This window comes from Leptinotarsa decemlineata, unplaced genomic scaffold, assembly GCF_025532065.1.
Source record: "Leptinotarsa decemlineata unplaced genomic scaffold, Ldec_3_MD MMD2_tig00026340_RagTag_RagTag, whole genome shotgun sequence".
NCBI lineage: Eukaryota > Metazoa > Arthropoda > Insecta > Coleoptera > Chrysomelidae > Leptinotarsa > Leptinotarsa decemlineata.
The window spans coordinates 4373671-4507503 of record NW_027412694.1 but is presented as its reverse complement, the minus strand read 5'-3'; the positions used below and the strand labels follow the sequence as shown (position 1 = coordinate 4507503).

Genomic DNA, 133833 nt, shown 5'->3' with positions numbered 1-133833 from the left:
ATAACTCGTTAGCTGTTTTATTATCTGAACTGAACAAAGTTTTTTTTCGTATATCTGTACCAAAGGAGGTTCAAAAGAGGAAAGTGAAAAATTACATTTTTCATCTATTTATTTTTCAGCCGTTTTGTGAATTATATTGAAGATTTTGAGAAAAAAAGGTTTTGGCTTTCTACTACTCCATTTTGAATTGATTTATATTCGTAATAAAACTTTGGAGAATCTGCGAGTGTAGTAGAACTACAAACTGCTTGGGAACTACCTTCCAGTTGTTAGAATGAGTAGGTACTAGAATTTTATATATAGGTGTGAATTTTTAGAAAAATTTAGGATTCTGAAAAAAAACTGAGTTGAAATGAAAAATAGAGTGTACCCTTCGCAATCTATAGTAATAATAATAATAATAATCCGCCGACCGCTGATCAGATGGAATACTTCTGGAAGGATATCTATGAACACCCGCAGGCACTCAACTTAGACACACCAGCCCTAGCGCAGTTCGAAGCTTTCAACAGAGAGCTTCGACAGCCTGAGCTCATTGAACTGCGCAACCCGATAACTCCGGATGATGTTCGAAGAGCCCCTGTGGGTTCCAAGAACTTTGATGCTCCAGGCCCAGATGGGCTAAACACTTATTGGTGGAAAAAACCACCAAGCACCCACCACCATCTGGCCAGAGTTTTCAACTCATGGCTGGACGGAGAGCAGCCGATTCAGAATTGGTTTGTCGAGGGGCAGACCGTTCTTATCCCCAAAAGCGGAGATTTGTCGATTCCTAAAAATTACAGACCGATAACATGCTTGAATTCGTGTTATAAGTTATTTACAAGCATCTTATACACACGAATACTCACCGCAGTTGACCGAGTGTTCGAACGGATATATGAGCAGAGAAGGTCATAGAGAGGAGTCGCTGGATGTAAAGAGAACCTGCTCATCGATAGATGTGTAACGCAGGACTCGATACAATACAACCGTAACCTATCTATGGCCTGGATCGATTACCGTAAGGCATTTGAAACAATTTCCCATAAGCCCATCTTGCATTTGCTCAGATGCCTTGCGGTACCCGACAAAATAGTGAGATGCATTGAACAACTGATACCACTTTGGCGAACTCGCTTCACCATAACATCTGGCCAAGCAAGAGTCCAAACAGGGTGGGTCACTTTCAGAAGGGGTGAATTTCAGGGTGATTCCCTTAGTCCCCTTCTCTTCTGCATCTCACTATTGCCATTATCCGTTGCTCTCAGAAATACTCGAGGGTATAAATGTGGCACCTCCAGAAACCGGAGGCACAAGCTCACCCATTTTTTTTTATATGGATGATCTTAAACTTTATGCCTCTGGATACAATGATCTCCATCAGTCCTTGAGGGTGGTGGAAGAGTACACGCATGCTATCGGTATGAAATTCGGGATAGACAAATGTGCAATGGTCCATCTCAAAAGAGGACGATGCGGGGACTACAGAGAGGATGTGCAGCTCATAGATGGAAGCATCCTACACCATCTGGATGCCGGAGAGACGTATACTTACCTCGGGGTGGTACAACGCCATTCACAAGAGGTAACAGTAGTGAAAAACTCTCTCCGCGGCAAGTATCAGCACAAACTTCGACAGATCTGGTCATCGGAACTGTCGGGTAAGAACAAAGTTGTTGCAACAAATATGCTTGCCGTTCCAATCTTACTCTACTCGTTTGGAGTAGTGAAGTGGACTCGGAAGGAGCTGTAACTCGACGTAAAGACCCGAAAAATGATGCATCTCTATAGGAGTTTGCATCCCAAACCGTCCTTTCCACGGTTGTACTTCCTCCAACAACAGGGAGGCCGGGAGTGTCTACATGACAGAATGATACTGGATACAGCCTGTAAAGTCGTCAGGAGTTCGGATCCCCTCCTCTGCATGGTCCGTGACCATGAGAGAGCAGAAATTGGAGCATTTCTCTTTAGAGCAGCTGCTCGAGCAGCTGATGAACTCGGAGTTTTCGAATCTGAACGAGGTGACCACAACTCTGTCACCGAGTTGGAACCCGTTCAGCAAAAAGCTCAGATAAAAGCCGCAGAGATCACCTTACTTCTGCGGAGCCACAAGGATAAGCCAATGCATGGGGTCTTCTTCAATAACATTGGAGACCTTGGCTTATCAAAGCGCCTGACGTTCGCTTTTTTCAGGTCGAGTGGGCTGAAGTCGGAAACTGAGGGGTTCATAATTGCTTGCCAGGATGGTGTCTTCAACACCTTAGTCTACCGCAGTCGCGTGATGGGTATAGAGGTTCCTGACAGAAGGTGCAGGGCCTGCCGCGAGGCGCCCGAGACCCTAATGCACTTGCTATCAGCATGCCCAGCATATGCGGTCTTGGCCTATATCCATAGACATAACGCGGCCCTAAGAGTACTATTTCACCGTCTACGGCACTCTTACGGTATTGACGAGACACCGGTGTTGCCCTACGCTCCGGGGGATATTGAATCCCTTGTGAGGAACGAGAAGTGCCGAATTTATTGGAACTATTCGTTTCCCACCATCAGGTTCATACAAGCTAATAAGCCTGATGTAGTCCTTCTCGACCACCAGACCAAAATGATATTCAGCTCTTGGCGAGACGGATATCGTCATAAAAGAGGAGGAAAAAGGGATAATATATCGAGATTTTCTTTTCGAACTCCGCAGACTCTCTCCATATCACTCTGTCAAGATGGTTGTTCTGATTATTGGAGTCTTTGGTGGAATGTCCTCTCTACTCTCGAATCTTAAAATCATACCGGCTTGCCGCACTAAGGCAGAAATCTTAGCCGCACAGATGCAGAAGGCTGTCACTCTTCGCTCACTGCGCCTGCAAAAAAAATAATAATAATTTTATTATGCATAAAAAAACATTCATACATAAAAGAAAAAGGGTCAGCCAAAGATTATCTCCCACCCCTCCCAAAAATTATACAGTGAGTGTAAAAAAATAATTATAAAAATACTTATACATAAAAATGATGGAGAAGAGAAAAAATAATACATCATATAGTTGGTAATAACTCTTAATATTCTTAACATTATTTTGGTCAATTTAACAATTTCATTGCACTACCATACATTGAATTTTAAATTTTTTAAATTAGCACTGAGCAGTAAGCATCTGTGATTTTATTTCTTTCATAAATTGATGAATATTATCATTTAAAAGGTGTAAAATTTCATGCAGATGAAGGAGCTATATAAGAAAAACATCCTTACATCCTTGAAATTTCAAAGTACTGTGCCTAGATATGTTGAATGAGTTAATTCTCAAATTAACCATGTGTATGTCAGAATGCCTGCTTAATAAACTATATAAATAACTAGGTGTTATAGTTTGAAGAAACTCAAACAAAAAAATTATTATCACATATTGGACTCTGTACCTCACATTCAGCTCCTTCATTTTCAACAAAAATGGTGTGACATGTGGTACACAGCATACGAATCGCATGCAAGCATTTTGTATACGTTGTAACTTCTGCTTGTTAAATTGCGGCACAAAATTGTAATACACCGAACAACAATACTCGATAAGAGGGTAAATAAGAATTTTAACTAACCTGAGTTTCATTTCTTCTTATAACTGATACTTGAATTTATATAGCGATGTGAGTTTGAAGAATGATACTTTGAAAATGTTTGTCACATGTTCATGGAAAGATAAAGAGCAATCTATGGTTACGCCAAGATTTTTAGCACTGTCTACCCAGTCAATGTCTGCGTTATCGAGAGTGAGCCTAAAGTTACACTGAGTTTCTACTATTTGTCTTTGAGACCCTATGCATAAGGCCAAAGTTTTATTTGTATTGATTTTCAGTCCATGATTCTCTGAGTATAGGAATGATTTGTGCAAATATGTGTAACTTTTTTCGAGATCAATTGCCCTAACACCAAACTGATATTTTTGCACTCGACGTGCGTTTCGCCAACAAAGTTAGCATCCTCAGGAGGAGAAAATTGATACTTAGTCTAGTCTGGTTAGTCCTTATATACTAAAATTTATTACCTGAGGTTGTATACCTGAAGTCCAATATGGAATTTCTCGGTAATTAACCACCTGCACGTTCTTAGTAATTATTCTCTTCCTAACAGAAGATTAAAAAGCGGGCCAAACGTGATGGGTCCCTTATCGCCATTCATGCTGTTTTTACATTTTGCTATTTCTAGACTCTCACATGCATCGAGTAGCCTGGTGTCATGCACATACCTAATCAGTTTCAGATTGTTTTCACTAATTCGGTGGTCCTTATATAGAGCATGTTGGGCGACACTGGATTTTTCTATCCTTCCGTATATCATGTGTGCACAATGCTCCTTGAAGCGGGTTTAAATCGCTAGTCGGCTCTGGCCGATGTATTTGCTGTTGCAATCTTGACAACTGATTTCGTAAATTCCCGACCTTTCTGAGTTTTCTAGTCTATCTTTTGGATTACCAAGAAGCTGTTGCAATTTATGAGAAGTTTTATATGCAACTTTCACATTTACTTTATCGAATATCTGTTGAAGCCCTCTCGTGTATTGGGGTTCATTATATTGAAAACAATTTTGATCCATGCAAAGCTTGGTGAGTTGAATGAATGTATTCTTCAACAGCTTCATTTGCTAAGTTGTTCGATTTCAGAAGATCCCTCAAACACTCTAGAGATATTGAGACGCTTGGAAATAAGGAACTCACATCGAACGATACCAATAATTCGCCTTCTCCCAATTTAATTTCTTTTATTTTCTCTATGAATTCTTGTGAGTTTTTAACACTCGCATCGGTTGGGCCGATCGGGAGATTTTCAAATTCTTTTGTCAACCATTAAGCGATATTATACGAAGGCGAATTAATTGCTGAGACTATTGGTCGCATCGATTTTCCAAGTTTGTGTATTTTTGGTAAACAATATATCTTTGGTACTGTGGGATTTGAAAGTTGTAGCCTGCTGTTTAAACTCGGTGTGATCAGTGTCTTGCATTTCTTCAATGTGGCTTTTACGTTAGCGGTCATCTTGGATAATGGACTTCGTTGTAATTTTTGATATGGACCATTTTCAATTAAGCTGTCGACTCTCTCAAAATAATCTTCTTTATCCAAAATCACCACTTTGTTACCTTTGTGCTTTTAAATAAAAACAGTCCTTTTCTTTCAATCTTTTGATAATTTTCTGCTCTTTTCTCGATGAAATGTGTGGCCATTTGCTCATATTTTTGGAAATTTGTTGTTTACATGCTTCGCGAACAAATCCTTTTGAAGTTTCCGGTAATTGCTGAATAGAGCTTTCGATACGTACGACTGCTTCTTCCAAATCGTTTTGGGGAGATCTGATGCCGTATTTCAAACCTTTATTCGATAAAGCTGGTTCCTCTTTATCGAAAGATTGAGAAGAGTGGTTTTCTACAATGTTGATGGTTTTCGAAGCCATACGCTTATGCTTTTTTGAAGTCAGTTTTTTCAATTTATTATTTAATGAATGCATCTTCTTAATAAATTTTCTTCCAATCATCCTGAACATATTTCGTTATTCAAATAGGTGTAGTAGGGTAATCATAAATAAACACTGAAAACATCAAGGGTCCTAAAATACTTCCCTGCGGTACACCTGAGATTGTTTCTTTTAGGGATGGGATTTTAGGGGTGAGATTGTACCCTTTTAGGGATGACCATGAGTAATCATCTAGTTTGACCCTCTGTGATCGGCCTGTGAGATAGTTGGTCACCCATTTAAGAGAAATGTCATCGAATCCTATGAACTTGAGCTTGCTGATGAGTAAATCGAAATAGCTAAATCGAAAGCTTCACTTTCATTCATTAATTGCACGACATATGATAGAAACTGAAAGAATCCAATAATTGCATACTGACTGAGTATATAATGAATACACATCCCTCAATGAATTATCTGTCTAAAATCTATTTTTACGGTAATCAGCTGTCGCCCCCATACAAACGACAACTCTTAGAAGTTGAGAAACTTGTGCGAGCTAAGGACTAACGAGGTCTCACCTTTTAACGTGTGATTCCTAACAATTTCTAACAATTGAATGCAATAAACTTATAGCTAATCATTTGATAAACATCACATTGAAGCTTTGGAAAGAAAACTCAATATTTCAACAATTTTGAGTTGCATGGGTCCGTTTATAGAAATTTTGTGGCAAAGATCACGTGGTTTATTAAGTCCCTACAGGGTGTGTTTCATAACAGTTTTGTTATGTCTTGAATAATCGATGTAACAGTCGGCGAAATTTAGTACACTGTGTACTTCATCTTCTGAAGACGACAACTTGTTTGGTAAGGCGCGCGTCGAAAAGAGTGTTGCAATTGTGGAGCCTGAGATATGTACTTGATTTGGTTAAATATAACTAGCGTTTCAATTTAGCAAGATCTTTTTCAAAAAAGTTGATTTAATGACTTCATCTATCACCAGAATAAAAGTTAGCAGTGTCAACCACAAAACTAATGCTTTGTATCATGAAAAAATAATTCAAAGCTAGATTTTCATTAAATTTTTCATGGAGTTCTCGGTTCTAATACGGCAAAGAAGTATCTCAAACTGTACCATTTTTATACATGGGTTTTGAGTAAGGAAATTTCCAAGAATGAGTAGTTATAGACATAGTTGAACATTTAACTTGTTTCAGTATTAGAAGCTCCGAAATTTCCTTAAAGAAACTCACCTCCCATTCTCCCAAATCCCACGATGTGTACCCCATTGACTCAAGGTTCTTGTAAGAGAGCAATCTTAAACTTACACTTAACCTTCGCAAGGATAGCAGAATTACTCTAATTATGCTGTGTGTTTGCTTGTTCTACTATCAACATCAATGCTGCTGTGGAGACCCATGAAGGTAACCATAACCAGCTTATAGTAGGCTTTGAACATACTCTTCTTCTATGGAAAAGGTTAGGATTTGACCTTCTTTTTCCTCTTCTCTGCTGAGAAAAAGTGTCTACTTACATAACAGGGTTCTGTCTGGAATGGAAATTAAGACTCTCGGTATCTTCAGAAGGAGGCTCGACTCCTCCCAAGGTTTCCTCAGAGTCCCGACGCTTTCTCGGAGCCATTATTCTGTTATTCCATTATTCATAGGACCCTTACATCGAATGACGTTTTTTGGCAATGCAAATTTCTGCTGAATCACCAGACCACGTCCTGTATGAATATTCATTTAAGATTCAATAATAGTATTTCTAATCATCAGAGGTATTCAAAAAGAAACATTCAAAATTCAATAGAATTTGGAAAGTTTCAAAATAAATCTTGGAAAAATACACACTGAATATATTATTTTGATGCACTTGCAATCCTACGTTGGTTTTCTTTTGTCAAGTGTTTGCATTTGCCGTCTATATCTCAGAGTTTACATTTCACATTGGAAGTTATTTTTTAGAAAGTTTTGAATACTATTATATAGAAAAATCATAAATATGTATTGGAGTTAACCAGTTACGTTAATGTTTGAAAGGTATTACAAATGAATATTCAGTACCTAGTAGTCATTTTTGGGAAAGAAAGTTTTTGGCTTTCTACTACTCCATCTTGATACAAAAAATGTGGGAATCTTCCAAAGAAAAGTAGAAAGCCAAAAACTTTCTTTCCCAAAAATTAATCACTCCTAAATATAACCCCTTCAATTCTAGTAGTCATATCCCGAAGTTGAACTTTCATTTTTTTATTTTCAGTTTCATCTCAAGTTTCTTTCGTATTGATTATTTGAATACTTCCTCTTTTTCTGAACAGCATCTAACTTTGATACATCACCTACAGCAACATCATATTTTCCTATACTTTTTGGGATAATATTCAACTGGAAACTTCATGTTTCCCAATTGGATCTGCCTTCAAGTTTTGTGATGAAGTGTCTTGCATTAGTCCATATTCATTCTACAATTGTGACTTTTATGACTGACTGAGCATGTTGTCAAAAATGTATCAACTTCACAAAAGTATTATATAGACAGTAGAGGAAACCTGACACGATAACAGCAAAGCAACTCAACCTTTCGGTATTTTTACTATAAAACTCGGACGCAAAGTTAGGAAGGTTTCATATGTCAGTCAGACAACTCAACAACTCCTTTTTTTTATCAACCACCAACAAAATATATAAAAAGTATAACAATTATATGTCAAACGTAACAAGATAAAATGATTTTCAACTCGAAACTAACATTAATTAATAATAAAACAAAACACTACAAAAATATAAGTTAATGAATTTGTATTAAATTGAATATTGTTGAGATTCAGAGTAATGTGCGAACAATTTTCTAACATTACTCCACTGGCTTGATAATCCATTTTGCCCTTTGTAATCATAGTATGATAATTTTTATATATGAAGTACTGCTCCAACCAACGGTATTTTGTTTTATGGGATCCGAAAAAAGTCTTTCATTTACATTTTTACAGGTATAGACTTTTCGACTATTGTTGATGATCTCCAACTATGGAATCGACTCAATCTCCAATTAGAATGACAAATTAGGCTCCCCAAGACGATCCGTTCATCGGTTCATCCTAACACCACTGATGAGAACTGGTGGGTCGAAACAGTGCTGTCTGGTTATCACAAATCCATCAAATTGCTTTGCAGGGCTTTTGTCTTTTCCAGGGCAGTTCAGTGGTTCAGCCTAGTACCCCTGATGAGATCTGATGAATCGAAACAGTGCTGCCTGGTGTTGGATCACAAATTCATTGAATCATCTACCCCTATGCCTTTTCAACGTGGTTATATCATATATATCATATCATATTCATATTTTCTGTAGTACTTTGAAAGTTTCACTACAATGCATGAGGGTAGTTTATTTGTTTCCTAATCAGGATCATGTCAAGAAGCATCCAAAAAAAAATTCTGATTTTTTATCGATCTACTAGAAATCTACTGTTTCCAAAAAAATAACAAGTCAAACAGGAAAGACAAAACTATGGTCCCCCCATGCCCCCTCCCGGGTTGAGTGACCTGAGTTGAAATCCTCCCCACATGGTTACTGTGTGCAGAACATTCCATCTCGTCCATCCACCCCCGCTCCTCCGGAGCGTTCCTCACCTTACTGATAGGCACTTCAGCAAGATTGACATCTGACCTACTTTGGTTGAAAGTCAGCCTCTAGATGCTTTCACTTTCTGATCTAATGTATTTTTTTATCTTGACTTTCCTAACTGAATTTTTGCATGGGGTCCCCAAAAACTAACCGGAGACTGTTGTTTCGAAAAAGAGATCGCGGTCGATCATTTCTCGTTGAACCTGATGAGAAAGTGTTTGTTATCTGTTAGAAAAAATTTTATACTTACCGGAGTCGCCTGACAGCGACTCTCGGAGGAGGTCGTTGGTTCTGCTTGGTTGACCTTCTATGCTTGTCTTCTATGTTCTGTCAAATGCGTCTTCTGGGTGTTGTCTCATAAATGTGTCTACGTAGTGTATGTTCAGGTCTAGAAACCGGAATATGTATAGTCGAGGTAGCTGGTATTGTCCATTCTTAAAGTGTCGGCACCCTCAAAGGCCAAAGGGCAATACAAAGAAATTTGAATTTTGAAACACAAAGAGTATGTTTCAACGTATATATGGGTTTCGTATGGGTTTCGAGGGAAACAAACTATTACAACCAACATCAGATTTGACCGAAATTCCTTTCTCCAACTGTACGTAAAATAGTCAAAAACAAACTTTATGAACACAAGACGCGATGTGATACAGGATTACCAAAACCTTTAAATGTTCATCTAATAAAATCATCACACGACACAGTTACGAAAGGGTGAACTAATGGTTCGAGAATGTATACGCCTCACATGCCTGCAAACAAAGGATCACGACTAATCATTGTGCATTGCGGAGGAACTGAAAAATGGGTTCCGAATTCTTTAAAATTGTGTGGAAAAAAACTTGAGGTCTGCAGTGTTGACTATCATAAGAACAGGGAAGCTAATATTTTCGTGAAATGCTTCGAAAACACATTGATCCCAAACTTGGATGCGAATAGTGTAATAGTTCTTGACAATGCTTCTTATCATTAACGACAGCTCATCAAAGTACCGAATAAAAATTCGAGGAAAGATGAAATACAAACTTTTTAATGGATAACAATTTGTAATTTGAAGATTACAATACCAAAAACTAACTACTTGAAATTTTACAGACGAAAAAAAATTTGGAAAAGTGTATACCCTTGAGAGTATCGCTGAAAAGTATGGACACACCATACTGAGACTTTCCCCCTATTTTTGTGTTTTTAATTTCATCGAGTTGACTTGGGGAAAATTGAAACAAAGCATCAAACGTAAAAATAATTTTCCAAAATATGATAAGAAGGTAATAGAGCTAATTAAAGAAGAATCATCTAATATTACCAAAGAAGACTGGCATAAAAGGATTAAAAAAAGTAATTTTAGTTGAAAAAGGCTATATGCAGATTTGGACACTTCTATATTAGTAGTGGAAGTAAATTCATTATAATGACAGCACGACCAGCTGTCGAAAGCGCTCGCAGATAATCAAATAGAAGTCATAGAGCTTCAAATCCTTTTTGTAACTTTGTAACTTACATTAAAAGTAATATATATATATTATATATATATATATATATATATATATATATATATATATATATATATATATATATATATATATATATATATATATTTCAATATTAAATTTTACAAAAAGGATTTGAAGCTTTATATCTTCTATTAATTATCTGCGAGCACTTTCGACAGTTGGTAGTACTGTCATCTTCTAGGCACTCCTTTTTTTGCCCGTGAAAATAAAACAATTCAGTAGAAATGGATTTTTGATATTATGTGAAAATAAAAAACTAATTTTTTATTATGTAATTTTTTGAATTATGTTGTTTTCTCAGCATTTAAAAAATAATTTTTGAAACATGATCTTATTATTTGGAAAATTATCAAAAAAGTACAAAACTTATTCACTTCAATACTAAAATAAAATAACGTTCCCTTGACGAGGGAGTTGCCAACGTGAAAGTGGATCGAATGCATTCCTATTCGAACTATTTACTCGAGTAACTGACCTTTGTTAGGAACATTTTGGGGCCACTATAAATAATATATTTCAGTACTTCTTGAAATAATTACTCAATGATCATCAAACTAATGGTATGTGACGTCTATAGCCCTGTTGAGCAAAGAATTCCAATCAAGAAATTGAAATATATTAGTCTAAGATCCGAACCTAAATCGACCTTCACCGAGCTGATAATAGAATGAAGTATATTTTATAATGAATTTAATATATTAGAAAATATGTTAAAAATGAGTTCGCTAAAAAAATCCTGGACAGACTATTTTTAATTATTTTTTGAAAAATAATTTTTAATTAAATTTTGCAACATCAAGATAATAAGAAAATTTTTGTCCTTACTTGAAGTATAAAACATATAGAATGTGCAGCCGTTGTGTTGTCTATTATTTACCTGGGCGAACTACTGGTTTGTCAGGTATAAACAGGTATATCGATGCCAGTTACTTTCACGGATTAGATAATGAAAAAAATGTATATCATCATAATCTTTTCATTTCGAACACGTTAATATAGTATTGTCTCCAGAAAATTCCGTCCTATTAGGGGTTTGCGAACTTTAAAGATTTGAATTTCAATGCGCGTGGAAATGTGTGACAGATCCGAGGTAAGTAAACTGTGTAATAATAAAGGACCCAACATCATAGTCGACTCGAATGGGACCTTGAATATTAGAAAGTGTGCATGCTCGGTATGTAAACTATAGAGGGTAGAGGTACCTCTACCACCCTCCAAATAGTAAACAGTGCGCGTTATTTTGGAGCAACTAACATTTGAGTTGCAAAAAAAATTATTAATTAATTACATAATAATCAAATATATTTAATATACTACTGAAATATGAAACAATATAGCATTAATTGAATATATATATATATATATATATATATATATATATATATATATATATATATATATATATGTATGTTAGGAATCACACGTTAAAAGGTAAGACCTCGTTAGTCCTTAGCTCGCACAAGTTTCTCAACTTCTGAGAGTTATCGTTCGTATGGGGGCGACAGCTGATTAATGGAAAAACAGATATATTGTCGTTCGTATGGGGGCTTTTGCCCCAGAACCAAATGAACTATATTCGATTTTTCCACATCATTGAATAGGTCTCTAAAATACGCAACTTTGCCACAATACAACCACCACTCTAGCTCTTATCGTTTACGAGATCTCCATGTACAGAAACGAATTGGAATAGCCCTGTATATTATATAGAAATATTATATAAAGTAGAGATACAATTAACAGGGTGATAATTGAAAATAGTGACCACAGGAAACGCAGCAATGACTCTTCCACCAGAAGGAGTGCGTATATGATGATTTTAGCCGCGTATATGTGACATTTACCTTCCATTTATGGTGGAAATGCCTTGAAATGAAACACAATTTCTAAAATTTTTTATGCATGTTAATATCTCTAGGTCTTTCTCCCAAACTAGGGAAAAAAGTTTGTAGATCTTTTTATTACCTACAACTCTGCCATCTAACTTTTTTCATAGGACTTATAGTTTTGCCGGATATCGCGATAAACGTTTTTTACTTTTAATAACTCACCCCCTTCCATTTTCCGAGCTAAGATCGCCCGTAATTATTTTATCATTTTATTTTTGTCATATTTGCTTCCTTTTCCAATGGGTTTCATCTATAAATGAACTTTGTTGGCATAATCAGAGTAATGAAGCGATTAATATAACATGCTACATAAATATTTTCACATGACGGCTGTGAGATTATAAATTAATATTGAATTCAATTGATGAAATGTTAGATCGCACATCTTTTTTTCCACAAACTAGTTGAACGATTTGAACCATTTCGCTCATTAAATTTTCATTTTTGGTCTATTACTTGAGATTGATTTTTTTGAATTAGAAGAGGCCAAACGAACCCGCTTCTGAATTTAGAGTATTAGTAAATTGCAATTATCATTAACAAATTGGGATGAAAAAAATGACATTCAGTTATTTGTTCATAACTCAAAAACTATCAACAAGTGAGGAATTGAATATAGATTTTAACGGAAGAAGAATTATTCAAACTCTCGAAACCCTACCTCCTTCATTTATTATTTTAATTGACGATGCCCAATAGGCTGAAACAGCTGTATACCGGTGGCTCTTAAATTGAAATCAATATGGGAATGATCAAAGAGTACATCTATTAATTTATATATATATATATATATATATATATATATATATATATATATATATATATATATATATATATATATATATATATATATATATAAAATTAAATAGATAAGTACTCCTTGATCATTCCCATATTGATTTCAATTTAAGAGCCACCGGTATACAGCTGTTTCAGCCTATTGGGCATCGTCAGTACCGGGCAGGCGGTCCTCGATTGAAGACAAAATGAGAAAAAACCAAGAAAGTACTTGATAAAAATAGCTGCGTAAACGCAAGCGAAACATAAGTGGAACCACCTATTTTTTCGCTTGCGTTTACGCAGCTATTTTTATCAAGTACTTTCTTGGTTCTTTCTCATTTTGTCTTCAATCGAGGACCGCCTGCCCGGTACTGACGATGCCCAATAGGCTGAAACAGCTGTATACCGGTGGCTCTTAAATTGAAATCAATATGGGAATGATCAAGGAGTACTTATCTATTTATTTTTTGATTTTCATGGAATTATTTTCCAGCAGCTTGACTGCATTAACCTTTCTAGATTTTATATATATATATATATATATATATATATATATATATATATATATATATATATATATATATATATATATATATATATATATATATATAGATACCGGCATCGAATTACCTTTTTTTATACCTGACAAACCAGTAGTTCGCCCAGGTAAATAATAGACAACCCAATGGCTGCACATTCTATACGTTTTATACTTCAAGTAAAGACAAAAATTTTCTTATTATCTTGATGTTGCAAAATTTAATTAAAAATTATTTTTCAAAAAATAATTAAAAATAGTCTCTCCAGGATTTTTTTAGTGAACCCATTTTTAACATATTTTCTAATATACTAAATTCATTATAAAATATATTTCATTCTATTATCAGCTCGGTGAAGGTCGATTTAGGTTCGGATCTTCTACTATATTGGAAAATAATTACTTTATTATAGAGTAATATTGTTTTCGAAAAAAATTATCTATGTGAAATTCTCTTGAAAATAATTTATTTAGGTCATATGTATCATTCAGTTTCATTCAATAAAAAATGACTGATTGTTGGTATCAACGGAACGAGAACTTTATAAATAACATATTCTTTATTGAGTCATCTGTCGCTGTTGAGCGGTAGATTTTCCAGTATTGAAAAGGTCTGTCAAACATTGGTGCATTTGCTATTCAATACACCTATCAGCATTTATGTAATTGTAACTAACTGAAAAAAAATAATAAATATTTTGTCTTCTGAAGTATGGGGTTGTAGTGAACGGTGGTGGTGTACTGTTTTCATTGGCGATATCTCCATGTCGTGATATGGGTCCCAGCCCTATTTTCGAAGGTAAATTAAAATAATAAATGAAGGAGGTAGGGTTTCGAGAGTTTGAATAATTCTTCCTCCGTTAAAATCTATATTCAATTCCTCACTTGTTGATAGTTTTTGAGTTATGAACAAATAACTGAATGTCATTTTTTTCATCCCAATTTGTTAATGATAATTGCAATTTACTAATACTCTAAATTCAGAAGGGGGTTCGTTTGGCCTCTTCTAATTCAAAAAAGTCAATCTCAAGTAATAGACCAAAAATGAAAATTTAATGAGCGAAATGGTTCAAATCGTTCAACTAGTTTGTGGAAAAAAATATTACTACAGTATAATGTGCGATCTTACATTTCATCAATTGAATTCAATATTAATTTATAATCTCACAACCGTCATGTGAAAATATTTCTGGAGCATGTTATATTAATCGCTTCATTACTCTGATAATGCCAACAAAGTTCATTTATAGATGAAACCCATTGGAAAAGGAAACAAATATGACAAAAATAAAATGATAAAATAATTACGGGCGATCTAAGCTCGGAAAATGGAAGGCGGTGAGTTATTAAAAGTAAAAAAAGTTAAATGGCAGAGTTGTAGGTAATAAAAAGATCTATAAACTTTTTTCCCTAGTTTGGGAGGAAGACCTAGAGATATTAACATGCATAAAAAATTTAAGAAATTGTGTTTCATTTCAAGGCATTTCCACCATAAATGGAAGGTAAATGTCACATATACGCGGCTAAAATCATCATATACGCACTCCTTCTTTTGGAAAACCCATTGCGTTTCCTGTGGTCACTATTTTCAATTATCACCCTGTTAATTGTATCTCTACTTTCTATAATATTTCTATATAATATACAGGGCTATTCCAATTCGTTTCTGTACATGGAGGTCTCGTAAACGATAAGAGCTAGAGTGTCGGTTGTATCGTGGCAAACTTGCGTATTTTAGAGACCTATTCAATGATGTGGAAAAATCGAATATAGTTCATTTGGTTCTGGAGGTATACAGGAAAAACCAAAAAATCCCAAATTATTGTTTTGCCTATATCTTCTTTATTCGCAGACATATTGAAAATCTGTACACATTTTGCCATTGGCACTTGATGTGAGCTATCAGAATATGTCCATGAATCTTTTATTCAGGGTGCCATCTGACTTAGGCTATCTTTGAATTTTTGAATACGGATCTGTATTTTTTGTTGTAGTTTTTGGATCGTAGACGTTCACTTCATACTGAGAAATTAAATTTTAGTTTATATCTCAGGATGTTTTGGTAATATTTGATTATAATTGGGTGAATTATTTCCTTTTAAATTACGGCCCTGGAAATTGGTTGACTGAGTGAAATAAAAACACAATAGCAACTTTCACGTCTCCCTATGTACCGTAGAGTTTTTAGAGAGTTTTCAGGTACCGATTCATATTTTTTCATATTTCCATTGCTCTGAGCATTTTCTACAATAAACTTCCAATAAGAAAATCTTTTATGATTATCTGAAACATATCTACAATAAAATATATTATGTGTTTTTATGAGCAGAAAAAGAAATGATAGCAATAATAACATCCGAAACATACATTATAATTGTAATGAAAATGAAGTAATTGGAGTCCTTCCATTTCGACACAAATAATGGGCCGATAAGATGGCCTGCAAGATGACCATATCTCACTATTTTGGACTATTTCCTATAGGGAACATTGAAAAATAGAATTTACGCTGGCAGAGAGATAGAAAATGTGGAAGACTCCAGATTGAGGATTTTGAATGATTTCGCAATAATGCAGCAAATAAGTGTATTTAGGGAAATAAATAATATAAAAAACCGAGTTCAAAAATGTCTCGAAATGGATTGACTCCAATTCGAACATTCATTGCGCCAATAATTGTTTTGTGTTTATAAATTACTTCATTTAAATTTTCATTACAATTATAGTGTTCGCTTCGGATGTTATTATTGCTATCATTTCTTTAACTGGTCATAAAAACGCATATGATATATTTTTGATGTAGATATGTTTCAGATAAGAGGTTTTCTTTTTCGAAGTTCATTGAAGAAAACACACAGAGCAATTGAAATAATATGAATAGGTGTTCCCCATGTTCAGAAACGAATTTGAATATCCCTGTATATATATATATATATATATATATATATATATATATATATATATATATATATATATATATATTTATATATATATATATATATATATATATATATATATATATATATATATATATATTTATATATATATATATATATATATATATATATATATATATATATATATATATATATATATATATATATCAATGCAATCACTTGGACTAAACGCGAAAGGCATACTGGAGTTTTCGCACAAAGAACACAGTTACTGTTTTGCAAAGAATCACTGAATCGAACTGACAAGTAGATACAATTCAACATTTGTTACTATGGCATCAACAAGCATAAGCTACTTGATGAAATTGTGCAATATAAAGCAATTCACCCTCAAGTTAGTCACATTCTCAAGAATTTCAATATTATATTCAACTGATATCGATATCGAATCGTAGAGGTGAGAATAATGGTTTGTATTCAGTAGTAGTCTAGTTCAATTTAATAAAAGATATAGACTGGATTCGTGTACGAGTAAATAAGTTTTTTTGAAACTTTATATTTAAGGAAAAGTGCAATAACTCAACAACGCCGTAACCGAATTTCAAAAACCAAACATGAAATGATATCAGAATTTAACGTAGCATCTGAATATGTAATAATATACAGGGCGTTCTACTTTGAAAAATGGAATTTTGGTCTGTAGCACCTACACCAAACACCCTGTATATTTAAAAATTATATTAAAATATAGCTCTCATGAACTCCTAAAACTTTTGTATGAAACATTTTTGTGTATCTTCTTCAACAAACCAGATATTGCCTGTCACATAAAATGTGGGACACCCGGTATATATATATATATATATATATATATATATATATATATATATATATATATATATATATATATATATATAGCTGAAACAGCTACTTTCATATAAACATTGAATTACACGAAAGAAAAAATTATTTCGAAACAAATACTTTCATATGAACACTGAATTATACAGAAGACACTTTTCTCTACTCAGTTTATATTCCAAATATTCGTTATGGAATAAAATCAGATATCATTCACAGGAGTACTTTAAATGAATGGTAACAAATTGCACATACATGGAACACTGTGAGGATGATAGTGTTTCATATGAGTACTTTCTTTTCCAGGGCTTTTTCTTCCAGTTCGTGTCTGAAACTTACTTCTTTGCATGATCTACATCCATGTATAGAGTTACTTATTTCAAAATTGATTACTTCCTCCTTTTCTTTGGAAGATTCCTACATTTTTTGTATCAAAATGTAGTAGTAGAAAGCCAAAAACTTTCTTCCCCAAATATTTTTTATAGTTATTGTGATTCTTAAATAATCAGAAATAATTTATTGAATAACGAAATTAGTTTGCTCCCTAACTATATTATTGAAGGGATGCTGTTGAAAGATAGGTTGCACTATATCGTTTACTTGAACTATACATATTCAGTACATATCTTGGAGCGTTCACTGCGGCCCCTACGTACCCGTTCATAAACGACTGAATCTGTCTTCTGTATGTCACTGCGCAATGGCTACAGGCATACAGGTTTATTGGTAATAGTCCGGTCTTCATAATCTACAACTTCACTTTCAATCCCATGTTGCTTCTTCGACCTTTTAATGGTAATAGGTTTTGTCGGGCAGATCTCGCCATTTCTATTCTCTGCCGTACGTGAGACCTAAACGTTAATGTTTTGTCTAGGGTGACTCCCAGATATCTAGCTTCGTTGGTCCACGATATCTCTTTCCGTTGAAGGTGATGTTTCCTTCCGAGTGTGCCCGCTTCCATGTGAACAGGGTTTATACTGATCTTCCACAGGTTGGCCCATTCCTCTAAACTATCTGCCTGTTGCTGCAAGTATCTAGTGCCGTGCGCTTGGCTTTTAAATCTCACCAGCAGAGCTTTGTCGTCCGAATAGAGCGCTAACTTGTTGGGCACGTCTGCTGTGTATACCGAGAAGAGGTGTGGCGAAAGGGACCCCTTGTGGGTTCCCTGCTTTCAGTAATCGCATGGTTGAAAGTTCTGCAGCGGTATCGCCTGTCAGCTAGAAAAGACTCGATCAATCCTACCATTGTTTCGTGTAGCCAAAATTGCTCATTTTGGCCAGAAGTCCGTCATGCCAAACTCTATCGAACGCCTTGGATTCGTCTAAGAAAATCGCTCCAGTGTTGTATCCTTTAAAACGGTGGTCAGAGTTGACGAGGTAGATATGGATATTTGAGAAGTTGTGAATTGAATTGAAAAAATCCATATTTTTTTCAAAATCGTGTTCATTTTGTTGATTCATTGAAAACCAGATGAATTTGTTTTATTTGCTTTGCTCTGTGAGCTTTATATGAAAGTACAACAAAACAACAAAAAAGTAAGAGGTTTATCCTGTTTATCAGAACTAATTTAGAAAGTATTCGGATGAGGTGTTGGGAACATCCCGAAAAAATGCTCGTGTTCATTTCGTCATCCCATTTCATAACAAACGCATGTTCGAAAAATCTACACTATGAAAAAATTAAGTTTCTGAATACGAATTGAAACTTAACAAATACGGATGCGGTTATAGTCAAAGTGATACATCTTGTATATAATTTTAAATTCAGAAAATATTCCGTATATGACGATTTGAAAGAACGTTTTCGAATAAATTCTGTCGATGAGAAGTGCTTAATATATTTTTTGAAACTCCTAATCAGTTTTCAACTAAGGAACCTATGATAACTTGGAAAAACTAAATTTGTTTTCGAATCAAGTACGTCTTTGAGAATTCTTCATAATAAAAAATTGAATACGAGTTCAAATAAAAAACATAAAGGCATAGAGGGTTTGAAATAATAAAAAATAAATCCTGAACGTCCTATTAGTTGGCTCGATACAGATCACATATGAACTTGAAAAACTATTGCAAAATATTTTTGACACCTTCTTCATAAAAATTCTGAAGAACAAATGAACAACATTTCATTTTCAAAATACTAGCCACTAGTGATATAAAGCCTACCAGTTGATTTATTTTACTGGTTTGCCGGCCTCCGCCGTAATCAATTATTTGCTGTAACACCTAATTGAAAACGCATTCAGTCCTTTTTTGAATGGTGTGTAGAATACCATGAAGTATTCGATATTATTAAATTGAAAACTCACCGCGAGCTGTATTTTTCACCCCACAACCCCTCGCACTGTCCGTTCATGCAGTAGTAGTAGTCGTTGAGTCTACATGCCGAAATGAATGGACTCGGAAAATCGATATGATCCTGGAAATCACTTGAATCTAGGTGGCGCTTGCCTTTCATCTGTTTTCCAGTCTACTTCAACCACGCCAGTTACGCAGTTCATTAGAAAACATCGTAGTTAGCCGTGCACTGTAAGTAATAATTGTCTTAACACTATAATGAGCTTGGTTTTGTTGGATAATGCGAGCTTTGCATTGTTCTGAGGAACATCGGTGTACTTTGTTCTAAATTCAACGCTTAATTTCGGGGTAGGTATTGAATAGAATTTGGGATTTTCGCACGCAGTTCAGTTTTGAGGGTTCATTCGTAATTCACTGCCAATATTTACTCTTGTTAGTACCAGGTTGTCCCAAACTAGTTATATTGATCGGAATGATTCATATGTTTCAGTATCCTGATAATGAAATTGTGAATTGACATAGAACACTAGTTGTTTGTCATTGAAAATTTTCATAATTTCAACTCACTGACTATAATCATTTCATATTTCCAAGTCATGGTTCAAACCTGTTGTTATACCACATTGAAATATGTAATTTTTATTTAATATATTATTATATTTCTTACATCGTTTTCTTGGAAGAAAGCGTGGATCAAATGCATTAAAATTAACTATTTTTGATAATCTCAACTGTATTTTCATAACTTGAAACAAGTGAATTTGAAAATTCTACTTATTCAAAACTAAATTCTGCTATAAATTTTTTGTAGTCAAATTATAAATGTAATAATTCACTGTCTAACGTATTCTCGATAGCTTAGAAGAATCCGATTTTATTAGTGGAGCAAGTTTTCGAGTAGTTGCTCTTTCTACATTTCACTCAAACTAATTCGTATTTTTTCATACTCCCAGTTCTCAGCATCTAATCCTGAACAAAAGTTTTTTACAAAAGGTCGTGATTAGTTTTTTCATTGTCATTTTAATATCAAAATACTCCCGACTCCAAAAGGCTGATTGAAGCTAACATTTTGACTTCGATGAGCGGATATTAATTCCGACTCATTCTTCATCACTTGCTTGTATCTCCTTGTTGAATGTTATTTTTCTCATGAAGCTTGCGCATCCGCATTGTATTCCGAATAGTCATAAAATTGCATGAATATTAGGCCAATTAATGCACATAGTCATACAAGGAACTATGGTTTATAAATACTATATGAATGCTACGAGTTCTACATCAGGAAAACCAAAAATTGATTGAACCTCAGAATCTGAGGATACAAAAAGCCATACAATAATAAGAAACACTTAAGTTACTCAGTTTTAGAGTAAGCCTGTCTCCACATTACATAAAGTGGTGTCCATAAGAAAGATAAAGTTCAAGAAGCTGTACAAAACAGCAACGAATTGGTCTCCAATTAATAAGACTGCAATTTCCTCTGATATGTATATGAACACTGTATCTCTAAATTATATGAGTCATCATTCAAAGAGGTTAATACAAACAGTCAAAAGGTTGTATTCACGTTTTGGTATTTTTGTCCCTCGTTGCTTAAGCATTCAACTCATTGTTATTGCAAAGACCTTCGCCGTCAATTTCACTTCCTTGAGTATTGCTATCCTCCAAAAACTTTTTGAATAGCTTTTTTCAATACGGTTTTTCCATTCTATCCAGTCACCTTTGCAGCTGCATCCTCATCACCATTCCTGTATACCTTTTCCGACTTTCTGTTGTTTTCTTTATTATTATTTCTTTTCGAAGAATGCTTTGAGAGTAGTGTTTGTTAATATTTCTGAATATTGCTTCTCGCGACCATAATTTTCTTTTCTTTCTCTATTGGATATAAAAAACGTAGAAATGAATGCAAGATAGATATATAGACTTTCGTTTATCACATTATGTTTTGTGAGAGTTCTGTGACATTGAGGAGACCGTTGGTGATTTTGATTATTCTATAGGTGAAGTTTTCATCAGCGGAAGTGCTTGCTGGGGTGCTGGTTCAGGAAAAACGTCTCCTTCCAAGCTAGCATTGGTCAAATTCCCAGTTGAATGGGAAAATACTACACGCTTCAAGACCAGAAATTGCTTTTGAAATATTTGCCACCTTAACATTTGCTCACTTTAAAATCTTGGTCACCTCATATGGCGTAATTTTTTTTACAAACTCTCAGTTTCTGATCTTCGATTTCAAAAAGGAATTGCAATGGCGACAATACGAATTTTTCAAAGCAGAAGAAAATGATACATCAAGGGGTTGCAATTTGTGGATCATTTTCTTACACTAATATACAGATTCGATTCTCCATTAATCATCTGTGCAGGTGTAAATTGCACCGCTTGGTACATTTTTCTGAAGCTGAAACTCGTTCCATGAAGAGGTGATACTGCATTCCTTCAAGTCCAAGTCAAGTCCAGTAGATATATATACCGGTCTGATCTATATAGGAGAAATTAAAATTTTACTTGTACTCTCTTCAAATTTTAAAAATGACAGTGTCTTTAATTTTGTTAAAATCTGTTATCCTATTGATGTTTATAGCTTCAGATTTTCTCAAAGAAATTTGGAGATGTCTCTATAATGAAACCTTGAAAACAGTCCTTGTACGAAATTTGTTTCTTTTTGTTAAAATTGTGTTCGATTTCAATATCTCCAACATAACTAAATAATAATATTCTCAGTTCTATTGAAGTGACACTAGAAAATGAACACAATCATAATACACATCTCCTTTTTTCGAGGTGGCGGAAACAATAGTGCTCTACCAAAGCGACAAAGATTTGATTCTCTTTGTTAAATTTTCAAGTTTGACTTTCCGTCTCGAAATTGCTTCATGTATTCTGAATGCTTCCGCCACTTGATTTAAGGAACATCATTCAAAATTGCATCCAAAGATGTATCAAAGCTTCTGCAGAAAATGATCTTCTCTGTGAAACTCTAATATATTTCTCCATTTCTGAAAAAATGGCGATAAAATGCAAAATAGATACTGAATAAGTACTGACTAAGTATAGCAAGATAAGTTTTTTCCTTCCTTCAAGACGATCCTCTCGGTTTTTTTCAAGTGATTTCTCCGCCACAAAACAATTTTTTCTCTTTCTATGTTCATTTGCTTCAATGTGCGCAATAAAACATGTCGTGGTATTTTGGGCATCGATTCTTCGGAACTTTTTTGGACTGCGTCTTTTTTGAGGTGAGGATATCATTTCCGAAAAATAACAAATTGAATTTTCTACAAATAGCATATTTGGTGCAATCATCAAGCTGAATTTCTTGTTTTTTTTTCAACCTAAATGTTTTCAGATACATTATCACATTTACCTTAATTTTCTTTGAATGTTTCAATAATTCTGTGAATGCTTCTTGTCGACACTTCAGTTGAATAACTACACAGATAAACTACATCGTTATGCAACATATTTTCATTCCGTTCACGGAGCCCACAATACACATTTTATATAATAGTTTTTTCTCCTTCAGATAAATTTGGACGTCAGCGTTTACTTTGACTTTTCATATTGCTGACAGTTCATATAGCACAAAACTGAACTGATTTACACTGATATGTTTCTTACTCTCACCTGTTGAAATTTCTTTTTTATTTACTGGTAATTTTTTTTCTAGAATCTCTATCTGTATCTGTAGAGTAGGGAGGATGAGTGTAGACCCACAGTACTTAGGCCACATGTGACCCATTGTACATCCTCCCGAGGAGTTGTCCTACTAGGTCATCGTTCATCCTGTTTTTTCCAGGAAGGTGAACAGGTCACTAGGAGACATCTTCTTCATATTGGCAGGTGTAGGCCAAGACTCGCCGAACACACACTCTCTTTGGCAACCTTGAGGTGTCTCACGGTGGCTTCCGCGAAGGTTTTGGAAGGTGCAGTGACATTACTGTCGTCGCGCGGCTTTTTCATCCTTCTTGGGGTTCCCTTCGTGGAGGTGCACAAGTGAGGGAGCTATCCTGCAGGGGCAGCCGTTCCCTGCTTTTATTCAAGGCAGTGCTTTTGGCGCCCGCCGCAGGAAATGTCCTTGCTGTTGGAGGTGGAGTGGGGGAGGAGGAACTTGAACTTATAGTTGCTGCCACTTCTGCCTCCTTCGCTCTCTTTCTCTTTTGGCCTCGGCGCCGCAAATGCGCTTACGTCTTGGCCTTTGTATTACATCAAGGTGATCTGCTATGTCCAGCATCATTCCAAGCGACAGATTGGGGAGGACATTACTGTTCATCCCCAGTCACCGCCTTAGATTGAGGAGAGCACTTCTGTCCAGCATCAGGATTGGTTTTCGTTTTTGTTGTTTCTGTTTTTGTGTTTATTTCATTCACGTGTGTTCCCACGACTAGCAAAGGAAGAGTTGGTAACCACTGGTAGAGCCCCGCATTACCAGAGGTAGGCTGATTACAATGAGGTTTCACCCAGTTCCCCAAGGGAATCGTTCGTAACCGTATATCACCCTGGGCCATTCAGCTGTCGGCACGATTCCTTACACCTTAACTTCCACGGTGACATGTTTTGCAAAGGTACCCTACTTATTTCTGCCACTGACCAGGAGCCCGGCAACCCCGTCCATAAGGCCACATTGGCTTCCCGGACAGGGCCTTCAGTCCCCTGTCCGTTCCCCTATCCGCTACCTGGGGACGCGTCCGATAGGTAGCACAACCCACGGGTTTTCTCCTAGAAATGAAGGTACCTAATATTGTGACGTCGACCATATTATGACTTCTTAGGAATGGATTAAATCTACACAAAGTGTATTATTTATCTTTCAGTTTATCTAGGGTAGGTATTATATAAAAATATCATTAACAACTATATTATTGAAAGGGGTGTTTTCAGTTTTAGAGTTTTTATAACAGTAATTCCAAAACTGTCATCAGTGTTGAAATATACCTAAATCTTCGTAACTGAATTATAAAATTAGATCAAAGAAAAAAATTAATATTTGCTCTACCTATTATTCAACGAATGTTACGCTCATGAATGTTAACCTAAACGCGGTCAGCTGATGGGCCAATATTCATATCTCTCGGCATATCTTACGGCAAATTTAATCTGCCGTCCTTTTTTTTCGCCCACAAACATTTCTGTGTACGCAACGTTGCCATTCATAGATTTTTGTCGCCGAATATAATTCAAATTTTCAACATTTATTCAACAATATAATATTGATACTGTTGAATACATTAGCAGGAAGTTTCTTCAATTAATAAAACAGGTTGTCCGTTATCCTATGAGCATTTAGATGATGAGATATATAGAATCATTCAAAAAAAGGAATATCCTTCCAATATAGAACTTACCAGAAAACAATAATTTCGTTTCGAAGCAATTATATTTCTGAAAATTTAGTGACTACTATTATGGAATTTCGAGTAGATGACCTATCGACCGGTTTCGAAGTACCTCTCATCAGTACAGAAAAGATCCGAGCCAAACATCAAAGTGCCTAGTACTTGATGAATTCAGGGACGGCTCGGCTCAACTGCGTGCATGAAACCTTCGTCTACGAGAAAGATTGTTAACTAGTAACAGCTCCATCTCGTGAACGGAGCCCCAAGAATTGGGCGCAACCAAAAAAAAATTACTATCAAAATTGATAACCATCAAATATTCAACAGATAAACTCAGATAAAACAAAAAACAATGTCTCTCAATTATATAACACTGAATCTTGCAACAGAATTTCGAAGCAGTTACTTCCAACCGATCGAGCTCAAATTTTGCATACACATTCCATTTGGATGACAATGTTTGATTATTAGCTCAGTGATGCTATTTCACATTCAATATGGCGGACCGCCCAAGATGATGAACTAGTTTTTTCATACATCCCCATGATATGTGTATCAAATGAGAGAATTTCTTTTAAAAAATACGAAAAAACATGACGTCTCTTCTAATCCAATATGACGGACCGCCTAGAATGGCGGACTAGTTTTTTCATGCATATGGCTATCAAGTAAAAGGTTTTGCTGAGAAGAATACAGATAATAGCATAACTTCACTCTGAATCCAATGTAGGGGACTAGCCAGGCGGTTCGACGTGGGAGCATTGTTTACTCAATCGAATTGACTGCCGTGTTTGTGTTAGGAATCACACGTTAAAATGTTAGACCTCGTTAATCCTTATATCGCACAAGTTTCTACTTCTGAGGATTGTCGTTCGTAGGGGTGCGACAGCTGGTTAACGGAAAAACAGTTTTCTTATACACCCCCATGATATGGGTTCAATTTGAAGGGCTAGCTAATTAATTAATCATTTGGAAAATAACAATAATGGTTATCAAATGGAAGAATACGAAAAAAATACAAAAAATTAAATGAAATCAATCCTAATCCAATATGGCGCTTCGCCAAAAACTAAACACCCCCATAATATAAATTAGAATATCGAGTGAAAGGTTTCAATAAGAAAACTAGATGGCTGCCACACCAATTTCGAAGAGTTAAGTGTAGTTTGGTGTTACTCGAACAAATGTTATAGGGACCTGACATGCAACAATGGCGCATTAAATAGAATTTAAAGACGTTTGGTAAAAAAATATCGAAATTAATTTATATCTTCTAAACAGTAATAGATAGGTATAGGGAAATAGTATATGAATTTGTTGACAAAGTGATAATGAATCATATGATATTATATACGGGGTGTTCCATTTGAAAAATCAAAGAAGCCGCTACTTTATAGTAGAAGCGACAAAGCCGCTTCGTCTGAAATATTTTAGGCTTGTAGGTCATATTGATTTATGCATAGGTACTGTGAAATTTTCAGGTTGATCCGTTAAATAGTTTGTCAGAAACGGCTAATTAACGCTCATCATGAAAAGCCCTGTATATATAAATATATATATATATATATATATATATATATATATATATATATATATATATATATATATATATATATATCTTGATCTTGACATAGGTAGATAATTCGAAAAAAATATTTTTTTTTTCATAAAATAGGTGAATTTTGTGATGATCTTTCATGACATATTACTGGAGTTTTATTCCAACACCAAACCATTATTTTTACACCTCGACACGTGTTTCGATCAGCAAGTGATCATCTTCAAGAAGAAGATTAAACTTGGGAAAGAAAGTTTTTGTCTTTCTACTACTTCATCTTGATACAAAAAATGTGGGAATCTTCCAAGAAAGGAAGTAATCAATTTGAAAATAAGTAACTCTATACATGGATGTGTAGATCATGCAAAAAAAGCAACTTTCAGACACAAACTGGAAGAAAGCCCTCCTGAAACAGCTACTTCTATACAAGCATTGAATTACACGAAAGAAAAAAAATCTTTCGAAAGAAAGAATATGAACACTGAATTATATAGAAGATACTTTTCTACACCCACTTGGTATTCCAAACATTCGTTATGGAATAAAATCAAATATAATCCAAAGGAGTTCTAGTTTAAATGAATGGTGAAAAATTGCACTTACATGGAGCACTGTCATCCTCACTGGTAGAAACCGATGTTTCGATTACTTCCTTCCTTTGGAAGATTCCCACATTTTTTGTATCAAGATAGAGTAGTAGAAAGTCAAAAACCTTCTTTCTCAAAAATTAATCACTCCTAAAAATATAACCCTTTCAATTCAAGATTACACTGTTTGATTTAATTTTCCTCTTGAAGATGATCACTTGGTGATCGAAACACCACGTGTCTAGGTATTGAAAATTACGGTTTGGTGTTGGGAAAAAACTCCAGTAATATTCATTACTACACCAAAGGTTCCAAACAGTACATCACAAGTTGATTCAATTTATTTCTTTATTTTTAGAGCTTGTAAGTTTCTATTCAAAAATGTTTAACCATCAATCTATTTACATATTAATTCTGAATTAAGTTCTTGTATTTCTCGGGGTTTGAAATTTCTGTTTTATTTAGGTTTGTTTCAGTTGGATATCATCATTTTGATATTTGTTTGACGGTGATTGACAATGTTTCATGATGAATTTCACTAGTTCGGACTTCCATTGTCTAATATATAGAATTATTTGAAATCCCTGAAACAACTAGAAAAGGAGAATTAAAAATTAATAGTTGAAAATAACAATTATATTAAGCAAAAATAACTTGAAATTAAAGAATAGTGAAATGAAATACAAGTAACAATAGAACGATTGAATAAAAAATAGTTGTTGGTATCTACAATCGTCTTCGGGTGATGACTGGACTGATTCCTCCAAGAGATGACTATTTATGGGTCGTTCGAGTACTTTCACTTATCCCCGCTTTCCATTTTTTCCGCTTCACTGGATCAGTGGGAGATGATCGTTTGGCGAGAGTTGGCCATTTTACGCTTGATGATGGGTTTCCATATGTTGCGTATCTCTACGCTGGCTTGGCTGAATACGTTGTTGGACAACATGTAAGCGGCTTCCTTGAATTTTCTCCTAAACCAATGTTCCTCTCTGTGTATGATCTCAGCTTGGGACCACTCGATGTTGTGTTGATGGGTCCAAACATGATCTGCTATTTCCAATTTGCTGGTTTTTCCTCGCTGTGTGTGTTTCTTATGCTCGGCAATGCGAACATTCCCAGGCCTCTTAGTTTCACCAATATAGGATGTTCCGCACTCACAGGGTATCCGGTAAATGCAATTATTGGAATCGCAGTCCGCGTTTGGTGACCTGGTTTTCGTGAGGCTGCTACAACATCAGAACCTGCTTCAGATCCGGTAATACTATCCTCCCGAAAACCAGGCCACCAAACGCGGACTGCAATTCCAAGAATTGCATTTACCGGATACCCTGTAAGTACGGAAAATTCTATATTGGTGAAACTAAGAGCTCATTAAATGTTCGCATTGCCGAGCATAAGAAACACACACAGCGAGGGAAAACCAGCAAATCAGGAATAGCAGACCATGTTGTCCAACAACGTATTCAGCTAAGCTAGCGCAGAGATACGCGACATATGGAAACCCATCATCAAGCGTAAAATGGCCAACTCCCGCCAAACGGTCATCTCCCACTGAACCAGTGAAAAATGGAAAACGGGGATAAGTGAAAGTACTCGAACGACCCATAAATAGTCATCTCTCGGAGGAATCAGTCCAGTCATCACCCGAGATGATTGTAGATACCAACAATCGAAACGTCGTGAAATAACGTAGCTTAGAATTTCTTAATTTTTCATTTTTATTTTCATATTATTTCTTTAATAATTTTTTTTACACTTTATTTTTTATTTTTTGTTCAATAACTCTATTGTTACCTCAAAATATAACCAAAACAAAATGAATAAACTCTACATAATTTCATACATACATAGGTGTTTATAGCATTATTATAGCATGACGATACATAATACGATATACGAATTACAAAACAAAAAAACTATACACCCCTTAATAGAATGAATTTGTGCACATCTATTTCTCCGTATATTATATCTTTCAGCTGAAGTTAGGTGACATAATTATCAATAGAACTTCAAATTTTTATATCTTCAATCAGACACACATAGTGTTTCACGTGTTCAAGTTAGAATTATTACTGATGAAATATAACGAAACTTCTTCACTTCATGATCTTATCAATTGGGGCGAGGTTATAGTCGAAAAATATTCGCCACTTCCGTATTGATGAAATTAGATGTGACCTACCTTAGGTATTGGAAAAGAGACACTACTCGTATATTTCATTATTTTTTTTATTCGTTGTCAAAGACATAGAAGAATACCTTCAGTGCATTTTCCTAAGTGGTTTTCCCTAAATATAAAAAATCAAAATTTCACTAAATTATTTTTGACCCTCTAACTTTTTTCTCGTGCGATGTGAACTAAAATTGTTTTCACAGGGGATGGTAAACACCGCTCCAAACTTGAAATCCAAATGTATAAAATTCGTGTAATGCAGGGAAGATAATTTAATATTTTTCAATAGTGCATATCATCTCAAAACACCAGAAACTCACTTTTTGGGGTATTTCTTCTTTCATATTCTGAGAAGAAATGAAAATTGTGATGGAAAACAGGTGTGAAATAAAATCGAAAGCCTCTGATTTTCTACACAAAAAATTACTTGTTCGATACCAAAAACCACTTTTGTTTTGATACTGCAACTGTCATATTTTCATTTTATCATGATCTCAATAGTATGAAATCCCATCCCATTCATGGATTGAACAGCCATTCAGTTAAGTACTAAGAATGAATTTTCTCAGAAGCAAAAAAAATAGTTTCAAATATGAATTTTTCAGATGAATTGATAGGTACGATTTTTCATATAAATTACCAAAAACAAGCGATACATTCGTTGATGAAAATCAACGCATAAAAAAATGTGTTAACTGCAACTCATATAGTGGTTTTGAAACTCCATATCACTTCGAACATTCTTTTAAAAAATTTAAATTAATATATTTTCTCATTTCTTTTTTCATTTTCCAAATATTCTTACTTATTAACAAATTTTGAATTGAACCTCACCATATATAACTCATGTTTCCAATAAATCTGAATATATCATATTGAACTGTTGTCTGACACCACATATTTTTTTTTGTAACGAATCGTCAAAAAGATCTAAAAAACAAAAAAATTAAAAAATTGATAGCGTGGTACTTTCAACGGAGTGGTCGAGAAAAGGCAGCTTAAAATTGTTTTCCTATAATAATTTTGTGGATATTTCAATTTGACATATCTTTTCTATAGAAGCAAATCAAATGTAACGTATGTATTTGATAATTATTCCAATTTTACTATAATGTCGTAATATTGATATCCTATATATTATTTTCAAGAAGTCGAACAATATCTCAATTGAAAAACGCTAGTCTACAGAAGTCTAAATACTTCTCAGTTCTACCGTCGATGAGTTACGAATTTGTAACAAAAGGTGACTGGACATTCTAACTAATTCAACAAATATATAGACCTGTATATGGAGCTGTACCTGTAAATTCGCAGTTCCAATACTTCTTCAATTTGTGTTATTTTTTAGTAGTTTTTTTCTAGTTTTTTCCCTGAATTCAGATTAATTATTGATATTCTACTCCGTGATGTATTCTGAGTTTTTCAACCTCTCATAATCTGAAATAATGAATAAATATAAATCACTAATGAAACTTCTCAAGTATAACAAAGGCCAAACTGAAAAGATCACCCTGAAAAATTACTGCGAAATATACACATTCAAGGAGTCTCATTAATCAGTAGCTGGAATTTATAATTTTTGCCTATAAATGAAGAAGAAAAATCATAATTAGCTCTCTTGAAATATCTAAAAACCCATTAAATTATTGGTAAAAGACGTTTCAATTGGAAATATAGATAAGTACTATTCTGATCATTCCCATATTGATTTCAATTTGAGAGCCACCGGTAGACAGCTGTTTCAGCTTCGTTTTCCGATGGCATTCCAGGATAGTTTCCCAAATTTCTGCTACCGCAGTTGTCGATTCATTGGTCAAACCACCAACACTGACATGAAAAGTTGACTCGGGGTAGTTCCACTTATGTCTCGCTTGCGTTTACACAGTTATTTTTATCAAGTACTTTTCTTGATTGTTCACATTTTGTGTTCAATCGAAGACCGCCTGCCCGGTACTGACGATGCTCACAGACGATGCTCACAGCTGTCTACCGGTGGCTCTCAAATTGAAATCAATATTGGAATGATCAGAATAGTACTTATCTATCCAAAACATGATCACCACGCATATTTACATCTATTGGGTAAATTAAACAAGCCTCCTTACGCTGGCTAGATTCAACTGCAATCGGCTGGCGAAATTCATTTTTACAGTGTAGGAGTGGTCAGTTACGTTCCAACGCCTGTGGTATGTACATATACGGCATTTTAAAGTTCAAAAACATCGGTCGTTCATTAGTGCAGCTATGTACAAGCAGCTTTGTCTGGAAGATCACGTGAACTATGCATGATACTGTTTTGAAGCACTCTGTTGCTTAGAAGAACAGATTATAGTAACTGATCCATTCCGTAAACAAAACCTCAAGTAAAAAAATCATCCCATGTACCATTAATCTTACAGAAATTAAAATAACTCTGATGACTGTACACACGTATTAAGATGTAAACACGTATTGAGAAAAATGAATATTTTGAAATGAAACTTCCAAACAGTCACTTAATTTCCTATGCAATAGGATCTGGAAAATGCCTACTGGAAAACAACTACTTTCTTGGTTCTTGGTCGGTCGGTAGCCAAGCGGTTCGGCGTGGGTGCTTTGTTCACTCACTCGAATTGACTGCCGTCTTGGTCGGTGGTTCAAGCCCTACTCTGAACGATCCAACCCGTGTTAGGAATCACACGTTGAAAGGTAAGACCTCGTTAATCCCCGCACAAGTTTCGACTTCTGAGGGTTGTCGTTCGTAGGGGTGCGACAGCTGGTTAACGGAAAAACCAGATTTGAACAGTTTTTCTTTTACAGATGCCACCATGAACATTGATATCTGACAGAAAGAAAACTGAGTGATCACTTATAAACTGGTTTCGGGATATTAATCATCATCAGTGCAGGAAAAATCCAAAGTACGACTGACTTCAAAGTGGCTCGATTGCACATGAGAAACATCCGTTAAAGTAATAATTCCATCTAGTCGGCAAAATTCTAAACCTTATGTAAACACTCTAACAGAAATCACAAAAATTCATTTCGAAACATGCATTTGTTTATTATACAGTGCATTCCATTTAAAACGAGCCACCCTCAATAACTCTTGGTGCAATGATTTTCAGGACAAATTGAAAAACACGTCACCAATAGTATACAGGGGGACACATTTTGATATATTCACATTTGAAATTACTTCCCCTATCGCACTCCCAAAACATGTCACCAATTTTTTTAAATGGATCATCCTATATTGTTTCGTATTATCAGATGCTCCATGATGAGCAGATTTCAACAAAGTGTAAAATATATGGTCTGAATCTTATGGTTCGGAAGCTACAAATAATTCGAGTTGAAAAACGAGCCACCCTGAATAACTTTTGAAACAATGATTTGCAGGACAAAAAAACAGGTCAACAATTACACCACATTTTGAAATATTCGTTGTAGAGACAAATATGATAGCAATAAATCAGAAAAAGGGAGTTCTTGTTAATTCTTGAATCAAAAGCTGATGACTGGACAATGAGACGGAAAAAAATTTCTATAGTAAATGTTCAAAAACCTTTCCACCAACTTACATACAATGGCACAAACGAGCTTCCATTGCTGCCCTCACATGGTTGAGAATCTCGGGAGTTATTTATCTGCAATGCCTCATGATATTCTCTCTCAATACTTCTAATATATTATATCTCATACACTTCAAACTTCAAGTGCCCCCATAGAAAGAAATCTACAGGACCAGGAAAATGATCATCTAAAAATGGTCGCACTGGAGCTGCATAATGAGGAGGTACACCATCCTGCTGAAAAACTATTTCGTTTTCGGATAAATTTATATCCTCCTCAGTTACCCTATTGATGCACGGTACTATTCGATTCTCTAACATATCCGAATATTTGTCACTAGTCAAATTATCATCGATAAAAAAGGTTCTATGATGTGGTCACCTAAAATTCCTGCTCAAACATTCAGTTTTTGAGATCATTGGGTATGAACTTGATGGTATAAATGAGGATTCGCATCACTCCAATTTTGCCGATTCATCTCTCCATTCAAACTAAACGTACATCCATCCGAAAAGCAAATTTTATAGAAGAAATTCTGATGCAAGTTGACCCGTTCGGTGAGACATTCACAAAACTTGATATATATATCGAAATCATCTTCGTTTAATTCATGAACTAGTCTAATATCATATGGATAAAATTTGTACTTATGAAGGATCCTGAAAAGATTTGTACGATTGATTCCCGATTCTCGAATTAACTTGCGAATTTTCCATTAGTCCAACGTGCCCTAAAACTACAGTAGATACAAATAGCTTCATCGTTGACAACTCCTGAACGGTTATGCTTTTTATTGTTAACAGATCCAATTTCCATAAATTTGTTCAATAATTCCGAAACGTATTTGTGTCGTACATTTCTTCATGGATGATTATCATTGAACATACGGGTAGCAACTCTAGCACTATTTCCATTCTGGTAGTACAAACTCACCATTTCCATCCGTTCTCAAAGCATATAAACAAACCATTGCTTCTCAAGACTTAAAAAAAACAGAAACACCAATTGTAACTTCACCTGGTAGGTAATGGTTATCGTAGAATGAGACAAATACAAAATGAACAGAATATCGAATTCAAACTCAACTAGCTAAAATAAGACTTTTTTGAAGTATACTTCACAAAAACACATCTTAAACCTAGGTAACAGATTGTACAGAAGTTCATTCAGGGTGAATCGTTTTCAGCTCAAAAAAATTTCAACTTCCAAACATGACCTCCAGACCATAATGTATTCTACTTTGTTGTTCATCATGGAACATGCAAAACAATTGATCCATTTAAAAAAAATGGTGACATGCTTTGGGGGTGCGATAGGGAAAGTTAAATCAAATCTGAATATGTTAAATTGTGTCCCCCTGTTGAGGTGTTTTTTTATTTCTCCTGAAAATCACTCTTCCAAAAGTTATTTAGGGTGACTCGTTGGGAGCTACAAATTATTTGTGTTTTCAACTCAAATGATTTGTAGCTCCCAAACCATAAGCTTCAGACTATATGTTTTATACTTTGTTAAACTCTGCTCATCATGGATCATCTGATAATGGGAAACAAACATTAAAAAAAATTGGTGACATGCTCTGGGGATGCGATAGGGGAAGTAGCATCAAATGTGAATATGTCCAAATGTGTTCCCCTGTATACTATGGTTGACGTGTTTTTTATTTTTCCTGCAAATCATTGTACCAAAAGTTGTTCAGGGTGGCTCGTTTTAAATGGAATGCACTGTATACTAGCTGACCTGTCCGTCTCAGAATGAACAAATAAAAAAAAACTGAACGATAATCTTTCATTGATCATTTTGTGCATGTACGTATATCATAGCCAATATTGAGCCAATTGTTACTTTTTTTATAGGATTGAATAATGATAGGTACTAATAATGTACATACAAAACATTAGTATCATCATTTTCTAGTCACGTTTCACATAATGAAAGGATATTACGTGTTTGCCACAGACCATATACCCTGGTCTGTGGTGTTTGCTGGTTAGCTTTTTAGAGTCATAGAGCAGATGCGTGTTTTTGTTTTGAAAGTAAATTTAAAGTTGAGGAAGAAAAATGTGCCCGAATGTCCGGAATGCGGCTAGCGCAGTGGGTTACTTAGAGTGCGAAGAAAGAGAAGCCAGACAGACTGGCGCCGTTACGCGTTATGTAACGAAATGTTTTACCCTCCTCCCATAGATGAAAAATAGATTAAAAAATGCTCGATATGAAATAGGTTTTATTATTATTTTTAATTACACATGATGTTGCTTGAAAAATTGTCATGTCAACAAGTTTAGGAGCTCACAAAATACGGTTTTGATTTGAAATTTGCATACAAATTAATATATTACCTTTATTCTACATTGAATATAACACAGATTCAATATAGTTAATCAAGTTGTATTATTAATATATATTGCAAAATTAGCCAAGACGCTGATTCTGGTCTCTGTTAGAGTGTTGGTACATGTGATTGTGACTTTGTTCACGAGATTGGGTAGTTACAAGTTTGCTCCCAGGTGAAGAAAGAAAGTTTTTGGCTTTAGACATAACTTAATGTAATTTAAATAGAAAGGGTTATATTTTTAGGACTGACTAATTTTTTGGAAAAGAAAGATTTTGACTTTCTACTACTCCATCTTGATACAAAAAAATGTAGGAATCTTCCAAAGAAAGGAAGGAAGTATTCAATTTACAAATAAGTGAATCTATACATTGATGTGTAAATCACGCAAAGAAGTAACTTTCAGACACAAAATGGAAGAAAAATACCTCCTGAAACAGCTACATACAATTCATTAATGAAACAACGATGTCTACCAGTAAAAATGACAGTGTTCCATGTGAGTGCAATTTTTTACCATTAATTTAGTGTAGAACTCCTGTGAATGATATCTGATTTTATTATATAACGAATGTTTGGAATACAAACTGAGCAGAGAAAAGTGTCTTCTATATAATTCAGTGTTCATATAAAAGTATTTGTTCAGAAAAAAAAAATCTTTCGTATATTTCAATGTTTATTTGAAAGTAGCTGTTTCAGGAGAGCTTTTTCTTCCATTTTGTGTCTGAAACTTACTTCTTCACGTGATCTACACTTCCATGTATAGAGTTTCATGTATTCTGAAATTGACTACTTATTTCCTTTCTTTGGAAGATTCTCACATTTTTTTGTATCAAGATGAGGTAGTAGAAAGTCAAATACTTTTTTTCCCAACAATTTATAATCTTTCTGAACAACATTATCCACTCATAAATTGTAACTCTTGAGTTTCACAGATTCTTACTATAATGATATTCTGCTGATCTTCGCATAAACTCAGTAATTTTCATGAAACACTGACTTCAGCATGATGCAGGGGTTTTTTCTTGGTGACTAATTTGGAAATTCTGTATGCTTTGCATGTTTCAAGAGGATGACTGTTGGCATTTCAGAATAACGAGAGCAGCAACCTTGTTTGCATATCACTTATACGGATTACCACAGTGAAATTCGGTTGGCAGCTAAATTGTATTACATGTGAATCTAATCAGATTAAAGAAAATAATATTCCACCGAATTTCTATGGAGTGAAATGAAGGCAGATCCCTTCGCAAGGTTAATGCCAATAATTATAATTCCTAGAGTATAATTTTTGCCGTTGTTTCAAATATATAACATAGATTATGAAGACGATATGATTTATTTTTGTTCAGTTTTGCTGAAAGGCAAACATAACAGAGCAGGAGCAGGAAATCTGATAACAAAGGCTAGTATAAAAAATTGAATAATTTTACATAAGACTTTTTTTCGGTAGTTTTTATAAAAAACTCAATGATATCCAGATGATATCTAGATGACCCAGCAAACGTCCTGCCATATGAATAATTTCAATAGTTATTCAAATATGATGCCAAACCAAAAAAACAATATAGAAACATTTTTGTAGAAAAAAAGTTAAAAAATTATTTTTGGATAGAGACACACTAATCAGTTAGCTGCATGAAATACACGTCAAGGCCTACTCTCATACCTACTAAATAGTCACAAAATATTTCATAAAAATCGGTCGAGTCATTTCGACTATACTTAATATATGAAAATATACTGATGTAAAACCTCACTTATTCGGAAATCTATAAATTTCTGGTGAGCTTCGGAGTTCCAGGACAATTAGTTCGTCATATCTCCCCATCACCTCCTTTTTGAATAATATTATAAGAAGAAGCACTCATTTCTTTCATAACATTGAGTCATGTCACCTGACCTCATATCACGATGACAGTTCGGATAAACGTTCATATGACCTACATTTGATTATTTGATATGAGACTGAGTAGACATGAATAATAGACTGAGTTTATGTTTCAGTCGAATTTTTGAAGTTTTACTTTTTTTGGTGCGTTTGGAAAAAATAATGGGATCAAATTTTGACGATGCGCACGCACACCGTCACGATAAACCGATACCCGAACGTAAGCTTCTTCTTCTTTAATTTATATGGCTGTTGCTTCTCAGTCGAGCGCATATGGCCAGACTCCTCTTGTTCGTAGTGAACAGAAGCTGTCCTGCTATAGACAATACTGCCGCTCTCAATTTTCTCATTCACTTTTTCTAATATAAAAACACTTCATTTTTTTACTGGGGGTGGGGGGCGTCGATCCTCTCAATATGACTTTCACAAAAAACACGTCTATTATCGCACTGACGACCTCGTCGAACCCGTCAATATACAACCTGATTACTGGCGTAGGGGGCCGCCAGTCCTCTCAGAATATCTTTCACTTGAACATTTATTCGAAATTGACTTTATTTGAAAAAAACATCTCACTTTTGGACTCCACTCCGACCACGACATCCACGTGCCATCTTTGAGGATGGTCGTTATCGGCCCAACCGTCCTCGGTCGCCGTCGTAGAGGAAGTCTGTGAAGTTAGCTAGTACATTTCAGTTTTTCAAAATAAGTTACCAGTGAAAGTAAAAACATCTACGTATGTGTGCGTGGGAACTGACAAACTGTATTCACGATATTCATTCAAGTGTTTTTAAACACGTGTTTCGTATCATCCCGATTAAAATATATATATATATATATATATATATATATATATATGAATATGCATTGATATATATTTTTCCAAATAATGTATCGTGGTGACTGATATTCATTAACAATTCATTGATTTGAAAATAATTTGCTGGGATTAAAAATGATAAACGTGGTTTTTACATATTACATTGAGTACTTTTGTGGAATTTGAGGTCAGTTGACAGTATGTATTATTTATTTATATTATGAACTAAAATGAGTGTTTGTATTATTATTCAATTTTTAATAAATGTACAAATGAATGATTAATTGATTATAGATACAAATAATAATTATTGAACATGATTGTTCGTACTGGAACCTCTGGCGTAATATGAATCTATTAAAAAACACTTTCCCAACACCAGAACAAATATTACGGTCTCTCGACGCGTGTTTCGCTAACCAAGCTACCGTCCTCAGGAGGTCATTATGATCCGTGGTTGTGTTGTGGTTTCGTGAACTGTTCACTAAAAATCACACAATAAACTGTTACTCTGTTACTTTATGATGGAATTCCATCAAGTACCGGTCAACTACATCAAATGTTTCAAGTGACAAAATAATTTCCAGTTATTTTCGAAGTAGGTACGTCGAGTTCAAAATCAAAACCTTTGAAACCGAAATAGTTCTGATTTACAATTATTTTCGACCATATTCTCCAAACTGCCAATACATAAAGCTCAAGAACGAAATTAAATCAATAAGTATAGACCTATTTCAATCCTAAACAACCTTTCCAAGCTTCTAGAAACAATTCTGTATAGTCGTATCTATCAATCCTCTCTACATATAATATCTGATGACCAAAATGGTTTTGTGAACTCTAGATCCACCATCAGTAATTTAGCTGTTCTTGATCAATATTTATGTGAATCGTTAGACCGTAGAGGGCAAGTAGATGTGGTGTACACAGACTTCTCTAAAGCATTCGATAGAGTCAGTCATAAGTAACTAATTTGTAAACTTTCTTGCATGGGTTTCAATGAAGTTTATCGTCTACTTTTGGAATTATACCTTAGTATAATACCAATATATATATATATATATATATATATATATATATATATATATATATATATATATATATATATATATATATATATATATATATATATATATATATATATATATACATATTAATATAATATATTATTAATACGTATATTATCGCGGCTTTTCATCAGATGTCTATTCAGCAACCAGCGGCGGAGTCCCGCAAGGATCCAATATTGGTTCCTTATTGTTTTTACTATTTATTAATGATCTGTGCAACTCAATAACTTGCAATGAATTAATATTTGCTGATGATTTGAAACTGTATACATCTATATACAGTTTGGATGATTGTAACATTATGCAAAAGGAGATTGGTCTTTTACAAAATTGGTGTCTCAAAAATCGCCTCCATTTGAATATATCTAAATGTCAAATTGTTACATTCAGTAGAAAACCTAATACGCTAGAATTTCCTTACCACATCAACAACATTATTTTCGAAAGAGCTGAGAATATTAGGGATCTAGGAATCTATTCTGATCATCAACTAACTTTCAACTACCATATTAATCACTATATAAATTCAACTTACCGCGCATACGGTTTCATAATAAGAAACTGCAAAAATGTTCATAATATGCTAACCTTGACCTCTCTGTATTTCAGTCTGGTGAGGTCAAAACTAGAATATGGGTCCATTATATAGAATCCCGTATACCATCAATACACATCAGCAATTGATAGAGTCCAAAAGAAGTTTTTAAAATTTCTTACTTTTAGAATGACCGGAACTTATTCTCCAAAAAAGGTTATTACCCTGATCTGCAATGCAGATTTTACTTTGTAGTCTTGAAAAAAATGAAATCAGGCATTTTATTTCTATATAAGCTATTGAATGGCAAATTGGATTGTCCTGTACTATTATCAGAAATTGATATCTTTGTTCCAAGAATATCTTCTAGGCACATCAATACTTTTTTATGCAAAAGGGCATTAAAGATTGCGTAGAATGCCTATACTAGATATAATGTTGAAACGAATAATTAATTAATCATACCCAATATCCAGAAAAAAATAACGTTTGGGCAGGAATATTGGGAAACCATATTGTAGGGCCTCTATTTATTGATCAAAATTTAACAGGGAAACTGTATTTGAATATGCTGGAAACTACTGTTGACCCTCTCATCACTGAAATCGTCGAAGCGAATCCTAATGAATTCGATATGGATATTGTATTCCAACAAGATGGAGCACCACCACATTACTCCAGACAAGTAAGAAACTATTTGTATACTACTTTTCCCGGTCGTTGGATTGGCCGTCGATGTCCTACAGAATGGCCAGCCCGCTCGACAGATTTGACACCTTTGGACACTTTTTTATGGGGCTATTTTAAGCAAAAGGTGTACGAAACTGAACCTGCTTCAATATTGGATATACGGCAGAGAATAGTAAATATTTGTAGAGATATTGACGTAACTGTGTTCGAAAATGTTCGGCATGAAATATCGGATAGGCTGTTCATATGTCAATAAGTTCAAGGCAACCATTTCGAGCATCTTCTGAACTGACCTCAAGCTTATTACCTCATATTATGTAGTTAAATGTCAATGTATTCAGGCAATTGCTTTCTATTATTATTTTTTTATTATAATATGATATACACATATATATATATATATATATATATATATATATATATATATATATATATATATATATATATATTTATAAATGTTCATTTCTTACCGAAAGGAATGAATAGTTTTTTTGTCACATTCATGATTGTGTTCAGATCTGGGAAAATACGCAACACAAGCTTTGCTCAGGCGTTTCCCAAGAACTGAACACCACCACTTATTCATTGTTAGTTATTTATTTTTTTATTTTTTAATCTACTGTAATTATCATTGAAGATATACTAACATCTATTATAGACAAGAATATATATGTGAATTGAATACATTGATTGATTGATTGATTGAATCATTAAAAGTTCCGTCTTTTTGCTATAGTTGAAGATATTGACATTATACTCTAGGGTTATGAAGCATTTGTCAGGAGCTTTAAAAAGATGTGTCACAAGACCCCCCTTTCCATTTAATTTTCTTTCCCAGATGCAGTCGCCATCTCAATTTCACTACAAAATAAAGTATTCATGCAATAATTTCATTATCCCAAATTTCAGTTGAGTTGACCCGTTCAAGAAATATAAGGGGGGGATTAAAGAAAAGCACTGTATCTATGTTTCAGTATCAATTCCAATTGTACCAGAGGTTTCGACGTCTGCTTCATTTAGTTTAAATTCAACTTTTAGTTCGACGTGAACTGAATAATTTATACAAGTGGTTTTATAAGCTACGATAAACATGTCGCCACCTTCCTTCAGATGAAGGGACATGTTTATCACAGCTTACAAAAATGTGTATGAATTATTCTGTTTATAATGAACATAAAGACAATTTTTTTCTCATTCATAGTATACAAAACAGAAAGTTTTTTCGAAAGGAAATATGTTTGGAAGAGTCATAAATATGATATTACCTCTATACAGGGTGTAACTAAATAAGTGAAAAACATTTGAGGACGTAATTTCTCATCGATAAAAATAGGATATTTCATATAAAGAAATTCCATTGGAGCAACCCTTGTTAAGATACAGCCCCTTAAAGGGGGTACATAAAATTTGTTCAACAATTTTTTTCACAAGCACTAAAAAAGTTACAATTTCAAAATCAACCTGACGTTTTATACTACCAAAAAACACTTAGCCAGAAATTTATTTGGTTTACACCATGGTTGTAAGGGGTGGAAAACGCAACCCCTAAAATTTATTTCCAATGTAACTTTTTTTCTTATTATTTGTTCACCATTTAAAAATTTATTTCCGATAGCCTGTTTCATTCTAAACAACAAATGTCTCTTGGGTTTTTTGCCCAAAATGAACCAGTTCGCAGCAGAAAATTATTTTAGGAACAACTACAGAGATACATCGTCATAAATGCGAAAATACGAAACTATTCTATCTAGTAGGTCGCTATTAGCGATAGTGACAATTAAATTGGTACAACGCTGTCATCTTGTGAATTTTCGAAATTGAATCAATACTAATTGTGTGTTGTTGTTCTGTTCTTAATTTGTTACTTCAATAATTCACTTGTTATTAAAATGGCATACACAAATGAGGAAATTGCTGATATGCATTACATTTACGGTAAGCAGTTGAGGCAGCAGTACTTAATTTGATTGAAGAACAACCTACTACCAATACTAGAAAGATTGTTTTCCACCTAAATATTGATCATATGAAGGAATTTCAAATTTTAAAGGAACAACTCTTATACCCTTACCATCTGCAACGAGTACAGGCACTGTTACCGCGAGACTTTCCGAACCGTCTTGAATTTTGCAATTGGATGCTAGAAATGATTAGAAGAAATTGTGACTTTCTGAAGACGATAGAATTCACAGACGAATGTAGTTTTTCTCGGGACAAGAATAATAATTTTCATAATTACCACAAATGGGCTGATGAAAACCCTCACTCTATTGTCGAAACTAACCATCAAGAACAGTTTTCTCTTAACGTATGGCTGGGAGTTATTGGAGATGATTTAATTGGGCCTCATTTTCTACCTCCTCGATTAAATGGTGAGAGACGTTCAAGTAGCACGTCAGCATTTAACTGAAACATATGCAAATCAGTGGATAGGTCGAGAACAGAACTGACCCGCTCGATCCCCGGATCTCAATCCTCTCAATTTCTCTAGTTGGGGCCATTTACAGCATTTGGTTTATCGCGATATAGAGGACTTAAGAAACCGCATCATCGATGCGTGCAGGATAACCAGAGAGACTCCAGGAATATTCGAGCGAATACGTGGCTCAATGCGCCGACGTCCAGACGCATGCGTAATGTCTGAAGGTAGACATATTGAACATTTACTATGATTTCTACATGTTGTCTGTTTTGTTATTAATAAATTAGTTTTGTTTATTAACCTTTAATCGTTTAATGCAGGTACTAACTACAAAATAACAATAAATCCAGTTCGCATTTATGACGATATATCTCTGTAGTTGTTCGTAAAATATTTTTTTGCTGCGAACTGGTTTATTTTGGGCAAAAAACCCAGGAGACATTTTCTGTTAAGAATGAAACAGGCTATCGGAAATAAATTTTTAAATGGTAAACAAATAATGAGACAAAAAGTTACATTGGAAATAGATTTTATAGTCTATTTCAAAAGAGTGTAGAGTAATAAATCATGAAGTGTCATAAAATTTGCCTGAATTTCGTTGTCGTCCATGGGCGTAGGCAAATCTTAGGATTATTAAACTTAATAATTAAAGTAAATTAAAAATTACAGACATAGATAATAATAAAAGGCCATTTTTGGGAAGTAATTTGGTCTAAAACTAAGTACCTATATGTATTTAGGTAAGTAAAATTTCTTAAAAAAAGATTAAGATTAATTTTAGTGGTTCTTGTAAACTTATTTAATATGCAATTTGGGTTCATATACTTGAGCATGATTTCTCAAAAAAGGGTTAACACTTAGTTCCGAGGTGCCATGTCATTATAATAATTCCTTTTTGACCCTGCCCACCAATCATGCAATACCTATTAAACCCAGGTAATTAAGAAAAAGGGTTTAAATATATTGTAATGGTGTCTTAAACATTCGAGTTATAATAGTAATTGTTACTACACCAATTAAACGTACAGTGATATTGTGATATAGAAATAGTGAAAAAGTTATAAAATGGGGACATTTACTCCAAAGAAAAGAAGTGTAAAAAATTCTCCGCTATCTGTTTGCGAAAAAGTTATAATTTTAAATGTATATGATTGCATAAAACACGATCACCCTAGTTTGTCTGTGCAACAAAGTGTTGAGCGATGTGCCCGAATGACTGGAATTGGACAGTCCACGATTTTTAAATTATTGCGAGAAAGAAAGATATCAGGCCAGGTAAGTCCATGAAAGAGAAAATCAGGAAGACCAATAAAAATCTTAGATGAAGACACCAAATGTGACATTCGAAGAAAAGTTCATTCGTTTTATTTTAAAAAGGAAATACCCACTCTTGAAAAAATATTTATCGAGATAAGCCAAGATAACGATATTTCTTTGATATCCAGAAAACTTTTATGGAAAACTTCAAAAAGTATGAATTTTGCCTGGGAAAAGCACAATCGAAAGGCACTATTACTGGAAAGTGATGAAATTGTTTGCTGGAGACGAAAATATTTGACAACTATAAAGCAGTACCGCAGAGAGCAAAAGAAAATTTTTTATCTTGATGAGACGTGGATAAACGAAGGTTATATAGTCAAAAAAATGTGGCAAGATAAAAATATAACAAGTTCTCGCCAAGCTTTCATAGAAGGCCTTTCGACGGGTATTAAAGTGCCTTCGGGAAAAGGGAAGAGGCTTATAATTGCTCACATTGGAAGCGAAGACGGATTTTTAAAAGAAGGTTTGTTAAGCTTTGAGTCGTGCCGGACGGGAGATTATCATGAGGACATGAATTCGGATGTCTTCGAAGACTACTTCGGGGAAATGTTAAAATTTCTTTCAGCTGATTCGGTCGTGGTTATGGATAATGCAAGCTACCATTCAAGGCGCTTAGAGAAGGTACCAACTTCAGCTTGAATAAAGCAAGAAATTATTAACTGGCTGTCAAATAAAGGTATTCAGTTTGAGACGAATTCAGTAAAGAAGGAACTACTAGCCATAGTAAAACAACATAAATCTCGCTTCATGAAATATGCCGTAGAAGATGTAGCAGAAAAGTATAAAGTAACTGTGCTGCGCCTACCGCCATATCATTGCGAATTAAATCCTATAGAACTTATATGGGCACAAGTTAAAGGATATGTTGCAAGGCACAATACCACATTTAAAATGAAAGATGTCAAGGTATTGTTTGATCAAGCCATTATGGAAATCACATCAGAAAACTGGCAAAAAGCAATCCAGCATGTTTTAAAAGAGGAAGATAAAATGTGGGAACTGGACAACTTGGTCGATCAGGTGGTTGACCCTATAATTATAACACCAGGGGATGATGACAGTTCTTCGGATGAAGACTATACTGATGTAGAATAATTTAATTGAATTGTAAATATACTGTAGCGGGATAAGCAATCTGGACAGAGACCAGTGTATCAGTGACAGTGACACTTTTGCTTAGGTTAGGGTTTAGAATTAAGGGTAGTCTGAATAATTATTTTCTCGGAAGGTTCTCGAAAATTGTACCTAGTAATCTCTAGAACATTCAATTAGGGTATAAATAGAGTATTGTTAAACGTTAAGGGAAGTTCACAGTTTTAGTATTGTTCAAGTGTCAAATTGTAATAACGTATCCAGTAAAGTTCTTGTCGTTTTTGTGAATAAATTGATTTAAAGTCCCCACAAGTGTTTCAATACGTAAAGTTCGTTCGTGTGTGTTTGTGAGTATTTCCCGATTTCGGTTCGTATATATTTTATTGTTACATTTTATATTTTTTTAATAACACTGTTCTGCTGTATTAAATTTTTATTTCCTTTAATATAATTTTTATGAATGCATATTCTTTTGGCAATTATCCCACTAGCGCGCCTCTGGCTCAGAATTTATCCGTCGATAACAATGGACAAATCCCTTAAAACAGGGTGATACCTACCTGCTCTTTATGAAACGACATAATTTTGCAATGCGGACTAGGGAAGTGACAGAATTTATTGACGGATCACCCTGTAGCGCTTTTGAATACTTAATGAGATTTTATTACTCTACACTCTTTTGAAATAGACTATAGAGTTTGCGTTTTCCACCCCTTACAACCATGGGGTAAACCAAATAAATTACCGGTTGTCTTTTCGGTAGTACAAAACGTCAGGTTGATTTCAATATTGTAACTTCTTCAGTGCTTGTGAAAAAATTGTTATACAAATTTTATGTACCCCCTTTAAGGGGCTGTATCTTAACAAGGGATGCTCCAATGAAGTTTCTTTATATGAAAATTCCTATCTTTTTTCGATGAGGAATCACCTCCTTGAATGTTTTACACTTATTCTGTTACACCCTGTATATGTATAACAAAATAGAATAGGGAAACTAACTTTTCTTTAATTTCTACTAGGATTTTTATTTGTAACGACCGGTTTCGGTTTATTAAACCGAGTGAAGTAAAGAGTTTACTTACTTAAACGAACCGAAACCGATCGTAAAAAATGAAAATCCTAGCAGAAATTAAACTAAAGTAATATGAATTTCTACAGAATAAGTAGGTTATCAATGGAACAACTTATGTAACAATAAACATTATTTCTTTGATATCACAAAAAAACATTTTTCATTTATTGATCTTTTGCGATTTTCGTCACTGTGAAGCAATTTACACGCTATGATATTATACATGTTTATTGCCTCTTGGCAAAATTCATTACTATCAAATGAATTTGGGACGGAAGTTTGTGCGGGAGCTTCTGACAGTAAAGGAAGCGTCTTTGTTAGTCTCTATGAGTCAGCTTATTCATCAAATATTAATGCTAGCAAGCCACGCTACCAATAAAAGAGGAGACAATGTCTGCTCTGTTTTTTTCGGAGAATACGATGAGGGCTTGAAATGTGATTTTAGAAAGTTATTTGAATTCCGTGTAGTCTATTTTAGAGAATATGAAAGGGAGTCTGTTATTAAAAGGTGATAATATAGGCGCAGGTGATGCAGGTCTTATTCAATTTTCACACCGGTGTGAACTTGCCACGAAATATATACGGCATTTGGTTCAGTAGGGGCCAGTTCATTCATGAAAAAAAATAGGGCAACTTTGAAATAAAAATGTAATACTTACCTTTACTTGAATCACGCACAAATGCTATAACAAAAATGCCGAAAACTAAAAATGGTCTAAATCTTACTAACAAAAGCATAGAACTAAAATGTACTGTAACATATTTGTTGGAATACGTGTGTGCCACGAGTCTATCCAATTAGCACCGACATTCTACGATCGCTTGGTCATACAGGGCCATGTGTACCATTGCCCGATGCGTGTGATTCCCGGCCTCTCCCCTACTCCAAAAAAGGTCTGATCTGAGTGTATAGTTTTCTGGTTCAGAACAGTTCTAAGCTTTTGAGAAACAGCCTTTGCAATTCCAGCGACATGATTATGTCAAGACATATTGGTGTCAATTTTAACCACCAAGAAACTTTTCGAAGTAGAAAGCGCAATTATCTGCCGGTTATTTTCGGTTCGGAGACATTCATCTTTTTGGAGAAAACCGATGCCGAGGTGTTCGTTGCATTCAACTGAACCTGATTACTTTCACCCTTCGAATGACGAGACAAGTGTACTGTCGTCAGCAAAGCAATATATTGGATTCCTAGTTTTTTCCAATAAATCGTTGATGTACGATAAAAAGAGGATTGGAGACAATATGGATCCCAGGGGACACCAGCGTTGATAGTGAAAGTATTCTAGAGATATCCATTGACGGCCACTTGCAGGAAATGTTATTTTAGGAAGATGGAGAGCTTTACATCGAAGTTTGGCCAGCAAACCCTCATGCCACACACGGTCAAAGGCCTTAGAAATATCAAGCGCAACAGCTGTTGACTCTCCATGTTTCTCGATTGCGTGATTCCAAATATGGATGACATTCGATAGAAGGTCGTCTGTTGATCTTCGCCTGACTAGTTGTCGAAAAGTAATTTCCGGCATTGTGGATTCTAGTGTGTGGATAGTGGGTGGTGCCTTTCGAAGAAAATTGAGAAATAATTGCTTTCATATGATCATTGAATGATACGGAAATAACTTTTTCCTATACAATCTGTAGTTCAAACATTCGTTATGAATATGTCATTCATAAAATAATTACACAATAGGAAACAGTCACTTACATGGAACTCTTTCATTCTCAATGGTGTACTTCGAAGTTTCGGAATAAAACATGTCTTATTACCTGAAAGTTGTTCCTAGGTCATTATTGTAACCGATTTGCCTTAAATTTCACTAGTTCGGACTTCCATTGTCTACTATATAAAATGATTTGAAATCCCTGAAACAAGTGAAAAAGGAAAATTGAAGAAGAATAGAAAATAACAATTATATTAAGCAACAATAAACCTGAAATGAAATGATAGTGAAATAACCTACAAGTACAAATATAATAATTGAATAAATAAAAATTAAAGGAAGAGAAAGGAAGAGAAGCCGTCACAACCAGTGCTTGCACTTCCCTACATCAGAGGATTATCGGAGAGGATAAGAAGAATTGGTTCCAAGTACAACATTAGAACCTGTTTCAGATCCGGTAACGCTATCCGTAGCAGCCTCACGAAAACCAGGCCCCCAAACGCGGACTGCGATTCCAAGAATTGCATTTACCGGATACCCTGTAAGTGCGGAAAATCCTATATTGGTGAAACTAAGAGGCCATTGAATGTTCGCATTGCCGAGCACAAGAAGCACACACAGCGAGGAGAAACCAGCAAATCAGGAATAGCAGACCATGTTTGGACCCATCAACTCAACATCGAGTGGTCCCAAGCTGAGATCTTGCACAGAGAGGAACATTGGTTCAGGAGAAAATTTAAGGAAGCCGCATACATGTTGTCCAACAACGTATTCAGCCAGGCCAGCGTAGATATGCGAAACATATGGAAACCCATCATCAAACGAAAAATGACCAACTCCCGCCAAAACGGTCATCTCTCACGGAATCAGTGAAGCGGAAAATGGAAAGTAGAGAAAGTGAAAGTATTTCAACGGCCTATAAAATAGTCATCTCTCGGAGGAATCAGTCCAGTCATCACCCGAAGACGATTGTAGATACCAACAATCGAAACGTCGTGAACTAACGGGACTTGGAATCTCTACACTTTTTATTTTTATTATTTTCTTTTTTCACTCCTTTAATTTTTATTTATTCAATTATTATATTTGTACTTGTAGGTTATTTCACTATCATTTCATTTCAGGTTTATTGTTTATTGTCTTAATTTTTCCGACGAACTGTAAACATGACGTTTCAATAAGTTTTGCGTCTGATATGTTTCTATATGAATTTTTTGGGTTCTGTAAATGAAAAGACATTACTTCCTGGAATGTTACAGGCTACAGGCTCTTTACTACTCTGAAATCGCGGCTTCAATAGACGTGATCATGTATCTGGCCTTGGGAACAATTCATAGGCTCAACATAGCGAAAAAACGACTAATGAAGACTATGAAGACTATGCCTCTATTTCAAAAACTACAGTGAACCACATTCCTTGAATTCAAAATTTCCTAGTGATATTCATCACCGTCAATGTTCGAACATGTAGCTGTTAAGTAAATTCCTACACGCACAGTATATTCCGGTGTCCAGTGGGACAGTTTTCAAACAACAGACAATCTTCCTCTAAGTAGGCAAGTGATTCATCAACAGCTTTCAATTCGAATCCTCCTTTGCTAGATGCCTGTATAATTGATTCTATCGATGCATTATGGGAAGCGTTCTTAGTATCCAACGAAGTAGCTAAAAGTAATTTGTATTTGTACAAAGTACAGAGTATTCATACTCTGTTTTTTATATTCCATTCGATATGAGATAATGCCGTTTCCACTAAGAAACGTGACACGCACGCTTATTTGTTACGATGCGGTGGTTTCATAGCCATTAATATGCCCCTAATGTGCCTATCAAGTACTTTTCCGATATTGTTATACCTAATGACATGATCCCGATATGTCCTGAAGCCTTTGTCAATTTATTTTCGGATTTTCTAGGTTAAAGAATGAGGGTGTCCATCATTTATCTTATAGAATTTATTGGGTCTTCATTTTATTAGTTTCAGTTGTGTTTTTCTCTCCGTTTCCAAAGTATATGATCTCAATAATTTTTGTCAGACCCATTCGATTTCCAAACATAATTTCTCATAGGTGCAATTTCTGAAGTAACGTCTATTACTTTCCTATGTCTCGTTTTACAGAGAAAGATTTATCGTCACCTTCGAGATATTCATGTGTTTCGCTATTTACTGAACATATATGCTAATCTCTTTTATTGCTACGAGTATCCCAAGGCATGTGGTGTGGAATTGAAGTCACAGCCAATTATGGACTGTGATCTGTCTGCTCGGTCGATCCTCACTACTGTTTCTCCATGCTATCGTAAGGGAGGTACGTTGATCCAATGACGGTTATTCTTAGTCCTACCTAACTAATTCGTCTGCCATCAAGTTTTTGGTTACTGCGCCTTGAAAACCATGCTACAACGAATACAACAATACGAAAATCTATTAGCAAATGGAATTAGATAAATACAAGGAAAAAATAAAACGACAGATATTCTGACAATTAGACTGTGAAAACAATAACAGCTACCTACCTAACCAAATGTGAAAAGAAAACAAAACCAAGAGGTGTTGAAATGAAAACAAATGCTATATATATATATATAATATAATGAAATTATTCATATTTGAAAACAGAAAAATGTATTCATAAAATTATCAATGTCCTTTAGAAAAACACATGAAGATCATATTGAAGTTAACGTAGATATTTCGAAGTGGAGATCGAAAAGTTTAAGATGAAGTTCAGGAAGGAAAATAAAAGGAAAGTATCGGGATTTTGAAAATCAACCCACCAAACTGATTGATCAACTGAAACCCAAGATGGAAAATTAAATCAATGGTTAAACGGTGTGAAAAATACCAAAGGAGCTGAAGCAAATGATAATTCGTGAGCGTTTGGTATTTCCCGTTGAAATTTCACCAAATCCCATAGCGATTACATAATCGTCAAATTAGATCGAGTTTTCAAAACTCCAACCTTCGATAAACCTTATATATGAAACGTGAATTGACTTCATGTTTTCAGATATTAAAGAAATGTGTTGAAAAGAATTTTTCCATATGTGATGTAACTGACTGATACTGGTGAGGTATTCAAATTATACTTCATTGTGATTTGTAAGATGTTCGATTGTTCAAGTGAAAATCTCACGATGAAGTTTTATTCAAATAGGTGTTTTTGTGTTTACCAGCCGTTGATTCTCCACAGACAAACCTCAGAAGTCTAAACTTCAGCAAACTAAGAATTAACAAGGTCTTGTCATTTTACGTCGGTCGGTAGAAAGGCGGTTCGGCGTGGGTGCCTTGTTCACTCACTCGAATTGACTGCCGTGTTGGTCGGTGATTCAAGCCCTACTCTGAACGATCGATTTTCACTATCGTCCAACCCGTGTTAGGAATCACACGTCAAAAGGAAAGACCTCGTTTATCCTTAGCTCGCATAAGTTTCGACTTCTGAGGGTTGTCGTTCGTAGGGGTGGACAGCTGGTTAACGGAAAAACAGACTATAAACAGATTTAAACAGAATTTCTACCACGAGTCAGACGATTAATTGTAAAAATTTACTATCTCAGAGGTGATATCGAACCAACGTTCACACATCAGTTTATTGGATGAATAGAACGAGCCAACTACGTTAACCAGCTGTCTACCGATCTGGAATATTCCCAAATCTATTCGGGACAAAAAAGGAGAAAGTAAAATGCAGTTTCTATTGAGTGTCTCGTTGATTCAATCGCATTGTTACTTGACTTGAATTGAGGCGTCATCAATTCAGTTGAAGGAAATAATTCTCAACAATGAATTTAATATATGACTCATTGTAACGGTATAAGTTTTTTGCCAGAAAAATCACGGAAATTGCAATCAAAATAGTCTCTCAGCCTTGTTAATGAAACTGTAGGAACAGGAAAAGAGAAAGAGTAAATTTCAATTAATTTCAATTATGGACCATTTATATCAACAAAAAATCTAGAACAATGAAGACTAACACACCTGAAAGTTTAATAATAGAGGAACTTGATCGTTATAATGGCCAAGGAGGAAGAACGATAACAAGGGGATTAAGAGACGGTTCTCTTTGTTTGTAGAATATTCTGTGTTATGTTAATTAAGCTGTAGCAATGATCGGACACAGTGAACACAGAAAAAAAGTATATTTATTACATGTGAAATTGGAGGGTTTCTTGTTCTGTACTACAATTGATTCGTCATGAAATATGACCGTTCAATTTTAAATTCCTACGTATTCAAATATGTAGATATTTTATATATCTAGAAGGAAAGAAAAAAATTTAGCAAGTGTCCGAGACTCTGCAGGCAATTATAAAAATTAATAGATTCATCAGGAAGTTGAAAAGGTATGCAAATAATGATGTAGTCAAAGTCTTCAAAATGATATTGAGAACACTGACAACAAAATTTGAAAACCAATTTTAGTATTCAATTTGTACGATCTAGACTATCTAGAATCTAGACTATCACATCGATATTAGTGTAATTGTAAATCAGAACAAATGAAAACCTAGTTCATTATAAGCATGTTTCAAAAAATGAATTCAATCAACTCTACATATAACTATTTCAGGAAAAAGATTCTCCTGAAACATGAAAAACAAATTCAATATGTTTTTTTCTGGTCTAGAAGCTAACTACCACTGAAAACCCAAAAGACCTTGTGGTTTAAATACCTCTTTTCCTCACTGATAATTGAAAAATTTACCACTTATGATAATAATTATAGAATTTTCACTATAAATTTTATTTGAAACGCTCTTTGCTACACTGGTAAATACCTGAAACTATTCTACAAAATATTTTATATAATAGTTTAATATACCAGTAACTGGTATATTGAACTGGTGTAGCATGTAGCGAATCGCGTTTCAGATAAACTTTATTGGGAAAATTTCATAATCATTATTCATATCAAGAAAAAAGTAATTCAACAGGGAATAATGTGAGGGGTCCAAGTAATACTAAATGATTATCAGGGTTCCAGAATTCATATTACAGCCGATAAATACTCTCATGAATGGAAATTGAATTTTATTTCATATTCATTTTTATTCAACAAACAATTGACCCGCGTAACATCAAAAGAAAATCAGTATCTGTCGTGAGCGACAAATTTGATTTCACACAAAAAGGCTGTCAGTTTCATTCATCTGAACGGAATACTGACGAATCAGATTTAAATACGAAAACGAAAGGTCAAACGATGAAACAAATACATTATTCACTGAACCTGATAGAAATAAATTTGTAGTGTAGGTCACAAGAGCCATTTCGCAAAATTTAAGTTCGCCTTCACAGAAACTTATGAGTGAGGTGTTGTTCAATTCGTATCTCACCAAAAGTAATTTACGATATGTGGCAAGTTGCATGAAAGAAAAAATACTTTCGAAACAACTACTTTCATATTAACATTGAATTATGGGAAAATCACTTTTTTCTGTTCAGTTTGTACTCAAAACATTCATTATGGAATGGAATCATATATCCTTCCATAGTAACGCTATAAAATATAAAAAAAAATTAATATATAATTAATTTCATTCACATGGAATGCTGCCATCCACAATGGCAGACTTCAAAGTTTTGGAATAAGAAAATCATCTAATTGACTCTTCATCACCTATCTGAATAATATAACAAGATAAAGCACTCACTTTATTCATAACATTACGACTCTATGTCACGGATGAGATAAATCACGATGACAGTATGTAAAGACATCCATACTATTGAAAACACATTTTTCTCACCGGAACAAAATTGCTGTTATCAACACAATAATAATAATAATAATAAATATGCTTTATTGTCCAAAGAAAAACTCTTATTGACAAATCTTTGGTGAACATTTTGAGAAAGATAAAACATAGTCAAGTGCATGAAATCAGTATATAAGCTAGTAAATTGATAAAAAACATCAAGAGTCCTACCATAAAAATAAAAATAAAAGTTTTGAATGTCACATTTTCTGAAAAACATTGGCTATATACAATATAAATGCGATATAAACAAAATAACATATATATATATATATATATATATATATATATATATATATATATATATACAGTGTGACCCATTTAAAATGGAACCACCCCTGTAGAATGTGCATTTTTCAATCAATCTCAATTTTTTTTTTTATTGAAATATTAAGCATGAAAAACTGTATCTTGACACTAACTTTCACAATTTTAGTTTCATTTCCAAGGCACTCTATGGTTTTTTTTGTTTGTCAAAAACGGCAAAAGTTTATTAGGCAATTATTGTTTTCAAATTTGACTACACCACTGGATTCGTAGTCGTTATAAATCAAAACTGTCAAATTTTCATTAAAAAATATTTGTTAACAACGAAGTTACAACAACTTCAATTTTGGAAACAAAGTATTTGTTTGTAATTTTTATTCAGATTATAGACATATTTGAGATCTGGCAACACTGTCATCACCAAGTAGAACACCAGTGAATTTGTACAGTGAAAAACCGAAGTCAACAGCTCAATGCGTTCTACAGTTATAACTCCTGAAAATATGGTAATGTGAGAGATTTGTGGTGCAAGCGTTTTGTAATAAAAATCTGACTACGCCACTGGATTTGTGGATAATATTCCCTTAAAATCATTCATTTGAGTGTAGGTTACGAGAAGTGTATTCTAGAATAACTGAAAATTAAAAATTCATTTTCAAGTTATGCAGTACTTAGTACATTCTTCCGCATAGCCGCTAAAATCAAATTGATTTAAAGCATGGAAATCATTTATTCAATAATAAAACAGAGAGCAGGACAAAAATTGTTCCCTGTAAATTCTTCATAACTCAGCTAAAACAATCTTTTAGAGGAGATATCAATAATTTGAGGAAGCTGAACTCATTATGCAAAGGTTTTATAATAAATCAACAGTAGGCTGTGATTTTGACAGTTAATCATAAATAAAATAATAGTTGTTAGTTACGTGCATTTAATAATGGCTTTGCAATTATCATTAGAAGAAAGAATTGAAATTGTGAGAATTTCTGGGGACAATTATCATAGTGAAAGAGAAGCAGCTAGGATATTTAATCACAGACATCCAAATCGACTTCCCATTGACAGAAGCACCGTCAGTAAAATTAACAAAACATTTAAAGAAACCGGTGCAGTCAGCAAACATATTTTAAAAAATAATCACCGAAGAAGAAATTTAAACGAAGGTGCTGTTTTAGATTATTTTAGAAACCACCCAAACAGAAGTTTACGAGTCGCCAGTTTGGGTTTAAACTTACCGAGAGAGACTATTCGACGATGTCTTAAACAAAACAAAATGAGAGCATTTAAACCTAAATTTCTTCACTCTTTAAAGGCAGGTGATGAAGTGAAACGTATGGAATTTTGTTTGTGGGCACAAGGCGAGTACCTGAATACAAGACATTTTTTAAACTGCATAATGTTTAGTGATGAAGCTTCTTTCAGCACCAATGGGGTAGTTTCATCGCAAATTGCTCGGTATTGGGCTACGGAAAATCCGCACTGGATCATAAATTGTAAAAGTCAATATTCCGAAAAAGTTAACGTTTGGTGTGGTATAGTACAAAATAGAATAATAGGTCCATATTTTTTTGATGGAAACATAAACGGGCAAAATTTTTTGGAGTTTCTAAATAACCAATTATCGGACGAAATAGATGAAATGCCTCTTGCGGAACAAGTAAATTTATATTTTCAGCTCGACGGCTGTTCCGTGCACAATTCGAGGATTGTTAAAGACTTTTTTCTGTGGGGTATTCTGACACAAAAAGTATACAGAACAAGACCAACGAATCGAGCTGAACTCATGCAAAGGATACGACAAGCTTGTGCCGAAATTACAGTTCAACAAATAAGAAATAGTGTAAACAATATTCGGAAGAGATACGATAAATGTATTGAACTTAATGGAGGTTTGGTAGAAGCCACAAAATGTTCAGTTTTAAATCAATGTTTATTTTAGTATCAGTTTTTTCTTAATGGCAATTAATTGTTGAATAAATACTTTGAAACTTGTTTGTATACATTTTGTTTTCATCAGCTATAGAAGAAGGTAGAGTAAGTTCAGAATCTCATAAAATGTGATTTTCCAGGTGCGCTGTTACAAAAGTACTATTATTTATTATTGGGAAACTTCCAAAAAGCTTACAAGTATGACCATTAATACTTCAAGATTCTATCAAGATTTGGTAAAAGCGCAATTGGGAGATCCCATGACATGAGATTCTGAACTTGGTCTACTACTGCGTAACTTGAAAATGAACTTTTAATTTTCTGTTATTCAATTATTCAATTTTTTTTTTAATTTTCACTTTTCGTAACCTACACTCAAATGAATGATTTTAAGGGAATATTATCCACAAATCCAGTGGCGTAGTCAGATTTTTATTACAAAACGCTTGCACCACAAATCTCTCACATTACCATATTTTCAGGAGTTATAACTGTAGAACGCATTGAGCTGTTGACTTCGGATTTTCACTGTACAAATTCACTAGTGTTCTACTTGGTGATGACAGTGTTGTCAGATCTCAAATGTGTCTATAATCTGAATAAAAATTACAAACAAATACTTTGTTTCCAAAATTGAAGTTGTTGTAACTTCGTTGTTAACAAATATTTTTTAATGAAAATTTGACAGTTTTGATTTATAACGACTACGAATCCAGTGGTGTAGTCAAATTTGAAAACAAAAATTGCCTAATAAACTTTTGCCGTTTTTGACAAACAAAAAAAACCATAGAGTGCCTTGGAAATGAAACTAAAATTGTGAAAGTTAGTGTCAAGATACAGTTTTTCGTGCTTAATATTTCAATAAAAAAAAATTGAGGTTGATTGAAAAATGCACATTCTACAGGGGTGGTTCCATTTTAAATGGGTCACACTGTATATATATATATATATATATATATATATATATATATATATTATATATATATATATATATATATATATATATGTATATGTATATATATATATATATATATATATATATATATATATATATATATATATGTATATGTATATATATATATATATATATATATATATATATATATATATATACAAAAAACACAAAAATAATGTATGAAAACAAATGTTTATAAAATATGATCAAAAGGTATCGTCATAAAATTCTTACAAACAATAATAGGGCCTCTCGATTAGGAAATACTTTGTAGATTTTCGAAATTCAGTACAGTTTACTATGCATTTCTGGTAGTTAGGAAGATGATTATACACCTTGAGACCATTATACAATATAGAATTTTTGATTGAAGTAGTGTTAGATATTGGAATACTTAAATTTAGGGTCTGGTGTAATGAGAGACAATAGAGGGAAGTTCTGTTCTATGTTTATGCACTAAACAAACTGTTTCTAAAATGAATAGAGCATACGGTGATAAAATTTTGTTTGCTACAAACAAAGACCTACAAGAATCTCGCCGCCTGACTCTACAGAGAAATCTTAGTGACCTTTTCTGCAGAATAAAAATCGACTCGAGTCGAGTTTGATTACTTACCCCCAGAAAGGGATCCCATATTCTACTAATGAATAATAGACAGTTTTAGCTGCAGTTAGTTCTAGTTGGTTAGAAGTTATTTTCGCAGCATAACATCCAGATGACAGTTTTTTGTTAAGAGATAGTGTGCGGTCCTCAAATTTCAACTACTATCAATTAATAACCCAAGAAATTTGTTGCATGACGTGTTCTCAATCTCATTCGAATTCGAAGCTAGAGGAATATTATCAAGAATGCAATTAAAGGATAAAACTTTGGTTTTTGAGACATTGAAAGCTAATAAATTTGCCTTACACCCATCTGAAAGTTTGGAAATATCAGAGCAAATGGCATTATATAGATCACTTGTGTTGGTATTGCGCCATAATATTGTAGTGTCATCGGCGAATAAAGTAAATTTACCCTCTATATTAATGCTAGTCAAGTCATTGATGTAGAGTAGAAATAGGGTAGGTCCGAGTACTGAGCCTTGTGATACTCCATTAGATATGTCTTAAACATCAGATACTGTTGTATATTAAAGGGGGAGAGGGAAAAGTAAATTCATTCCACGCCAAAAGTTCCAAACGCTTATTCCTAGGCTTTTTTGATTATTAAAATATTTTCAATTACAGTTAATTTTTGAAATTGATTACTTTCTTCCTTTCTTTGGCAAATTCCCACATTTTTTGTATCAAGATGGAGAAGTAGGAAGCCAAAATCTTTATTTCCCAAAAATTAATATCTCCTGAAAATATACTCTTTCAATATAAACAAGATTCCTATGGTTGGGATTCAATTAAATAAGCGAATGAATGTTATGTACGTACTGTTATCGTAATTTTATGAACGAATTGAGTGTTTTTTTCTTATAGTGTTATCCGAATTTGGTACTGAAGAGTCGATAAGGCAAGTGTCTTACGGCGAAACATCGAATGTCCACCAGTGAGGATGACAGTGTTCCATTGAGTGAAATTTCACTTCTTTCATTTATTATGTTTTGTAGGAATTCTGTGAAGAATATCTGATTCGATTCCATTACCAATAAATAGCACAATATCACTGTGCTGCAATGGTTTGGCCCGGTTACAAACAGTTATACCTATGTTTGAAAAATATGTTTATTCCGTTAACCTGCTATCGCACCCCTACGAACGACAACCCTCAGAAGTCAAAACTTGTGTGAGCTAAGGACTAACGAGGCCTTATCTTTTAACGTGTAATTCCTAACACGGGTTGGATGATAGCACGTGAAAATCGAGCGTTCAGGCTAGGGCTTGAATTAATGACCCACATATCGGCCGATTGACTGAGTGAACAAAGCACCGACCGGTAGCGGGACGGTTACACCATCCCCTTACCATCGTACAGTTAAAATGGTCTTCTTGGTGGGTTTTAGCTTTTGAGAAATGTCTTTGTGGCTCATTGGTATCGAGGCACTGCCCTGAACATCTACGGTTGTCGTAGAGGATCCACTTTCCAATACACGTGACGATCGTTTTGGTTGCGCATGAGCAAAGAAGAACAGATTTTGAAACTCTCAGTTCTTCCAACATCCCACCCATCGTTTGTAATGGGTCAGTTTTCACCAGGGTCCTCAAATCCTCGTCCTGGATTACTGTAGATTGATTCTTTCAGGGCTCATCTTCAAGGCTAAAATCTCCAAAACAAAATTTCGCAAACCAAAGTCGAATATTGTTTTCGTTAACACTATCATTGCTTAATGCCTGGTTGATTTTCGGGCTGTTTTGGCAACGCTTTAACAGCAACACAAAGTAAAAAATAAAAAATAATTCGAAACTCATTTAAGAGTGTGTTCAACATCGATAATGAGCCCTATGGCTTGATGTAACTAATGGCTTTAAATAACTCTGAAATCAGAATGAATCTATTCACAAAAAGTGTGGAATGCTTTAAATTATATTTTTAGTATGGCTCCAATCTGGCAAACAGCTCCTAACCAAGTATTCATAACATTTGGCACCCCACACTTCTTTACAACAAAATTAAATTTTTATGAATAGATTCACTCTGATTCCAGACTTATTGAAAGTCATTAGTTACATCAAGCCATAAGACGTATTATCGAAGTTGAACACAATCCTAAATTAGTTTCGAATTATTTCATTTTTTAGTTGTGTTGCTATTGAAGCGTGTTTTCTTAGTTTTCAAAACTATTACTTCTTTTTCAGTTTTTAGTTTGGCTTGCTATTTCAAGCCCATTTATTTTAATATGAAATATATACGCATGCGCAGACAGTGTGATTGTTTCACAGTTCCTGTGTTAGGAAATTATTTAATCCTGGTAATCCTGATCAGGATAATGGGATAAACTTATTGAATTATTATATTGTCACCGATTTTTGATTGAAGTACAAAGTTTAAAATATATCTGCCGTTTAAAGTTAGTCAAAATCGAGTCCAAAGAAGTCATTTACAAACAAATATACAAGTGAAGCTAATAAAAGCGTGTTGAAAATTGGTCGAAAATCGCTTAACGACATCATATAATAATATTCAACAAAAGTTATTTTTTGTGGAGGAAAAAATCAGTTTTTTATCAACCTTTTTTGGGTAATTGTTACCTTCCACAATCTGAAAAATATAAAAATTATAATGGAGAACTTTATACAAGTGTAGAAGGGCAAACTTTTTAGTTTACCCCGATAAGTTACTGCGTAAAAATCAAAGTATTTTTCACAAAGAAAAATCTTCTATTTATCAGTAACTTGTCGTATTTAACAATTTTGCATATCAAAAAAATTATTAAGAAATAATACTTATCTTTTACGTTTCGGAGGCCTAAATCTGCCTCCGTCTTCAGAAATGGATAAAAAAATTCGAATATATACGCAGTTATTCCTTTTTTGATAGCTTATTTCTTTACTTCTTCGACAGATGTCAAAGTTTTCAAATATGAAATTATGTCAATGTTGTTGATTGACAACTAAAACATTCGATGAAACATTCGCCACTATCTAAAGTTTTCTTCAAGATGGGTAGCCAAGTACGGTCTATTTCTAAGGAGCTATTCGAGATACAATTCTCTCCAGACATGAGAATATACGCTAATTCTTTTAGCTTACGTCTCTTAGAATGGGCTCATTGGTAATCTTTCTTGTCCTATTCCATTCCACCCGATGTCCACCGTCTGATTTTAAAATGTGTTCTGATAATTTTGATCCTGTCAATTGTCTATTTTTTATATAATCTCGATGTTCATTCTCACGCACTTTCAATGGTCTTGAGGTTTCACCAATGTAACTTTTACCACAAGAACAAGGTATTTTATAAATACAATTTTTTGTTTTTTCTTCAGTTTTTTTTTTTCTTCAACAATGAAGTTTTTTTTTTTTCAACACTGAAGAAAGAATATATATATATATATATATATATATATATATATATATATATATATATATATATATATATATATATATATATATATATATATATATATATATATATAACATATAAAAACCCGTGACATCCAAACGAACAAAGCTCTTGAAACAACCTAATGTCTGATGTATGTACAATAGTCTTATTACGCCTTTGCGCTTCTGGATCATTTTTCCTCGAAAGACAAGTTTGAATAAGTGACGTCGACAACATCTCTCCATATATGGGACCGATATCAAAGATAAGGGAAGCTTCCCAAGTTCTCTGCCGATCCCATAGAGGTATCAGCTACTAGTGTTTTTCGTATTTTGAAAGCCTACAAATTCCATCCTTTCAGAATAGGGCTAGTTCAGGAATTAAACGAAAATGATCCTGATCGTTGACTTCAGTCGTTACTGGAGCGATGTGAGTCCTCATTTGGCAATGGAAAACCATTCACAAACTCCACAAAAATTGAGTGCCATTGGAGACACATACTTAAATCTGTTACAAGTCTGTGTAGATCGTATGATAACACAATGACGATAATTTAGTAGAAAATTAAATAACATTCCCACAGAATGGTGCATCTCCACAGTTTATGGACGAACGTTTTCCAATGCGTTGGATCGGCAGAAGGGGTCCAGTGGAGTGGCCAGCTAGAACACCTGATCTCGGACCGATGGACTTCTTTCTGTGGGGACACCTGAATTCAAAATTGAACTCTACTAAGCCTACAAATCTAGAAGACCTGCGACAGAGAATTGTTCGGGAATGACGATTGCTGACTCCGGACATCTTGAATAATGTACGGAACGCTTTCGAGAGTAGATTGTATTATTGTATGCTACTAGGTGGAGGTCATTTTGAACAATTCATCCATTGATTTTGTTTCCACTGATATCAGTTGTTCTTGATTTCCTCATTAAAATTAACGAGAGGAAATTTTTTGTTTTTTCTTATAAAACGTTCAACATTTAGTTTCTAAATAACGAATGGACCAATTTCGAAAAAAATCACAGAAGTAATAGAGGGACAAAAGACCGTTCAAGTAATGTATCACTCGACCCCTATGCCATTGAAAAAAATAGGGGGAGTAGTTGCTGACCGCAGGGGGGTGAAGTTTCGGGTATGATTTATATAGCAGAATTAATCCACCTAAAAATAAAAATTGACATGGTATTTGAAATGTTAGATTACACGTCCGTTTCTGACTTACAGAGGGGGTCAAGTTTTCGTTGGAACGCCCTGTATAATTAATTATATATAAAACAGTTCAGAAAATCATGAGGTTGGATTTGAAAGTAGCTCCGCCTATTCATCAGGAAGTCACTTCATAATCATTGTATCCCTTGAAATGTAATGGATGAATACATAAACATTATTATTTTCATTATTATTACCATTATTATGTGCTTTTCGTTCATGAAATCAAATTCAATTTATTACCTTTTAACATAAAATAACTTCTATGGATTTTTACTCAAGTTATAGATATTGTTAAAATCCAGTTAAAAACCAGTTTCTTTAAGAAAAATTTCCTAGAAATTGTATAGACACTTTGACAAGCTTAAGTCGTAAGAAAAATCTATTTTTCATACGACTACAATCTTGAATTGTACACATTACTCAAAATATTTTCCTTTCTTCACAACTTTCGCATAATGCTCATTATGATAGAAAATTGTTACATTATTAGCACCAACTTCATTTACACCAGTATTACCGTTTCCAGAAAACTGTTTAATTTTTCAGTTTCTCTTTGCATAAAATCTACTTTCATCCAATTACTTTTTCTTGATTTCAGCAATAAAAAACTTTTCCGCCAAGATACATGCACGACATAAAATAAAACGTGACATACGTGTATTGCGGAACACGTTCACAAATCCTGAACAAAGTGTAGAGAGTCTTAAGGAAAATGTCTTGTTATGTTGTCAAGGAGTTTTCTCCAAAATATTTATCGTTTTTACTGCTTGTGTTTAGGCATATAATGTGATATTTGTTTTCATTTTATGCATGATGAATGAGCATTTTTATCATCGTCATTATTATCATTCTTAGAGTAAATATAAAGGATCAGATACAAAGAGTGGCAAAAACACTGAAGGTTAGTTGAAAAAATGTGAACTAAAAATTTGTGAAGAAAACTATGATGATTTTTAATTTTTGTGGAAGAGACAATCAATATCAAAATTAATTAGCAAAAGGCAAGGAAACGTAAAAGAAACAGTATGTTCATAACGATGTTTGTAGATGATATATTAAATGTGGGAGAGATAAATGTAAATTGTTGGAGCATAACCAGCAATAATCAATTGAAATATATATCTCAACACATACGAGTAGGTATAATGCAAAATTATAGAATAATATCATCAAAGAAAGTTCTTCTAGGAGAACTGCTTCCTAGTATAATGTTTTGTGAATGGTGACCGATACCTCTAATGGACTTTCGTGCCTCATCTAAAAACACAACTTAATCAAAGTGTTTCTCAACTACGGTACACAAAACTTCAGATAGTGAATCGTTAGGTCGATTCAAGAAAAAAAATTCTTTCTAATATATGTCCGGAGTAGCTTCGTTTCTGTAATACAGGGCGTTGAAGTTTAAAAAAAAAAGTATTCATGAAATATCATAAATATCCTTACACCGATTTGGTTGAAATTTGCTCCAGTTATTTGAACTAATAAGGTGCTTATATAGCCCTAACTAGATTGAAATTATCAGATCCAGTAGAGTCTCAGTGGACACCACAACCAACAATATTGTCATTGCCATTGACTTGTAGTTTTTTATTCTTTCAGAATAATCAACTGAGAATACTATTTTTTCATCGCTTGTGTTTCCTTCATATCTACCTTCGTTTTCGAGAAAAAAAGGTCACTTTGCAAATCATGAACACCTTCTTTAAGGACCAGCTGACAGTGATAGTGTTGTCATATTAGTGAAAGTTAGAGTTGTCAATTAGCAGTTATTTCATCATGAATAATTTTACTAACGCTGAAATGGCTGATATGCATTTATTAATGGATGAGCAAATGGAAATGCGTTAGAAGCATGAATAATTTATCGGGACAGATATCTTAACAGAGTAGTTTCATGTGCTGAAACATTTTGAATGCTACATGCAAGATTATGTGAAACTGAGAGTTTTAATAAAAATGCAGGTGGTGAAAGACCAGAAACTGTAAGAACGCCTGAACTAGAAGAAGCTATACTTGATGCGATAGAAGAAGATTCTTCAAATAATACCCGGAAGACTGCACTGCAGCTGGAAGTTAGCTCAAAAGTCGAATGTTCAGTTCTAAAAACAAACCTTCTATATCACTTACATTGGATCCAAGCTCTACTGCCTCGGAATTTTCACCCAAGATGAATGTTCTGCAGGTGATTGATTCATACGATGACACGTACTATTTAATTTTTACCAAATAATTTATTCACGGACGGAGCAAATTTTCCACGAGATGCTATAATGCAGGGGTTCTCAACCTTTTAGTAACCACGTACCACTTGAAATTTTCAGATATTTTGACGTACCATCTTATATTTATATATATTTTTATAAATAATTATATATAATTTACATTTGGTCATGTTTAGGAGAATAAAAATGCATACAACTGTATGTATGTACATAGAATTTACTTAGATACAAAATGAAATGTTTCGTACATCAAAAACAATCTTAAATTAGTCCATTGAACACAGTCATTTGAATTTAAACAGATCCTAATGAGCTCCCTGTTGTTGTTTGTCCTTGACCAAATTTTCTATATCTTGGTCAATTGAACTCAATTTGATTCGTAAGTCCTGTTCAACACTAATGCGGTTTCTGTATTTATTTTTGATGTATAGCAGTTCTGAAAAGCCTGATTCACATAAGTACGAGGTTACAAATGGAAGTAAAAGTATTATTGCTTGCTTGAACACTGATGGATATTCAGTTTTTGTCCCCATCCAAAAGTATATTAAAGATTTTTCTTTAAACGCATCTTTCATTGAGCTGTCACTTGTAAGGTCGATGAAATACTTTTTTGAGTGACTAGGAAACTTCTCTGAAAATGGATTTCTAATCCACTCATATTTAGAAAAATCTTGATTAAAATATTAATCAAAACTCGTTTGAAGGGCTTCCATATGACTAGTGATATCATCAGTCACTTCTGGCTTCAGAGAAATATCATTTTCTTCCAAAAATTCAGCAAGAATAGGGAATGCAGAGAAATCCTTGTCCTGTGCTTGAGAGCGAAACAGAACCAACTTTTTCTTGAAGGATGATATTTTATCGTTGGTAGTGAACACTGTTGTACTCGGCCCTTGAAGTCCCATGTTCAAGATATTAAGCCTATCAAAAATATCAGCCAAATACGCCAATCGTGATAGCCATTCTTCATCATTGAACAAGTGTTTCATGTCATGATTTTGTTCACTTAAAAACCTAAAGACTTCTGACCTCAGTTCAAATAGACGAGTTAGGATCTTGCCTCGTGACAACCATCTAACCACGGTATGTAGGAGGAGAGTTTGATATTTTGCAGCCATATCTTCACACATCAAAGAGAAGAACCGTGAATTAAGAGCCCTGGCCTTAATAAAATTAATGACCTTCACGCTATCCGTTAAAACAGACTTAAGGTTGGCAGGCATACCCTTGGAAGCCAAAGCTTCTCGGTGAATAACGCAGTGAGTACTTTGGCATTCTGGAGCAACTTTTTTTATTCTTGCTCCTAATCCACTCAAATGACCCGACATAGCTTTTGCTCCGTCCGTGCACAAACCAACACATTTAAACCATGATATTCCTGCTTTCATAATGTACTCATTTATGACATTAAATATGTCCTCAGCTTTAGTGTTTGATTCAAGAGGTTTGCAAAATAAAAATTCTTCCTTTACTTCACTTTGATAATCAAAACGTATGAATACGAGAAGCTGCGCCATATTTTTTATGTCTGTGCTTTCGTCTACTTGCAGTGCAAAATAATTACATTCGCGCAGTTGAAGTAAAAGCTGTTCTTCAATACTCGAAGACATCTCAACAATTCGCCTCTTTACTGTGTCATTGGACAGCGGAATTTTCTCGATTTCGTTTGCTGCCTTTTCGCCTAATACTGCCTCGACCATATCCTTAGCGACCGGAAGTAAAAGTGTTTCGCCAATTGTATGAGGCTTCCCTTTTTTAGCTATTCTATAACTGGCAAGGTACGATGCTTTGACCAGTTTTTTGTCTGTATTTACAAATTTTGCCATGCAACGATTTTCTCTGTTAGACAATTCAGATTTTCTTTGAAAAAATTCAATAGGTTTGTCAACCAAATCGGGATGCTTACTAGTCTGGTGCCGCTTTAGTAGGGAAGGCTTCATGCTCTGATTTGAAAGTGTTTCTGAACATACAAACACATTGTGAAATAGGATTATCGTTATTTTCTGTGCCAGGTTTTATTATAAAACCTAACTGTAAATACGCTGCATCATACTTTGGCTGAGGTTTAATCTTCTTTTGACTGTCCTTAGAGGTGGAGGGGTTAGTCAAATATCGCTTCTTTATGTCCATTAAAAACTAATGCTGAATTACAACTAAAAACTAAAACTAAACTTCACTTCATGGAACACAATCGAAAAACAGCTAACATTGGCATCATAATGAAACTACTGGGTGAGAAAGTAACACAAGAGAACGTGACACCAGCTCATGCCACCGTCAAAACAAAACTGACGGGGTGGGAATGGTGGGATGGTTGTGATCGTGATCAGTGGCGGAGGGTGAGGAGTGGGAGAAGGAATTGAGTCACTCGGGTTGTTTGTGTAGCGCCAAGGTCAGCGTCAAACTGCCACTATTCTATGTAAAACACAGGTGGAGGAATTGTATTCTTAACACAGAAATGTTGCATCGTAACTGTAAATTTAATGTTATTCACATTCAACAGTCAACAGTTTTTATTGTGATTATTAATATATGACTGCGTACCACCCGAAATGTCCCCGCGTACCACCGGTGGTACGCGTACCACCGGTTGAGAAACCCTGCTATAATGAACCATTTTTGAGCTGACGAAAATTCTCATGTTATTAGAGAAAGTCATTTTCATCAACAATTTTCGCTTAACGTTTGGGTAGGAATGATTGGTGACTACCTAAATGGCCCATTTTTTGCCAGCAAGTTTATACATGACGAGGCTCCAGCTCATTTTAGTGTTCGTGCACGTCAGCATCTCGACATCACCTACCCTAATCGCTGGATTGGACATGCAGGACCTCAAAATTAGCAGCTCGTAGTTCTGACATGAATCTTCTTGATTTATATTCATGGAGTCATCTGAAGGCTCTTGTTCATAAAACTCCTGTACTAGATGTGAATGACTTGAAGAATCGAGTAATTGACAATTGCAATCTCATAAGATATACTTCAGGAAGTTTTGAACGTGTCAGACAATCAATGACAAATCGATTGCAGTCGTGTATATTATTGGAAGGTGAACATTTTGCTCATTTACTTTAAGGCCAAAATTTTTCATTATTACTTTTAATTTTCATTTCATTTTGTCCGTGGATAGTTTATAGAAGTGTTTTTTTTTTCTCGAAATCGAAGCCTGATATGAAGAGAACACAAGCGATAAAAAATTTTTATTATCAGTTGCCTTATCTAAAAAAAGTAAAATCCACAAAAAAGGGAATGGCTTTTTATTTTTCTCAATATTGTTCGCTATGGTGCCCACTGAGACGCCATTGGGCCTAATAATTTCAATCTATTTCGGGTTGAATAAGCGCCTTATCACTTCAAATAACTATAGCAAATTTCAAACAAATAGATGTAAGGATATTCATGATATTTCATAAACACCTTTTTTTTTTAAACTTCAACGTCCTGTATCTCAGAAACGAAGCAACTCCGGACATATGTTCAAGAAAACTTTTTTCTCAAAACGACCTAACGAATCACCCTCTGAAGTTTGGTACCGTAGTTAAGAAATACCATGTATTTAAGAATGCATCTGTGTTCGAAATGTGTTTTCATTATTTCTAGTCAGCTATGATTTGTCAATGAAAGAGAAATTCGCCTGTTTGGAATCTGTTTTCCGTAAACCAGCTGTCACCTTCTCTACGAACGCCAACCCTCGGAAATCTAACGATACCTCACGGTTGCCATGAAACCAACGTTCACATAGCGATTAATCGAATGAGTATAATCAACCAATCGTCAACATTGACGTAGTAATAACCTAATGGGGGCCATTTACATTATATCAATTGAAAATCTCGTTAATCAATACTGGAACCACAAAAATAATTCCTCTTTGGCTAAAGCCTTCACCGCAATATCAGAGAGGATAAATTACATCAACTCTCAGAACATATTGTTTCAGTTTCAGCTGGAATTTCCCATGATGATGTTCAAACCAACGTTCATATTCCCCAACTTCTCAGTGAATTCTCAACTCAATCAAGCTCTAACAAAATCGGTTGTGGGAACAATTGAATATTCCAACACAATATACTGTGATGGGTCTAAAAGTGATCATGGCACTGGAAGTGCATTCTATATGCAAAACAAAAATATTATTTCTCAATTCCACCTTCCCAATAAGACTTCGATTTACACAGCAGAGGCTTATGCTATACTTCAAGGCTCTTTTGTGGGTTGAACATAATGGCGAAGCTAGTTCAGTCATTTTATCAGATTCCAATTCTGTTCTTCTTTCCCTTACTAACTAAAAACGACATATTTTTATTGATATGATAAATTTTTGAAATGATAAAAACCTCAGAGTACTTCTTCAGTAATGAAATTGACATTGTTTTTATTCAGATCAGGTGTCACTGGGGTATTGCCGGAAATGAAAAAGTAGGTGTGGCAGCGAAAGAAGCCACTTCTCTGGAATTGTTAACTGATATCAGCTCCCCACAAGATATAATCTCAGACGTTAGATATGAAATACGACTAAATTGGGGAAGACTCTGGAAATAATTCTCACTATCCTCACTATCCCTTAAAGTATTCCTCACATAAACAACCTCAACTTTTCAACATTTTACGCCACTACCATAACATGAATGAAAATGAACTATGTTGAGTTTCCTGCACATCTGGCAAAAATAAGCATCGATGTGAATCCATTATGCTCATGTGACAATTTTTCTTTAGCGGATATAAGTCACATCCTATTCACACGTCCCAACTTCGAACTGTACTGGCCGGATTTTTTAAACAATTTGGTTTTCACGAATGTTTCGTTTCCAACCAATCAACAGTCCTTTTAACTATACTCAATGAAAAAATATACAACATAATTCCAGCATGAAGAATGTTTGTTGATGAAGTGAGTAAAGGGACAAATAAATCAATTTGAATTTTTCATGACAGCAGTAACAACAATAACCAAATTTCACTAGTGTTAAAATTTATGTGTTTTCAAGGAAAAGAAATTCCAAAATTGTCACATTGACATTCAAGTAACACTTCATTGTGAGATTTGCACTAATTAGTTTACAAAACCGCATCACCTGTTTTACTATACAATAGTAATAGGCGTGTTCATACCAACTAAATTCTACCTAATCAGTGCTTGAGATGAATTAACGATTTGAATAATATGACTTTCTACCTACTATTACTTTTACCTGAGCTTAGGTATAAACTTCCATCAACTGATTTTCATATTGTATTTTCCTAATGGAAATAAATTTCACAAACTAATGTTATAAAAATAAATTACCTGATTCACGCATCTACTAATCACTAATTCAATAACATTAGAAACAGATTTAATGAAGTTATTATTCATATTTGGTCACTCAGTAAATTTTCAGAATTTTTTAATGCATTGATTTTCAAGCAATCCAATAGACGTCATAATCGTGATTGAACCAAGTCCCTCTGCCAAACGATGATTTGTAAATGTGGAACCGGTCATCATATTTAAGAAACTCATCGTGTGATCCTTTATTCTTTGAGAAAAGAAAAGAAGTTTGTGTTGCTGAATACGTTGGGCAGTTAATGTTAGAGGCCAGTTATATTGAAGTCCTATGAGAATCTATCAATAGATCAATTTGGCCATAACAGAACTAAACTTTCTTATTTTTTTTAACACTATTTTATTAGCTTCACCTGTATGTATGTATGTTTATTTGTAACTCTCAAGCTCTGGATCTGTATTTGACAGAATTATCGACATTATTGTTTGATCTATTCGCAGGCAGATGACGCTTAAGTAACCTCCTTGATATAATTCAAACTCACTTTACATGTATTTTTTCATTTGAAAATTATTTTTTCAACACACTTTTATTAGCTTCACCTGTATGTATGTATGTTTTTTGTTTGTTGGATTGTTTATTTGTAACTCTCCTTTTCATACTATATTTATTCCCGTTTGAATGCTAGGGATCTGTATTTGACAGATTTATCGACATTATTGCTTGATCTATTCGCGGGCAGATGGCGCTGTACATAACCTCCTTGATATCATTCGAGCTCACTTCACATGTATTTCTTCATTTGAAAAAAGTATTTTTTTTATTACCACGCGCGCCTGCTGCCTTATTTGTAACCCTCCTTTGCGCGCATGCTGCCTTGGGCTGGAATCGGAAAATTTCAATGGTTATTTTTCTAAACAATATACGACTGATTGATCCCAAAGTTTAGATAAAATAAATATAGTTTGAAAAGTCTAAAAAACAAGCTTTTACAGCATACGAAACTAAAAAATGAAAAACAAATATAGTTTAAAAAAATCAAAAATACGCTTTTGAAAAACATCGAACTAAAAAGTAATGGGCGCTTTTTATACAAAAAATATGGCACAAAGCGCCCACGCTTTTTTCACAAAAATACTAGTATGTTTTGTTCGATATTGTTTTAAGCTTATTCAAAAATTAAATATTTTTAACTTTTCAGTTCGATGTTCTTCAAAAGCGTGTTTTTTAGTTTTTTCAAACTAAATTTATTGTATATCATGCACACAAGTACACCGGTACATAACCCGCTTCCTTGCACCCAAAAGGATTACTAGTTCTGTTTCCCACATTTTCTATTCTATACCGGAAATGTCAATGCATATCTTAGATGAAAATCCATTCTTCAGGGTCGAAGGAGAAGCGTGAGGAAAGTTGAGAAAATGAAATACCTACCCTCTGCAGGAACATAAACTCAATATTCAATTTTCCTTCACTTCATAAACCTCAACCAGTCGCCCTTGATATTGTAAACTCTCAAACACGCACATATACTCATTTTCTCATATTTGAGATATCTCGTTCATGTTGAAAGCATACTTATTGCTGATTACATTCCCTTTGAAGACTTCAATAGTGTTCTCCCTTCGAGTCATCTTGGTAGTTGTACGAATGAATATCTGAGAGAATTGGAATATTCAAATCGTTGATTAATGTGCCACAGCTGTGTTTTACTATGAACTTAATGAAATTGATCTTCTACTCTCATTGAACTCTTTCTGGAACGACTTTCTCTAACAAGAGTAACAAACAAAATGAATAAAATATTAGTTGAAATGGTGTGAATTGATACGGAAGTCCTGATAAGGAAGCGCCATTTCGATTTACAGGATATTTTCTGATTAACGGAAAAACAGATTTTAAACAGATTTTTTCTTCTTTAGATTCATAGGGCGAAGCCATTTGAGAATGATACCCTTCTCTTCCTTCTTTGTGATCAGTACTATTAGAATCAGTACCAATATGATCGATCCGAAGATAATTCCGAAGATCAACGTGTTATTGGTATTATCGGCTACATCGATGAGCATCACTCAGGAATTGTTGAATGACGTCAACGGCAATCCAGATTTGATTTGAAGGTAACGAATCATGATTATATGGTTATGACATCCAAAGCAAAATTCAATAGTCCCAATGGAAGACCAAAAAAAGCACGCTAAATTCGATCAAATGTCAGGGTTTTTCTCACTAACGGCGTTTTGCGACGATTGAGAAGATAAAAATCGAATCGCTGAGAGAGCTGAAGGACATACCAAAAACGGCATTTCAGAGTCGGTCGGTGGCCAGTCGGTTCGACGTGGGTGCTTTGTTCACTCACTCGAATTGACCGCCGTGTTGGTCGGTGGTTCAAGCCCCAGACTGAACGATCGATTTACACTTGCTATCATCCAACCCGTGTTAGGAATCACACGTTACAAAGTAAGCTCGCACAAGTTTTAACTTCTGAGGGTTGTCGTTTGTAGGGGTACGACAGCTGGTTAACGGAGAAACAGATTTCCTCTTTCCAAAGGTGGTAATGCAGAAGATCCAAATAACTTCAGATATATCTCCATGCTCTCAACACTCTCAAAAATCATAGAAAAAATGGTGAAAAAAAGGGTATTAGCTTTTCTTTATAAACACAATATATTAACCAACTGTCAATTTGGCTTTCAGACGGCAAAAGGCACAAATGATGCAATATTTTCCTTTCTTGAACATGTTTACACACATCTCAACAATGGTGAGGTCGTAGCTGAAGTATTCTGCGATTTCTCCAAAGCTTTTGATTGTGAAAATCATGAACTTCTTTTGCGAAATTTGAACTACTATGGCTTTAGAGGAGTGTGTAATGACTGGTTCAGGTCGTACTTAAGTGATAGAAAACAGTTAGTAAGATCAAACGAAAAACTATCACACACTAAGGATATCTTATGGGGCGTACCACAAGGATCAGTACTAGGCCGATTCTTTTCCTTCTTTATGTAAATGACCTGGTTACTCTCTCAATTCAAGATATTTTTACCATATTTGCGGATGACGCTCTTTTGGCATGGAAAAATACTTCTAATATGAAAGAAACTATCTCTAGTGATTTAGAAGTTGTGAAAAAATGGTGTAACGCAAACTACTTGTGCTTTAATATAAAAAAAAACAAAGCTACTCACCTTCAGCTGTAATATTAACAATTTATACTTGAAAGGACAAATTCTTGAGAATAAAAAGCAATCCAAATTCCTGGAAATCTTCATGGATAACAAATTAAAATTTGATCAACATATTTCAGCTTTGAATAAAAAACTGGCATCAGGATGTTATGCACTTCGAATAGTTTCAAATGAACTGAGTTTATCCACAACAAAAATGGTATATCATTCCCTGATTGAGTCCCACCTGAGATATGGTGTAGCCTTTTGGGGATTTTGCAGTCAACAACTTTTTCATTCAGTGTTTGTTTTGCAAAAGCGAGCGGTAAGATACTTATGCAAGGTGGAAGTGCGTTAGTCATGCAGACCATTATTTTTTAGAGAAAAAATGCTCACTGTTACTTGTATTTTCATACTTGAAACTGTTTGCCTGATTTACAAAAAACATAATATGATTGGAACTCCGGAACCTACAAATTACATAACCCGGCAAGTAACTGAAAATAAAATACATCTTCCTGTTCCAAAAACAAGCCAGACAAAGTATTTTTTAATTTATGAAAGTAAAAAGCTGTATAATCACATACCTTACGAAATTAGGAAGGAAAAAAGCTAAAAAAAGTTCTGAAATCATGTTAAAGATGCCCTTGCAACTAAAACGTACTACAATCTTAATGAATATTACAATGGAACATTGCTGTGATTCAATATAGGTGTTTTTTTTTGTTGTTTATATTGACACCTATTATACTTTGAATTATATTTTATACTAGGATAGATCTGATTTTATTGACATGGCATGTGAACTTATGTTCAAATTGTATATATTTGTTATTTACATCTTTTGAAAGGGACTATACAAACTATTTTGTCTACATTTTGTTAAATTTTATTTTCTATTGTTATATTTCATCTATTAGAAATGTGAACTTAGTTTTGCTCAAATTGTGTTTCTGTGTATTTGTGTTTCTGTATTGTTTCTTTTCTTTTATTCTTTGAAGTGCTATATATACCAGATTTTTCAACAAGCTTCGTCAATAAGATTGTATTTTCTTGAACAATAAAGTATATGTATATCTAAACAGATTTTAAACAGTACTGCTCTGAGAATTGGAAAAAACCTGGCACGAGTGTGAATAAATAGTTTTTGAGAAAAATGAAAATTCAACTAGATTTTTTAACAAACAGCGTATGTATATACATGTCTTATATGTTTTCTATAATGTTGCAGATATGCAACTATTGACACTTTTTCAAATATGTACGGTAACCTATTTATTTACTATTAATGACTGAGCATTTATTCTTTGTGTAACTTTTCATCACACGTGTCACTTTTCATCTTTTCATCACACGTCTCAATTATCTGATTTTATTTTTTTATTTTTTTCCATTTTATTATTTGCATATACTTAATCAACTTTTCACTTATCGTTCAACCCAATCACAATAATTTATTTTTTTACAAATTATCGTTCTCAAATTTCAGTTTTTAATTTTATTTCCTCAATTTTTTCTCTTTCTCACATAATTTCTTTCTTCACTACGCATCCAAAAAGCAGGTCCGTTCTTATTTTTGTTTTAGTAATTTTATTGTTTCGTCCATTTTAATTTTATTTGTCTTTTGTCATAGATTTCAAATCTGTCAAAAGTTGTTTAGTAACCTAACCTAACCTAACCCCTGTGTTCCAAATTAACAGCACATAAACGATAGTCGTGCCTCACTCCCATTCCCTTTGCCATTCTCTCTTGATACTCTCATTTATCATTTTTCTCTCTTCAGTTTTGCTGTGCAGCTTTCTCACATTCCATGTGACCTGTTCTTTGTCGTTTTATGGCTGTCACCTGACACGGCCACTTCACAGCAAATGCGATAACATGAAACTAGTTAACTGACAAAAGATGTCAAAATGTGTTTTTATTGAAATATTGCATTAATCTATTTTATTATGAAAACAGGACAGTTGTACAAAAAACTTTGTATGATCTGGAGGAGCTTGACAATTACAGACCAATTTCTATTATCGTTATTTTTTCTAAGGTTTTTGAAATACTGCTGAAAGACAGACTTTCGAGATATTTGGAGAGATTTGATCTGTTGTCTTCAGCTCAATTCAGTTTCCGTAGAAAAAATCTACAACAAAAGCCCTCCTAGAGATTTTAGAAAGCATAGTCGAAGGTTTGGAGAGACATGGTCATTCAGTACTTACCATGTGTGATCTCTCCAAAGCTTTTGATTGTGTTTCACACGAACTTTTAATAGAAAAACTTACATTCTATGGCATTAGAGGCACGCCGTTGAACCTGTTCAAGTCTTACTTAGAAGGTAGACAACAGTTTGTCCATCTTAACAACAGTTCTGATTCAGAACTGGAATTCATAAAACATGGAGTACCGCAAGGTTCTGTTCTTGGACCCCTGTTGTTTATCATCTACATTAATGACCTATGTTTTCACATGAGGACGAAATGTCAAATTGTCCTATTTGCGGATGATACCTCTTTCATCAGTTCAAACAGCAACATTTCACATCTTCTTGATAATGCTGAAACCTTGATGACTAAAGCGGAAGCTTGGTTCTCTGCCAATAACCTTCGACTGAATAAAGGGAAGACACAAAACCTCATAATTTCCTGTAATAATCAGATCACGTTAGGTAAGCATTGTAAATTGCTTGGGGTCGTTTTAGATGATCGTTTGAACTGGACCCCTCATATAGATATATTGAGTAAGAGACTATCCAGTCTCTTATTTTTGCTTGGACAGCTCAGGTACTGCCTCAATTCGAGCATGTTAAAAAATGTTTATTTTGGATTATTTCATTCTGTGATCAGCTATGGTGCGATTCTGTGGAGTAATGCTGTTGATTCCTCAAAAATATTCAGGTTACAAAAACGCGCAATAAGACTATTAGCTGGGGCTAGGTATAGAGACCACCGTCAACCACTGTTCAAAACAATGAGGATTCTACCACTCCCTTGTGTGTATATATACCAAAATTTACTAAAAATCCATTCAGAAAGGCAGAATATACAAAAAGTTTCTGGCCTGCATCATTACACTACCCGGGCTGCTACGGCTGATGATTTAGTATTGCCACGTTACAGGTTGTCCAAATCTGAGAAAAATTCATTAGATTTTAAACTATATAATAAATTGCCCTGCGAATTTAGATCCATGAACGAGAAATTGTTCAAAATTAATGTAAAAAATTATCTTCTCGAACATTGTTTTTATTCTAGAGACGAGTTTATTCAGACAAAAATTCAATTTTGACGTGTATTACCCAATTTATGTGATTGTGATATATTTTATATTGTATACCTGAAGGCTTACAGATAATGTTATTATATATTCATTCAATATGATATTTTAATTGTGATTGACTTGCTATAAACCATATCATGTATGAGTTACATAGTTAAATAAATATCTATCTATCTATGTGTTAAAATTAAGTTTTATTTTGTTCGTGAAATTGCTCAATCTTACTTTCAACACTCATATCATAAATAGCTATTATTGTATAAGAACAGACAATAGTAAATGCGATGCGTATAATTAGCCTAATCGGTGATCTGGTCGAAGTAGACAAAATATCAAAAGGCGGATCTTGACTGCAGTGAAAATTGTCTACGTAGATGCAGAAACTCGATATCATCATCAAGTAAATTGAGTGAAATATAAAAATAAAATATGAAGTATAACATATAAAAAATAGTGTTGCAATAATAAAAATTAACAAAAGTGTTGCAAAAATAAAACTATAAAATATCGTGGGAATATTATCGAAAGAATACTTTTAGTAATTTATAGAGCAATAATTTCTATATAAATTAATGTTTTCAATTTGAATTTTTTTCCTTTTTTTTTGAAGTAATCATATTTTTCAATTTCATGCTTTTTTATCGATGCAGGAATACAATCAAATCAGTAATTCAAATTCATTTATGGAATATGTTTTGTTCACGATATATCAATTGTTTCAGATTTTGATGGTGGTTTGCTGACAACAAAATGGTTTATCTTCCCCTTATTGTTGCTTTTTCATTGGTTGCGTTTGGATATTCACAAGACTTGGAACTTCAGCACACTTCATCTGACAGCACTACCTTTAAGGGTAAGACCATGGAAAAATATAAACTGAAATTGAAAAAGAAACTCCACTTTGAATGGAGGTATATGATACCTGGAAATTCTCAAGATTATAATCGAAATATATAAGTATAGTAAGACGTTTCCAATTCGAAAAGAATACGGCCTGGTGCCGAATCAGAGGTTTCACTTCAAGGCACGATAGAATTCAGCAATGAAATCCTATTGTTAAAAAATGCAAGTTCAAACATTTACGTATTCCCTTCATATTTTCGAACATTGAGTCTTCAATAATTGTACAAATATTTTTATTGAAATTTCTCGTTATTCAGGTAATAGAATTGATTTTACTTGCTAATTGATATTTTTTATACCAATGCCTTCAGCTGAGAATATTTCAGGAAATAATCTTCACGAATACTACCCGACCGAAAATGTTTCCAATAGTGCAACCAGCAATATATAAAACCATTCGTCCTACAGACCCATGGTTTTATCATGAACTTTGCTATCATAATATTACTGAATGACGAAGTTTTCGTTAAAAATCGAAATCTATTGTGGTACCAGTTTCGATACCTCTATCAAAAGCTCCTATTTGGGCTAGAAAGTTATAATCAGCTGAAACTATTTTTAATTTGTAAATGTAATTTGTAAATTATACTGAAGATACTTTTGAAACTTCCACAGTGTATGTTTATACTCATCACTCATTATGTCAAATTGCATCAGAATCAACTTTTTTGGAAGAATTTGCAATACTCATTATTTTTTTAAAAAAGCACAACTTCAGAAGTGACATCTTTCACGAATTATTTTGTCCGATAGTAGTCCCTTCATCAAACCAGGAGAGCAGATGAAACTCATATTAAAACTGGGGTTTAGTTAAAAACTTAATGTTTTTTGATATGCTCTATCTCTATGATAATAATGGCGTTTCCGGTTATATCGGAAGTCGGTACAAACTTCCCCATTCCAAACAGAAACCCTGTATAATTTAACATTTTTGGATACCTGGCATAATTTTAATATAAGTTTATGTGATACATTCAGCAAAAATGGATCGTTCTCTAAATATTTATTTAATTATTCCAAAAAATGGAATTGAGCCATTGAATATTTTCTTCACGAAATAATGGAGCTGATTGATAATTGATCTGATTGTTTCAATCTACCGTCTTCTAGACCTTACATTTCCAAAATGTTGCACAAGAAATTTTGAATCGGTGACTAATTTTAAACTTATGTATATTATGAATGGGTCAATCAATATAGGGAGAATCCTATTATTCAGAACTGTTTAAGAATTTAGAGATTTCGACTCACTTTCGTGTACTACTATTCCTTACATCAAAAATCAGACGTTGACGAGATATTTCGGTTTTCATAAGCAAAATAAAACAAACTCTTATGAAAAACTACGAGCTACAAAATTTTCATTGCGAATATTATTATATATATATATATATATATAATGTAATGTCACATTTTTTATCCCAAAGTATAAACACTTCAATTTAAAATATGTTTACAGACGTTTCTGGTGATTGCTATGCATTTTTCTACTAAAATTGTTGTCTACTGTACGACTGACTTCCACTAGTTCGGACTTCCATTGTCTAATATATAAAATGATTTGAAATCTCTGAAACAAAAAAAGAAGAATTAAAAATGGATTGCTGAAAATATTTATGTTATGTTATTTTCAGCTGTTCATTTTCAATTCTTTTTTTTTTGTTTCAGGGATTTCCAATAATTTTATATATTAGAAAATGGAAGTCCGAACTAATGAAGTTCATCATGAAACATTGTCAATCACCTTCAAACAAACGACTGACTTCATTACAATCTGAAGTATTGAATGCTTACAAACAATTTTCATATTTTGACTGAAATTGTATGAAACATTATAAGTAATTTTTACAAATCATATATAGTTTTAATTATATATTTTTTATTCATTATTCATTTTTCTGAAGACATGTCTTCAATGAAAACCTCTTCGACAAATTATTTGTTCCAGAAAACTTCCTGAAACTGTTCGAAGATTTTGTATCCCGAAGTTGTATGATGAACTGATCTCTCCTTTTTAATTATTCGAAATTGTTATGGCTGGGAATGGAAAAACAGGTTTATCTCTTCCAGAGACATAAAGTCGTAAAGTTTTCAAAAGGATTGACTAAATCGTTTTTCAAAGTTAACCAAATAGGTGCCGATGAGAATATGAAAAATAGTGTCCAAACCGAAATTTCACAGTACACCTGGATATTGAAAGTTTTATTCGTAAATGATATTTCATATCAATAGTCTTCAAAATATGACTTTCAGTTTCTTTATGAATGTTGAAGTACAAACTTTCTTCCAGTTGGTATCTGAGAGAAATGTCTGTGTATGGCCTACATATCCAGAGAATTTGTTTAATCTATGTGCCTACATTTCAAAACTTCCCACCCCTAGTACTTCGTTTAGCAGGAAGAATTTGCCGTAGGCAAAAAACACGTCAATTTAGATATCGAGGGGGAAGTTTAAAACCAGTGCCAGTGGTATTTTAGGTTCAACCGCCTTACTCCTAGCTACCCCCACTCAATAATTTTAAATGGCACCCCCTATCTTGTAACATATCATTTTGAAGATCTTAAAAATCCTCACTCAACCCCGTTTAGAAAACTGAAATTGGTTGATCCCTTCTCGTAAAATAGGGCAAAATAAAAATTAATTATGATAAAAAATAAAATAATAGCCATTGCAGTTAAATAAATGTACCTTACTTCATAAGGTGTTCAAAATGTTCACCATTGGTAGCTAAGCAAAAAGTACAATCTATTCTCGAATTCCTGTTGGACTTTTGTGAATGGTTCGTAATTAATTTGTCTGCATGTGTCAGTAATCCTGTGTCTTAGATCCTGAATGTCCTGCGGGGGAGTTTTGTATACTATTGTCTTCAAATAACCCCAGAGAAAGAAATCCAATGGCGTTAAATCCGGAGATCTCGGCGGCCATTCCAGAGCACCTCTTCTGCCAATCCATTTGTTGGCAGAAGAGGTACCGTTGATCGAGCCACTGTCGGACATGCAATGCGTAGTGTGGCGGTGCGCCGACCTGTTGAAAATGTAAATTTTGTTCATCCAAGAGCGGGTGTCTTCTTCATCAACTTGGCGTTCTAAGGAGTGTGTTATGAGTGGATCGATTACATTTTCTAATAAGTTCAAATAAAATTGACCAGTTGAAATTTCTTCAATAAAAATTGGGCCAATTATTTCGTTTACCAGAATTTCAGCCCAGACGTTTATTTTTTGTGGATATTGCGTCTGATCCTCTCGAAACAAGTGTGGATTTTCATTATCCCAGTATCTAGTTATGCTAATTTACTAAGCCATTAAGAAAAAAAGTTGATTCATCACTGAGGCAAATATTTTTCATTAAATCCGGGTCATTTTGAATTCTCGCAGTCATTATTTCACAAAATTCAATTCTCCTATCATAGTCATCCTCACTGAGTTGCTGAAAAATACTCATTTTGTAAGGGAAGAACTTGTTTAGTTTTAAAACTTTCAGAACCAACTGAAATATTTACTAACTTAGCGACTTTCGAAATTGAAGTAGTAGGCTCAACGGCGAATTGGTCTAAAATCTCAATCTGTGCGGCAGAGAACCGGTCTCTTCAAATTTTTGAACAAGACAGTTGATGAAGAACAGTTCAAGCAGCTACTGTTAATTATTATAGTTTGATATTATTGAAATTATGTGCGGCTTTCTTTTTTTGTTTTTCAATGAATCGTTCACTACATCATTCGAATGAAGTATCATATTTGGAAATACAGAACAGTTGTTTTTTCTTCACAAGGGAGCGTCACAATCAAAAGTAATGTAGTGAACGGTCACATAGATGAATTCCTTATGAAGTTGCTTTCCTGATGATGAATCACACTTAGTACTTTTCCTGTACAAATTCTGTACAACCAAGTTTAGCTACCAATCGACGACAAAAGGTACCGACGGCAATCGGTCTAACTCCTCCATCCTTTTTCCGAAAAGCACACAGTGAAGCGCCAAAAAGTATAGAACAAATTTCTGGAGAAACCCTATCAGTAAAAATGAAGTTACATAATTTCGTAATGGAAATAAATTGAATTAATTTAATAGAATTGAATTAACGGATGTGAGTGAGTTGATATATCAAAAAAAGAGGCAAATGATGTGTTAAGGCCAGATACGTTTCAACCATCTGATATTGTTACAAATAGTGAAACATTGAAAAGTTTTGTTGAATTAAAAAGTACTTCTGTCAAACCTAAAGAGCGTTCAGAATATAGTTTTTTCAAATATTTTTATGAATGAGTGAGATTTGATCAGAGAAGAGATATAATGTATATTTTTATACCCTGTATAAGGCAGCGTACTTGTACGGATACGAGATTCCTGTTTTTGTGTTTCAGTATCAGTTGAAACGAGGGCTTGTTATGAAACATTTTCGCCTGATATCAATAAATCCCCAGAAAGTAGTGTTGTTTTTTCCTCGACACATCATATTTTATCCTTTTTATCAATTTCATAAATTGTTTCTCTTGAAGCTGAGTAGAAACCAAACAAAGTTTTTCAATTTTTCACTTTCCGTAACATCCAACCTTCCAAAATTTTCACGTACTTTGTAATCATCTGAAACTTTCCTCCGCTAATAGCCCATACCCTTAATGGAAGTTAAAATTATGTTTCAAGCTTCTCGAAACATAAACTGGGTATTATAATCATCTGATTATATATCGTGTGAATTTTCAAAAATAATTTTATGAGAACGGCTTAAATTGTTTTGTGCATCATGAAAATAATCGTGTGAAACTTTAAAACGATTATATAACTAAGTATTTACCTATTAACATAACTTGTCTCAAATTCCACTAGTATTTTCATGTGTCATTTTCCAAAATCATTATCAATAATATACTTACTTAATTTATCCAGAGTGAACGTTCGCAAGGGCCGTTTTTTTTTAGCTGATACCACTATTGCTATCTCTGAAACGGTATTCCTAAGTACAAGGACGGTTATATGGAACAAAATTTGCACGTTTATGATTGCAACATGATGGTTTTCTCAGATCGACAAAATTACCAACTGTTTCTGAGGTATTTGCTGAAATGCTGAAAATGACAGATTTTATTTTTGTGCTCTACCGCCGCAATTTCCAATAATATCAAAAAATGACAAACAAACATTCTTTTTCCATCATCGATATACTTTTTTAACCCTCCGAGCAGTGAGAAGGTCCGTATAGACTATAGACCTTTTACAATATTTGTGAGTTCATAACTTTTTGTTATTATGCGCTAGAAATGTGTCGCTATATGTATCCCATAAAAACAACATGCTGAATTGATTAAAATAGGTTTCAACCCAATTCTATCTCCGGTTCCATTTTTTCTTTTGTTTTAAGCCATTTTCGACTCAAACGCAGGTGCAAGGTTCCTATGGACTTTATATATAAAAAATGGGTTACTGTGGAAAAAACAGTTGAATGTGTATTTGACCCAGGTACCAGCCAATGTGAGACCATCGTTTGACGAGTAAACACGTATTATTGCGCATTTGAGTTTTATTGTTTGATCCTTTCGAGTGTGAGAGTGATCCTTTTTGTTTCTTTGGTTATTCTTCATGTTCATAAGGTAATTTTGTTTCTTTTATTTTTGTCTAGTGTATAATTTTGTGTGGTTGGTTTTATTCTGTGAAACAATGGCAGATGCGATTATTTTGTATACTTGCCTGATAAAATCCAACACCGAGCCTGTAAAGGAACTATGGGGCTCAACTCATGCTCCAATATTCAAAGTTGCTTTATCGTTTTGTGTCAATTACAAAATTCACTTATCAAGCACGAGATGTACATCAATACAGTGATAACATAGAATGTAAATACAATTTTTGTAATATTCTTGTGATTCGTTTCACTGCGTATCTGTCGAAATAAACCTGCAATATTCTACTTGAATTAAAATCAATCTTCTTTTTTTTTGTCATACCACTCATATTTTACGCGTCTTACCTATCGATATCATTCAGGCACTTTATACAACCATAAGCTACATACACATAATCATGTAGGGACACTTTTGAGACACCTGCATACTTATCATTCGTGTGACCTCAGTATATTTTTTGAAGGTCCTTAGGGACCTTGTTCTCAGGTTTACCACTCGCAGGACTGTCATTCATCGGAGGGTTGAATACGGACCTCAAGCCTTATCGAGTCAGGAAAATCCATCATTTGCGTTTGACGGACTTCAACAGGAGAAAAGTTTTTTGAAGGTGGCTCATTAGAAAATTTCGTCAAAATAATGAAATTTGCAAAAAGAATTATTGTGTGATGGAAGTAGTTTTACCAATAACGGATGGTCCAACAGAAATATATATTATCAGTGACGACAAGGAAATTAATATTTACATAGAGTTACCAATTTTCAAGCGAGATATGGTGTGAGATATGGCTTGGTGTTCTTGATAATAAAATTATTAGCCCCCACTTTTTTAAACATCTCTGACCGGATAATTATACTTGGACTTTTCATCAGAGACTCTGATTGAATTTCTAGAAGATTTGCTACTAAGCCTAATATGAAAATATGAGTGTTTCCAACAGGACAGAACTCCACAACATCGCAGGAGAATGTGCAGAGATTTCCTCAGCACAACTATGTCAAGAAGATACATAGACAATGATGGTCCTATTGAATGGCCACCACGTTCACCGGACCTTCTTCCTCTAGATTTTCCTTTGTGGGGCTCCATAAAGTATTCAGAACGAATTTTGAAAATATTGAGGAATTGAAAGATTCAATCAGGAGAGCCTGCATGGCTATCACTCCACAGATGTTAGAGAAATGCCACAAGCACAATATTTCTAGAGCAGTATTTGTTGAAGAAATGATGGAAGACAATTTGAACATTTAATGCAATATCGCCTGAGACGGTAACTTAAAAAATGTAACGTGACACATTTCGTTTAGATTTTCATTTTCTACGATTTATGATTCTCGCAACTGTTTATTTTCTATTGTGGTGTATTACGATACTCCTAACTATGGTCTTACAATGATATTTGGAAATTTTATTTCTCATGGGGATATTCAATGTTTTTTGGAAGAAACGTCGAGAAATGTATATGTTGTAATATGTCATTGAATTTGTAATCACAATGACTACCAAAATGTATGCGAAAATATATCGGTTCTTATCATAAAATATATATTGATGATGGATTTCAATGAACGAAACGTCGCACTGTAAAGAGGGTTGAACCAGATTATGAAAAACATGAAATAAGGCAGATTCCCTCATCCTTGTTCAAGATGGAGTAGTAGAAAGCCAAAAACTTTCTTCCACATTCCACAATGAATGTTTGAAATACAAACTGAGTAGAGAAAAGTATCTTCTGTATAATTCAGTTTCCATATAGAAGTATTTGTTTCGAAAGAATTTTTTTCTTTCGTGTAATTCAATGTTTATATGAAAGTAACTGTTTCAGGAGGACTTTCTTTCAGTTTGTGTCTGAAAGTTACTTCTTTGCATGATCTACACATCCATGTATAGAGTTACTTATTTTGAAATTGATTACTTCCTTCCTTTCCTTGGAAGATTCCCTCATCCTTGTTTTTGTATCAAGATGGAGTAGTAGAAAGCCAAAACCTTTCTTTTCCCAAAAAATTAATCACTCCTAAAAATATAACCCCTTCAATTCAAATAAGATTCCTCTTGGCTGGGATTAAATCAAATATGTGAATGAATAACATTACGATGTCATCGATGACATAAGCTTATTCCGTGACATTAAAAATCGTAATTCGTGAATGAACTGTGTGTATTTTGCTATTGTTTTGCTCACGAAGAGTATTCAACAAGAACCTCAAGAATTCGGAACAATCCTCTTGTTGTCGTAACGAGTATCTAGTGGACTTCAAAGACTCCAGGAAATCGGTTGGAGGGAAAGATGATACCTTCTTACGAAACTGCAGCTGCATGAACAGTTGTTTGAGTTTGATGAATAAGCAGGAAACATTCTCGTTGTCGTTCATCATTAAAACTTCGTTCTTGAAATTCTTCGTCATGAACAACACTTGTAAAATGCTATTCATGTAACAAGTGTTTCCTAAATTATCCAATCCAATTTTCTTCTCTAGATTTTCAGGACAACTCTCTACTGATTCGTAAGGAAGAACACGTTTCACAGAATCTCCATAAGAACCATTTCTCAAGCTGCGATCGATCCTTCCAAGTGAAAAAGGGTTTCGTAGAGGGATCGATTCGGCTCTTGCTTCAAGAAGCGCTTCCACTGAAATGGTACCAATTCTACGAGGAATGCAACTCATTTTTTGGGGCCAAGAATGACCTGAGTCCACTGACCGCACTGAAAAAGAAGAAGGTGGATCAATCACTTGTGAATTAACCTTGATAGGAGACTGATAAATATCCAGATTTTGGCTTGTTTCGAAGAGGTTTCAGTTCCGTACTGAAATTAGGGCAATGCATGATCTCATCAAAATTATGTGAAGGAGGAATAGTTCCAAGTACTGAAGCAGCATTGCCACGTTGAATAGCAATACTAATTCTTTCTAACAAAAAAGAGATAGAACGGTGATCTTTCGTTGCTTGGCCTATTCTCCTTCCGAGTTCATGAACGACTAACAGAGACTCTGGGCCATAAACACCAAAAGTTTCAACCGCTACTGGATGGAACAGATAGTTGTTTCCAACATTTTGGTATGTTTTCCTTTTCAATTTCTCGCCAGACAATGCTGCAGTTCCAGCAGACTTGGAACTTTCGGCTAGATGTTGATGAAATACAAACTGAGTAGAGAAAAGTATCTTCTGTATAATTCAGTGTTCATATAGAAGTATTCGTTTCGAAAGAATTTTTTTCTTGCGTGTAATTCAATGTTTATATGAAAGTAGCTGTTTCAGGAGTACTTTCTGTTGTAATTTGTATGAAATCGAACTGTAAACTCTACTGAACCAGGTTTTAATCATGAATATACAAACGATACATTTTATGTATTAACAATGACATTAACTCATTCAATCAACAACGATTTCCAAGGAATCATAAAAACAAGATCAATCAAAATGATGTGAACATGAATTACTTCAACACTCCCACTCTTTGTTTACTTCGGAGACGTTACCCACAGACCTTGTCGATTTCTTGAAAATTTTTCTCGTGGTAAGAGTTTGGTTAAAATATCTGCCAACTGGTTTTCTGATTGGGTGTAAACAACAGTGATATTTTTTTCTTGAACATGATGTCTTATGTAATGATACTTGACATCTATGTGTTTTGTTCGTTTGTGATGATCATTATTGCTCACCAAGTTTATAGCACTTCTATTATCAACAAAAAGTTCCGTTGGATTTGAAACGTCAACATCAATTTCTTGAAGGAACCTTCTCAACCATATTATTTCTTATGCGGCATCCGAAGCTGCAATATATTCAGATTCTGTCGTGGATCTTGCAACACACTTTTGTCGTCGAGATGTCCATGTAACTGGACAACCTGATAATAACGTAACATAGCCAGTTGTTGAATATCTAGTATCTGAAAATACGTTCCTCTGCTTCCCAGTGCTGCTTTTCTGGATTTTCCAAATATCTGCTAATTCTGCTCACTGAGAATGATATATCTGGACGAGTGACAACCGCTAAAAACATGAGACATCCTATAGCTTCTCTGTACGGAATATTTTTCATATATTATTTTTTTTCCTCATTTTGGGGGCTTTGAGCTGCATTCAGAATAACATTTGGATCGGCTGGTATTGTATTCGATTTACACTCTGACATTTGAAATTTTTCTAAACATCGCTGTACGTATCCTTGTTGACTGATGAATATTTGGTTTTTGCTTCTATTCCGACTTATTTCCATACCAACAAAGTATCCATCATTACTCGTGGTAATTTCAAAACACGAAGCTAATTTTTCTAAAATCATGTTGATAACATTCAATGACGTACACATGACAAGTCTGTCATCAACATATAAAACAAGAAAAATTTTGAAACCATTGATTTCACTGTGAAATACACATCTGTCGGCTTGTAAGTGTTTGAAATGAAATGATGTCAAAAACGTTACAAATTTTGAGTTCGAGCAACACACTAAGGAATTATCTTCCGATTGGAAACCTTCTGGTTGAATCATAAAAATTTCTTCATCTAAATCTTCATTCAGAAAAGCACTTTTGATGTCAAATTGTCGAATTTCCATGTCAAGTGTAGCTGATATGGCCAGAAGTATTCTTAAGGAGTCATATCGAACGACTGGTGAAAAAGTTTCAGAGAAATCAATGCCAGCTACTTGAGAGTACCCTTTTGCACACAGTCTCGCCTTATAACGTACAATAGTTCCATCGGGCTTGCATTTCACTTTGAAAACCCACTTACATCCTATTGGTTTTCTATTAATGGGTAATGAAACTAAATCCCAAGTGTTATTTTTCTTCAAGCACTCCATTTCTTCAATCATTGCTGTCTCCCAGCGATCTTTTTCATTACTTGTTACCGCTTCTTGATATGTTTGAGGTTCTATAATGGCTGCACAGGCAATTTCGAAATCTTCATAGCGGTATGGTCGATTTATTTCTGGATCAAGTTCTGTTCTGGTTCAGACGCAGAATCCGACTGAGTAATTTCTGGTATTTCAGGAATTGAAGGCGTACAATGAAAATTATGCGAAAAATATTTATCAGCACCAATCATGGACGAATTTTTGGGAATATTTTCGTTGATAATCACGTTTCGCGCCACTGATATTTTCTTTGTTACTGGGTCAAATAGACGATAGTTTGAACTGGTACCTTCATAACCAACAAAAATCAATTTCTTCGAATTATTCTCTAATTTAGTTCTCAACTGTTTCGGTACATGAGAGAAGGCTTCACTGCCAAATTTCTTCAAGTGATTCAGTTTGAGTTGTTTGCCTGTCAGTTTCTCAAATGGTGTTCGGTCTTCATCTGGTTCACATGGTTTTCTATTGATACTATATACCGCTGTGTTCACTGCCACGGCCCATAATGTTCTTGGTAAGGATGTCTCATTCAGCATAGCTCGAGCACTGTTGACGATAGTTCTGAGATCTCTTTCGGCTTTACTATTTTGTTCTGGTGTATACGGTGCACTGGTTTCATGAATAATGCCTCTTTTCTTGAAGTACTCATGGAATTGATGATTAACATATTCTGTCCCATTGTCGTTTCGAAATATTTTGATATAATTACCAGTCTGTCTGCCGTTTAACTAGTGTCTCGAACTCCACAAACTTTGAAAATACATCCGATTTGTGTTTGATGAAATATACTTAACAATACGAGGTGCAATCATCCTTGAATAAAAGGGCTATAACGGCGTTGATGTGGATTCTCTTTGAATGGATTTCTTTCCTGTCTACCATACTGACTTGATTCGCAAAACAGATCTTCAGTTCTTTTCATTTTCAAATCTGGAATAAGTCCACGGTCGTTCATTTCTTTCAACGTTTTGAAATTAACATGACCCATACGTTCGTGCCATAACTGAACTTGATTTGTTTCAGCTACGTTGACTTGTTGGATTTTCAAAGATCATTTCATAACAAAGGTTTGTTCGTTTTACACCAAAGGCAGCCAAAGTTTCTCCACAAAAAACCTTAATACTTTTATTGTCAATCATCACTTTGAAGTTTTTATCTGTCACTGATCCCACTGAAAATAAATTCTTGCCAAGTTTCGGAACATATAGAGTATTTTCTAGTTTTCGCAGTTCTCGACGACCATATACGACTGCATAAACTTCAATGGAAACCACACCTTCAGCAAATACAACCGAGTTATCGCCAATTTGGATGGACTTTGGATGAGATAGATATTGAAGATCGGTAAACCATTCACGATGAAAAATCATATGTTTGGAAGCTGCGCTGTCTGCAAGCCAAACATCTTCAAAACCTTCAATGCATATATTCCTTTCTTCTGCACTGAATGCTTGGAATTTCTGCTCTTGTCTATTCTCCTCCATTCTGCTTATTTTTGACAACCGTTTTCGACATTCTGCCTTTATATGACCTTTCTTTCGACAATAGCAACAAAATGGTATTGATTTCTTTCTGAATTGAGGCTTTTCTACAGAATTAATTATTGCTTGAGAATTTGAACCGGTTTTATTTATGTTGACGGCAGCAAATGCAGAAGACATTTCATCACTTTGGGTCAGACAAAATTCTTCTTTCAGTAATATTGCAGCGAGATTTTCGAATGTCTGCTTGTTTTCTTCAAATGAATCCCAGGCTGCGATAAATGGTCCATATTTAGGAGGTAAGCTACCGAGAACTTTAGTGATTCTGTCAATATCTTTAACTTCTCCTACGTCACGAAGAGCTTGTGACATTGACTCAATTTTACTGATATGTTGGGCGATACTATCAGTACTGGTCATTTGGTAGTTGAAAAACTTCTGCTTGAGTGCTATTTTATTGATCGCTGATTAATTTTAATCTTGGCCACATTGCGGGAGCTGTTTCGCATGTCATAATTGTTTGCAGTTGCTCAAATTCCATTGAAAGTGATATCAGAAGCATAGCTCGAGCATTTATTTCCTTCCATTCTTTCTTTATTCTGGGATCCGAATTTTCGTCGGGGCGTTGAGTTTTTTCGGTGAATAGAGTTGACAGACCTTCAGCTTTGAATATGATTTCCATTTGATATTTCCACATCTGGAAGTTTCGGCCATCGAATTTGTTGGATATTGAAATTTTTCATCTTCTCCATCGTCGTTACTGAATTGAATCTTCTATATTTCGAAGCAGCGGGGAATTACTTCAATGACAGTGACACTGATGTACGATATTTTCAATATTCAAACAAAATTCTTATGCAATCAGATTTCGTGTCCTGGGCCCATAACCTGTTGTAATTTGTAGGATATCGAACTGTAAACTCTACTGAACCAGGTTTTAATCATGAATATACAAACGATACATTTTATGTATTAACAATGACATTAACTCATTCAATCAACAACGATTTCCATGGAATCATAAAAACAAGATCAATCAAAATGAAGTGAACATGGATTACTTCAACACTTTCTTTCAGTTTGTGTCTGAAAGTTACTTCTTTGATCTACACATCCATGTATAGATACTTATTTTGAAATTGATTACTTCCTTCCTTTCCTTGGAAGATTCCTTCATCCTTGTTTTTGTATCAAGATGGTGTAGTAGAAAGCCAAAAACTTTCTTTTCCCAAAAGAGCAGAAAGTTACTGTCTCATTTTTTGACATTTTCAAAAATGTACGCGGTAGAACAAAAAATAAAATCTGTCATTTTCAGTTTTTTGCAAATATCTCAGAAACGGTTGGTGATTTTGTCGATCTGAGAATATCATTATCTTGCAACCCTAAAAAGGCAATTTTTGTTTCGTTTAACCGTTCTTGCAGTACCTCCCGTTTCTGAAACAGCAATAGAAAAATAATAGGTGTAACCACCTATAATTTTGTATACTTTCAAGTATCACGTTTGGTTAGGTACCTCTGAAATAAATTATTCGTCAGTTTCAAACAAAATGTCATCGTCAGTACCTTTCCAAGATCTTATAGTTCATAATATTCAAAGAATACTGTCAATTATGAAAAATCTTCATGAAATAATACAAAACATTTCAAGCAAATACATGAATGGAAAGATGTTTCAACCGCAACTTTAATATTTTACAAAATTTTACACTCAGTATTCACAATTCAGTCTTTTGATATTCCAAGTTCATAAACATCAAAATTGACACGATTACAGGATATAAAAATATAAAACAATCTCCAAAATACGCAAACAATGCACGGATGCGTATTGAACATTTTGCCTTGGTGAAGTGAAAGAAGCAAAGTTGTAACCTCGGCATATTGAGGGAGATCAAGATCATGAACAAAAAGTATTAAGAAATTCGTTCAGTATTCATATGTCATTCTTTGAAAACGGTTCTAGAGCATTTTTTAGAATGCAGCACATCTCTTTTCCATCGATCCTGCTGGGTAGCAGTATAATGTAAGTTTTTTGTATTTCTTTGTATTTTTCTGTCAATTATCTCAGTTCACTATTTGGATGAATGAGGGTTGGGTAAAACAGCAATAAATCCTCTCGTAATAAGCAAAGCGACTACTACAATACATTTAATCCAAAGTTTTGGTGTAGAAAATATATTATTTCAACATTATAACCACACATTAAAAGATAACACTTGTAGTGACAGATCATTCAAATTTATAACGTTCCCAGATGAAGCCACAATTTTCATGAATGGAGCCGTGATATGTTTTGAAATCGAGATATATTGATCAGGGGTACTTCACTCTTGTGAAAAATTTAATTTCCAACTTTTCAGACACCCTGTAAACAATATTGTTTTTTATATAATCGAATTTTTGTTACGAGTAGAAATGTTCACCAGGAATATTTTTCATTCTAAAAATGTAATTTTCGGATATTTTCGCCTCATAACTGCCACATCATCAGACTTACCTACTTTGAATAATATTATTGAAAATTTCAAGAGTTGAAGAAGATAACGGCAAATGCAACAAATAAATAATTTTAATGAATCGATATCCCAATCAACGTCAATGATTAACGCTTGCTCGTTTACCTTATCTTTATTAACATAATTAGTTACTCCAACCACCAAATAATCGATTTCTTAGCGACAGGGAAAAAGTCACCGATGCTCTTTTTGTTTCACCCTCGTTCAGCGTCGACCTTTCGAAATGTCAGCATAAATCGACCATGAATATATGAATGTTGGGATATAACCAAAGAGGACGCATAATGGAATATTTTTCACAAAAGATCACGTAGTTGCTAACCTAAATAACACGTCTCGGAAAATAGGTCAAATCCATGTTGTGAATTCTATTTTCTACCCTATTCAATTGACAAAACACTAGATTCCAGTGTACTAGAAGAAGAACCACATATTTTCTTGAATATTTAGCCGAATAAATCCATTCGTCTGTGGTTTTTTCTATTCTGACTATTCATTTACTACGAGGAATAGCATGACTTAAATTCAGTATTGTCAGCTGAACATTTTCGTCCAACTACTGAGAATCTAGAGGACTTATTAAATCTGTGGATTCATTTACACAAAAAACCATTTGTCTGTGAAAATATTATGAAAACAGAAATGGAACCGAATGAAAATTTGAAAACTGGGAAAGAACAATTTTAATTTAGAGGAAGTGTCTTCAACGATGTGGAGACGGGATTTTCATTGAACCTTTTGCCTATGATTATGAACTAATCATCATCAAGATCATTACTTCTTCAAATTGAATGTTTTTTTTTCAGAAAAATTTATTCAAATTCATTTAAACTATTACGTCGAACTTTTTCAAAACAGTTGTTTTCGAGATTTGCTTCAAATGATAACGTCTTTTTAATATCTCTTCAAAGATTATTGTAGAGAAGGAAGGTTATCTTATTGTGAAAATACTGTTGGTTATATTCAGTTATGAAACAACAACACATTTTAAAATATGTCACTTTATGTGTGTGAATTATGAACAAAAATATTGAGCACTCAATGCAAAGATGCGCTGCACTTTCAAGCGACTAACGAAGTCAATGAATTGCCAATAGAAGAAAAAATGTTCTTCAATTGTCATGCATCAGTCGCCAACTTTTTGCAAACTCCATTCAGAATTCTTTCAGCCCATGATATTTACTAGAAATAAATGGAGAATTGTTTTTTTATTCCTTGAAAAGATGTCCATCAGGCTGCTAAACTCCGAGTGTCCACTGGACTTTAATCCTCATCAGTCGATCACTTGATTATATATAATTCCAAGTTCAAATTCAGAATGAATAAAAAGAACAGGCCATAAATTTCGAGTTGAAGATAAAACTCAAAATACCCAGTTCAAAGTCGGAATTTATTAAAATTCCAATAGTTGATAGCTGTAAAAATGAGATTGGGTTTACCGCAGCTCACCCGTGAAAAATTCACATCTTCATGATACATCAGTAGAACATCTCAACGTTCAACCGGCTAAGAAAGTGTTTTATATTGAAGCACGTAAAGAACGGACTTGAACAACTCAGCACTTAGTATAGCAGAAGGTGTGTTTCTGTTCAGTAAACTGTGTGATTTTATGTGAAAATCCCATAAATATATTCAATAATTGATGACCAAGACACTTGAAGAATTGAATCATAGCTTCAGGGAGAATAAAAATCAGTAATTATTATATTTATCAATCATACAGAATCAATTGATATCGAACACTATAGACTGTGGATATTTTCCAACGTGCTTCAAATCATCTGGTCATTCTTCTCTATTGAAATGTAATTGAAACAAAAAATTGTTGCTTTGCTGAAATGACGTGGATCTATATACTTAAATTTTTTCTAAATGTACCTAAATCGATACTAATATGAAATTTGAAGAACTAATTTCCGGCTGGAACAAATAAAAGGAAACTCGTCATTTTTTCCAATGAACAGCTTTTTTGAAAATTGTTTCAAATCACTAGTCAACTAGCAATAGTTATGAAGTTATTATTACTTTTGGAGTTACATTCATGAAACTTTTCAGACTGTGAACTATATTCTATATGAATCAGTAAAACTATCAATTGTTTGATAGTAGTTAATGAAGTTTGGCTCGGTCCTTACAAATTTCAAAACTATAGGAACAAATCTCACAAAAGTTTTTCTTCGTCACAAAATATAAACAACTGAATTATTTTACAAAAAAATAAATGAATATCAAACATTCTTCGGTTCCTTTTTCTTCGTGTTTTTGCTCCATCTGAAAGATTTCCACGCTGAATGCATTAATCACAGGAATATGTTAAATGTATTTTTTGAAGTCATATTCATGACACAGAATAACAATTTTCAAACGTGTACTACATCCTAGAAGAAGAAATAATTCAGCTTCGATCACAACACAGCCGCCAGTGGAAGGTAGGCACAGTATACTTGCCTCACATAAATAAAGTCACGGACCGCATCGAAAATCGTTTTAAACGTCACAACATACCTAAAGCTCCTGCATCACCAGGATGTAAGAGCACAAGCGTAGCTGCCGCCTCATGCAACCAGAGAAATCCACTAACACAGAGCATTCCCTAGTAGAAACAGAACACGTAATAAAATACGAAAAAACTGCTGCCCTGTTTGATTCAACGCATTACCACGAACGACATTGAGATCTATAGGTAATCCAACAGTTTCAACAGAAAAGAAAAAAGTATACGGCTCAGTAGACCGTGGTATCGAGTAGTCAAATGGAGTAGAATACAACTTCGATCGACATCCCACCAGTAGCATACACGTCAACAACGTGTACCAATCAGAACCGCCTAGTAATATTTGCACAGGCACTCCGTCATCGCCCCCACCACTGAACCCATCGTCGGCCTTGCCGCTATCTCCACCATCACCCCCACCAACATCTGAAAGTATAAATACCAGTGAACACGTAGATCACCAATAATACATTGCTGAGAACTCGAAAGATATGTTTGGTGCTATAGGTTCCATTCGATTACGGTCCAGATTTTGTTCTCTCACATCATAACAATTTTGTTTGTATAAAGATAAAAAATATTTCGAAATAAAATTTCGTAACACTCATCTCTCCCAATTATCTATGCAGTAGATTCTGTTAAATGCCTGCTGAAAAGCAACTACATTTCCGGCTTATACGACAGACATTTATGCAAGATACCTCACAGAGGCTAGTCTCTTATATGTTTCTAGTTGCTTCAGCAGCAAAACCATGCTGAAATTTTTCAAGTAGATCACCTACAGACCGGTTTCGAGACATCTTAGACCTCTTAGACGAAAGTGTCATACATGCAGCGGAGCCGCGTTGAGATTAATCGAATACCAGGCATTTCACTATCTGGGTCGAAACTTTCCTGCACTGTCGGATATAAGTCAATGTCCAGCGTGGTATTAGCCGGGGAAGTAGTAGTTTTCCGGTAGGTATTTACCAAATCCTACTGTGTAATATTCATTTTCTTATTCATAGGTATTCCTCCTCGATACAGTCTTCAGACAAAGTTTTGTTTGTGATTACAAATTTCATGATTACACTGCTTGGTTTTGTATAGTTTCCAAGCTTCATTTGAATATAAATTTACTTCGCCCCTTCGAGCACTTCAAAGACTTGTCCCGGAGGAGCAGAAGAAGCAATACTGGCGCCTGAAACTGAAGTGTAATCCAAGATGAGGGGAACATTGTATACTGAGTTAGTGAAATAAAGTAAAACTTTTGTATTCAAACAGTCGAACTTATTTTAACTTGGAAATTTGTTACAGCGGAGAAAAAATTGGCCAATTACTTTTCTTTCTTTTGTATATTGTTCATGATTATGTTCATATCATTTCTAAGTTTTATTTGAACATACATTTCAAACTCCCTGTTATAAAACGCATCGATAGCCTGTACCTACACATCGCCTCTCATTAATTGGCCTAATCAAGAACTTTTTCAACTTCACAGGCACAACCGAGTCCATAAAATTTGGCACAACTTTAGACCCTCATCAATTACAGCAACAAAACCCTGAAAAGAGCGAGTCAAGCATACAGCGGGCGTTGTCGTGGCTAGTTACGCAAAGGGAGAGCAATTGGGGATGGAGAAATGACACCCCAAAGGTATTGACGGCCCTCCAACTGGCGCCCCATGAGGAAATCGGGCGTCTGATGCCTGATCCCTACGAGATTCAGCTTTCTTTCAAACAAATGGAAGTGGAGGTCGTTGTATTGTTGTGGAGGTAAAATTTATCTGTTATTTCGATTGATTTTCGATAAAAAGGAAAAATTATAATGTAGAAGATCGAATATATTTTTGTAGTTTCATCATTCTTCGTGAAAACCTAGTAAAAAATAAGTGTAACGTTTTTACGGAGTTACTGAATGTCTTATGTTTGAATGAATACTTTTCAGTCCTATACGTTCTGCTCTCCGATATAAACAAAACACAAATCGATCTGACGAATCTAGTCTAGGTGAACAGTTTTATAGAACTCTTCAATTTGATTCTTTTGCAGGGATGAAACCGTATGTTGTGTTTCACATAAAATACGTTGAGTTGAATAGTAATTCATTCCGGAGAGAACATCAGTATAAAGTTCAATATGGGTCAGAAGAACAAGGCCTACAGTTCATATGCTGAGGTTGTATTGGACATGTTAATTAATAAACACTCATCTTATGATACCACCAGAGCAATAAATTACTGCCATCACTTCAGAGTATTTGAATTAAGATTTAATTTCACAAATACCTGTATAGTTCTGAAATCATATTACTGGGCCAATATAAAGAACTACGATAAATGTTACAGAATGTCGCACAATGTGTTTCACTGTCGATATCTCCATTTTTTGAAGAGATGATCAGAAAAATAATTGTATATTAGATCAAAAAAGATATTATCGAACATAGATAGTGGAGTCACCACCACCATCGGTGAATTAACCACAATTTTTTCATCTCAAATGACACCATACGGTAAGTCTGCGACTATCTTCGTCAGGTAGGTTAGCCATACAAATGTGTGGCTTGGGAAATAAATATTCGATTCCAATTCCTCCCGAGTTTGTTTCCAGTTCTGTTTCAATAGTATCCTGAGTTGAAGGTTGAAGGTTATATTATTTGATTACTCTACAGTCCATGAAGGATCCCACAAGTATTAAGGGAAAAAATCGTTCCTCACCGAGAAACTCATTACCGTGACAAGGCTTGCTACGAAGCAAGAAAGGGCGCCCGTAGGTTCCGTTAATAACACTGAGTGGTATATAAATAAGTTTTATTCTGATCATTCCCATATTGATTTCAATTCAAGAGCCACCGATAGACAGCTGTTTCAGCCTATTGGTCCTCGATTGAAGACAAAATGTGAATAACCAAGAAAAGTACTTCATAAAAATAACTGCCTGAACGCAAGCGAGACATAAGTGGAACTACCCAGTGGTGTGACACCCTATTCAACTTGTCAAGTTTTTATGTCAGTGTTGGTGGATTGACCAATCAACCGACAACTGCTGTAGCAGAAATTTGAGAAGCTAACCTGGAATGCCATCGTAAAACAAGTCCACATGTTTCTAGAAATAATATGAAATCAAGAAAGGTTGATGTATTGAAACTGCTGGAAAATAATTCCATGAAAATCAAAAAATAAATAGATAAGTACTCTTCTGATCATTCCCGTATTGATTTCAATTCGAAAGCTCTAACGTGTGATTTCTCACACGAGTTGGATGATAATAAATGAAATTTGATCGTCCAGCCTGCGACTTGAACCACCGATTCACACAGGGGTTGATTGAGTGAATGGAGCAAGGCACCCATATCAACCCGATCAGCTTCATGAATTCAATATGAAATTTTTCATGTTTACAATTGATTCATGATCGAATTGTCAATTTGAAACATGACACCACACTAGTTGATATTCAAAAATACTATTCAGTTTTCCTGAAAAGTATTTATGTTTTACCATTTTTTTAGGCATCATGAAGTACCAATCACCCCACCAAAGCTATCACAATACTGCTTGGCCCTCAATGCATTGTGCCACGATCCGAGACAGTTTCATGGCCATGACTTGATTGGAACTCTTCAACATCATGAACCTGTACATGACATAGAGTTTGCCTACGCTTCCCTAGCTAGTTGCAGTGCAAGAGCCCACGTCAGAAAGAAGCAGATTCGAAGACTTCTAGATATTGCCAATACTGCCAAAGATCATAATATAGGTTAGTCGCAAACCTGGTATATTTTCTGATGTCAAAAAACTTGTTTTTCTAATTAAAATTTTATATATATATATATATATATATATATATATATATATATATATATATATATATATATATATATATATATATATATAGATGATATTTGGTTTTTCGCTTTTTTTGAATTGGTCTTTACTGGTCCTCCTTGTTTTAGTCGAAGTTTTCATTGGCTTTTCATCGAATAAATTCAGTATAATCAAACAAATCAATTCTTTTTGGAAAAGCTAGTTGGCTTTCTTCTTATCTATCATTAAAAAACGTAAAGAACTTTGAAAGAAAGAAAGGAAGAAAATAACAAGAAAACTCTCCAAAAAGATATATAGAACATACATATAAATTTCTTACAGATATAAACTGTAACGACTACGGAACGACTACTTTCAAATAAACCTTGAATTACACGAAAGGAAAGAGTCCTTTTGAACATTGAATTATATGCCCAAATCACTTTTTCCATTTAGTTTGTACTCCAACCATTCGTTATGGAATTGAAATAAATATCATTCATAGGAATGCTACATCGCGTATATTTTATTTATTCCTGGTGTGACATCAAAAGTATCCAATCAATTCCAGTGCAAAGTGTATAAATATTCCCCAGCCTAAATAATCGTCTTTGGTTTAATTTACTAGCATTACTTGAACCAACGATGTTTTAATATTTATCACAGAGCATGTGTTCTCATAAACGAAAACGAATAAAAATTTTTGGTAGATCACAAAATCTTATGCTGCAAGACTATGAAACGAATTGAATAAGGAATAAATTTACTTGAACAACTCAACGTTAAAATACTCGCTAAAAATAATCATACATATTATGCAGGAAGCGTCCAAATCAGAAGAAGAACTTAACGAAATAATGGCTAACCAAAGAAGGTCACTTTCAGAGGCCCAAAATTGCAGAATCAGAAAGAATTATTGATAACATTACGAAAAAAGAAAACATGATTGGGGTTCAAACAAGTACCATCATAGGTACTTCCAAAAACACCCGAATACCTGATACTGAGAATGTACTGAAAAATCAATCGATCTGTAATAAACGAGTATCTCTTTGGAATACAGGAAATATGACTAATAATAAAATAAGTGAGGATACCGGTGAAAATTTCAGATGAAATGATATAACCCCTAACATATGCAACTCATTCATTGAGCAAACAGGCGAATATATTAGCCAAGCTGTCTGAAAACCTGATGCTTGGAATACTGATTTTTTCAAGGACAAACCACAAGCACTACAGGAAAATCTTCAAGTCGCTCTAAGCAGTGCCTGTGTAGCGATTAACATTGGATTTGAATCGCTAGGGAAAACGTTCTCAGGAAATTTATTCCATAAAAACGCAGTTTTCTAAATCAAAGAGTTTTGAAGAGTGAAATTCGAGGTGTTAGGTTAGGTTAAGTCCAAAGTGAGTGGGTCTATTCGACTCTCTACCGCAACCCTAAAGGGTTTATTGTGGCTCACACCTACTCACACTCGACCAAATAAACCCAGCTTCTTAACGAAACTGATTAGTTTGTATGGTGAATGGTCTTTCAGGTCAGGTGATAAAAATACGGCTCTGCTGAACTCTAAAAACCTAATTTGGTCCCCAGCGAGGCAGGCACAAAGTATGTGTTCTGCTGTTTCATCGTTTTCCAAAGAGAAGCGACTGTCTTCCGACAGTGTGTGTCAAAAGTTGCCGAGGTGTCTACAATTTTCTGGTTCGGAACAGTGTTCCAAGGTTATGAGAAGCAGCCTTTGCAATTCCAGCGACATGATTGTGCCAAGACAAATTGCTGTCCATTTTAACTCCCCAACAAACTCATCGAAGCAAAAGTGGAATTGTCTGACCTGGCATTATAATATCCGGTTCGGAGACTATTATCTTTTTGGAGAAAACCGATACCTGGGTTTTTATGGCATTTAATTGAACTTGGTTTCTTCCACCCCAATTCGAAATCACCTCTAGATCCTTATTAAGATATGCAACATACGCACATAAGCCTTACATAATGTGAAAGAATACGTGAAGAGGGATATAGTAATTATTTGGACAAACAAACCTCATGTACCTAAAACTAATTGCTGAATTCATTTTCCAATTGGACATGTCATTATCATTGCAATCATATCAAACATTAAGTAACATACCCGAACTGCATATCTTTTTTCAAACAACAATATCGGTTCGGAACATTTCATTGAATGTATTGCCGTGCAGTTAATACTCTCAGCATCATTTAATTGTCAAGAGGAATCACCAGGAAATGATCGGCTATACCTAAACTCACAAGAATCAAGTCTACTAGAAAACAAAGAACTATCGACATTGGGCAGGAGCTCAGGATATGACTCTCAAACTCAATGTTAATGACTGTCATATCTGTACTGGATCATAACGATAGATCTTCACGAAACAAGAAAGAGTTTATAAACGACGATTTTTTTCAGAAATAAACTCAAATTCAATACACTCAACATCGTGCATCAAATTGAGAATTAGAATAATATTTGTTGTAATATATTATGTGTGACAGAAAACTAAGCTAATGATGGCCAAACTGAATCATTGAATATTGATGGTCATTCTATTGTTATGAATAGATCAAACTAAATTGGCTTTAATCAACAAAATACTACATATACAATATAGTATGACATACAATGACAACTATGATTTCTAGAGTAAATATTGATGCAGGATGGAATGAATATATAAGAGTTTTATCACAACCTTGAAGACAATAATAGGCTAGCTGGAAAGTATTTCAGAAGATAAACACTTCCGAAGTGTAAGACTGAGAGTGAATAAGAATTATGATGACGAAGTGTTGATAATTTTGTCATTATACAAAAGCCCAGATGGAGACATCAACATTTTTTGACAAAGTTGCAATTAGTCAATACTAAAAAAAAACAAACGATGCTTTTAATTGATATATCAATATTAATAAATAGTTTGATATACTAGTCCACGTGATGAAGTTACCTTACAGCGAAACACGTTGATAAATATTCTAGTGTGAACATTGTGAAATCAAGATCATGGATAGTGTATTTGTTTTTCATCAAATGCATTCATGATCATCAAATTCAATTATATCAATAATGAAGATGAATGTGATTCAACATTACAATTGGGTAATAATGCTTTTGAACAGGTCATACGTTTGCATCTAACTGAGAACTGTACTTGGTCATACCACGTCAACAACATTTGTAAAAAAAGTAGCTCCGAGTTGTTATTGTATTCACCAACTTTGTCGTGTGTCGAGTAGAACAGTTGGGGTGTTCAGTCATTAATAAATCATTCAATAATTGCTTGGGTTGCTCAACAAAAGCTAATCAAGTTTCAAGTTTACAGAAGAGAACTTTCAGAACAATTCTTTCAAAACCCAAAAAAACTGGTTTGAAAGAGATCTTCAGAGAATTAGACATACTGATTTTGGATTAGACTTACAACACAAGGTATGGTACCAAATTGGAAATCACACAGCACATACAGACCTAGATGACGAAAATTTATACACTACCTTTGCTTTTACAGTCATTCGAATAACTTTTGTTCGTTCAACATTTTAATTATACATATTGATGATTATGCAGGTTGTTATTTGTTATATTTCCTTTTCGTTCACTTGTACAACTTTTTGATATTGTATGTACATACAATATGATCATCTTTAATGTGTTATTTTATTTTCGTCACTTACTTGATTGGACAGGACTCATCATATATCATGTAATACATGGAAGAGTATAGAAATAGAATATCACTTATATGAATTTTTTTCTTCCCGCAAGTACTAATCTCTCCTAGAATATGCCATTTTCAATTTAAATGATAAATTCATTTCACAATTATTTTTATTATAAACTTTTACTCTTACAGACACGGTCGCGATGACAATCTTAGCCCTGAGGTGTATAGTTAAAGATCACAGGCATAGGAACTTACAACACTCTTTACGGAGGCCCAGTATCAGTCTAGCTCGTCAACAACAACCTGATGGCGGTTTTGGAAACTTATACAATACAGCACTTACTCTGCAGGTAAATATATAATCAATTTCCATTATTAAGATTCCTAGAAATGGGTTCCTAGTTTCAAATTAAATCAAGCATATCACTTACATTTTTCTAAATCGTGATTATTATAGATATGTAGGGAAGAATTCAAGGGATACCAACATGAATTCCCAAGGAAGCGAATATATAAGTTATACTATGAATTTTCGTAGGCACTGCAAGATCTCAATGAAATAAATAACCATTGGAATAGGACATCTGCCAAAGCCTATATAGAGGCAAGACAAGACCCTGATGGAGCATTCACAGATCCAAATTTAACTGCTGAAGTAGTATTAGCTCTCTCTGAAAGAGGACTTGGATACATCAGGAACTTAGATTGTGGCAAATATGACAGTGACTTGGATAATCAAGGTAAAAATATGAAGGATAAATACAAATTTCATTAGAACGAACTGAAGATCATATGCGTAATAGGGATATTTTGTTATCCTTACAAATTAGTGTTTCTTATATTATTCATCACTTATTTCTCTCTCATATATTGAACATAATTTTTATTTTCGACTAACTACTTGAAATATGATAAGTATCTGCTTATTTATATTTATATATATAAACACAAATATTTACATTTTTCATCACACTTTGTCAATAAGAATTCATTCTTGGAGGATAAAGTATATTCATCTATATATATATATATATGTATATATATATATATATATATATATATATATATATATATATATATATATATACAGAGATATAGATATTATTGAGTGTGTATGATATAAATCAAAAGGAGGAAATTCGTGGACATGACACTCAAGAAATATGGAGGCAAACCGCGGACACGTGTTTCTGGCTATTGGCCTCATCAGCGCGGTACAGCCAATTGCAAAGGTGGACAACAACTGGTTACCAAAAATGGAAAAAAAAAAAAAACATCACATATGCACGGTGTCACCAACAGGAGCCAACCGCACATTTGTGGTTTCAATTAGAAGACCCAGCATTCCCAGGCATCATCTAACATCACCACATAGGCAGCTATAGCTACCTGTATATCATACACACTCAATAATATCTATATCTCTGTATCTATATCCTGGACCCGGAAGTCACGCAGGTAGCTATAGCTGCCTACGTGGTGATGTTAGATGATGCCTGGGAATGCTGGGTCTTCTAATTGAAACCACAAATGTGCGGTTGGCTCCTGTTGGTGACACCGTGCATATGTGATGTTTTTTTTTCCATTTTTGGTAACCAGTTTTGTCCACCTTTGCAATTGGCTGCACCGCGCTGCATATATATATATATATATATATATATATATATATATATATATATATATATATATATATATATATATATATATATATATATATATATATATCAAAAGGAGGAAATTCGTGGACATGACACTCAAGAAATATCTATCCAATAAAACCACTCTTTCTCTTTCACACCTTTTACTTTTCAACGAAACAATTTTTAATACATATATGTGATACAGTTAATCTTACTTCTATTATTTAATGTTACCCGTTTCATACATCAGAGAGAAGGCAGGCACCTAAAATATTCTTTTTTTTATTCATTAATGAATCTGAACCTTTCTGTACATTACTAAAAATGGCTAGGTTTTATGATGATTTCAGCGTATTCTCAACACCCTCTGATGATTCCATTTTCCGAATGTTCGGCAACAAAATTGTATTTCAAATGAATGTGTAAAACACGTCTATTCTTGAAAGGATTCTTCATTGCTGATATACAATCTTACCCAGTATGTAATGATTTAAAAAACTCTTGAAAAATTTTCGTAACCACAAGCCTTCAGTTACTGCTGAACACATGTCTTTCATATTTTGAGTCAAATTGTTTCGCTATGAGACAATATGCTTTTTATCCAAAACTGCGTGAATTTTTGATATTTGGACCTCTTTCATACCATATTTTTGCTGGTATAATTAAACCAGTGCTTGGTGACCTTTTCGATATAATATATTTTATTGCTTCACCCCCAAATTCTTCGAAAGCTCCTGATTCATCAATTATTATTCGTGCTTTGTGATATCATAATGTATACTATCCTTCGATCCTCGCAAAATTCTCCCGTATCATTTGAAATATACTTGCCTCTATTACCACACAAATATATTATAGCTTGCACAACTTTTACATATCCTTCGAATTTGTCAGGTTTTGCCTTCATTTTTCAGTAAATACATCATTGTGAAGTCAGAAAAACCAAAATAGTTGAAACCATCAGAAGTAGTTAGTGTTATTGATCCACATTTTTTACTCATGCCATATTCTAAATATTTCCAGTAATTAGTGTAACTCATAATCAAACAGTCAATACTTTATCAATCAATAATAAATATTTGTCATCAGATGATAATTTTATACAATTTTGCTCAAATATAACAGAAATATTAGTGTATTTCATCAGTTCGGACTTCCATTGTCTAATTTAATATAAATTGATTTGGAATCCCTGAAAAAAATGAAAAAAATCAAACGACCTTCAACCACCTTCAAACAAACGTAGAAATGTTAGTCATATCTAACTGTTCAACCGACAAAAGGTTCTTTCTTTAAATAAAAGCAACACTTATGTCGCCTCTTACTTCATACTGTTCATTTCACCGTCATTTTAGCAGTAATCTCGATTGTCATATCTTATGTATCAAATAGCTACTTTGGTTTACTGACATAGTGGATCATTCTCAATCGTTAGGCCTACCGTTTCCTGTGTATCTGTCACAATTTCTAAATTTCCAACCCTCTCTCTGCATTCGGAACCTATCTATGACTCATGTCATCTCTTATATTATGCCTTATTTGCCATTGTCCAAAATATTGTCTGAAAATTTCCCTATTTCATCTTGAAAAACTATTTTGCTTGACTGAAACTGATGATGCTAACTGGGTTAACAAAACACGTATCGAGAGACAAGTTCTGGTGTGATAATGTTTCAGAGACATTATCTTTGTAAATGCCCATTTTCGCCACATTCATAACGCCACATTCATTTCCTCGTAAGATTTTTTTTTCATTTGATGTTGTATAATATGGCAACTAATTTTTCACAATATTTCGAAAAAGTGATCAAAGTACCTACCACATATATTGTCAGAATCACTTGGTTCCCACAATTGATGCTGTTAAATGAGTAACTAAATCTTTGAATTCTGAAATGTGCTACTCTAAGGAATCTCCCTTCTTCAAGGGTAACATATTTTTTTCTAAATAATGGTTTTTCATTTATTTTCTATCTTTTCTACATGTTTTGAGCAGTTTTTGTTTCGAAGCCACTCTAAAGCACTCCCTAAACGATCAAGCGGTTTGATCAAATGTTGGATCAAAAGTGTTTGATCAAACGTGTTTGACCGTGTAGAAACTTGTTTGACGTTTGAAGCGAGGTTTGAGGTTGTTTGATAGAAAGTTTGTTTGACTCAAACGGTTGGAGAGGGGATTGATCGTCTAGAACGGTTTTTGTCAAACATTGCGTCAGTCACTAGGCGAAAACCATGGAGAGTGAATGTGAAAACTCGGAACGGGAATTTATAACCTTGTTAATTGACTTGTACCGCGATTCTCCCGAATTGTGGAAAGTGAAAAGCAAGGATTATTTCAATAGAAATAAAAAATGCAGCGTTGGGAAAAATCGTAGAGGCCCTAAAAGTACTGAAACCAGATTTTACAGTGAAGCTTTTGAAAGCAAAAATTAATAATTTGAGAACAAGTTTTAATAGAATGTATAAGGCCATCGAGAGGAAAAAAGTATCAGGAACGTCTCCGGATGACATCCCTGAATCGTCTCTGTGGTATTACAATGATATGTTCTTCATAAAGGATCAGTTGGAAATAGCAGCAACTGAAACTTCTGAGGTACGTATTTATATCTTCATTTTTTAATTTTATTTTTATTGTACGTGTTTATTAGTTCAGTATTACACGAATACAGTGGTACTTAACTCAAAACCTAAATATATATCAACACTAAATATTGTCACTTATTAATTGAGGCACTTATTTTGCCACGGAACTGCCCCAGAGGTGTTAAAGAACTCGCAGAAGTCGTCCCTTACTGTTTTTGCTAATACTGTTGCATTGCCTTTAGTCTTTTGAAGGGAAAGCATCTGTGGAGTGTCTTGTCTCTATGACCCAAGTTCCGTAGCACCAGTAGGAACGTCTTCATTGTCAATGTCCTGAGGTGGCAAATAGTTAGCTCTGTTTTTTGAGCATAAATAGTTATGCAAATGGCAACATGTCATAACGATTTTTCTAACTTTTAATGGCTCAAATTTAATGGGTTTTTGAAATATTTTACATCTTTTCGTTAATATTCCGAACGCATTCTCCACGACTCTTCTGGCTCGGGAGAGTCTGTAGTTGTAAATCGTTTTATCATTTGTCAGAGCAGCCCTATTGTACGGTTTCATGAAATTAGGGTGAAGTTGGAAAGCTTCATCGCCAAGAAACACGTACGGACATTTCTTAGAAGTGCCTGGTAACGGTCGAGGATCAGGCAAGTTAAGCTTGTTCTCAGACAACTTGCGCCAAAATAAGGTGTTTTTCATAACGCCACCATCAGACACTCGACCATTCGCTCCCACATCCACCATCAGAAATTTGTAGTTAGCATCAACAACAGCCATAAGCACAATGCTGAAATATCCCTTGTAATTGTAATAGTAGGATCCGGAATTGGGTGGTTTTTGGATTGCCACGTGTTTACCGTCAGCGCTCCCTAAGCAATTGGGGAAATTCCATTGTTCTTCGAACTCCTGCGATACTCTATCCCATCCATCTTGCAATTTCGGAACCTAAACGAAAAAACAAGAAACGGTACTACAATTTTAAAATTTACATAAAAATTACCACATTTAAAAAAAGTACATATGACTTCGTATAGTAATACATTGTTTATATGCCTACATTTCGTAAGCGTATATGAACCGTATTGTACTTTTTGTTACAGTCACCGCTTGATGTCGACTCGCAGCTATCTCAAGATTCCGAAAGTACATCTCCTTCTGGAATTAATACAACGCCAACTTCTAACCCAGCCCCCCCCTCCTCAAAAAAGGAATAAAAGGAAAGTAGTAGACACTAATGAGCAATTAGTGGGACTAGCCACCGAATATTTCAAGCGGCCTGAGACCGAAGAGGACATTATGGCCAAGGGGTGGGCTATGAAATTGAAAAAAATTCCTCCGGATCAACGACGTTTTGCGGAAAAAATTATTAATGATACAATTTTTGAAGCCGAAATGGGGACCCTAACAAGGGAAGGAGTGAAGTTTATTCGACCCTGGACACCTTCAACATCAACTTCATCATCATCGAATAGTTCAAATTGGCAAGACTACTCCAACTCAGCGCAGCCTATCTACTTATCGCATCCAAGCCCTTCTTTTCATCATGGGCAAAACCAAGACGATGACAGTGCGACAAATTTTTGTTCATTTACGTCAATGTGAACTTTTGTTTTTAATTGTATTTAACATTCATTATGCTTTTTCTTAATAAAATATAAATAGATGTACTTGACAAATAATTACCTGAATGTTGTTCTTCAATGCCTTCGTTATTGCCGAACAAGTTTCCATTATGATGGACTCTAGAGTTTGAGGTGCTATGGCGCACGTGAATTTTAGGTCTTCCAAATCTGCACCAGACGCTAGATACCTTAGTGTGATAGACAGTCTCTGGCTTGCAGGAATCGCTTCACGCATATTTGTATCCTTCTTCTCGATGTCGGACCTTACTAACTCCAGTAGATAATCGAAACTTTCTCCGTCCATTCTCAAAAAGTTCCTATAGTCGTCTGGTTCCGAAATCCGCAGAAAACGTATTAAATGGTCATGAGAAAAACGGTTTCTCATTTTGTACCACTCCTTGGACCACCGTCGTTTTCTTTTCTCTTTTTTCCGCTTGTTTAGGGCAACCAATATTAGGGCCAGGAAGGCCAAATCAGTATTTGAAACCATAACGTGAAGCTCACAAAACACACTGACAACTATTTAGCGAACGAACCGCACGAATGAACAACTAATAACAACTAAACAAAATATCTGATGAAGTTTGGTCAAATGTTTGAAGGCCTGCTTGATGGTTGTTTGAAGCGCGCGTCACGCGGCTTGATCAAACATTTGATCAAACCGCTTGATCGTTTAGGGAGTGCTTAATTCACCATCTTCAACGCGTTTCACTAGTAGAGATTTTGTCCTGCTTTCTAATTTCACATGAGCAGATTGATCCCTTTCATTCATACTTATACTCAATTAGGATAATCTGCATGACTCATCTTGAATATTCAAAAAAAAAACTTGTATTTGTAATATCAGCTTTCCAACGAAAAAAACACTTGTTTTCCACTACATCTTTTACATTTCAACAAACAATTCAAAAAACATTACTTCTATCATTCAATGTTACACGTTCTAAACATAAGGAAGAATAGAGAGAACCATCATCTTTTCTCTTTTCATATATCCAAATATGTTTTTATTTATTTATTTACAAATCTCAAGCTACCTGTACATTACTAGAAGTTAAGGGGTTTCATAATGGTTTAAGCGGATTTTCAACACAATGTTTATATTACTAAAACTCAGATAGCTTCATCTCAGCTGAAATATCAGTAGCTGACAAATTAAGAGAGGTGCCGATATTTTTTATTATAATAAATGTAGGTATTCATGAAATCATAAATATAAGATTTTGGCTTTTTTAGGGCCGCCGTATGCGGCTACGGGCCACGGGTTTGGCATGCATGCGCTAAATCCAGAATAGAAGCATTAATTTTTAATGATACCCTTCCATATCAGTTGATACGTTGAAGTCTGTTTTTTCGTTAACTGACTTTTGATAATAGCCGTAAAAGTTTTTTTTAGGAAAGTGATCGCTATTATGCTTTTTTCAGTTGAAATAGACGGTCTAACGAAATCCCTTTCTTCACATGGAAACGACTCCGAAATTCGAAATATAACGGTAACCTACACCTTATGGGTTGGTTCCAATATCACTGAAAATTCCACAATAAGCATCACTGCGCCAAGGAATACATCATTCTACAACATTATGCAGATGGCTATGGACATGGATCCTCACTTTTCATTCGAGGCCTCGGAATGGCCAAATGGTCACTATGTACATACTTTGGCTGGTTATAAAGAAGAACCTATGGGCTATCACTATTGGCTATTATACAGACTTCCTGAAGTACCAGATCCTTTAACGCCACCGGCGAATCAATTAGTTGCACCAGTCGGTAAGTATTGATTGGACTGGTCGATAATTGATGGAAATCCATATTGAAACCTACTAAAAACGTTAACTCTAATATTAACACTATAACATGTTTAACAAAAACCGCGACCCATGTTTCGCTATACATTAGCTCGAGCAGAAATGTTGAGAAAGTCATTATAAAGCACAATCATTATTACATGTTATAATTGTCTCGGCTGGCTGTAAATCAAATCATCCAATCATCTAATAGGAATCAGTCCATGAACTCACTGTGTAGGTAAGGGAAGATTGGTCCAAACGAATTATTTTTCCTTTGAATATTTGATTTATAGCCAATCTTTGAGTATGCCCACTATAGGTGGGCATATGAGGATTTGAGCTAGTGGAATTTGCAGTTGGTTAGTACCTCATCTATAAGCAGAGGGCGATATGACAGAAATATTGCATGTCGTTTGCTTCAGCTTCGTTCGAGGTATTGAACTCTCATAGAATTTGATTATTAATTATGGGAAATAATCGACTTCGTGTTAATGTAGGACAACTACCTTGCACTGACAAGAGGTCAAATAGCCCGAAACCGGTCTGCAAGTGTGCCCGTTTCAATAATTGAAAATCAATTACGGCAGTTGCACTGACACCTGTTGGATATAATCCAACGCCCCTTGTTGTATTAGCCAGGGAAGTGGTTGTTTTCTGAAAGGTGTCAGTCCATGAACCTACTGTGTGGAAAGGCAGGCCTGAACGAATTGTTCCTTGTCCTGATAGCGTTGTTGTACTTCAACAATCATTTGACAGTTGGGTTATTATGATAACGTCAGCTCGAGAAAACTTTCATTCGCTTTAACAATGGTTTTGAGTAGAGAAGACTGTGCTGTAGCCTTAATTCTTTCACAACAAGGATGAAATTATCAATATGTTGCTAAAAGGAAAAATATGTGATTTTTTTTATGTTAAACGCTTGTATTATTGAAAGGTTTTTATTGGAGATGGACCATGTTGCCATCACGAAGTTACATTGTTATATCAACAATGCAGCCGACCACGTTGTTCCAGCCTGCTTGCTGGACGCAAATTGTACTGAGCATGTCTGGGAATGAGTACGTAAACTTGTGAGAAATCACGAAAGTTCACCTACGAACAAAAATAAACTTCATGTTCCGCTAATAAAGAAATGGGGTAGCATGCCCCAAGAGTATTTTCGATTACTTATTCTTGGAATGCATCGGAGAATGAAACCCATTGCCCAAGCTAGAGGAGGCAACATCCGATATTGAATAAAGGTTTTTCCAACCATTTGTTTGTTTTCGTTTGTTATCGTATAATTGTTAATTTTTCCATTATTATTGTAAAGAATGAAGAACACGAAAAAAAAAAAGAAATGCTTTATGTATTTTTTCATTAATTTGTATCAAATTGTGATATCAAAATAAATGAAGAAACAACGTACAGGAAATGAACCAAGCTTGCATATAGGACAATTTTGAGAGTCATTCAATACTAAGGTGTATTTCACCACAGGGTACCTGAAACCTAGATGTACCATGTGTATTAATCGTAACCAGTTTTCATGCACCTATTGAAATATGTCTTTTGCATATTCCGTTATCAATTAACGAGGTCTTACATTTCAACGTGCGATTCCTAGTAAATAGTATTGAAAGTTCAAACTATTGATTCGCTATAATTGAAAGTTTCAGATATTTATCTGTCGAAAACACTTTTCCCACTTTCATAATCTTCTGTTGATTCTGCTTCCCAATAGATTCATTTCAGGCCAGAAGTTCTAATTCTATATATAAACTATTTAGATCCGATCAGATATCTGTGATATGATGTTAATTTATGCTGCTGCTCTATCTGTAATTCTCGCTTCACGAAGATATTGTATAGCGAAACACGTATCGCGGTTTATGTAAAACCCTTACAGTGAAAATATTACGGTAAATTGTTAGTGTTGATATGGATTTCCATTAAGAATTGGCCAGTCATATCCAATTATGCCAGTATTTTATACGATTTTTGGTAACATTAGGCTCAATTCAATACAATTGGGAGTTAGCTCAACCAAATAATGTTTTGCAATTGAATAAAAATAAGATGGCAAATTCAGATTTATCAAAAAAATGATATATTTGTGAACCATTTTTTCAGTTCTTGCCTTTTAACGAAATTTTTTTTTTAATTCCGTCGAATATATTCCTTGCTTCAAAATTATAATTATACTCGTATACTTACTGGTACCTTGACCATAATAATAAATGCTCTGATAAATTGGTTAGGGCTTTCGCGGCCGAGATTTTCAGTGTGACGAACCTCATGCGGGTTTGAAGGCCGTCGTGGTTTGTAACTGTATCCCAACGTTTCGCCAGCACGAGGGGCTGGCTTCTTCAGAGGTTTATTCATCCTGATGATTCACCGATGACTGGTGATTTTTAGTTCGTAGGTTGTATTTTTGTTGACACAGGTAGCCCGCCTTTCTTGTTGATGCGTTGTTATTAGCCGAAGAGCTATTACCTGGTGATGACGTGACGTTGCATTGCACTGTTGCCACCTTATCATCTTTCGGTAGGGGATTACGAATCCGGTTGAGCGTTACCTCTTCCTCTTTTCTGTTGTAGTTTTCCGTATGTTTATGGATTTCTATGACTTCCCGTACAAGCCGACTGAGGTATCCATGATCGGGGGCAAGTAGTTTCACATCTTCAATCAGTATCGTGTGTTCCGCTACTGGCGATTTTCCTAGTGCTTTTTCTGAAAAAATTGAAACCAATCAAATTTTTATCCAAGAGATTTGTTATTATATGCAATTCAGTCAGTTTTATGATTTTTTTTTCTCTTCACGAATGTTTGCTTCTTCAACGAACAATGAAATTCTTTTGTAGATGATGAATATACTAATGTAAATCAGATCAGACAACCATTTTCAAGATGGAATATGTATACTGATCTCAGTCACTCATTTATTTATAGAAGATGGAGGAGCCAGATGTCTTGAGATTCAAGTTCTGAAAAAAATAGAAACATAAAACGAAGTTACTTGATTCTTTATTCCATTTTTTTTTGAAAAATTAAAACAAACTCATAAATCAGATGACACTCGCATAGCATAATTGGTGAAGTCACAAATACTGAAAAAAAATACTATTGAAAAGGTATCACAATACCTCCTTTCTATTTGAAAAAAAAGTTGGGAGCAACCTCTTGGCGACGACTGATGAAAAGAGATATAATTATCGTGGGAAAGATTAATTCATTGCTTCTTGATATTAGCTGGATGCCATACATCAAGGCACCAGGTAAGGGTATTTCCATCCCTTCTATAACTTCGAATAGATCCGCTTTCGCCTCTTGAATAGATACTACCACACATTATCTACTCTTTTGAACTTCATGCCAAAGGCTGGAGTAGAACAATTTCTTTTTCTCTTGGTCCGTCGTTGTTTTCGCATGAGCCTATGAAGTTTTTTCATTCTATTACAATCTGGACGAACCTTTCGAGAGTTATTTCTAGATTTGTTCGTTATATGATCCTTATGAAATGTTCTTCAATGCCTAAAATAAGTAGCACTCCACAGTCATAGTAAGATACAAAAAGTTTCATCGATATCAATAAATTCACATTAGAACAAGGCAATGTTAAATGTTTAACTTTAAATGTAAACTTTTATTCGAAAATTTATAAAAATGTTCTTCAGTTCCGAAGTGATTTTGAAATCTTTTGATTTGATAAGCATCAAGTAACGAAAGAATACTGAAAAAACTTCTCTCAAAAAAAATGTTGAAAATTGAGCCGATTAGGCTCAATTTTCATAAAAATATTGAAAAATTCATAAGCTGGAATCTACAAAACCTCATACGTCATATACAGTGCATTTCTTTATTGTCCTCCCCGCCTTTTATTTTTTGAACGGGTCAACTCAAAAATTGACAGATGACAGATGAAGCTCTCAAGATGGCGACTGGGTGCCATCTGGGAGAAAATCAAATGGGGTTCTTCCGACACATCATTTCGAAGCTCCTGACGAATACTTCATAACCCTAGAATATGAAGTTAAAATCTTCACCTACTACAAAATGGCGAAACATTTAATAATTTTCTGAAGACAAACACATTGAAATCGATATTTCTAGAAATATTCCTTTTTATCTGCCATATGGCAATTCCAACAACCCGATAAGGTTTGTTAAGTTATTTATTGTTTATAAAAACGACAAATAATGTCAGTACGACAATGAACATCATTGTTCAGTTAGAATATTCTCATTTAGTTTTCGGTTTTACTAGTAGAAAGGTAGGTACCACGTCAACAATATCCAAAATGGTCAATTCACGTCCATTGGAAGAAAAAATTGAAGCTATTTTTATTTACGGTGCGATGCGTAACTTTCACGGGCTCGAAAGGATTTTCAATGAAAGTTTTCCGAATCGCCTATCTATAGAAAATATTTGAGGGAACTTCAAATTCACAACTACCTATAGTGTAAAAAACAAAACGCCCCCAGGTCATCCGTCCATTTCCGAAGAACAGCAACTGCAATTAATTGGTGAGATGGTAGTGAATCCTGAAAAGTCTACTTATTCCGTCGCGAATGTTTGTGAGATGCCTCCTTCTACTGTGTGTAGACTTTTGAAGAGAAATGGGTATCATCCATACAAAATTAAAATGGTACACCAATTAACTGAACATGGCCCTGATCGAAGAATAGAATTCTGCGAAATCATGACGGAAACCATTGAAAGACATCCTACCTATCTCCACAATATTTGTTTTAGTGACGAATGTACTTTTTTCTAACGGCAGTGTTCAGAAACAATATTGTCGTAATTGGACCCAACCAGCAAAGTTGTTTTATAATTCCATGGTGTTGCAACAGTTTTATTTTATTAGTATTTTACAATTACTTCCAAAATGCTAATTGATTATATTAGATGATCGGTGAACACAATACAGTTGTAGGCAATAAAAGTGTTTTATAAATGTGTCATAGAAACGTTTATGAAATAAAATTAAAAATGCATTATAAAATAGTTAGGAAATTATCACAGAAACGTTTTTGCAACTAACTTATAAAACTTATTTTCCTATAAAATCAAATTGTTATGTAGCAGTTTCATAAAACTTTTCCGCAAGATTTTCATGACAGTTATAAAACTATTTCAAGCTTATTTTATAACTGTTTCCTGTAGCTTCAATGAAATTATTTTATCAGAATGCTTTCAGATGCCATTACCATATTGTCACTTTCGCAACTATTTTATAGTATGGTATATTAACTACAATTCAAAAACACTACTATAACTGTTATAAAATCAAATTGCTTTTGCTAATATATTGCTGCCAACAAGAATAAAATGCAGCATTTAAGAACAAACAGCTGACATCGATATATATATATATATATATATATATATATATATATATATATATATATATATATATATATATATATGTTATACTTTCAATTTGATAATAATTCCATTGTGTGGATACTGTAGTGAATTTTTCTGTTTGTATCCTAATTATATAAATAAAAATAAATAATAACTCAATGGCGGCCATTTTAAAAATGTATTGGGGTATATAAATAGGGGGACTCTCTTTGAATATGCTGGAAACTACTGGTGACCCTCTCATCATCCAACAAGATAGAACACCACATAATACTAGACAAGTAAGAAACTATTTGGATACTACTTTTGCCGATCGTTAGATTGGCCGTCGAGATCCTATAGAATGGCCAGCCGGCTCTCCAGATTTGACATTTGGACTTTTTTTGGGCAATTTGAAGTAAAAGGTGTACGGAACCTTTCTACTGAACCTGACAGAGAATAATAAACATTTGTAGAGATACTGACGTTACTGTGTTCGAAAATGTTCGACGTGAAATGTCGGATAGGCTGTTCATATGTCAATAAACAACCAACTGATCTCAAGCTTATGACCTCATATTATGTAGTTAAATGTCAATGTATTCAGGCAATTATTTAAAGTTCCGCCATTTTATAGTAGTTGGAAATATTGACATTATATTTTAAAGTTGTGAAGCATTTGTCAGGAGTTTCAAAAAGGTGTGTCACAAGACCCCCCTCCCCATTCCATTTAATTTTTTTCCCTAATGGCGCCCAGTCGCCCTCTTGAAAGTTACATCTGTCAATTTCAATTCAAAATAAGGTATTCATGCATTTATTTCATCATCCCATATTTCAATTTTTTACATACAGGGCTAGAGCCCTGTATGTAAAAAATTTACAGTTAATTTATATTACATATGTGAAGTCACACCGTCAACATATAACATCATGAACATAAACATTTTTAGATGTTATGACTATGTGATTTCACAATAAGTTGGATATATATGTTCAGAGGTGATTCATCGTTAAGGCCAACGGCTCGTTTTTAAGAAGTAATAAAGATAAGCCATCCTCACTTACTTACCATCTTCAACTACTGTTGTCAGTGGTGACTTTCATTAATTTCTATTTTTTTTTCAGGTGTTGACGACCTTCTGATCGAGGAGGGTGATCATTACCTCTTCTGGTACAAAAAACTGTAGAAAGCACAAAAGCCTGTCGAAGTGACATTTCCGAAATTTCAATAGTTACTTCATTTCATGATAAAATTTAATTTAATTATGGAGTGTACGCTGAACGATCATAAAGATATCATTTTAGTTGTGCTTATTCTTGTCATTCGAGTGATATTGTAAAAGCTTACTATTACCTTGGCAAGGCTTGAAATGTGCTTATTTTGAAAAATTCGCCAAAGAAACAATTTATTTCGTTTTCTATTGGTTCCTACTAGTCTTTGTTCAGTCCTTGCAAAGGAAAATTATCTATTAAAGTTAATATGAATATGAAACATTATTAGATATATGGGCATACACCATTCTCTAATAATTCTTTGATGATATCACTGGAAATAGGTGAATTCATATGTGTTGAAAGGGCAACCAATTCGTGATCAATACCTTTCATTTTGATGTGCCAATGCACATAAGAAGTTATCTAACATTCAAAAGATTGGCATATATTTTCATGGAGTTGTGATTATTCCATCGTTGCGACTTGCGACTGGAAACTTCCAAAAGTGAAAAGTATTTTTAGAGGATAATTAAGTCATTTTGATTTATTGGGTGACATGAAAATATAAGCTTCAAGGCATCTATCTAAAAATTTAATAATTTTTTGTCGTGAACATCTCATTCATATTGAAAAGAGTGTTTTTAATCAATAATGCATTTTTATGAGACAATATTGTAAGATTTTTTGTGAAAAATATTTCTGTAGGTAGCCTCTTAGGATATTATTATTTTATTCAACTGTTAATTCAAGGCAAAGATAATTGTTGAAAGTGATTATTTTTATTATATATTCGGCTTGAAAGTTTGAATATTAAATACTTTAAGTTCTTGTATGAGCTTTCAATGACATTTTAAATTTACTAGGTTACCCAGAGAACATGATTTCCGAACTAATCTAGTGAAGCTGCTTTTCTACAGAACGTCTAGAGTATTCTGTTTTGCTTTAAAAAAAGCTTGTATCGATTAAATAATTTTTCAAATGAAAAATGACGTAAAGTATCTCAGGGTCGTTGACAACTCTGATTTACAGTTAACTAACTTATTTCAGGACTCTTTATGATTCCAAACCATCCAAACTATGGCTCATGTCAAACAAAGAGGAGTAAATCGAGTTCTGCACTAAAATTGATAATATCAAAAAATGTTCTACACACAGAAATGCAGTTTTCCTTAAACAATAGAATTGAAACAAACGTACTGTTTATTTAGGTATCGTTTTTCATTACTAGCGCTGGATATAAAAATGAATGTTCCAGAAAACTTGAGAAGCTGAATATTTCTTCACCAACAACTTCACAAAAAAATCTTCCAGGTCCAAGTTATCCTGCCTATCATGAAGGGATTCGGTTAAACCATACTCTCCAATGTTATGTCTGTGTATTTATGTTAGCTAAATCTACGAAGGAAAATGAATGATCATACAATTGAAAGTCAAATCCAATCATTTTTATATCAGAATGTAGACATGAGTAAGCGAATAATTCAGAGTCAGAGGACAAAAATGGTTGCGTCCACGAACCCAGCCTAGTAAATAGTAAAAGTATTAGGAATCACACGTTGAAAGGTAAGACCTCGTTAGTCCTTACCTCGCACAAGTTTCGACTTCTGAGGGTTGTCGTTCGTAGGGGTGCGATAGCTGGTTAACGAAAAAAACATATTTTAAAACATGTTTTTTAAATATTTGATTGTCACGTATGCAAAATATTTTCTGAATACGTCAATTTCTAGAAATACAGGACCGCGCCAGAAAATACTGTGTGAATACTTGTCTGCAAATTGAAAGGGGTATATTTTCACGAAATGAGTTTCTATAAAAGAATGGTTTTTTTCTTTCTACTTATACATCTTCATAATAAAAATGTAAGAAACGTTTAGATACAAATCAGAGAGAACTCCTTATGCAATGACTAATTTCACATGAACATTGAATTGCATAAAAAAAAATTCTTCCATAATGAACATTTAATTCTTCCTATTTAGTTTGAACTCCAAATATTCATTATGGAATTGAAACGAATTTAATTAATAAGTGTTTGAAAGAATTGCGATATGACATTTCCTTAACATGAAACACTATCGCCCTCATTGGTGAAATCAAAAGTTTCGGAATAAGATTCATGTCTTATCACCCCATCGGCATCTTTCTGGATAATATTACGAAAAAAACCACTGAAATATTTCATGAAATTACGGCTTTTTGTTGCCAATGAGAAAATTCTACTCATCCTACAATGACAGTAACCTACGTTAAGACATTCAAACACTTATTTAATTTTCGTTTAAAATGAAAAAGATATGTTTCGAGAAACTAGTTTTTGTGAAAAAAAGGTTTTTGTCTTCTTACTGTTCCATCTCCATTCAAAAAATGTGTAAAACTTCCAAAGGAAATAAGAAAGTGATTCAAAACCTAATTGCTTTTTTCGTTTCTTCCGTGAGATAATGTTATGAATGAACCAAGAGTTTCATCTTGTAATATCCAGAGAAATACTGTTGAGGTAAAGAGACAAGCGTCTCCTTTCGAAACTTCGAAGCCCGCCATCGAGGATAATAGATAGTATTCCGTGTATCTGGAATTTTATATCGTAACTCTTTTATAAATTATGTAGCGTTCCTATGAATGGTATCTGATTCAAAAACAACTACTTGAATAATTTCAGCATGGTCTTGCTGCTGCATGAACGAGAAACATCTGCGAGACTACTCTCTATGAGGAATCTTGCATGAATGTCTGTCGGATATAATTCAATATCCAGCGTGGTTTTAGCCGGGGAAGTAGTTGTTTTTCATTAGACGTTTACCACACCCTACTGTGTAAGTAGTTGGAGAGATTAATATCAGGCGAATGATATAATCATTTCCCGAATTCTAATATTTTCGTAGTTTGGAACTTTCTCCTAAAGATGCAGCAGCACTGGCTTTCGAAGAAGTAGCAGGAAGATGGCAAGTTGCTAATGTTGCTAATGTGTTGCTAATGTATCTATACAATTAAAGTCCCAAACAACAAATTTACCGTTTATCCATGGAACAAGTGTCATACCATCCGGCCGTTTTCCGTCGTCTCGACTTGTGTCTATGGGTCCTAAAATCGCAGAAATTTTTGCTGAAGTTAAAGCCCTTTTGATCAGATCATAAATTGCACAATGGCGAAATAAACAACCAGTGCTAAAACGGCAGTTCAACCCATGAGTACCTGATTCATCCTCAAAAGCACCATATTTACAAAAGTACACCACTCAGTGGTGTACCAAGTCAAAATCCGATGGCAAGCCTGATCATCCAACACAGTCCCAAGCGATGCTACAGGAACAGCATTTAACAAAGCACCAGATTCTCTCACACTTACTGCGAGAAGACGAGCCCTATTTTTCAAAGTGTCAGAAGTTGTCTACAGTCAAATACTAGTTGCTTGATCTAGTGATGGTTTATCCCATGCCCTCTGATTTTTCATGTCTTCAATTTCCATCGTTTGGCCAGTTCTAGATTCCGAAAGAGATTTGCCCCGATGAAAAACACAATCAGATATTGACTTTGAGTATTGTAAGATGATTTCTATAAGATTGAAAACAGTGCAAAATGAGGACAGAAATTAATGCAAAGCGAGTGAAGTGGCTGAACGAATTCCTAATCCTCCTCTAAAAACTTGAAGTGATGCCTATAACCAAGTTTCGTTTTCTATACGGTCCTGTTTATCTAGAAAAATGAGTTCATATTTTTCGAAATTTTGTTCAAGTCCCAGGAGTATAGGCTCGGCTAGCTGGACTGGCTGAATACTAATTTTTTGTCCGTTTCACAATATTTCTCTATCAGTGCCGTGTGTTCGTGGGGTTAGGTGAGGTAGTGAGTGGTTTTGCAAACCTATTTTTGAAAACTTTTTCTGGAGATCATTTACCCTAACACCAAACTGATATTTTTGCACTCGACGCGCATTTCGCTAACAAGGTTAGCAACTTCAGGAGAAGCAAATTGATACTGAATCTAAAGACAAGGGTTAGCTGTTTGTATACCTAAAGTTTTTTGGTCCGATGTTAACTTTGTTTGTTAAATGATGATTATCCTAATTGATTTTTCGGTAATCAACTAGTGGAACCACTACCTGCAAATTAATTTGTCAACAATAGATTAAAAAGCGGACAAATTAATTTGCAGGTAGTTGTCCACTAGTTAATTACCGAAAAATCAATTAGGATAATCATCATTTAACAGACAAAGTCCAGATCGGACCAAAAAACTTTAGGTATATAAACAGCTAACCCTTGTCTTTAGATTCAGTATCAATTTGCTTCTCCTGAAGATGCTAACCTTATTAGCGAAACGCGCGTCGAGTGCAAAAATATTAGTTTGGTGTTAGGGTAATTGATCTTTAGAAAAAGTTTTCAACTTTCACACCAAAGATTTCAATCTCATCGTTTAAACCGATTTTTGTGAGAATCTTAGTGTTTTTGGGTACTTTCATCAATATGACTTTCTGGAGACCTTTTGAAACAAATGATAACATTACGTGTGAGGAATCTGTGCCAATCGACAGGGATCCGGAATTTGAAAATAAGGACTTACATGTTCAAGTTCAGCGAGAAATTTTAAATATTCATGAATGCTTGAAGGAGGAAACTGTCACCCTTCAAAGAATGCTATTGTGAATAAAATATGCGAGTTAACGAAACTATCTCGTTCGACAGTTCTTCGAGTCGTTAAAATAGGGGATGTCATTGACCATGCAATGAAACGAAAACAAAGGAATAAAAAAGTCGCAAACGTTGATGGTGCTACAAAAGATGTGATTCGGCGAACAATTCATGGTATATACAAAAAACATGGTACCGACCTTGGAAATGATTTGGTATAAATTACTCGACTATCCCGATTACAATTACAAATCTTTAGAAACTCTACGAGGTGTCTTTTGTGGTTTCAAATATAATACATTGAACAATCAGATGGTCATAATGGAATCGACACGCATTGTTTAACTTCGACAAGAATATATGAGGCGAATAAAAAGCTACCGAAAATCCAGCAGACATACAGGGTGTCCCTGGACTTCCTCTTTTCCTCTCGGGAATGTATAGATGGGGTCAAAATATCACCAGTACTTCATATAACTTTTTTTCCTAAAATCCTTCGTTACCAAGTAACGGGCCCTCGAAGTTACAAAATGAAAAATGTTTTTCTTTGATAACTTTTCAAGTGAATATTCAAAATCATCCAAATTTTGGTAATTGACTAAACAAATGAATTCCTTCGATGAGCTTTCATGCAGGAGTCAGTTGTTTTGCTACAAAGTCAGGAACGGACTACCCCCGATGATCCACACCCCAAAACTTTGAAATGACAGATATTTTTCAATATTTTTCAACAAATTAAGGTTACTTGGACAATTTTATGAATAAAAGTACTCGTGTGGAAAGTCGATCGGACCAACGAGTCTTGATAAAAATGTAGTTTCACTCGACGACATCAAACCCGCTCGTCCACCATTATTTGAAATGAATAATTATCAAAGCAGAAATAATAATGATAACGTTAATTCAACAACATTTATCCTGAGATGTCTACCATTATTCGAAAATTTTAGTTTTTGAGGAAAATGGAAATGATAGGTAAAATGTTCATAACGAATTTTTATAATGCAAACACGTTTAACTAACGAAACTCAAGAGCAAACAGAAATGAAAAATCCGCTACAGAAACTGCTCGATATGACCACCTTCTCTCTCTATACATTTTCTTAGTCTGCGAAGACACCCTCTCTGTACTTGAAATAGCATTCCAGGGTCGTTTCGTATGGCTTCACAATGTAATGTTATTCTATTCAACAATGCATCTCTTGTGTGAATAGGTGTAGCGTAAACAAGGCTTTTTAGATGCCCCCACAGAAAGAAATCCAATGGATTTAAATCCGGAGACCGCGATGGCCATGAATATGGCCCGCCTCTACCAATCCATCTATTGTGGAAAATATGGTTCAGATGGTCACGCACAATCAAACTAAAATGAGGAGGAGCGCCATCATGCATAAACCACATATCTCTTCGGGTTTGCAATGGAACATGTTCCAAAAGTCCATTCAAATCGTTCTGAATGAACTCCAAATAACGTTTTCCATTCAATCGGTCCTGTAGAACGAATGGTCCTATAAGATGGTTTCCTATGATACCAGCCCAAACATTCACGTTGAATTTCCGTTGGTGTTTGGTTTGCAATATCCCATGGGGATATTGCAAACCGGTCCATATATGGAGATTATGAGAGTTGATAACTCCATCTCTACTGAAACCTGCTTCATCAGTGAATAAAACTCGATTAATAAAAGGCATATCCTCTCTTTGCCTATCCATGAACCAATTGGCATATTCCAGTCGTGCTGGAGAATCTTGAGGTGTCATGGCATGTACCTTCTGGATGTGAAATGGGTGGAGCAGTTGTTCCCTAATTATTCTATGAATAGTGGACTTGGATGTATGGAAGTGTTCTGATATATTTCTGATGCTCATTGAAGGATCATCAGCGACGGCTTCCAAAATATTTTCCTCCAATACAACGGTACGTACAGTCCTAGGAGCGCCCTCACCACCTCGTTTTGGCAAAACTGTACCTACAATAATATCGAAATAAAACAACGTGCTCAAATTAATTATCAATTATTACATACCTGTCTCCCTCAAGCTGCGATCGACACGCTCGAATGTTTCTCTTGACGGTACCGTTCGATTGGGAAAATGCTCGGAATACAGACGACGAGCTTCTGCAGCATTACAAAATGCTCGTCCATAAAATACATGCATATCTGCATATTCATTGAATGTAAACTGTTCGGCCATATCAAAAAAATTCAAAATATCCTATAGAATATTGACAATACAATGATAGTCATATGACAACGCACCACTCAACAAAACAAAATCGCATTCCAGTTTCTCATTTTTTATCAAAACTTTCTAAAAGGTTTTTTTGTCAACATCTGTGAAAGAAATATTATTCCCTGGATATTTTTCACCTGATCATGTGCAGCCGTTTTTGTAGTTCATTCGTTTGCTTTTTATTAGTATAGTAAATATTTTTTCCGAGGTGCGTTTTTTCAGCTAAATTTAGATTCGTGTTAAAGAATTTCTCCCATAAAATTATAATTATCAGTGAAACTCCTCAACAGTTTAGCTGTGAAGAAGAATTTGAAACATTCGAATGTTGAGTTTCATGAGATTCAGATAACTGATCAACACGAAACGTGATTATTCCACACGTATTATGTACATACAAAATATGGAATGAATTCGATATTTCATAGTAGAGTAGCTTGTTAGTTTAAAAACACCACGAATCTACAGAACTTGATATTTCTTTTGAAAAAATATCTGCTATCACAATTGTGACTTAAACTTCCATATAGGTACTGTACTTTTTGTTTACGACTTCATTTTAGCATACTTTGTATTATTCCTTGTAACCTTCGTTGTCGTAGATTGAAACGGGTTACTTTGTTACTTAGGAACTAAATTATGGGCTGCCGGAACTCAGCGGAGAGGGATGGTGGGTAAATATAAGTCCACTTGGAGGATAAGTGTATTGTTTCTTCAAACACGCAAAGCTTGTGGTGATTACAGGCTTATGGCCCAGAAGTATACTTTTGGGTTCACAGATATAAAAGTAAGCAACTTATGATTAAACTTAAGGTGTGGTAAATACTTGGTTCCTTCTAGAATTCGCAATTTGTGCCGCAATGTTGATTGGAGGTCGTGCGGGAGGGTGTAGTACATAACAGAAAAGACCTTACATGCTTGGGATAGGGGAGAATAGTCTCCAGCAGCACGATCCTACCCCTGTACGCAGTCCACTCAGGCAATGATCTTTTCCATGCAGAACATTTGCTCCTCGGAAGACCGTAATCAGAGATATAAGGGGTGTAGTGGTCTAGCCTTGCGAGAAATACACCAGGATATAGTTCAAAATATCGACTTGAGGTGGTAATAAGAAGGCCTAAAATGAGATTAATGTTTAGAAGGATATACCCTTTAGGGTATTTTCGGGAAGTGGGTTCTTACCGTAGTTGTTGTGTGGCCTGAAGATTGGAATTTGACAAGAGAACGGGTACTTAATAAAAATCCCCAATACTGTGGGCGAGTTATTCCTTTAGATAACCCAAATATAGTTATTCCCGTATTGAATATTTTGGTTTCTTCAAATCCACAAAGTGATGAGCTCAAAATTCTTGCTCCAGAGAAGATAACCAAACTCAACTCTCATTACCAGAGAAAAAACCCTTTTCTTTTTCCTTTCCTTTTTTTTCCCTATCAACGTTATTCAAGGTCGAATTATTCTGATTGTCTTTAGGCACAAAAAACTGAACTGAATTGTTTTGAATGTTATACAGGGTGGATGCTGTGCATAAATATATGATTTCAATACATTACTTTTCTGTTATCTTATAAATCCGCTCATGCATTTTGGGAACCGTAACAACCCCCCCCTTTCTTCAAAAAAAAGTCTGGGCCAACCGAACCAATGTTCTACATAACAGGATTACTTTATATCTGAATATACATGCCTCAAACTTCCACCTCATCATCTGAATCGTTTACGTCCTCAGGTGGGTGAGCTTTCAAATCCTTGGCATGCCAAACTCCTCGATTTCTTCCGTCCGAATCTAGTAACTCATAAGACCAGGGTGATAAGATCCTTGAAATGATGAATGGACCTTCAAACCTTGGGGCGAACTTAGAGGTAAACCCCTGTGCCGCCTTAGATAATGCATAACTTCGCTTCCAAACCTTTTGATACAGTTGAAATCGTTCATCACGACGCCTCAAATTATATCGATGACGACTATTATCATATGCTCGTTTTAGCTTAGCTGATATGTCTCTGAATAAATCATCCAAAACCTTGGAACGTATTGACGGATCGAATGCGTTTTGATCGAGGATAGGAGCCAACGGATGGATATTTGTTCCGCTCAGTTGTAGTTCCCTACCAAACATAATAAAATTTGGTGTATGTTGAGTCACCTCATGTCTAGACGTGCGAAGAGCCCAAGCAACCTGCTGAAGATAGCGGTCCCAACATCGATGATTCGAGGAGACGTATGACGTGAGAACGGTCTTGATAACTCTATGGGACCTTTCTACCGGATTGGCTTGAGCATGGTAGTTGGAGATGTGAACTGGCGAAACATCATACTTGTCAAATACCTTGGTCAGTTCCCGACTTCGGAACTGTGCGCCATTATCCATGATGACTCGTTGCGGAGCCCCAAATAAAAGCACTACATTTTCCTCGAATATTGTCGAGATTCGGGAAGTGGTAGCCTTTCGCAGCGGGAACAACAAAATGAATTTGCTAAAGATGTCCAACACAGATAATATATAGCTGTAACCCGAAGCCGATCTGGGCAGAGGGCCTACAAGGTCCATGCTCAAGACTTGCCATGGTCTGCTGGTAGTTGGCGCAGCACTTAGCATCAAACCGTTTGGAGGTTTTTGTTCAGGCTTGGTGCTGAGGCAAGTGACGCAGCGTTTAATATACCGGGCAATATCATGTCGCATTTTTGGCCAATAATATTTGCCTCCTATGCGAGATGTAGTTTTATACACACCGAGGTGACCACAAGTGGGAGGATTATGATGTTCTTGTATGAGTGCCGCTCTGTCTTCCCTTGGGACTACGACGAGCCAGTTATCGGAGTTTTCTCGTAATTCTGGGTAGACTCGATTCACGTGTTTGAAAAGGATGTTGTTCTCAAAACGCCACTGAGGAAATTTTTCTGGGTTGTTTGTCACCTGAGTACACATATTCTTGTACCAAGTGTCTTTTGAATTCTTAAGTATTCCATCAGACTCCATTGCGTCCACACAAGGTACCGACCTGGACAGAGCATCCGGAACTACGTGCTCCTTTCCCTTCCGGTGAATTATTTCGAAATCGTATTGTTGGAGTCTGACCGCCCACCTAGCGATTCTGCCGACGGGATCTTTGATCTGGTTCAGCCACTTAAGGCTGTAGTGATCGGTAACTACTGCAAATTTTGTACCTTCAATATATGGTCTGAATTTTTCGATGGCAAACAACACAGCTAAGCATTCCTTTTCTGTGGTGCTATACTTTCTTTCAGCCTTCGACAGTGAACGGCTAAGGTAACTGATCACCTTCTCGCCATCATCATCCTGCTGGGTGAGAACAGCTCCGAGTCCAAAATCTGAAGCGTCTGTCTGCACCGTGAAAGGTTTTGCGAAATCCGGGCAGGTTAAGATAGGTGCAGAAATCAGATGGTTCTTGAGAGATGCTAGGGCTTCCTCACAACTTAAGTCCCACACAAATTTCTGGCCCTTCCTCAATAAATTGCACAAAGGTGCTGTGAGTGACGAGAAATTTGGTACGAATCGTCGGTACCATGATGCAAGACCAATCAGTCTCCTCACGTCGCTCACGGACTTGGGTGCTGTGATTTGTAAAATAGCTTCTACCTTAGACGGATCAACCATGAGTCCCCCTGCTCCAACTACGTAGCCAAGATAACGTAATTCCGACTTGCAAAAGTGGCACTTTTCTCGATTAAGTGTGAGACCGGCCCTCGTGAGCCGGGTTAGTACTTCTCGCAATACCTCGAGGTGTTGCGCAAAAGTAGGGGTACAGATGATAACATCATCCAAATAAACAAAGACATATTGTTCGAGGTCTATCCCTACTACACGGTCTATGAACCGTTGCCACGTGGCTGGGGCATTATGGAGGCCCATTGGCATCCTGCGAAATTGATACAATCCTCGGTTGGGCACCACAAACGCTGTCAGAGGCTTTGACTGCTCAGACAGAGGTATTTGCCAATAAGCCGATTTTATGTCCAGGGTGGTGAGGTAATGAGAATTTCGCAATTTGTCTAATGTAGCACTCACCATTGGGAGTGGGTACGCGTCGCGAATGGTGACCTTATTGAGCTCCCTGAAATCGACTACAAACCTATAGCTCCCATCGTTCTTCTTGATGAGTAATATAGGGGACGACCATGGTGATTGGGAAGGCTCAATTACTCCGTCCCGAAGCATCTTTTCAAGCTCCTGATTAACTTGTTGTTGCAGGGCATGTGAGAGAGGGTAATATCGCTGGCGGATAGGTGGATGATCCGTGCGAATAACATGTTCGACCAGATTCGTGCACCCTAATCTATCCCCCATCTTCTGAAAAGTCTCTTCAATAACTCCATTCAAGGTCTGTAGCTGTTCCATAGTGAGGGAATCGATTGAGGCTAGTGCCATAGTGGAAGGTTGTAGCACATGTTGATCATTCCTGAAACACCATTCACCCGAAAACATATCGGGGACAATCTCCATAGCCCTCCAGAAATCCATCCCTAGTATCAGTGTATGGGGTAACGATGGTACCACAAGTACATCCAGAACCTTGACCCGATCATATAACTTGAACGGAACGGAAACAGTTCCTAATATTGAGCACGACTGTCCATTTGCAACAGTACACGTTGATTGGGTTGATTTCTTCAATGCGCAAATAGACTTCAGGATGTTCCAACCGGGACCCCCTATTATTGTGCCAGTGCAGCCGCTGTCCAATAACCCAAGAAAAGAACCTCCGAAAATTGAAACCTTCAGGTAGGGTCTGGTGTCATCTTTAGCGTGCGCAAGTACGTAGTCCAAGAGTATTTTTGAGTGTTCGGCCTTAGGGGATTTTATCGGCAACAGTCGGCCTACTGTTGACCCCGTCTCCCGTTTTTTATACAATGTGGGCAAGAACTGGCGAAAACATTATCCTTTCCACATCTAAAACAGAATTTTTTTCTTGGCTGTGAACAAGACCTGAATTTATGTTCGGTGCTCCCGCAATTCCAACATATTGCTGAGGAACAGACTTTTGTGCTTGTTGGGGGCGTTTCTGAGGTCTCGTTCCGGTCCTCTCTTCGGATGTTCACTGCAGCTACATTCAATTGGTTCTGGGGTTTTTTATAGGCTAACTCGGGTTCTAGAAGATTCCGGTAACTGGTTGGTGGTGGTACAAATTTTTGTGTTCGCATTTCCGTTTCTTCGATCATACGACAGAGACGAGTCAGGTCAGAGATAGTAGACATCTGTTGAAGGGCAAGCTGGGTTTGCAGGTATGGCAGTAAATTCCTTCTGATGAGACTTACTCTAGCTTGTTCATCGGGTGGGTGGTCTAATTTGCGAAACAAGTTCTCCATCGCTATAATGAAGTTCAGAACCTTTTCCTGGGAACCCTGCGTACGCCGTCTTATCTCATCCCAAAGGCTATATTCATAATCGTAAGGCCTAAATGCTTGTCTAAGCTGTTCCGTCAGGTCATCCCACGATGTAAATATTCCCGTCCGATACCACAGGAGAGCATCTTGTACGAATATCTCCGGTGCAGCTCGTAGAAGTTGCGTCTTCGACACCCCTCGTGACACACGCAGCTCCTCTACCCGTTCGAGAAAGTCGTTCACGCTGGTCCTGCCATTGTATCGTATACTCCATCGTGAAATATCGCGCCATTGGAAGCCGCTTCCTCCTGCTGGATACGAATCCTCCTGGCCTTTCCAATTCCCTAGAGCAGCACTAATATCCTCAATCGATTTCTCTGGGATAGGTTGCTGACTGTATCCACGATGTGCGATTCGAGAGATATTCGACCATGACTGAGTTTGCGGATAAACTGGTTCCAGACGACCTTGGGAGCTAAAACCTGGAAATAGATTGTAATATTCCTCCTGCGAGGCTGGTTGTCTCGTGACAATCGGTTCTTCCGGTAATAATTCTTGTTGACGATGAGCTGGAATATCTTCGAATGATATCAGGTCATTCACTACCGGTGTGTTCTCACGCTGTTCAATGGGAGAATGTACCAAGGTTGGATTAGGAATATCCAGAAGAGATGCCCCCACACTTGCTGACTCTTCATGAACCACTGCTACCTGTCCACTACAATGAGAATGCACAAAAGACCTTTGTCGAGCCAATTTCACCTCTCCAATCAACCGAGAGCATTTGGACACAAGTCTCAGCCGCGTGATCTCTTCTTCTACTTCCTTTCCCGAGAACCGATCAAGACGAAGTAAGAGGTGTTGTAACCGACTATGAATTCTGTGAAATTCATTTTCTCCATTGGCCTGATCCCATCCCAGAATATCCTGTTCCAAATCGTTGAGTTTTTTTTCACACGTGGATATTTCAACATTTGGGTCCAAAAATACTTTAGGAAAGCTAACCGTCCCACTTTGTTTCTCTCTCTTCAACGCATCACGAAGAATCGACCTTTTCTCAGCAACAGTATTTCCAAAAGGCATACCCCTTACATATAGTTCATAGGCCAATTCATCGCTAAGTAAACGGTTGACTTCCATGGTCATTTATGAATAGTCAAATATTTTTATGTTATGCTATTTCAATAAACTGGAATATAAACCCGACCTTTCCAAAAAACAAAAAAAATAAAGCGGTACACCCTGCACAAACTTACATCCAAACTGATGAATTGAAAAAAATTAAATTAGTCAAGTGTCACCCTGTACAAAATTAACGTTAATAAATAATTAACTAAAAAAATGAGTTTGATTTAGGACCACCCTGTACAAAGTTCCCTTCATAAACAAGTAACTAAAAAAAATGTAATGAATTTGGGGCCACCCTGTACAAAATTCGCTTCATAAACAAGCAACTAAAAAATGTAATGAACTTGGGGCCACCCTGTACAAAATTGACCTCTATACCAATCAATCGAGAAAAAAATGAATGGAGAAGCCACTCTGTAATAACAAACCCCAAAATTAAGATTGCGGGTTTAAGTCAATCACTATAATAACTAATACTAACTAAATTAAACTTCAAAAAAAAATGTTCAGTTACTTAGTTATTAATAATTCAATAATAGGTTTGTTGAAAATAACTGTGCAAAGCCTTTCACTTAAGTTATGTGTGATGCTAAAGTGAATTACACCTTAGAGCAAATAACCTGTGAACCGACCTTAAGATCTTCGCAAAAATTTGCCTCGTTAAATTTTCTACCTTGGATGAAGAAATACAGATTTAAAAGAAGAAGAAGAATCTTTGAAAATGACAACAGCGACAGTGACAAATATAACTAACCACAATGTTGAATTTATATATGGGATAAATGTAAACAATCTACATTAGTCAATAGGAACCATTCGCAGAAACAACCTAAACATGAAACCTAGAATAACACACGTTAAGGGCGCCAATTTGTAACCTTCGTTGTCGTAGATTGAAACGGGTTACTTTGTTACTTAGGAACTAAATTATGGGCTGCCGGAACTCAGCGGAGAGGGATGGTGGGTAAATATAAGTCCACTTGGAGGATAAGTGTATTGTTTCTTCAAACACGCAAAGCTTGTGGTGATTACAGGCTTATGGCCCAGAAGTATACTTTTGGGTTCACAGATATAAAAGTAAGCAACTTATGATTAAACTTAAGGTGTGGTAAATACTTGGTTCCTTCTAGAATTCGCAATTTGTGCCGCAATGTTGATTGGAGGTCGTGCGGGAGGGTGTAGTACATAACAGAAAAGACCTTACATGCTTGGGATAGGGGAGAATAGTCTCCAGCAGCACGATCCTACCCCTGTACGCAGTCCACTCAGGCAATGATCTTTTCCATGCAGAATATTTGCTCCTCAGAAGACCGTAATCAGAGATATAAGGGGTGTAGTGGTCTAGCCTTGCGAGAAATACACCAGGATATAGTTCAAAATATCGACTTGAGGTGGTAATAAGAAGGCCTAAAATGAGATTAATGTTTAGAAGGATATACCCTTTAGGGTATTTTCGGGAAGTGGGTTCTTACCGTAGTTGTTGTGTGGCCTGAAGATTGGAATTTGACAAGAGAACGGGTACTTAATAAAAATCCCCAATACTGTGGGCGAGTTATTCCTTTAGATAACCCAAATATAGTTATTCCCGTATTGAATATTTTGGTTTCTTCAAATCCACAAAGTGATGAGCTCAAAATTCTTGCTCCAGAGAAGATAACCAAACTCAACTCTCATTACCAGAGAAAAAACCCTTTTCTTTTTCCTTTCCTTTTTTTTCCCTATCAACGTTATTCAAGGTCGAATTATTCTGATTGTCTTTAGGCACAAAAAACTGAACTGAATTGTTTTGAATGTTATACAGGGTGGATGCTGTGCATAAATATATGATTTCAATACATTACTTTTCTGTTATCTTATAAATCCGCTCATGCATTTTGGGAACCGTAACATCCTGTTATAAATGTTGTTGAATTAACGTTATCATTATTATTTCTGCTTTGATAATTATTCATTTCAAATAATGGTGGACGAGCGGGTTTGATGTCGTCGAGTAGAACTACATTTTTATCAAGACTCGTTGCTCCGATCGACTTTCCACACGAGTACTTTTATTCATAAAATTGTCCAAGTAACCTTATTTTGTTGAAAAATATTGAAAAATATCTGTCATTTCAAAGTTTTGGGGTGTGGACCATCGGGGGTAGTCCGTTCCTGACTTTGTAGCAAAACAACTGACTCCTGCATGAAAGCTCATCGACGGAATTCATTTGTTTAGTCAATTACCAAAATTTGGATGATTTTGAATATTCACTTGAAAAGTTATCAAAGAAAAACATTTTTCATTTTGTAACTTCGAGGGCCCGTAACTTGGTTACGAAGACTTTTAGGAAAAAAAGTTATATGAAGTACTGGTGATATTTTGACCCCATCTATACATTCCCGAGAGGAAAAGAGGAAGTCCAGGGACACCCTGTATAATCTACCTCGACGAAACTTGGTTTGACACCCATGATGTTGTCGAGTATGGCTGGGAAGACGAAACCAAGTATTGTGCTTTGAACGCTCATTCTTCAAGTGGAAAACGTGTTATAACAAAACCACTTTCATTCCCAGCATGGAAATGAAAGTGGTTTCGTACCTACGCTTTACTTATGTGGGCCAAAAATATAAAAAAGATTCGTCTGCTGATTACCACGAAGATATGACTGCGGCTTTATTCGAAACTGGTTCAGTAAGCAGCTTCTTCCAAATATTTCTCCAAACTCGGTTATTGTTATGGATAACGCTTCGTTTCATTCTCGGTTATTTACTACAATATCAAACAATAACACAAAAAAAGCAGATATTGTTGATTTCAGCAGTTGAATTCAGTGGATATTTTAGTTATATGACATTATGATTTTGTTACCAAATATTAACAAAGAAGGTTCACTGTAACATTATTAAATAAAAGGATGTATGTCTGGTATGGCGTTTGGAACCGAATGTAACATGAAATTTCTGTCAATAGTATTGAATGCATTCTCAAAATCAAGTTTCAGAAAAACTTTTTCAACTGGGTTAGGGTTTTGATTAATATAACATCTTGCAGCATGGGCTGCTGCCTCGCAACCACCATTTGTTCCAAATCCAAATTGTTGGGGACGAAATAGATTTCCAAGACTTTCTCCTATATTGAAACAAACAGGTTTCGCTACTAAACGTCGATAAAAAATTTCAACAGCTATAATTAAAACGTAGACCGCCAGTCATTTTCTTTAACGCACATAAAGAAGCACCATATAAAATAGGACGTATGTCTTGATTGACCTTTCCAGAAAGAAGCATATTGCAAAGGTTCGTTAAATAATTCAAAAGATGTTCGCCACAACTACCGGAACTATAGTTTAGTATATCTTGAATATGGTGTGGTCGCACTGAATCAAGACCTCCACAAGAACCGGTGCGAAAAGATCTCACTGCTCTAAAAACATCTGCGCTTGTAACTTCCAGAGGACTATGAGAAGTTGTATAGTGTCCAGAATTGTATAAACTTTTAGAAGAAGGATGTTTACTTCGTAATTCTTCCAATGTTGCAGCACGAAATTCAGCAGGACTATCAGTAGAACAGAAGTACTGTTATATTACCGTCAGAGACTTTCGAGAGTAGGTACTTGTTTTTTGAGGATGTCATTATACTTTGTGTTTATCACAAATTTTGGCATAACAATTAGTCGATTTCGTAATGTTATTATTGAAACTATTCATATTTTTCTTCACTATTGTGATTGAAATTTTTCGATTATCTTTAGTTCTCTGAATACTGAAACTTTTATGAGCAAACATGAGCAAATTTTTCCAAGCAGTGAAAGAATTCCTGGATACACATTCGTTAATCAATTTTTTGAGGGTGATTGCAGAGAGTAACCTTGCAACCTTCGGAATACGTTTAATAATATGAATATTTCTTCTCAAATTAGATTATGGATTTTAATTTTTTTTTTATGTTTTCATTGATTTTTTAAAATTTTTTTTGCTTGTGGCCATTTTCATTTTGGATCATTTTATTCTATTCATTTTATTGTATTTTCATTTCACATTTTATTGCTTATATATAATTGGACATTTCAGCAATTGTCACTACTCTCAAACAAAAATTGAAGTTTGATAATCATATCATCAATATGAACAAATAACTTGTCTTTGGATGATTCGCATTGAGAATGGCGCGAATCAAACTGGTATGTCTGCAGGTAGAACAGTAAAGGTACTATGCTAATTCTGAGACCAAATCCCATGCTTTTTAAGGTGCTGTATTTTGCAAAATTTCAGACCTCCGAGTGGAACCTTGTGGAACATCCAAACTAATTGAGGATGACAAAATGGTTAAGTGTGTGAAATGTAAATATTCTTCGACATGCCGAAATGGCACTAAGCCGTTACTTCGGTAATAATAGTGGGATCGCTATATGCAGTACTTTAAATGAAAGGATGAGGGATGTAGAATTAATTGAAAAACACAGAGATTGTGACATGCCAAAACGGCACTAAGCTGTATCTTTATTGCTAATAGTTGCATAGCTACGTGCAGCACATTCATTGAAAGGGAGAGGGATGCCGGTGGGGTTCTCGAATAGGTAGGTACACCAATTGGCTCTGGATAGTGATTAGTTAACCACTGTGTTTTAAATGGGATATTCCCCAAACTTTGGAAGGAGGAGCATGTAACACCTATCCCAAAAGTCAATTCCCCTACAAGTATTGATGATTTAAGACCCATCACCTGTCAACTATGTCCAAGGTATTAGAGAGGGACATTGAAACACAATTACGTGACTACCATGATAAATATAATATCCTTTTCCCAGTACAGTCAGGATTCAGACCAGGATATAGCTGCGGCACAGCACTCCTAAATATAAAGGACGATTTCTTTAGGGAATTAGACAAACAAAAGATCGGTGTTTTAGTATTATTAGATTATAGTAAAGCATTTGACATGCTTAATCACGATATACTGCTCTCGGTACTTCACTTCATAGGTTTAGAAAATCAAGCACTCAAGTTCTTCAGAAACTATATCACAGGAAGATCTCAGAG

The 133833-nt window shown here is 34.8% G+C and overlaps 3 protein-coding genes across 4 annotated transcripts; 1 reads left to right on the top strand and 2 right to left on the bottom strand.

Annotated features, from left to right (window-relative positions):
* Positions 1-19909: 19909 nt before the first annotated feature.
* LOC111517472 (uncharacterized protein CG3556) lies at positions 19910-116316 on the top strand. Of its 2 annotated transcripts, none has more exons than XM_023173644.2 (8): positions 19910-20054; positions 76682-76812; positions 95313-95586; positions 97325-97572; positions 101493-101653; positions 101842-102043; positions 108574-108921; positions 115399-116316. In XM_023173644.2, the coding sequence occupies exons 2-8, from the start codon at positions 76710-76712 to the stop codon at positions 115458-115460; spliced, it is 1398 nt and encodes a 465-aa protein (XP_023029412.1). In that variant the 5' UTR covers positions 19910-20054; positions 76682-76709; the 3' UTR covers positions 115461-116316. The 2 variants fall into 2 exon arrangements, with proteins under 2 accessions (XP_023029412.1, XP_074039562.1); XM_074183461.1 differs by lacking the exon at positions 19910-20054 and adding an exon at positions 20153-20171.
* LOC141485849 (zinc finger BED domain-containing protein 5-like) lies at positions 64939-66195 on the bottom strand. Its single transcript, XM_074183398.1, has one exon. It carries the CDS (start codon positions 66193-66195, stop codon positions 64939-64941), a length of 1257 nt encoding a protein of 418 aa, XP_074039499.1.
* Positions 116317-118878: 2562 nt separating the features above from the next.
* LOC141485848 (uncharacterized) lies at positions 118879-122915 on the bottom strand. Its single transcript, XM_074183397.1, has 3 exons — positions 122137-122915; positions 121711-122079; positions 118879-119036 (listed from the first exon to the last, which is right to left on the bottom strand). The coding sequence occupies exons 1-3, from the start codon at positions 122303-122305 to the stop codon at positions 118879-118881; spliced, it is 696 nt and encodes a 231-aa protein (XP_074039498.1). The 5' UTR covers positions 122306-122915.
* Between the last annotated feature and the right edge of the window lie 10918 nt (positions 122916-133833).

Coding starts and splice junctions, on each gene's coding strand:
- LOC141485849 (XM_074183398.1), bottom strand. CDS start 66,195: ATGAAGCCTTCCCTACTAAAGCGGCACCAGACTAGTAAGCATCCCGAT.
- LOC111517472 (XM_023173644.2), top strand. CDS start 76,710: ATGGTTTATCTTCCCCTTATTGTTGCTTTTTCATTGGTTGCGTTTGGA. Junction 76,813..95,312: donor TGACAGCACTACCTTTAAGG/GTAAGACCATGG, acceptor TCAACTTCACAG/GCACAACCGAGTCCATAAAA. Junction 108,922..115,398: donor TCAATTAGTTGCACCAGTCG/GTAAGTATTGAT, acceptor TTTTTTTTTCAG/GTGTTGACGACCTTCTGATC.
- LOC141485848 (XM_074183397.1), bottom strand. CDS start 122,305: ATGGCCGAACAGTTTACATTCAATGAATATGCAGATATGCATGTATTT. Junction 122,080..122,136: donor TCGCAGCTTGAGGGAGACAG/GTATGTAATAAT, acceptor ATATTATTGTAG/GTACAGTTTTGCCAAAACGA. Junction 119,037..121,710: donor TAATCTCCATATATGGACCG/GTTTGCAATATC, acceptor TCAATCTTATAG/AAATCATCTTACAATACTCA.